Source organism: Microchirus variegatus (assembly GCF_963457635.1).
Source record: "Microchirus variegatus genome assembly, chromosome: 17".
Taxonomy (NCBI): domain Eukaryota; kingdom Metazoa; phylum Chordata; class Actinopteri; order Pleuronectiformes; family Soleidae; genus Microchirus; species Microchirus variegatus.
Genome location: NC_139818.1, coordinates 4,534,948 through 4,679,126, shown reverse-complemented (window position 1 = coordinate 4,679,126; position 144,179 = coordinate 4,534,948). Strand labels below are relative to the sequence as shown.

The window sequence follows — 144,179 nt, the reverse complement described above, 5'->3', positions numbered from 1 at the left end:
TATCAAACAAAGAAAACTATGGACAATGGATGTTGCTGTAAAAAAAAAGAAAAAGAAGAAGGTGCTGCGCTCTCCTCCTGACTCACCTGCAGCTCACTGACAGCTGCCAGGGAGCGAGTTCTGCTGTTTCTATCAAGATTACACATAGGTCTAATTTCAATGGATGAGTCACTTTTTTGTCAATATGTAAATAATAAATAAAGCGGATCATCAAAACGGATTTTTAGTCCCAGTCCGTCCCTGGTTTCATCTGTGTTCATCAGTCAGGCTGAGTTTCCATTACGCGTGCCAACAGCCTTTGATCTGACGTCAGAGGCGACGGAACAATCGATATAGATGATATATCTATAGCTGATTCAGATAGTTAGATTAAATAGTGATTGTTGTGATTATTTATTGAATTTAAATGTGTCTGGAACTGGAAGGGTTAGAGTCACCCTGGATTTCCACTGGACGCGGAACGGCCGCGGAACGGCAGCGGCGCGGTCGCCGTTGCAAATCGCTTCCATTCTAATCAATGAGAGCATTCCCACCAGACGCGCTGCGGAGCGTCTCAGCAGCGGCCCAGAAGCGGCTCGCCGCGCCGCAGCGCTATCGATAGGAATCAGTTCTATTTTTTCCGTTGCCGCTGCTGAACCTCGTAAATTTCAACGAAGCAGATGCACCAGACAGGAAAAGCGACACAGAATCAAAGTAAAACATTTCCGCCCCCCTTTCAAAATAAAACACAATACGCAGGTAATATCGCCTGTCACAACTTCACATCAACATTACGTCGTCACCGCTGCTGTCAGGTAAACAGTCAATTAATCAGAGCGTCTCAGAGAGTCATAATGTACGACGAGAGAGTGATTGTTGAAGTGGAGAAACATAAAATCATTTATGACACCAGATCAACAGTTCTTCCACGTCGGAGAATGAAAAGAAGCTGTGTTGTTGTTGTTTCCTTTATACACACAGTCTATCGCTGGATCTCGCGAACTCGCGTCCGTTCGAGATTATCGCGCGATCTTCCGTTAATACCGCCGGCTCCCAAGGCTCCGCTCCGCTGCCGTAACGCGCCCGGTGGGTATTGACGCCGGGCAGAGGAAGAAGCAGAACCGCGCCGCTGCCGTTCTGCGGCCGTTCCGCGTCCAGTGGAAATCCAGGGTTAGGGTAACCTGCCTGTGAGGTTTTGGTGATGTGTGCGCAATGTGCCACCTGCGCTTCGCCGTGTACAGAGAGTAGACCAGGTAAGAGCTGGACCCGTTACCCTGGATTTCCACTGGACGCGGAACGGCCGCGGAACGGCAGCGGCGCGGTCGCCGTTGCAAATCGCTTCCATTCTAATCAATGAGAGCATTCCCACTGGCCGCGCTGCGGCGCGTCTCAGCAGCGGCCCAGAAGCGGCTCGCCGCGCCGCAGCGCTATCGATAGGAATCAGTTCTATTTCTTCCGTTTTGGCTGCTGAACCTCGTAAATTTCAACGAAGCAGATCGCACAAGACAGGAAGTCCGACACAGAATCAAAGTAAAACATTTCCGCCCCCCTTTCAAAATAAAACACAATACGCAGGTCATATAGCCTGTCACAACTTCACATCAACATTACGTCGTGACCGGTGCTGCCAGGTAAACAGTCAATTAATCAGAGTGTCTCGGAGAGTCATAATGTACGACGAGAGACTGATTGTTGAAGTGGAGAAACATAATATCATTTATGACACCAGATCAACAGTTCTTCCACGTCAGAGAATGAAAAAAAGCTATGTTGTTGTTGTTTACTTTATACACACAGTCTATCGCTGGATCTCGCGAACTCGCGTCCGTTCAAGATTATCGCGCGATCTTCCGTGAATACCGTCGGCTCCCAAGGCTCCGCGCCGCTGCCGTACTGCGCCCGGTGGGGATTGCCGCCGGGCAGAGGACGAAGCAGAACCACGCCGCTGCCGTTCCGCGTCCAGTGGAAATCCGGGGTTAGGTAAAGCGGGGTTCCCCGTTCCTCCGGTCTTAACCGGGGAACATAGGTACGACCCCTCCTTGAACCTCAAACTGCAGACCAAGGTAAGCCCATACCAGTACAAACACGCATTTATCCTGCTATGGATATCTATATTTAATTTATTCAGATATACCAAACAGTGATGCCACTAACGCGCTACTTAGTAACGCGTTACTGTAGTAGGACTACTTTTTTTCAGTAACGAGTAGTCTAACGCGTTACTATTTCCAAACCAGTAATCAGATTAAAGTTACTTTTCCATGCCACTGTGCGTTACTATTTTTGTCATTTCCCTTCGTAAAAAAACATTTGCTTTCTTCTTGAGTCTCGGGGTGATGTTTCCGCATGAGGAGGTAAACGCACATGTAGAGTGAGACACAAACGTAAACAATGGAGGGAGGAGAGATAACAGCGTTTTCCAGCTGGAAATACAGCCATTATTCTGAGTACGTGTCAGCAAAAGATGGCAACATAAAGGTTCGTTGTACACTCTGTGTTGACGACAAAGTCTTATCTACATTCAAAAATACAACTTTGAATTTAAAAAAGCATTTAGAGTCTCACCCCGGATTTCCACTGGACGCGGAACGGCCGTGGAACGTCAGCGGCGCGGTCGCCGTTGCAAATCGCTTCCATTCTAATCAATGAGAGTATTTTCACCAGACGCGCTGCGGAGCGTCTCAGCAGCGGCCCAGAAGCGGCTCGCCGCGCCGCAGCGCTATCGATAGGAATCAGTTCTATTTTTTCCGTTGCCGCTGCTGAACCTCGTAAATTTCAACGAAGCAGATCGCACAAGACAGAAAGTCCGACACAGAATCAAAGTAAAACATTTCCGCCCCCCTTCCAAAATAAAACACAATACGCAGGTCATATAGCCTGTCACAACTTCACATCAATATTACGTCGTGCCCGGTGCTGCCAGGACAACAGTCAATTAATCAGAGCGTCTCGCACAGTCATAATGTACGACGAGAGACTGATTGTTGAAGTGGAGAAACATAAAATCATTTATGACACCAGATCAACAGTTCTTCCACGTCGGAGAATGAAAGAAGCTGTTGTTGTTTCCTTTATACACACAGTGTGTCAGCAGCTGCTGAATGTAACTAAAAAAGTAACTTGTAATCTAACTTAGTTACTTTTAAAATCAAGTAGTCAGTAACGTAACTAAGTTACTTTTTAAAGGAGTAGTCAGTAGTCACTAATCAGATTACTTTTTCAAAGTAACTGTGGCAACACTGATACCAAATAAGAAATAGATGTGCGTCATCTGTGAACGCGTAGTTGAACATGCTCTGGAAAAGCGTAATTTCCTGATTTACAAATCTTAACTGGCAAGTTAAGACCTGCCTTTCAAACGTGCTAAATATAGACGCAAAAATAAACACTGCAACAGTTTCAGGTTTGATAAATCACTTCGCGCGTGCTAAAATAACATATTTACATTTTCTCCTCCCATCACACGCAAAATAGCGTGTAAACGCCCCGTATTGCATATGCATTAAGGCAAGAACGCTAAATGGGTTGCGAGTGCTATTTTGCCCGTCTGAGGGATGCGCTCCTAGTTGCGCCCTGTTAGTAGATCAGCATCAACGCTAATCTGCGTGTGCAATCCAGTTTTCACACGTTTTTGCACGTGCAAAGCTTTAGTAAATCAGGCCCTGAGTCTGTTAACCCTGAAATGAGAGAAACTCTGAGTTTTCCGTTTCACAAAGGGAGGTAAGTCAAACCAGAGAAAGAGGAGTAATTCACAGAGAGAGATAACGAGATAAGCTCTCGGTCAGTTACCATGGTAACATGCTCTTTGAAACTAACCTGGTCGGGACCAGGTTTTTCTCCGCAAACCTGGAGTTTCTCTCTGACTCCGCCCTCATTCAGTCACACACGGTATTTGAGTTCCTCATTCATTTAGTGATGGGATCGGCAGTTCATTTGAGTGTACTGAATCACTTGAATCAGTTCATTAAAATGATTCGTTCAAAAGATTCGTTCACCGAATCGTTCAGTTCTAAGCAGGAGCCCAGTGCCCCGCTACGTGACTCACCTCCTCCCTGTGTGTCAGTTCGTCTCTCAGCGTCAGTTCACCTCCTCCATGTGTGTCAGTTCGTCTCTCAGCGTCAGTTCACCTCCTTCCTGTGTGTCAGTTCGTCTCTCAGCGTCAGTTCACCTCCTCCCTGTGTGTCAGTTCGTCTCTCAGCGTCAGTTCACCTCCTCCATGTGTGTCAGTTCGTCTCTCAAAGTCAGTTCACCTCCTCCCTGTGTGTCAGTTAGTCTCTCGTCAGTTCATCTCCTCCCTGTGTGTCAGTTCGTCTCTCAGCGTCAGTTCATCTCCTCCCTGTGTGTCAGTTCGTCTCTCAGCGTCAGTTCACCTCCTCCCTGTGTGTCAGTTCGTCTCTCAGCGTCAGTTCACCTCCTCCCTGTGTGTCAGTTCGTCTCTCAGCGTCAGTCGTCAATATTCGGCAAAAGACGCCAGCCAACGTGCGCCGAGCGAGGAGGGAGTGACTCGTAAGAAGAACTGTGTCTGCCGTGCTGCTGTGATTCGTTCACACTGTCAGTTCACTGACTCACTCATGATTCGCGCGTACGAACGAACTTAGACAGAGAGACAGAGAGCTGTCACGGAGGAGGACAAGAATCACGTTCAGCTCGCGCTGTCACTGACTCTTCATGATTCGCGAACACAGAACTGTCTCGGATTCAGTCCACGGCGAAACAGTCGCGGTGGCGCGCTGCATTATAGAAGACTTTTACAGACAATTTAGCGTCCTTTTCTCCAAGCTAACGGCTAATGTTGTGTCAAACTACGCCACTTGAACACACACACACAAACGTGTTTGTTTTGAGTGTTGTTTCCTAAATATTGACGTGGTGACACACATACACTGAGTTTTAATTTAAAAGTACAGTTTAATTGCAAAATCTCTTCTGTGTCTCCTCTCCTCTCATTACTTTACGTGTACCCAAGTCTGTTAAAGGTCACATAGAGTGGTCCTGTTGCACATAAATGTTAGTTATGGAGGTCTACTTACATATATTAACTTGTTTTTATGGTCAAAAACCTCCTAGTTTCTGTAAACTAGCCGATAGAAATCCTCTTTTCTGACAGTGTTTTTCAGCCGCGATGTTTCAGAGTGAACTTTCACCCCCAGAAGACAGAGTCTTGTGATTGGCCAGTACTATCCAGCACATCCGTTCTCAGAAGCGCAGCGCCCCCCTCTGGAACGGCGGATGCACTGCTCCTCATTATCAAAACATTGTTTTAACAGTGTTTAAAAATAGCTTCGTCACGACTCCCCGCCGCAGTCCCTTTTATGACTTTAAACCGGAGTCAGACCCAGAGTCAGAAGACACTGTTGCTCGTGAAACACCTCCACAACGGACGTTATTCTTCTTCTGCGGTTCAATGTACGTAACCGGATGTGCCCGGACTACCGCCCGGAGGAGGACGATCGGTTGTTCAGGTGAACGGCTGCTTACGTAACTATTACGGGATTTTCAGTGATCTCGTTGAGCCCCGAGATTACAATAAAACACAACGTTCTCAGCAATGGCTGAACTGTTTGTCTCGAACCGTCAGGCTTCATAAACAAGGTAATGACTGACTTCTCTTGCTGTAAAGTCTCTTTTTTCTCTCTTCTCTCACTTTAAACGCACTCTTTCTCCGTCTTCTCTCGCTGTAAACACACTTTACTCTCTGTGTCTTCTCTCGCTGTAAACTCTCTTTTTTCTCCGTCTTCTCTTGCTGTAAACTCACTAATCTCCCTGTCTGTCACTCGCTATTTAGCGGGATGCATAGATTTGATTGGCTTTTAGTGGCGTCACGTGGGATGGCTCAAGTCGAATGCAATTGGTCAGTAGATTTCCGGATTCGCTCAACCAGTACCGTAAAGTCTAGAGAAGCTGCGCCCGTCAAAATAGGAGCACCTTGTCAACATTTAAATTAATTTATTCACTGTAGGTCCAGGTCCACTGGATCTGGCAAGGGTCTAACTTGCGTTATTATTTAGTAGTGGGATATATACTGAAGTAGCCTAGTAGTCTGCATGTAATCAACAACTGTCTGTCAGATCAAATACAGAAAGAACAATTCAAAAACATTTCGACAATATTTATTGTCACTTTTATACAATTATAAAGATGTAACACTGAACACGTATTATTTTCTTCTCTCTTAAGGGAAAAGAAGCTCTGAGAGTGATTATTTTTTCTCTGTCCTGTCGCTGTAAACTCTCTTTTTTCTCTGTCTTCTCTTGCTGTAAAGTCTCTTTTTTCTCTCTTCTCTCGCTATAAACGCACTCTTTCTCCGTCTTCTCTCGCTGTAAACACACTTTTCTCGCTCTAAACGCACTTTTCTCTGTGTCTTCTCTAGCTGTAAAGAGAGAAGACACTGTCTCTCGCTGTCTTCACACTTGCTACCATAGTAAAATGTGGTGGTGGTTCCATCATGCTGTGGGGCTGTGTGGCCAGTGCAGGGACTGGGAATCTTGTTAAAGTTGAGGTCGCATGGATTCCACTCAGCATCAGCAGATTCTGGAGAACAATGTCCAGGAATCAGTGACAAAGTTGAAGTTGTGCCTGGGCTGGATCTTTCAACAAGACAACAACCCTAAACACTGCTCAAAATCTACTAAGGCATTCATGCAGAGGAACAAATACAACGTTCTGGAATGGCCATCTCAGTCCCCAGACCTGAATATTATTGAACATTTGTGGTGTGATTTAAAGCGGACTGTCCATGCTCGGAAACCATCAAACCTGACTGTTGGGCCCAGCATGACTGTGAGGCCTCACTGTCCTCTTTGGGAAAGCCTGAATGCAGCCTGGACCTAAAATGGCGGTCTGAAAGACCCCAGGAGCCACATGGTGGAGAACAAAGGAAAGGATCCATCCCCCCAAGGCGTCCGGCTGTGATGTACTCATTTCCCACAAGCCAGTGCGGCAAATGACGTCACCAACAGGCAACTACTAACCCATTGGTGGACATCACGGGATGCCCCGCCCCTGAGGCAAAGGTACCAAAACTGAAATTCAAACCTGAATTCAGTGTCTCCCACCACATTTCTTAGCGTGAGCGGACGTATGTGTTCAAGGAGTGAACCAACCCCTGAAAATCTACATTCTTGCTGGCCAAGCTGTGAAGATTCTTCTTTGTTCATTCCTACCCCATTTTTGGTTTTTCTTTTTTTTTGTTTTCTTTTATTTTTGATCCAAGGACCGCGTGAATAACTCCCTGCGAGTTATTCTCGTTATTCCTGCAGAAGAGGAGACCGTGCACCTAAATCACTGTCGACCAGCTGTCCCTGTCGTGAGTGGTGAACCACATATTACACAGCCCCAGAGCCGCGTAACGAGAGCAGAGCTCTCATTCTCCAATACCGGTATACTGACCGAAGAACGGATTGAACCACGGATTGAATCGCGCAAAGCGATCCCAGGACCCCTCCTTACTCGTTGGAAGCAGTGGCGTAGGCAGGAATAATATTTTGGGTGGGCCAGTACAAAAGTGGGTGGGCCATATTTGCCCAAAAAAAAGGAATTAGAACTAGAAGAATGACAAACTGGAAAAACAATGACTATTTTACTTTGTAATATTATGCATTACAAAGGCAATGACGGCAAAACACTGCCTATAACACAAGTTCTACCATCAGAGCTATAGAAAGGTACACAATACAACAGTGTAGACAAAAAATATTATCTGCGCATCAGCGCTATTGCACGACACAATTAATCATTTTATTGCACAAAGTGCCAGTAAACCCAAACAGTAGAACAGTTGTTAACATACAGTATAACATAGGCCTACATCAGACAGAATTCTCACATTAATCTCTTCTTCCCTGACCCTCCTTTTGGAGTCCCTGCTTGAAAATGACATGCCCAAACTAAATAGAGTAAACCTCTGCAGTTACAAGCTCTGTGTGGATTATCTTGGTATCAAAATAAAGATAACACTTGTGAGATTCCACCAGAGGTGTAAGTTTCACTGTAGAGGCCAATGTGTCAGAGTAAATGTACATGGAACACAGCATAACTGAAGGATTCTGATGCTGTTGAAGTGAAGCAGAGTATAAAATGACAGAGATTCGTTCTCTCTGTTGGCACAGTTTGGGTGCCAAACTGGGCCAACAGAGAGAACGAATCTCTGTCATTTTATACTCTGCTTGTTTGAGATGCACCAAACAAAAGATGGTGCATCTGTGCCATTTAAGATTTCTCAGGTACCAAATTATTAAAACCCATTTAACTTTATTAACATGTCACTATTGGTCTAAAAAGAACTCTGAACTTTGTTTTGGAAAAAAAATTACAAAAACTCACTGTAAATCGATGCTCCCTGTGCGGTGCGTAATAACAACTCTGTGACTACAGCGTCTTCAGTTACGCAGCACTATAGCTCTGAATCTTGGTCATAGAATGATAAAAATGGTACCATTGGAATCTGTAGATTCTCGCTGTCCAGCTGACACATGTTTTTTTTTGTTAACATAATCACGCTGACGCTCCGGTGCAGCTTTTCAATGTGTGCGCTGTAACGTTTTTTTGGCTCCTGCTGGTTTGATCCGTCTGTGTTTTAACTGTGTTTCGTGAATATAAGTGAGTTAATAAGAGTTATTAGAGTTAAAAGAGCAGAAAGATGTCAATTACCCAATCAGAGTGCCAAAATAATAAAGCACTATAAATTGTGCTAACAAAAGGATAAATAAATGACAGGACCAGGGCTAAGGCTTTGCTTGGCGGACAGACTAAAAAAAAACAAAAGAAATACAACTCAAAACCAAAAGAAAACCACTACCAACCACCACATGCCACACCAACTTCAGGGAAGTGAGAGGGGAACCACCACCAGGGGAGTCTGCCACCCGCTGTACCCGCTCCTGTCCTGCACAAGAAAACAAAGAAAAAGGAAATACCGCTTTTAGTGGGAGGCAATTGGATCATGCAGTTAAAACAAGAGTCATACAAAACCACACACAGCAACAGACAACGAAATGAACCTAATAACTAATTAAATAATAAAACCCAAATACAAATATATCAAGAAACAAAATAACATAATAAACACAAGACACCAACACTCAGCTGTGGACAGGGACCAGGCTTAAGATTCCCTTCGGCTAAATAAACAAACGACAGCTGAGTAAAGTAAATAAACAAACGAAAATATTCAACCCAAAAGAATAAACCAAATAAGCCAACAGAGACAAAAAAAAGAGAAAATTAATCAAGTAATAAGAGTTGTGGCGGTATTGAAAATCCGAAGCTGCGTGGGCGCACAGCACGACTATAGTGTCCACTTTAATTGAGATGTCGAACCCGCAGCAGCAGAGGAAACGGTGGCGGAGACGAAGCAACCGCACCAGGGCTGGGGACTGTGGACAGCTTTACGATGCCCAGGCTGGCAGCCCGCGTCAGAGCCGTGCAGCGCAGCCCCACACGCATGGGGGAGGAGGAGAGATAAACTGTGGCCTCAGCAGCTGAACGAAAAGTGTAGCATCCTGCTCCCAAAACAGCCAATCGTACAAATCCCAGCTCGGTGCAAACCACCGTATTCATCTCCTGCTGAACGCCAGGCAATAGTGTGCGCACCCGCCGAAGCCCGACCACTTAACAGGTGGCACCACTGCGCAATCAGGCACAGGTGATATCAACTGAGTAGAGGTGGAGCTACCCTCAACCTGCCACATAAGAATGGTTTATATGAGCTTTTAGCTGAGTTTCTGACCTTTCTGTGGGTATGCAGCATGTCTGTGTTTGTTCAAGTTAGATATGGTTTTATGACGCTTTTGTCACTGCGTGTGGGCAGCGTCATTGCTGTGCAGGGATAAATCCGCAGGTAAACCCAGCGCGTTACGCTGACTGGGGGAGAGCAACTGTGCCGGGGAACAAACGTCAGTGTCCGGGGCCGGGCTAACCTTTGTGCCTTTCGCTTCGCGTGCAGCGGCAGCGGCGATCGTAATGGAAGCCTTAATTTGACCGGTAAAACTACAGATTCACGAGACAAACTCCCGGAAATCTGTGTGGTCGAATTCGGTTTCTATTTCTCCTCACGTGTCTCCCCTTTATTTCTGTGTATTGTCCCCGTGTGTCGCGATCCTGTGTCCTCAACACAGACCAGTGAGCACTCATTGAGAGGGAAACTTCCGTGATCTGTAAAAACCACAGTTTAAACCGGTCAGCGCCGGATAGACTGCGTGATATACGGAAGTTTTCTGATCAGACCCGTTCCTTTGTCTACTTCGCTTCCCGCCGCCATTCCCTTTAAATTTTCCACGTCACTGCTGACTTCATTTCCTCCTTCAACTCTCCTCTTTTACAGAAAGAGCAGAGTTCGTTGATGTCTTTTTTATATCTTTGCATAAATAGATTAGAGGGATAGATACGATGAATGAGTTTGAGGGATACTTCTTTCTGTAAACAAGCTCCAGAAGATCTTCACCATCTCTTTTGGTCATGTCATTACCTGCAGATTTTTTGGAAAAATTTAACTACTTTTATCTGTCAACACATTGACAGAAATTTTGTTCTGGACTATCAAAATGTATTGTTTGGTTTTCGTTCAGTCCCGTTTTCTCATTAAGACCAATATTATATAATTAATTTAATATTGTTTTTAGCCAAAGCTCATATTCATAACCGTAAATTCACCAATCAAACACTTTTTACTCACCCTCTCAAAAAAGAAATCAAACAATACATCAACATGATCAGTCAGTCCGAAAATAAAAAAAGCCATTAAGACTTTAGAATTATTCTCTTTGTTTCCATGTTTTTGAAATAATTTTGTGTTTCTCTAAATGGAATTGTATTTATGTTTGTCCTCTCCTGCACCTTTTGATGTTATGTATCTTCATTCTGTTACCCTATTACCCCTTTTACCTCCCTCATCCCATATCATTGTTTTGCTGCCAAAATACAATAATAAAAAAAAAAGAAAGAGTGACTGTGTGTAGTGCAGCCCCGGAGAGCAACAACCAGGAACAACACACCAGCGTTATGGACGTTTTTTTTTTGTCTTTGTCATGGAATAAAAAGCTTATTTCCCATTAAAAAAAAAAAAAAACTCTCCTCTTTGACTCAGCGCTTCCGCTGGTGAAAGACGGAAGAGATGAGTGAAGAAATCAGAGCATGAGCACCATCTCGCGTCGCCTCACGGTAACAGCGAGTGACGCCATTTTTACGTGACGTAGCGGCCACCTTTTGGTAACCCGGAAGTGGGAGACGCGTCGCCGTGACAACTGTCACGTCAGAGACCCCTCCTTCATTTACCTTTTGGTTTTGTTTTGTTTACTTCCTGTTTCCCATGCTGTCACCAGAGGCCCGTTCCACAAAAGTAGGATAAGGGATTAAGCCGGGCTATGTTGCTTATCCTGGCTTAATTTATCCGTGATCCGGTTCCTCAAAAGCAGGATAGGGGAAAGCAGGATATGTTATGACATAAGTTACCATGGAGATTTATCCTGTGGCCTTAGCCTGGTCTGGAGCAGGCTAAGTTCCAGGATTTATTAAATCTCATCCCTCATCACAGCAGCAGTCACCACAAATGGAAACTAATAGTTATTCCACTGTCCACTACACTATGTTTTCACATTCAACTATACCCACGGTCATTATCGAAACATTTGTAATCATTGATTACAATAATTCAAAAATAATGAATAATAATTTTATATTTATACACAGGATAGAAATTTAAAAACACATCAAAGAGTAACATGACGCTGCTTTATTTAATAAGGATAAATCAAAGCCAGTAAATCAGCTCCTTTCAAAACTGAACTCTGTCTCTGCAAAGACATAAAGAACCAATTCAAAGAATATTATAGAACATAAGTATATTATAGAACATTATAGAACATAAGAATGAATGCACATTAAAAGGTCTGTATATAATACACGCGGAGGTATTGACGTGTATTTCCGCACTACATACGCATTCAGGCGATCGCTTTTTCTTGTTGGTTTATAATCGTGTTTCATTTCTTTTTTGATTTGGTCTGTCACTTCCTCCATGAGGATTTCAGCCTCCGAGGACGAAAAGAACACCGCAGTTGTCATGGTGAATCTGAGAATCTGTGATCGACAGCGAGGTCTATTTGAGGAAGCTGTGTACACGCACTGATCCAGGATAGGTTTCACCTGGCTTGATGAATCCGTGTCCGATCATCCTGGCTCGGTCTTTGTGGAACCAACTGAGCCTGGACACGCTTGTTTTGGATTCGATGAACCAGGCTCAATCATTCATCCTGGATATCTGAATCCTACTTTTGTGGAACGGGCCTCTGCTGCCAAAGTGACAAATCCCCTTTATATACGCACACGCACACGCACACGCACACACACACACATTCATTCCTGCACTCATATCCATGCCCCTTTTCTGCACACTTTATCAGTAGTTATTTTAGATTAAGGGATTGATGTTCGTTGTTGTTATTGATTAAATTTAATACTTTAATAAATGTTAACCTTTTACTTTAACAGTACTGTTTCTGTCTATGGTGCTTGCTTGTTTGTGACAAAGGGTGATTGAAAGAAGCCAGTGTACGATTTCATACCTTCCTTGTTAATTATTAATTAATACTAATTTACTTATTATTAATTACTGATAACTGATAGTCGAGAGACACTTGAAGGTTAAGTGACAGTTTCTCTGTCATTCTCCTCGCCTTGAGAGGAGTGGTGCCCCGTTTTTTAAGAAAATTAATAACAAAATTAATTATTAAAACAAATTAGTCATTTGTATTAATATTTTCTCACCAATTACTAAGCTGAATCACAACATGACTGAACTGGGGATGTTTTGTAAAGAAGAATGGTCCAAAATACCTTCTGCCAGAATCCAGACTCTAATTGGAAGCTATAGGAAGTGTTTAGAGGCTGTTATTTCTGCAAAAGGAGAATGCACAAAATTTTTCTTTTGTGGTGCCTAAACTTATGCACATGGTGCCTAATTTTGTAGAAATCATTCTTGCACACTTTCTGTAAATCATATAAACTTTGTTGTGATTCAACTTAGTAATTGGTGGGAAAATATTAATACAAATGATTAATTATTTTTAATAATTAATTTTGTTATTAATTTCATAAAAACGCGGCACCACTCCTCTTAGCATGAGGAGAATGACAGAGAAACTGTCACTTTACAACCTTCAAGTGTCTCTTGACTATCAGTTATAACTAATTAATAATAAGTATATTAATATTAATTAATAAATAACAAAGAAGGTGTGAGATCGTACACTGGCTTCTTTCAATTACCCTTTGTTACAAACAAGCAAGCACAAAGACAGAAACGGTACTTTTAAAGTAAAGGTTCAACATTTATTAAAGCATTAAAATTAATCAATAACAGCAACAAACATCAATCCCTTAATCTAAAGTAACTGCTGGTAAAAACGTTTCAATATAAAAGAAAGAAAGTAAAATAAAATAAAAAGGGGGTATGGATCTGAGTGCAGGAATGTGTGTGTGTGTGTGTGTGTGTGTATGTGTGAAAAGGGGGCGTGTCACTTTGGCAGCAGGTAACAGGAAATGAACAAAACAAAGCCAAAGTAAAACAGGAAGCAACAAACAAAGCCAAAAGGTAAAGGAAGGAGGGGTCTCTGACGTGACGGTTGTCACGGCGACGCGCCTCCCACTTCCGGGTTACCAAAAGTTACGTCACGTGAAAATGGCGTCACTCGCTGTTACCGTGAGGCGACGCGAGATGGCGCTCGTGCTCTTCCGTTTTCACCAGCGGAAGCGCTGAGTAAAAGAGGAGAGTTGAAGGAGGAAGTGAAGTCAGCAGTGATGTGGAAAATTTAAAAGTAATGGCGGCAAGAAGTGAAATAGACAAAGGAGCGAGTCTGATCAGAAACTTCTGTAATCACACAGTTTATTCGGCTTGTCCGACTTAAACTGTGGTTCTTACAGATCACGGAAGTTTCCTCTCAATGAGTGATCGCGGGCTGTGTTGAGGACACAGGATCGCGATACACGAGGACAAATCACAGTACAAAGGGGGAGACTCGTGAGGAGAAATAGAAACACAATTCGACCACACAGATTAGCGAGAGTTTATCTCGTGAGCCTGTCTTCTTACCGGTCAAATTAAGCTTCTATTACGATCGCTGCTGCCGCTGCGCGCAGAGCGAGAGGCATAAATAAATAAATAATACCAACGATCAGCTGGTCAGACGGCGCCGCGGTGGTTCCGCTAAACGGTCCGCTAGCTTAGCTCACAGGTATTATTCTACACAAGTTACAGCTGTGTGTGTCAATGAAAGAAAATAAAAAGTACATCAACAATAAGAACACAATGAAACTCCGGGGTGCACTCCCGTGTTTAAAATAAGCTCTGAATAGCTAATTTGCCCAGACACAATCGCTAACTATGAGTTGCCTTACAACAAGTAAGGAAGGGGTCCGTGGATCGCGTTGCGCGATTCTGTTCCGTGCGTCTGCCGGAATGGGAGAGATGACAGGCGCCTCTAGAGCTGTGTTACGCGTGGTTTGATCTGTTCTTCGGTCAGTATACCGGCATCAGAGAACGGGAGCGGGCGTCTCGTTGAATAAAAAGAAAAACAAAAAGGGAAAAAACAAAAATGGGGTAGGAATGGACGAAGAAAGAACCTTCACAGCTTGGCCAGCGAGAATGGAGTTCTTTGATGTTTTCCTCTTCTTAAACACATACATCCGCTCTCGCTAGGAAAATATGGTGAAGAGACCGAACTCTGGGGTTCGTTCAGTTTTATAACCTATGCCTAGGGGGCGGGGCATCTTGTGGTGTCCACCAATGGGTGAACGGTTGACTGCCGTGGACGTCATCTGCCGCAGTGAGTTGTGGGGGATGAGTGCATCACAGTTGGACGCCTTGGAGGAAAAGATTCCTTTCCTTTGTTCTTCCCATGTGGCTCCTGGGGTCTTTCAGACCGCCATTTTAGGTCCAGGCTGCGTTCAGGCTTTCCCAAAGAGGACAGTGAGGCCTCACAGTCATGCTGGGCCCAACAATCCCCCTCTTGATCTGAAGGCTGGGGTGTAGGCCGCAGGGTTCTGATCAAGTGAAGGGCCTTGCTCTCACCTGACTGTTGATCAGGTAAAGCTGCATGTTCTGGGAGAGAAGTAAAGTCACTGGAGTTCTGAGGGGAACAGTCAACATTTACAGAGGTACAGTTCATGGTGTGGCGCTAGCAAGCGGATCGTGTCTGGGATACCTAAGGGTGTCTGGGCAGACAATTCGATGCTAACTATACACCAAAGAGAGAAATAAAATTTAAAAAAATTAAAATTAAAAAAAAAATATGAGAAAAAAAAAAAAATCCTAAACAAACATACAATACAGTCATACACATTCTTGTTACTTGAACGACTCACTAGATGGGTTCTAGGTGTGGCACAGGAAACAGGGGAAACCGAGAATGGATGATGATATTGAAATGAATGAAACAAACAAACAAACAAGATTGTGAGGGAGGAAGAAGGGAAGTCAAATTGGTTTTAACGCATGTGTATCTCAGGTGGATTTGGTTAACGAGTAGCTAGACCAGGAGAAAAGGGCCAATTCTTAACTGTGGGGTTCCCCTAGTTGGAAATTGTACTGCCAAGGTTATGCCAAGTGCACCAAACAAGAACCGGATCGAGTTAATGACCACATTCGTTATTGGAGGGGTTACTGCATGCAGGGAAGTGTGAGGCATGCAATCACACTGAGCTTCAGGTGAGGGAACACCAAGAGGGAGTGTACACAACAACAAACAACCAACAAACCAGACGAACAACTGCATTCTCTCCCTCCCCAGGGTCAGAGTCTGCTTCAGTCTCAGCGACTGAAGTAGGGTCCCCCTTTTTGGGCAGTCGGGATTACTTACAAGCCCTGTCAGGCTGAGGAGGAACCAAAATAAGGATCCAACAGTGGTTACCCAGGTAGGCACTGCGTCCTCTTTCGAGATTCCAGCGCCTCTGCCCGGTACCGCTGGATCAGACCCTCCCTTTCTGTCCTTGGTTCCTTGGTCTTCCAACTCTGTTTCAGGTGTGGCGTGGGGCAGGTCGACCAGGCGGTGGTGCATTCCCTTATGAATGTGCCGCCCTTGAGGCCTGTATGCCCCCCTTCCATCAGCTTCCTCTGAGAAGCCATCACCTTTCACACCGTGAGACACTGGCATCACCGAGTGTTGATGCCGATGCTCCACTGTGGCACGTGGTGCATCCCTTATCTCCTGGAAGGCAGCCTGGCTGGACTGGGAACTAGTTGAGCTGTGCTCCCCCAGCTCCAAGGTCCTGGGTGCTGCCTTTCCAGGTTCCGGATCAGGAACAGACTCTGGGCAAGAGTCGATAGCAGTTAGCGACAGGCGGGTCACCTGAATGGCCGTCACCTGTTTTAAAAGATGTGTGGAGGCCTTTGTCGACTCTAAGGGCTTAGGTGTGGCAACCTGAGCCCAAATGCAGTCTTGTCTGCAGTCGATCAGTGGCGCCAGTCGGTCAAGGAGGTCTTGGCCAATGAGGAGTGGCTCAGTGTCGAGTCCACAGATGTAGATGGGGTGTGTTAACGTCAACCCCTGGAAGGTTAGATCCACCCACACGCGCTGGGTGATTGGGGACCGATCCTGTGTGTAGCTCACGACGCTTAGACTACAAGGCTCGGTTCTCAGTAATTTGCCTCGGGCGAGTATAGCTCGAGCCACTTCAGCAAACGTGCTAGAGTACATGAGGCTGATTTCTGAGCCAGGATCCAAAAGCGCCAACATGTCAGTACACCCCCCTGCGGTCACGGAGGTGTATATGCGGCAAGCGCTACCTTGGCGGACCAAGTGGCCAAGGAAGGTCAGGAGTGGAGGAGAGGAAGTGTCATGGAGCATTGGAGAGAGAGGAGTTCCGCCCTCTCTCTCCTCTTTTCCCCGTCCAATGGAGTACACTCTCGCCTGAGGAGGAGGAGTCACTTCCCGGACGACTCCTGCTAAGGAAGAACTCGACTCAGGTTCCGGTGGTGTCTTTGGGGGTCCGGGCAGGTGGTGCTCTTTCAGAGCTTCGACTGCCTCTGCCACACACAGCCGAACCAAATCCTCGATCTTCCCCTTTAACTCTTCGTTCTCCACTCCCTTGCGGTTTCGATTCGGTCTTAAGTTAGGGGGAGCTCATCCCCTTTGGGACCGAGGCTTCCTTGAGGGTGGTGAACGTCGATGGTTCAGGCTTCCCGACTGGTTAGGAGGCCGAGCCCAAGGTATTTCATTGCCCTCAAGTGCCAATGAAGCAGGGCCCTCAGCCTGGAGGCTGAAAACCTCTCTGTCGCCGTCTGTGTGTTTACTCGGGCGCGTCCGGGTCTCCCCCACAAGTTGCGCGTACCTTTTTACTTCAGACGCTGTCATCTGCTGGGTCCTGCAATGCATCGCCACGTCGAAACGGATGCCCTCCTGCAGGTTGTGTATGAACAAGGACCGGAAGGATTGGTCTTCCTCCAACCCGGGGGCATTGCGGCCTTGGAAATAGGTAGTCTTTAACCGCTGGTAATACTCACGAGGAGATTCGCCCCGCTTTTGGGTGACTGCCATGGCGCTCAAAGCAGCCGATGTTTCGTCTACATATGGGGCATATTCTTCCAGCAGGGCCATTCGAAGAGACTCAAAATGGTCCCTAGTGGTAAGGGGAAGAGTCTCTATGAAAGCATGTACAGTTCTGGACGTGGTCTTCCAGATGAGTTTCACCGCTTCTCTTTCACTAGCGTCGGGCAGATCGGCCAAGCAATGGCCAACCTCCCTGAGGTAGTCATTCACGTTTGCGTGCTTCACATTTGGATCAAAACGTTCAAGGTCGTGGGCAAGGGACTCCAGTTGGCGTGTACGCAGCCCACGCTGCCTGTATGTTCCAACACCCTCGCCCTCATCTGAAAAACCATAGTCACTCAGCTCCCCCAGGCTTTGCTGTTGCGCCCTCGCTTCCCCCTGAGGACCTTGACCATATTCTGTGGGCTGATGGCGACCACCACCCACTTGTGCAGGGCTAGGTCCGCTGTAACGCCCTTTACCTAGGAGGCGGTCTCCAACTCGCCGAGTCGGGGTTAAAACAAACCAAAGCCTTGCGATAGCTAAAACTGTGCACGGGGATCGGCCCGTGACTTGCTGATCACGTTTTAACTGCACAAGGGTGACAAACAAACATAAACACACACGGGGTTACAAAACACAATTAAAGTGAATGTTAATGGTGTTACTCGTCCGAGGTTTACACAATCTAACATACGCTTGACAGCACAATATCCACACTAGTTTGCTTCAGCACAGTACTAAAAACAAGGTGAACCCCAGTAAACGGTCACCAGTCAGTCTGCTAGCTGAACCGATACCGTTTCTTTTCCTGTTTAGCAGGAAGAAACTGAATATCTGTTCACAGCAAGTAGTTTCTGTTGTTTTGCGCAAGCGTGCCAGTAACAAGGTAATATATTAAGAAGCCTCACACGGGGAACCAATTACGTTGTGATTCAACTTAGTAATTGGTGGGAAAATATTAATACAAATGATTAATTATTTTTAATAATTAATTTTGTTATTAATTTCATAAAAACGGGGCACCACTCCTCTTAGCATGAGGAGAATGACAGAGAAACTGTCACTTTACAACCTTCAAGTGTCTCTTGACTATCAGTTATAACTAATTAATAATAAGTAGATTAATATTAATTAATAAATAACAAAGATGGTGTGAGATCGTACACTGGCTTCTTTCAATTACCCTTTGTTACAAACAAGCAAGCACAAAGACAGAAACGGTACTTTTAAAGTAAAGGTTCAACATTTATTAAAGCATTAAAATTAATCAATAACAGCAACAAACATCATCCCTTAATCTAAAATAACTGCTGGTAAAAACGTTTCAATATAAAAGAAAGAAAGTAAAATAAAATAAAAAGGGGGTATGGATCTGAGTGCAGGAATGTGTGTGTGTGTGTGTGTGTGTGTGTATGTGTGAAAAGGGGGCGTGTCACTTTGGCAGCAGGTAACAGGAAGTGAACAAAACAAAGCCAAAGTAAAACAGGAAGCAACAAACAAAGCCAAAAGGTAAAGGAAGGAGGGGTCTCTGAGGTGACGGTTGTCACGGCGACGTGCCTCCCACTTCCGGGTTACCAAAAGTTACGTCACGTGAAAATGGCGTCACTCGCTGTTACCGTGAGGCGACGCGAGATGGCGCTCGTGCTCTGATTTCTTCGCTCCGCTCTTCCGTTTTTCACCAGCGGAAGCGCTGAGTAAAAGAGGAGAGTTGAAGGAGGAAGTGAAGTCAGCAGTGACGTGGAAAATTTAAAAGTAATGGCGGCAAGAAGTGAAATAGACAAAGGAGCGAGTCTGATCAGAAACTTCTGTAATCACACAGTTTATTCGGCTTGTCCGACTTAAACTGTGGTTCTTACAGATCACGGAAGTTTCCTCTCAATGAGTGATCGCGGGCTGTGTTGAGGACACAGGATCGCGATACACGAGGACAAATCACAGTACAAAGGGGGAGACTCGTGAGGAGAAATAGAAACACAATTCGACCACACAGATTAGCGAGAGTTTATCTCGTGAGCCTGTCTCCTTACCGGTCAAATTAAGCTTCTATTACGATCGCTGCTGCCGCTGCGCGCAGAGCGAGAGGCATAAATAAATAAATAATACCAATGATCAGCTGGTCAGACGGCGCTGCGGTGGTTCCGCTAAACGGTCCGCTAGCTTAGCTCACAGGTATTATTCTACACAAGTTACAGCCAATGAAAGAAAATAAAAAGTACATCAACAATAAGAACACAATGAAACTCCGGGGTGCACTCCCGTGTTTAAAATAAGCTCTCAGAGAACGGGAGCGGGCGTCTCGTTGAACGTTGAATAAAAAGAAAAACAAAAAGGGAAAAACCAAAAATGGGGTAGGAATGGACGAAGAAAGAACCTTCACAGCTTGGCCAGCGAGAATGGAGTTCTTTGATGTTTTCCTCTTCTTAAACACATACATCCGCTCTCGCTAGGAAAATATGGTGAAGAGACCGAACTCTGGGGTTCGTTCAGTTTTATAACCTATGCCTAGGGGGCGGGGCATCCTGTGGTGTCCACCAATGGGTGAACGGTTGACTGCCGTGGACGTCATCTGCCGCAGTGAGTTGTGGGGGATGAGTGCATCACAGCTGGACGCATTGGAGGAAAAGATTCCTTTCCTTTGTTCTTCCCATGTGGCTCCTGGGGTCTTTCAGACCGCCATTTTAGGTCCAGGCTGCGTTCAGGCTTTCCCAAAGAGGACAGTGAGGCCTCAGTCATGCTGGGCCCAACAACTTCATTTCACTTTTTCACTTTGTGCCTGGGGTTGCACAGTGTTTGTATTATGTTAGCCTTTACATTCCTTATCATGCATTACTATAACTGAAAAATCTTCTTCAGCTCCCACTATAGGAATACATACTTCTCACGGGCACTGCACTACTACTAATAATAATAATATTAGTGGTGAGGGAATGTGCGATCGTGACAACATAGTTTCTCCAACATACTTGAAAGGGAAGAGTGAGTGAGAGATATCCAGCTGCAACATGAAACTTGATTTTGCTAAATCTGACATACTGTCCTGTTAATACTAGCTCTGAACAGGGTCTTTTACAGATTGTGTAATAGTCAGACCCTTTCACTTCTATGTAGTAGGGTCTCTATAATCAAAAACTCACGGAGCCCCACACTATGAATATTTTACAGGTCTTAAATAACAACAATAATAATTTTTAGCCTTACTTTGACTTTAAAAAGTTAATTTCACACTTGGTTATTATGCTGAGAGAACAATGCAAACAGTATTCTGAGCTGGTTTTGTCTCTTGAAGGCCACACTCAGAAGCTCACACATCGGTGATGGTCGAGTGCCCATGAAGAGTGAGTCGTCTTTCAACTCAAAAGTTGTGGGTTCCAATCCCGGCTCCACACGATGAAGATGTGTCCTTCGGCAAGACACTCTGCTGTACTGGCAGCGTATGAATGGGCATGAAAGATGAGTGATATAGATGTGCTGAAGAGTGAGTGAACTGGTGTAAATGACAAAACTGTAGTGTAAAATAATGTTACACTGATTACTGGTCATTATATATAAATACAAACCATTTACAGGAACAGAAGCACTAACCCTCTGTCTGGCTCAGTGAGGAGCTCTTCTTCTTCTTGTTGATAGTTCCCTTCAGAACGCTGGACTCTGACCCTGGCTGCTGTGGGTGGGGAGAGAGTGGATAGACTGGGATGAATAGAGGTTACTCTTCCTGCTTTGACTCCTGATTTGTGATTGTGAAGAAGAGGGCATGAGAAAAAGTGCAAGAAATGTGAAGATGCTGATTCCCCTTTTCTCAATCCAGTGGCGCACAAAAAAAGAAAGTTTGAATATCCATAATTATGCTGGACCGTGTTTGCTAATGTAATAGATTCAGATTCAGATTCAGTCACATCATATGATGGAAGCAGGTGAATTCTAGGGTAAGTGGTCAAGTATGACACTGACACATACCTATACTAAAGAAAACAACAACAACAACAACAAATAACAAGGCAATTAGGGGCCCGTTCCACAAAAGTAGGATTCAGATATCCAGGATGAATGATTGAGCCTGGTTCAACGAATCCAAAACAAGGCTCAGTTGGTTCCACAAAGACCGAGCCAGGATGATCGAACACGGATTCATCAAGCCAGGTGAAACCAATCCTGGATCAGTGCTTCCTCAAATAGACCTCGCTGTCGATCACAGATTCTCAGATTCACCATGACAACTGCAGCGTTCTTTTCGTCCTCGGAGGCTGAAATCCTCATGGAGGAAGTGAAAGACCAAATCAAAAAAGAAATGAAACACGATAATAAACCAACGAGAAAAACTGATCGCTTGAATGCGTTAGTAGTGCGGAAATACACGTCAATTCCTCCGCCGAAACCGTCACATTTAAGATCCAAAAAGTTATTTAACATCTCCGATAACGTAGTTGTTGTCACGATCCACATTCGCACCACAGCCTTTTGTTGTTATTTTTGTTCGTTGCTGCTCTGTGTTCTTCTCTCTCCTTCTCCTGCAGGGGGCGTGGCTGACCTAGTTTCCCTGATGACACCAGAATGACTTCCACCTGCGCAGCTCCAGCCCAGCTGCTCCTGATCAGCGATCACGTGGGCTTATAAGGCGGAGCTTCGCGTCTTCTGGTGTCAGATCCATGTTTTCGCTCGCTTGGTAACTACCCGTTTTTTGCTGCTAGAAATCCTGACTTCGTTCGTCCTTACCTCACGTCTTTGTTCAGGTCACCACGTCTCCTGTCGAGAGAGGATCACGGAGTTTCCTGCGCATTCCTTTCCACCCCGGAATCGCTACCTCCTGTTCCTCTCCGTTCCCGTTGTCATCTCCACGCCAGCATCGCCTCGTCGCCCTTCTTCGATCTTCGTCATCTCGAGTGAGTCCGTTCCCTGGAGGAACAATCACGAACTGTGTCGCCACGAAGAGTCGTTGAAGACGCTGACTTTGCGTTCGCTGGACATTCAACCCGTTTCTGTCTCTGTCCCCGTTGTCACGTTAGCTAACACAGCACGTGCTCGTCGTTTGTTTATATATCTATATATATCTATAATCATATCTATATTCTTATATCTATATTGTTATTGTTATATATATACATATATATCCTTATTGAGTATACCGCTGGTCGGCTATTGTTGTTTGTATATTTATTATTATTATAATAAATATTGTTATATCGATACCTGGTTGTCCTGCCCTGCATTCGGGTCCACGCCTAAGTCCTCGGCTTTTCCCTTTAAAGGGAAAAGCGTAACAGTTGGATCTGAACAACCATGGACCCGGCAGACAGAGACCAGGTTATGCAGGCGCTCGCCGCACACGGCGAAGCTATCCGTCGGCACGAGGGGTTGCTCACCGACGTAGCCTCTGCTCTCCGGGAGCTAGCTGTTAGCATTAGGCCTCAGGCACCCACCCCGACACTCGCCGCTGCTTCCGTTCCAGCGCCTGTCGCCGCGCCCGTAGCTGCTACCCCGCACATTGGTCGCGAACCATTCGTTCCTACCCCCGAACGTTTCTCTGGGGAATTAAACAAGTGCGCTAGTTTCTTGTTTCAATGTTCGTTAGTGTTCGACTTGCAGCCTACTACTTACCCGACTAGCCATGCTAAGATTGCCTTCGTCGTCAACTTATTGACGGGTCGAGCTGCCCAGTGGGCTTCTGCGTTCCTCCAGTCGGGGCACCATAGGGGGACATTTTCTACAGAACTAACTCGGGTTTTCAACAACCATCCTCGACCAGGCCACCCAGCGAACCGCCAGCACCCCCAGACCTCTCCAACGTTCCCGAGGTGTATTACGACCTCGCTGAGGTCTTCTCTAAGGACCGAGCCCTCTCCCTACCCCCGCACCGACCTTATGACTGCTGCATCGACCTCCTGCCTGGCGCCAACCTCCCGTCAAGGAGGCTCTACAACCTCTCCCGCACCGAGCGCCAGAGTATGGAGGACTACATCAACCAGTCGCTGGCAGCAGGTCTCATCCGACCATCATCTTCTCCTGTGGGGGCAGGGTTCTTTTTCGTGGAGAAAAAAGACGGGTCCCTCCGCCCATGTATCGACTACAGAGGTTTAAATGACATCACTGTCAAGAACAGGTACGCTCTTCCTCTCCTAGATGCCGCCTTCAACCCCCTCAGCAAGGCCAAGGTGTTTTCCAAGCTGGATCTACGTAACGCCTATCACTTGGTTCGAATCAGGGAGGGGGACGAATGGAAGACAGTCTTCAACACACCTAGTGGACATTTTGAGTATCTGGTGATGCCATTTGGCCTTACCAACGCTCCTGCGGTGTTCCAACACCTCGTCAATGACATTCTGCGCGACATGCTGGACAAGTTCCTCTTCGTTTATCTAGACGATATCCTGATTTTTTCTGAGACGGAGGAGGAACACGTCCAGCATGTCCGCCTCGTTCTCCAGCGGCTGCTGGAGAACAAACTATTTGTAAAAGCTGAAAAATGTAGCTTCCACTCACAGTCTGTTCCCTTTTTGGGGTTTATTGTCAAGGAAGGCAGTTTGGCCCCTGATCCATCTAAGATCTCAGCAGTAAAAGACTGGCCCACACCCACATCTAGGAAGCAATTACAACGCTTCCTAGGATTTGCTAACTTTTATAGACGTTTCATTCGCAACTACAGCCGCATTGTTGAACCGTTAACTAATCTCACCTCTCCCAAGCAGACGTTCCTGTGGTCCAACGAGGCGGAGTCTGCCTTCTTACGCCTAAAGGAGATGTTCACCTCCGCTCCCATCTTGTCGCACCCGGATCCTGATCTCCAGTTCGTGGTCGAAGTCGACGCATCCGACACCGGGGTAGGGGCGGTCCTCTCCCAGCGCAGCCACGTCGACCAGAAACTCCATCCCTGCGCCTTCTTCAGTCGCAAGCTATCCCCGGCTGAAAGAAACTACGACGTAGGCAACAAGGAGCTCCTGGCGGTCGTCCTGGCCCTGCAGGAGTGGCGACACTGGCTGGAGGGGACCGCCCAACCCTTTATCGTCTGGACGGACCACAAAAACCTGGCTTACCTCCAGAACGCCCGACGGCTCAACTCCCGGCAGGCCCGCTGGGCCCTTTTCCTGGGCCGATTCCACTTCACCCTGACATTCCGTCCTGGCTCCCGTAACGTCAAGCCCGACGCCCTCTCCCGAATCTACTCACCTGATCCCCCGGAGCTGGAACCAGGCACCATCCTACCCTCTACCTGTATCCTCGGCGCAGCTACGTGGCCTGTGGAAACCAGAGTCCGCGAGGCTCAGGCCAACGAGCCTGACCCCGGAGGAGGACCTCCCGACCGGCTATTCGTGCCGGAGGTCACTCGTTCGGAGGTTCTCCAATGGGGTCACTCCTCAAGACTGGCTTGCCACCCTGGGGGCGCTCGTACTCTCCAACTCCTGAAACAGCGCTTCTGGTGGCCCACCATGTCTCAGGATGTAACCTCCTTCGTCTCGGCGTGCCCCACCTGCTCGAGAGGAAAGTCGTCAAATCGTCCCCCATCTGGATTACTACACCCCCTTCCCATTCCCCATCGCCCCTGGTCACACATCGCTGTCGACTTCGTCACCGGGCTTCCCACATCCAACAATCACACCACTGTCCTCACTGTCATCGATCGTTTCTCTAAGACTGTCCACTACGTTCCCCTCCCCGCCCTCCCCTCTGCCATGGAAACAGCAGAGGTTTTGGTCCAACACGTCTTCCGAATTCATGGGTTTCCAACGGACATTGTGTCGGACCGGGGTCCCCAATTCGCCTCCCAGGTGTGGAAGGCGTTCTGTTCTGCGCTGGGGTCTATCCTCAGGCTATCACCCTCAGTCAAATGGACAAACGGAAAGGGCCAACCAAAGTATGGAGGTGGCCCTACGCTGTGTCGCTGCCCGCCATCCAGAGGAATGGAGCTCCTTCTTACCTTGGATCGAGTATGCACACAACTCCCTCACCTCTGCGTCAACAGGCGTCTCCCCTTTCATGGCGTCTCTCGGCTACCAGCCCCCCCTCTTCGAGTACCAGGAGAGAGAAGCGGCGGTTCCATCTGTCCACGCCAATATGGAGCGCTGCCAGGCGGTTTGGGAGGAGGTTAGAGCCTCTCTCCTCAGGGCGTCCCAACGCTCCCAAGATCAGGCCAATCGTCACCAGACTCCTGCTCCCGAATATGTTCCTGGCCAAAAGGTTTGGCTTTCTACCAAGGACCTACCCCTACAGGTCGAATCCCGCAAGCTGGCACCCAGATTCATTGGCCCCTACCCGGTTGACAGAATGATCAACGCCACATCCGTCCGCCTCAAGTTACCCCAAGCTCTGAAGATATATCCAACCTTCCATGTGTCCCTCATCAAGCCGGTAGTCGAGTCCGAACTGGTCCCTCCCGCCGATCCCCCGCCTCCGCCCAGGATGATCGAGGGCGGAGAAGCGTTTACAGTTAACAAAATACTTAACATTCGCAGGCGCGGTCGTGGGGTCCAATACCTGGTCGACTGGGAGGGTTATGGTCCAGAGGAGAGATCCTGGCTTCCTCGCCGATTCATCCTGGACCAATCCCTGATCCAGGACTTCCACCGCGACCACCCTGATGTACCTGCTTTGGCGCCAGGTGGCGCCCGTTGAAGGGGAGGTACTGTCACGATCCACATTCGCACCACAGCCTTTTGTTGTTATTTTTGTACGTTGTTGCTCTGTGTTCTTCTCTCTCCTTCTCCTGCAGGGGGCGTGGCTGACCTAGTTTCCCTGATGACACCAGAATGACTTCCACCTGCGCAGCTCCAGCCCAGCTGCTCCTGATCAGCGATCACGTGGGCTTATAAGGCGGAGCTTCGCGTCTTCTGGTGTCAGATCCATGTTTTCGCTCGCTTGGTAACTACTCGTTCTTTGCTGCTAGAAATCCTGACTTCGTTCGTCCTTACCTCACGTCTTTGTTCAGGTCACCACGTCTCCTGTCGAGAGAGGATCAAGGAGTTTCCTGCGGATTCCTTTCCACCCCGGAATCGCTACCTCCTGTTCCTCTCCGTTCCCGTTGTCATCTCCACGCCAGCATCGCCTCGTCGCCCTTCTTCGATCTTCGTGTGCTTCCCGACTCCGCTCTTCGTCATCTCGAGTGAGTCCGTTCCCTGGAGGAACAATCACGAACTGTGTCGCCACGAAGAGTCGTTGAAGACGCTGACTTTGCGTTCGCTGGACATTCAACCCGTTTCTGTCTCTGTCCCCGTTGTCACGTTAGCTAACACAGCACATGCTCGTCGTTTGTTTATATATCTATATATATCTATAATCATATCTATATTCTTATATCTATATTGTTATTGTTATATATATACATATATATCCTTATTGAGTATACCGCTGGTCGGCTATTGTTGTTTGTATATTTATTATTATTATAATAAATATTGTTATATCGATACCTGGTTGTCCTGCTCTGCATTCGGGTCCACGCCTAAGTCCTCGGCTTTTCCCTTTAAAGGGAAAAGCGTAACAGTTGTACTCCGATAATGAGTTGAAAATGTGTAAATGTCACTTCCTTTAGATTGTAAAATACACTTTGTGTGTGTGAGCGTATGCGTATGCGATCGTGTGCGTGCGTACGTATGCGAGTGTGTGTGTGTGCGTGCGTGTGTGCGTGTATTATATACAGACCTTTGAATGTGCATTCATTCTTGTGTTCTATATAGGGCTGTCAAAAGATTACATTTTTTAATCAGATTAATCACAGGGTAGCTGTGGATTAATCACGATTAATTACCATTCGTAAATATGCCAGAAAAATTCTAATTTTCTCTTTATATTGTTGTAGGAACGGAGCGATAAATAAAGTATGTGAAAATATAAATGTAAAGAACAATAAAATACTGTAAATAACTTGTAAAAACCTATACAAACTTAGTAAAAAATAAACATTACATTGTAAAGAACCCACATTATAAGACAATATAAATAAATAGAAAAAATAAAATACTGTAAATAACTTTGAAAAAACTTTAAAAAAACTACACATTGCACTGTAATGTAAAGGTTTTCTTGGGGGTACTAATCCCACAGCAGCTAGCATTCTGACGCTAATGTTTGCTGCTTAGTTAGACAGTGACTGTTAATGTTATGATTATATCATTATCTGCGCCAGTAGCGCCACTTACAACTGTGTCTTTCTTTCTTTTTTCTTCATCCTCTTTTTTTCTTCCTCTTCTAACGACCTGATTGATAACTCCTCTTCATTTTCCTTCAGCTTCACACAGGTTAGCGTGAGTTGACGTGGGGCCCCTTTAGGGAGGTTTCCTACTGAGATGTCATTGCAAATCAACCATTGTTGTTTAAGGGGGACGGGGACGCGGCTTCTCACTGATGCATTAACGTCCGAGTGTCGGGAGCCCCCCTCTCCAAGCAGTTGCCCGCCGCCTTGCCTGTTCATAAACTGCACGTCTACTCCTAGCGCGATGAAAGTGAGAGTGCGTTAATGCGTTAAAAAAAATGAACGCATTAAATCCACAAATTAATGCGTTAACGCGTTAATTATGACAGCCCTAGTTCTGTAATATTCTTATGTTCTATAATATGCTTTGAATTGGTTCTTTATGTCTTTGCAGAGGCAGAGCTCAGTTTTGAAAGGAGCTGATTTGCTTGCTTTGATTTATCCTTATTCAATAAAGCAGCATCGTGTTACTCTTTGATGTGTTTTTAAATTTCTATCGTGTGTATAAATATAAAATTATTATTAATTATTTTTGAATTATTGTATTCAATGATTGCAAATGTTTAGATAATGACCGTGGGTATAGTTGAATAGTGTAGTGGACAGTGGAATAACTATTAGTTTCCATTTGTGGTGACTGCTGGCTGAGATGAGGGATGAGATTTAATAAATCCTGGAAGTTAGCCTGCTCCAGACCAGGCTAAGGCCACAGGATAAATCTCCATGGTGACTTAGTTATGTCATAACATATCCTGCTTTCCCCTATCCTGCTTTTGAGGAACCGGATCACGGATAAGTTAAGCCAGGATAAACAACATAGCCCGTCTTAATCCCTTATCCTACTTTTGTGGAACGGGCCTCTGAGATGGCAGACTTCTTCCCATTCATGCAACAAGCCTCTGGCGCCCCTCCTGCTGGCCATAGTGGCAAGTGCGGAAGCACAAACAAAGCCGCCAAAAACAATACTAATAATAAGAAATCTGATGTTAAATAATCTGATAGTTTTGATGTTTGTTTTATAAGGTGATGTTGCACGTATTAGAAATAAATGACAGATTATGCAACCTACTTCTGTTGTATTTTAGGAAGCAAGTCCTGCGCCACAGTGTTAAAGTGGCTAGCATTGTTGACTCACAGGAAGACGGTCACTGGTTCGGATCCCAAAATGTACAAGGGGCTTTTTGTGTGGAGTCTGCATGTTTTCCCTGTGGTTTTCTCTCCATTCAGAGAGTGGCGAGCAGCAAATTTAGCCACTGCATCAATACGTAACGCCTGTGAGGCAACAATGCTACCCGCTGCACTACAATGTGCCCCTGAACATGAACAATGTACCCTGTTTGTAGTCATCTAATTTTACAAGCGAAATGTTGCTGTTGTCTCCGCCTGTCCTGACATAGAACAAATCATTTCCTGTGTGCAGCATGGGAATGTTGCCAGCCGACATGAGATCAAATACAAAACAATGCTACACTCACAAAAAGAGATGGTATGTTCCATCTCCACTCAGAAAAGAACGCACCCCTGATCTTGGATTTCTGACTCGGAAATTCGGAGCAAACTAACTAAACCTGATATGTGATTCTTAGATAAAAACTTCTAAAAAATTATCCATAAAAACACTTCTATCGTTCATATCACTTCTTTCATATTTGTTTCACAGTAAATAGCAGAACACAGTTCTGTTTCATTTTAACCATTGACATACACTACTACACTGTGTGTGCAAAATACGATGTAGAGCACGCATGGGCAACATGAGGTCCTGGGGCCAGATTGGGCTCCACAGACCAGTTTTATCCAGTCCTGTAACATCCTCACAGGTCAAGTTGACTCTTGATCTGCTCAAGTGACAGATCCATGTTGTTTTATTAGCAGTCGTGATGACAAAATCAGAGCAAAGATGAGAAACAGCTTCAGAAACATCATCTCATCCCTTCACATTTAAATAGTTATGTTTACTCATACACCAATAGTGAATCTGTCATCTGCATTTAACCTATCATTATTTCACACCATTAGTGAACACACACAAGCAGAAAAGCGCTGCCCACTTCTTGCTCAGGGACCCCAGCCATTGGATTTTTCCTAGGATTTGAACCAGCAACTGTCCAGCCCAATTCCTTTTCTCTTAGTCATGGGCAGCCCATGTATTTGTATTTGGGCAGTCCAAATGTATGTTATATTTTACATACAATAATTGTTATTTCTCTAAAAACTTTTATTGGTGGCCCCTCATTTTCTTCATTTATGGCCTTCTGGAAAATGATGTGGTGAAAGACTGAGATATGTTTGTGTCCATGGCTTTTTCCAAATTCCAAACTGCAATGCATGCGAGTTCTGATGTAAATGGAATGATAGGGTTAATTATCATTTTGTCAACTAATTTGAATGTAGCATAAATGTGTTTAAAACTCTTTAAACCACTTTAACTTTGAAACTCTGATATGTAGCCGTTATGGGATATTTCATGAAGTAACTCATTTTTATTACATAAATAAAGTTGACCTCAGTCTGCTGCTCTGGCTCTTACTTACAGATAAGTCAGTTTAAATAGAGGGCGGGTTCAATCTGTGACTCACCCCGTCCTGACACTCCCCGCCCAGGCTTTCACGGGAGCGCGCCTCCCTCCTCTGCTCTGTCGTGAACGACGCTGTCACGCTTTACTACCAAGAGGGACGGAATTCCAGGGAGGAAGTTACTGATATTGGAAAGGGAACAAGACTTCCAAACTTTACCAAACTAAAGGAAGAACGGAAGAGAAGCGGAATAAGAGCAGCTCCACACCGAGGACATGGAGTAGAGGCAGCGGCGGCTTGCAGCAGATGGACGCGGTGAGAAGTTTGCTGTCTGTCGGGGCCGCGCTGCTACTGCTGCTCGGAGCGACAGGCGCGCGGGCCAGAGAAGGTTAGTCACACACACGCACGCACGCACGCACACACACACACACACACACACACACACACACACACACACACACACACACACACACACACACACACACACACACACACACACACACACACACACACACACACACACCTATAGTACCTTACAAACCTCCCCCTCCCCCGCTCTCTCTCTCTGCAGTGATCACACTTGTCACTCACTCACTCTCTCACTCACACTGATTTTCTACTTTTTCACAGTTAAGAACAACAAAACAACAAAAACACTTTTTACCTGTTTCCACTACAGCTGAATTGAATTGATGTTTTTATATCCATGTCTATTTGATGATTTGATTATTTGGTTGATTATAAAAAGTTAATTATACTAAAAAACAGATAAATCTTTCTACTACAATGAGCCTTTATTTTGTGGACACATTAACGGGGCTTCTTGAATGTATCTACGACTCACAGTGACCATGCAGTAAGTCATACACAGTGATCATGTACTGGGAGCATTATTTGGTTGGGATATTGTTCTATCAAGATGTGCTCCCCTGAAATGTTTAATCAAGATAAAGGTTTATCAAACATGCTCCGCCTTTATCTCCGTTTATAACCCAAAACACATAAATAAACACAACATATTAACTGCCATTTGACACCGGGATCAGTCTTTTTCTTTCATGATTGTCAACATTGCAGATTATCAATCACAATGGCGCAGATTCTGCCAATCTCTGCATCATGTTTATGTCTGTATGTTACACAGCATCAGAGCTATCCTATTGGTCAGCGTCCAGGAGCACGTGGTATGTGCGTGCGTGCGCGCACGCTTGTTTTCAACTGGCTTAGCTTGACTAAACATTAGCCGTTAGCTTGGAGTAAAGGACGCCAAATTGGCACCCGTTTCTATTAGGGCTGTAACGATACACAAACTCAAGATTAGATTTGTATCACGATTTTTGACCCACGATTCGATACATTCCACAATTTTAAATTTAAAAAAGCAAACATTTTATTTAAACAACATTTACTTATATAACAACTTAAAGGTGAAGTAAGTAGTTTATAGTGCCATCTAGAGGAGAGGCTGAAATTTACAACAAAGAACTGCTGCTCTGCTCACCCCCTCCCTTCCCTGAGCGCTACGGTATCACTACGAAAATGAAAGAAAAACTATTATACAGCGACTAGACAATGCAGGAGCACATAATATGTATAAAAAAGTGGATTTTGGGTTATATAAACCCATAAATACTACACATTGTCCCTTTAATGTAACATTTAATAACAATATTTTGGAACACTGTGAACAGATTTGAACATAAATAAATAAATAACCAAAGATTTCTCTCTTTTCTGTAACGAAATAATACTGTTGAAAAATACAAAGTAATGATCAATCAGACTGGGATTTGTCCCCAAAGCATGCTGGGAAGTTTAGTTCTTCATGAGAAGCAGTTTTGTTCCAGTGGAAATAACGTTGCTGCGTTTTAACTGTGTTTGGTGAACATAAGAATGGTTTCTGACCTTTCTGGGGGTATGCAGCATGTCTGTGTTTATTAAAGTTAGACATGGTTTTATGACGCTTTTGTCGCTGCGTCTGACGCTAACCCTGGTACTGAGGACATCAGTAAAGAAGAGATTAACACGATTAAAAAACATAACGCATTAATGATGACTGTAATTAATTAATCACAATTAAAGCGATAATTTGACACCCTAATAAAAATAAGTTTGGTAGCACTAACAGCTCATATCATGTGGCTGACTGGAAAAATAACTGGGAGTTAGAAAGTGCGTTTCGCGATTCTGTTTTCAAAGTCACGACATAGGTTTGTGGCTCTGAGTATCGCGATTTCGATACGCATATCTTTACAGCCCTAGTTTCTATAGAAGTCTTCTACAATAGACACACGTGAATAAGTGACAATTTTGTATTCGCGAATTATGATGAGTCAGTGAGTGACAGCGCGAACGAATCACATCCTCCAGGAGTGAGTGAGAGAGGCAGACAGTTCTTCTTACTAGTCATTCCCTCCCCACTCGTTGCACGTTGGCTGGCATCGTTTGCCGAAGATTCACGAGTGAGTGATGGCGTCGGCGAACAACTTCACAAGTGATTCACAGAACGCGGCAGTTTCACTCCCGGCCGCCACGATTGCTGCTGAGCTCAACTGAACTAAGAAAGGAACGAATCAATTCATGAAGTGATCCCAGTCAGTTCACGAATCGTTCATGAACGACACACCACTATGATACAGAAATTGAATATTCTATTGACTCATCTCATGTTGATTCATTTAGTCATACATTGTTGTCATGTTTGCGTTTTGATGCCTGCTGCAAGTCTAATCTCCTCTGAATTATGTTGAATAAAAATAACACAGTAGTTCCAGTGGAGCAGGTGAGAAATGTAAGAACCTGCTCTACAGCTTATAGACACCCACACCCACACGTTACATGCCGGTTCACTTTGCACATAGTCAAAAACAAACCAACAACAGTAACCACAGGCACTGCGTTGTTCACCAAGGATCATGAGGGTGTCAATTATTCACTTGTGGCTCCAAAGAGGACATTGTCTGATAAAGGGGCCACTTGTCCCGCTGGAGAGCGAGTGCATGCCAGTTACACTGCACATAACTGTGAATCCAAACAAGTGTCTATTTACTGGCTCGTATAGAACTAGATCAGGGGTGTCAAACATAAGGCCAGCGGGCCGGACCTGGGCCGCCAGTCGACTGGGTCAGTACTACCGAGTATTTGCATAAAATCAAACAGTACCAGGAATCGGTACTTGAACGCATCCTTGTAACATTATCCAAGTGGAAGAGTAGGCGATTTCCTAAGCTAACTTGAACGCAGCACTGCTCGCAAAGAGTGTGATGACGTTGTTTGTTAACGTCCGTCATTCATTGGCTGCGACGTTCGAGCGTCATGACGTCAATGTGCTGCGTTACCGACAGTTAGCTCCGGTGTGGCTAACAACAGCGCTAGGCAGTTTCAGTTCGTCTGACGCTCTCTGTGCGTTGCTGTCATTAGGGCCCTATGAAATCCGTTTTATTTTTTTCCAAATTCCGTTTTATTTTTTTCCAAATTCCGTTTTTTCCGTTTTAATTTTTTAGAATTCCGTTTTTTCCGTTTTATTTATTTTTTATTCTGTTTTTATTTACCTTTTATACTTACTTTACCACCATAGAATGTGTGCTTTTTGTGTCGGTGAATAAAATGTCCACTGAAATGCAACTTTCTTCTTGAATCCACTAACTTCTCAATTGTTCAATTGTTTTGACTTAAGTTAAATCCTAATTAAGTAAATGCCAGTGAATCTTAAAACAAGCCATGCAATGTTGGTCACATTTAAGAGTAAAATAATTAACATAAATAAAAAAGTGGTAGTGCCCCTTCATCTGGTGCAGACGGATTTCTGCGCACCGCCCCTGCGCTGTACTTTTCTCCCTCTCCTGCGCCCTGCGCTTCTCCGTATCCGACTGGATCGTTTCTCTACACGCATTATTACCCCTACAACTCTGCAATTAAGGGAATAACAGATGCGTCAGATGAGCCGATGTCTTTAGTTAACTGTTCAAAGAGAGAGAATGTTCTCTGGTGTGAAGTGAAAGTCGCGGGGAGTTCATAAGTTTCACTTTTGCGCAGAGACTTTCCAGCATTTAACAGACGATGTTCCACAGTTTACTCGCCGTGTTTCGGCCGCCGAATTATCGGTGCATTCCTAAATATAACATCTTTATTGACAATAAAAATATAACCGTAATAATGGCGTATTTGATGGTGTGACTTGAGTTTCAATCGGCACCTGGACAAGGAGACGCTCGCCGGTTACATGCTGGCGCAGCACACTTGTTCCGTGGTTTAGAAAAAAAAGTGTATATAAAGTAAATAAACAAGCGACACGCACTGGGGGAAACCCTGACCGGGTGAGTGTTTGTGAGGAGATGCACGGGTGGTGCCACGAATGAGAGTTCCCCGGAAGATTTCTCCAGACAAACGTTCCTTCTCCTCACGATGACAGCATTTCAGTCACATTATGTCAATTTCCGCGATATTCCGCGTTTAACATTAGATTCCGTTAACACGGAAATCATAGGGCCCTATGTTATTTTTAGGCATTGTTGTACGGTCCAACATAGTTATATGAACTGTTGGCGTGTCTTCGGCATTATTCATTTCCGTGCCCGAAAAAAGAATGATGCCGTTAAACGGAACGTTAGATGGGCACACGGACGCTTTTGAGCGCCACCCGCCCCAATTAATACAAAGAAAAAAGTGGACTTATTATTACTTCAATGTCATTTTGCGATGAGTTTACTGGTCCGGCCCCCTTGAGGTCGGATTAAGCTGGATGCGCCCCCCGGACCAAAATGAGTTTGACACCCCTGTACTAGATTAAAAACAAGCAACAGATGAATTATAAGTGTTAATAATTAATTTCACCTCTTTATCTCACCGTTTCTGTTTTCAAAGTTACGTTTTTGTTGCTTTGCAACAGAGAACCAAAGAAAACTGGATCTTATTCTAATTAAAGCACCTGTTTAATGTATTAGGGACACACAATACCAATTTTTTGTGCCTCATTCAGACGTTTTTAAAGTATGACGCAGTTAACAACACTTTGTGCCATTTCATTACACAATTCTCTGTGCAACAAATATTCTTCAACCATAAATAAGAAATAAACAGTCAACGACATGACTGTCGTCTCATTCTTATGAAAATAGTGAAGCAAGCAATATATAGGATTTTTGGATTGTATCTAGGGATGAACCGATTTTTGGGGCCGATTTTTTCAAGAAGTTTGACCTGCCGATACCGATTTTAGCCGAAACCGATTTAAATTTTTTAAACCACTTTACAGCATACAGAAAGATATATATTTTTGCATATTTTCTTTAGTAGAACATTTTAACATGAAAATAGAAATACAATCAGTTCACATCCAATATCCAACTAAAAATACAAAAAACGAATCACTACCTGTATGTGTAGTTTATTTAAGTTTAAACATATTTCACAACATACACAAATAACTAAATGAACTAATGACCAAGAGCTCGCTTTCTCGCTCGCTCTCTCTCTCGTTCGCTCACTCTCTCTCTCGATCGCGCTCTCTCCCACCCCGTGCCAACAATGACTCGCGCTCTCTGCTCACTGCTCTTTAAATGACAAACAAACAAATGCTGAGTGCTGTTCAAAAGTTTTGTGCAAGTGATTTAAAGGGACAATGTGTAGTATTTATGGGTTTATATAACCCAAAATCCACTTTTTATACATATTATGTGCTCCTGCATTGTCTAGTCTAGTATAATAGTTTTTGTTTCATTTTCGTAGTGTTTCAAAAAGTAATGTTAAATAACATGGTCGCGGGCCGCGGTTGCATAGCCACTGTTAGCAGCGAGACGGCATGTTTCTACCAGAGCCTGTAAGGACAAACGCGAGAGAACAAATCAAGCGTCGCTTTACTTGTAGCGGAAGTCCCGCCTCCACTCTCTCCGTTTGTCTGCTACGGCGGCCGTAGCTCGCCCTCTCCCTCGCCTCACGAACCTCATCTGCTGACACGGAGGAAGACAACGAGGATGACATTTGACCAGCTGAGGATACCGTAGCGCTCAGGGAAGGGAGGGGGTGAGCAGAGCAGCAGGTCTTTGTTGTAAATTTCAGCCTCTCCTCTAGATGGCACTATAAACTACTTATTTCCCCTTTAAGGTCCTGACTCTTGTCCCAAATATGACAGGCTTCGTTCAGTGATTAAAACAAATGAACATCAACATTAATGAAACGTTTACATGCAGAATGCTCACTCGCAAAGCACACAGCAGCACTGCTGCTGTGCGGATGTTGTGTAATCAAATACACCGGTATGGCGGTATATTAAACATTTATATCATAACGGAAAAAAACGGTATTCGGTGTGAACCGGTATATCGCCCAGCCCTACACTCTACTACATGTGCATGTAGCCGCGTGCACGTGTGTTGCTGATGCTGCGCGATTTTCTACACTGTACTACTTCATTTTAGGCTCAAAAACATGGCTGTAATTATTGACTATCAGAACAGCAATAATAAAAATGAGGGGCAAAAAAAAGAAAGAAAAGCGGACTCCGCTGGAACGCGTGTGTCGCCACTCGCCAGACGGCTCAGGTTTTTGAACCTGCGCTCATTAAGTGTCCACCAGAGTGAAGTACAGTGATCCTGACTGGGTGAGATGCCGTCTTCATTTGTGTAGCGCTTGTGTTATGTCCCCCACCCCCATCCTAAACTTAAGCGCAACCTCGTTCGCACTGCACGCACACACACACGCTTGGACGCGCACATCCACTCGAGAAAACGAGCCGGTGACGCGCGCACCATCATGAGAGTGCAGAGAGCCTGGACAGCAGGATCACCTTTTCGTGCACAGCTTCCTCAACCTCCGTGGTTGTGAAAGAGAGTTTTTTTACTTGTAATTTTTTTGTCGAGGTGCGCACGTGTCGATTGTCGATCGATTTGTCGACAAAAAAGTCCCATCCCTAATTATCAGCCCACTATCCGATCCAGTGTTTCTAACCAGTATCATACCCATACTGACACAGTATCATACTGGTTCATTTTCATGAAATGTATTACTAAACTAGCTTCCTCAAATATCAAATTAGTAGTCAGTTATAGAAAACTTGGATTCAGAGTGAAAACCTTTTTCAAACAGACACAATTCAATAAGGGCTGGAATATATATATGGATATTACATCTACAAGACCAGTTGAAAAAATAATTTACATTTTGCACTGTTGGAAGGTTCTAAGTAGTGCTTCAAAATGCAAACAGAGGAAATGGGAGTGATTTATTACAAATGAAACTGAAATAGTAGGGATGCACCGATCCACTTTTTTTCACCTCCGATCCGATCTCTGAATTTGGATATCTACCGATACCGATCCGATACTATTCCGATATGGATGCTCTGTTTGCTTTAATAATATTATCATCATCATTATTATCATCATTTGATAATAAAGGTTTAATCAATTCCTTTATACAGGCAAGTATAATATGTACGACTTTTACAACGTTTACAGCGACTTTACAGTGATTTTTTATTTTTACAATTCTGTTGCACAGAGTGAGATCAGCTAACTTTATTTACTGTGGGTGGAGAGTCTCTCTCTCTCTCTCTCTCTCACACACACACACACACCCATAAATGGAGTCACAGACGAGCTGTGAATGTTCAATCTCCAAACAAAACATGATGCCGGCGTTTAAAAAAATAATATTGATGAAATCAGCCAATGGCACGCTGCGAGAGGCCTTGCTGATGCAGCTTAATAATCCGACCGCTTTGCCATCAGGAGACATGACAGTGTAGATACCTGACAGAAAATGGCAATGAATCCACATTTTGCAAAGATTTAGACTGTGTTCTTAAATTTTTGATCAGCTGATGAACAGCCTATTTCAGTTAAATGGTTGCTTCTTACTCATACATTTTTTTTGTCTCACTCCCATTTCTTCTTTTTGCATTTTGAAGCAATACTCAGAACTAGGGATAGGACTTTTTTGTCGATAAAACGATCGACAATCGACACATGCGCACCTCGACAAAAAAAATAAAATAAAAAAAAGTCGAAGTGTCACAAACACGTAAAGTTCACGACCAACGAGGTTAAAGAAGCTTTGCACGAAAAGATGCTCTCAGATGATGGTGTGTGAGGACTACACAAATGAAGAGGGCATCTCACCCTGTCAAGATTCTGCTCTCTGGTGGACACAACAAGCATAGGTTCAAAAACCTGAGCCGTCTGGCGACACACCTGTACCAGTGGAGAGAAAACTCTCTGCTCCGCTTTATTTTTCTTTTTTTGCCCCTCATTTCTATTATCGCTGCTTTGATGGTCAACATTGGACCCCCACCCCCGGCATTGCTGCTGCTGTAAAAAAGACAAAAAATCGACACATGGACCTCGACAATCGACTCTCAAAATGTCTTAAATTCCCATCCCTACTTAGAACATTCTTAATATCCAACAGTGCAAAATGTTAATTCTTGCAATTGTTCAGCTTGTCTTAAAGTGGACCTAGACCGGAACTTCCAATTAACGCTGTTGTTTAGTGTGTATCTACACACCTAGACACCTTTTTGTGTTTTTGACTTTTTCTTTTTAGCATATCTTTTTCATTTTTTCATGCATATTGTTCAAAATTTGCTAGGTTCTGTATTTTTGGGTGCTTTAAAAAATGTTCATGTGAATTTTTTTTTTAGTCCATTCTAAACAACTGTGACAAAAATACTCACGTTAACACACCTTTGCACCAAAGTGTGCTCATTGAAACCCATTCAAATCACTATTTTTGATCCTGCTCAAATATAAAGTAAAAAACATGAATAATCAAATTTTTTTACATCATTTGAAGCAAAAGGCTTTAAATGTGTGCTCTGACACATTTCCATCAAGATTACGTCATTTTTCTTTTTTTGGCACATGGAGAAAAAAGCTTTTTCTGATCGAGGACACTCCCACTAAACCCCGCCCCCCCTCTCTCCACATAAGGTCTGAGGCAGAAATTTTGTGTGAGTGTGTGAGTACATGTGTGTGTGCATGTGAGTGTGCGCGTGTGCACGTGCCTTTAACGTGCACAGTGCATTTACAGTGTGACACAATGCGTAAAAGCGCAGGTGGCTTTCAAGTGGCACCTTTTCCATGCCCTCCTTTCATGTACATTTTTTTTTCAAACTTTCAAAGCACCAAAACTTCACAGTACAGTCTCCAAAGCACCCCGACATCTAAATTGTGGGGTGCCAAAAATTAGAGCCAAAACAAACCCAGATCTGTGCACCTGTGCGCCGCGCTGCAATGATCACAGGTATACATGTGATGAGGTGTCTGTGCAGAGCTAAGGAGCATAGCTAGACTTTGCATGTCAAACCACACACAATGAAGCATCACAGCGGCACCACGGAGGCGCTAAACATGGTCATTGAAGACGAGCGCACGGAGCGCAATGCGTTCCATCAGCTTTGGACACCGACACAGCCGATGAAGAGTACTTCCCGGGGGCTTTCCCGTGTCCCACCAACTCCACTGACTCTTCTGACTTTGGGGAAGAGGTGACACTAGCGGACCTTTTATGGAAATCCAAAAACGGAGCGATCTGGGCACCCACAAACACCCTGACGCTCCAGTTCAAGCCTCCAGACTCAGGACTAACTGCAGAACCTCCCCGCTATGCCGTGGCCATTGTTAGTGAGCTGATTGACACTTTTTATTTATTTTTCACCACGGAGATCACAAAACTTATCATGGAATGATCCAAACTGCATGGGAGAAGGACAGTGCCCGAGTGTAAGGACCTCGATAACCACCACCGTGCGGGCTTAGTTTGGTCTCCTTCTGTTGGCGTCTATTGGGCAGCTGGTGCGCTGCAGAAACAAAACCAAGGACAGAGAGGGTCGTGTTGGACATGACGAAGGGGCTGGGAGGGTGACTGTGACTATTGATCATTTATTTTCCTCATTTGAGCTGGCAGAGGAGCTGCTGCGACGAAAGATCACCATCTTTGGCACAATGCGTAAAAACTGACCAGAGCTTCCCCCTCAGCTCCCTTCAGCTCCTCCATCTCTCCATTTACTCACACCCTGCTGTCCTACACTCCGAAGCAGGACAAAAATGTCCTCCTGCTCAGCAACAACCACCGGGAGCCGGAGATCAGCAACGGGAAAAAAGAAAGAGGCCCTGAAGCCCCAGGTCATTCTGATTATAACCTCTGCAAAGGAGAGGATACCAAGGATGGAAGTTCTTCATTACAGCACAAAATTTTTATTTTTTTTATTTGGTATCTATAATGAGGTCTTATGTTGGTCTAAGAAATAAGAAAATAAAAAACAAAAATACATATGTACACAATTTGTATAGCTTGTATTTGTATGAGCACACGTTGGTGCTATAGGTGTGTTAACTGAATATTTTATGAAATCTAACATTATAAAATAATAATAATGCAATTTTTTTTCTGCTAGTCTTTCACATATACTAGGCTGCAATAATCCCAAAGAAAAAAAATCCAGTTTGCATGAATTATATTGAAAATATTTAATTTTTTGTCTTTTTTTTCAAAAAATTAGGTGCATCATGACTAAACCTGGCAATTTAAGGGTAAAAAATATAAAAAAAATATATTAATATTTGATATGTATAGAAAGAACAGATGTTGGTCTAAAACCATAAAAAAAAAAATACAAATGTATGCATCTGTTATAGCTGTGTACTTTATGAGCACCATTTGGTGCTCTGGGTGTGTTAAGGTGATTTTATGAGACAATCTGACAAAGAAAAGGATAATGCAAAAAAACAATTTTTCTGCCAATCTTTCACATATACCAGGCTGCAATAATCCAAACAAAAAAAATCCAGTTTGCATGAATTTTATTGAAAATAATTAATTTTTTGTGTTTTTTAGATCTTAAAATAAGGTGCATCATGACTAAACCTGGCAATTTGAGGGTTGAAAAAAAAAAATATATATTAATATTTGATATGAATGGAAAGAAGAGATATTGGTCTAAAATCTAAAAAAAAAACAAAAAAACAGATGTATACTATTTTTATAGCTGTGTACTTAATGGGCACCATTTGGTGTGCTAGGTGTGTTAACGTAACTTTTTTAAAGGCGCGTTTAAGGGTTAACCAAAAATCAACGAATTGGGGGGCTGTGCCTTGCGGGTACGGCTCATATTAAATTAAAAGATTTATGAATGACTATGAACACCCCACGACATTCACTTCACACCAGAGAACATTTTCTCTCTCTGAACAGTTAACTAAAGAGATCGGCTCATCTGATGCATCTGTTTTTCCCTTAATTGCAGAACACAAAGATTGAGAACACAATTATAAGAGTCTGAATGTCACCACATTTTATTAACATCTACCCGGATCCACTGCACTTCGCGACTGAACTCGATCCTCGTCGGGTTTAATTGATGTCTAAAACACATGATACTATTTGAAATGAAAATGCATTCATTTCAGCATATGTCATAATAGGGCTGGGCGATGTATCGAAAATGTATCGCTATCGAAATTTACGACGATAATCGACATCATTTTCCCATGTCGATATTCATGTCCCTTTAAGACGCTCGGCTGTGTACAGCGTGTGTAGACACCTGACTCCACGTCCTCTGTAACAAGAAGGGAAAGAGATGGTGAGGAAAGAAGAAGCAGCATCCGTGGCGGGTGCGGTAGCAGTTTTGCCAACTTGCCGACATTGTCGCTGAATCTGGTGACTTTCCGACTTTTGGTGTTATTGGAGACTTCTGTGGTGGACAACCCCTCCACCCTCACCAACTACTACAACTAAACACTCTCCTCCTGTCTCGATCAGCTGGCTCCCATCAAAACTAAAACTGTCTCATTCACTCACTCCTGATCTGCACAAAATGAAATCCCGTAAGCGTCAGCTTGAAAGACTCCATGACACCATAACCGTTCATCTTCAAGCCTACACAGATTACCTTCAGCAGTATAAGGAAGCTCTTAACACTACCCGGTCCACCTACTACTCACACCTCATACACTCTGGTTCCACCAACCCCAGGGCTCTTTCTCCACAGTAAATAAACTCAGTGACAATATCACCAACTCATTCACAACCGACAAATGCATCTCCTTTCTTTCAGACCAAAATTGACACCATTTACAACAACCTGTCCTCTTCTTCTGCCACCACTGTCTGCACTCCCACTCCACCATATGTTCCTCCCCCTCACACCTCTCAGCCTCTGTCTCAGTTCTCCCCTGTGTCGTCAGGGGAGCTGTCCAAAATCTTAACAGGGATGAAAATATCAACATGTGTCCTGGACCACATCCCATCCCACCTCATCAAGGACTGTCTACCAGCTATCTCCACACTCATCACAGAAATCATTAACACCTCTCTCAGCTCTGGCTCAATCCCCCGTTCACTCAAACTGGCTGCTGTCACCCCCATTCTCAAAAAACCTGGACTAGACCCCGACATTTTGTCAAACTTTCTGCCCATTTCCAATCTCCCCTTTCTGTCTAAAATACTGGAGCGCACTGTCTTCAAACAACTCAAAACCCACCTCTGCTGAAATGACCTGTTGGAACCATTCGCATCCGACATAGTACTGAAACAACCCTCATCAAAGTCACCAACGGACCTCACAGCAGCTTTTGAATTGGCCAATAAAAACGGAATCTAATGTTAAACGCAGAATATCGCGGAAATTGACATATTGAAATGCTGTCATCGTGAGGAGAAGGACCGTTTGTCTGGGGAAATGTTCCGGGGAACGCTCATTTGTGGCACCACCTGTGCATCTCCTCACAAACACTTTCCCCCAGTGCGTGTTTCTTGTTTATTTACTTTATATATAGTTCTTTTAATACACCACAGATTTTTCTAAACCGCGGAACAAGTGTGCTGCGCCCGCATGTAACCGACGAGCATTCCCTTGTCCAGGTGCCGATTGTAACTCTAGTCACACTATCGAATACGGCATTATTCCGGTTATATTGTTATTGTCAATAAAGATGTTATATTTAGGAATGCACCGATAATTCGGCAGCCTTATGAACTCCCTGCGACATTCACTTCACACCAGAGAACATTCTCACTCTTTGAGCAATTAACTAAAGACATCGGCTCATCTGATGCATCTGTTATTCCCTTAATTGCAGCGTTGTAGGGGTAAAATTGCATGTAGAGAACTGATCCAGTCGGATACGGAGAAGCGCACGGCTTAGGAGAGGGAGAACAGTACAGCGCAGGGGCGGTGCGCAGAAATCTGTCTGCACCAGATGAGGGGGCTCTACCACTTTTTTATTTATGTTAATTATTTTACTTGTAAATGTGACCAGCATTGCATGGCTTGTTTTAAGATTCACTGGCATTTTACGTAATTAGGATTTAACTTAAAGGGACACTGTGTAGTATTTATGGGTTTATATGACCCAAAATCCACTTTTGTATACATATTATGTGCTCCTGCATTGTCTAGTCGCTGTATAATAGTTTTTGTTTCATTTTCGTAGTGTTTCAAAAAGTCATGTGAAATAACATGGTCGCGGGCCGCGGTTGCATTGCCACTGTTAGCAGCGAGACGCCATGTTTCTACCGGAGCCTGTAAGGACAAACCCAAGAGAACAAATCAAGCGTCGCTTTACTTGTAGCGTAAGTCCCGCCTCCACTCTCTCCGCTTTGTCTGCTACGGCCGCGGTAGGTCGCCCTCTCCCACGCCTCACGAACCTTATCTGCTGACACGGAGAAAGACGACGAGGATGACATTTGACTGGCTGAGGATACTGTAGCGCTCAGGGAAGGGAGGGGGTGAGCAGAGGAGCAGTTCATTGTTGTAAATTTCAGTCTCTCCTCTAGATGTCACTATAAACTACTTACTTCACCTTTAAGTGAACACAATTAAGAAGTCAGTGGATTCAAGAAGAAAGTTGCATTTTAATGGACATTGAATTTGGAAAAAAATTAAACGGAATTTGGAAAAAAATAAAACGGAATTTGGAAAAAAATAAAACAAATTTCATAGGTCCCTATCAATGATATCCATGACCTCAGACAAGACTGGGTCAGTGCGTGTGTGTTTCTTCATGTGAGCTGAGGTCACTGGAGCTGACTGCTTGTCTGGTCCTGTGATGAGCAAAGAAAGACCACTTAGGATCTGATTATTGCTCTTTGGAACCGTGCTGGAGCAGAGGTGATCCCGAAAAGGAGCCTCTGGTACCTGTACAGTCCTTTGTGTGTCACAATAGTCAGCAGCTATTGTGACTCACGTTCCACATGCATCTGAAGATATGCTTGCGATAAATCTATCTTACTAAACTTCTGTCCCGCAAACCTTGGGGTGCGTCTTTAAGATCTCCTGTAGGGGGCTTGCGTCTCCATCCGAAACCATGAACACTCCTTGTCAGTTCAGTCTCAGATTAGCTTTAGTCAGTAACTGGATAGCCTCACAGTGTAAACCACACACCTGTCGGTAACGTATGGTGTCAAGTGAAAGTCCAAATTCACAATATTCAGATAACCGTTTCATTCCAGCTACAAACTGTGAATCAGAATCACCCTCTTCCTGGTTCCTTTTATGGAATCTGAATCTCTCTGCAATGATCAGTGGCTTCGGTGAATAATGATTCTTTAATATTCTCACTATTCCGTTATAGGAATTGTCTCCTGGCTTGGCAGGCTCACTAGACTGCTGTTTTTCCTCCGATAACACTTAAAAACATTGGCACAATAACATCATCTTTAATGTTGTTAGCAAGGGCAAAGTACTCAAACCTTTCCGTGTATGAACTCCATTGTTCTGTATTTTCTTCAAATGGTCCAATATTTCCGACCAGCGCAGCCATTTCTGAGAATGTTCCTTCAGCAATTAGTCGTATCCTTGTGCTAACTTCCTCCTGTTCGTCAGCTCTTATTGTCGTTTTTACTTTGACTTTGTCTTTAACTTGTTCCACACAGTCCTTCCTTTTTCCGTTTATTCCAGTCTCATTACCGTGGAGATTTCTCCTTCCCCCGTTGCTGTCCTCCGACACGACACATTCCCGTCCACACCGGAGCAGCGCGCTAATAAAACTCATTAAACTCGGACTTTCCGCCAAAAAACAACAAATGTGAAGCTGTACCTCGTTGCCAGTTTTGTTATATACTTGTTGTTTAGTATTATAACTATTAAAGCGGAACTAGACCGGAAGTTCCTATTATCGCTGTTTTTTTTGGTGTGTATCTGCATCATTACCTTGTTCATGAAGCCTGACGGTTCGAAAACAAACAGTTCAGCCATTGCTGAGAATGTTGTGTTTTATTGTAATCTCGGGGCTCAACGAGATCACTGAAAATCCCGTACTAGTTACGTAAGCAGCGGTTCTCCTGAACAACCGATCGTCCTGCTCCGGGCGGTAGTCCGGGCACATCCGGTTGCGTACATTGAACCGCAGAAGAAGAATAACGTCCGTTGTGGAGGTGTTTCACGAGCAACAGTGTCTTCTGACTCTGGGTCTGACTCCGGTTTAAAGTCATAAAGGGACTGTGGCGGGGAGTCGTGACGAAGCTATTTTTAAACACTGTTAAAACAATGTTTTAATAATGAGTAGCAATGCATCCACCGCTCCAGAGAGGGAGCTGCGCTTCTGAGAGCTGACGTGATAGATTACGTCACTTCCAGATACCTGGCCAATCACAACACAGGTGGGAAGGCTCTACGCTGGCTGGCCAATCACAACACACTCTGTCTTCTCGGGCGAGATTTATGGATGAAATAGCGCGACTGACAAGCGCTTCGAAAAGGACAGATTTCAAACGGCTCGTTTACATCAACTAGGAGGATTTTGACCATAAAAACAACTTAATATATGTAAGTAGACCTCCATAACTCACATATATGTGCAACAGGACCACTCTATGTGACCTTTAATAAGGAAACGGGAGACCAGGAAACTTTGTACGTCTGCATGTATTGATCATCATCTCAGGACAAACGGAAAAAAAGACGTCACTTCACAACACATAACACAGGGGGGCGTAACCGTATCCCTGTATGGTCAAACTTAGGCTGTCAATACATAACATATCCATTGGGATGTATACAATCACAAAAACAGAGGCAGAATGTAGAAAGCCAGGGCAACAAAGGAAAGAAAATAGAAGTTATCATAAACAGACCGAGCAATCTCCAGACATAAGAAGAGGAAGTTGACAATGAAGATAAACGAAGGCAAATTAAGTTTCTTTGATTGTCAGTGTCGATCTTTTGCAGACACATACAGAGCCACATAAAGGACAGAAAAAAGATTCATGGTTTGAAAAAGGAAAATGTATTGTTGTAAGATCTCGCAAAAGTCTTCAGAATCATCAGATATCAGCAAAATCACTGGTATTTCAATTTCGGTTTATCAAAAGCTGCATTTATAACATTAACTCTCAGTCTTGGCAGTCCATTGGTTTAGCGGTTGCTCTTCTGAAACTGGTTTATTTCTCCACATGCAGCCACGAGGGCTGCTGTATTTTTATTATCCTTACATATGTTGATTTTTTTCTCAATTAACTAATTATTTAATTGTTTGGTCCATAAAATGTTGTAAAATGTTGTAAAATATTGATTGGAACCAATAAATTACAATGATTTATTACCATTCTTTATTATTATGACAATAACAATAATAAAAAGTTTTAATTAATTAGTTTTGAAATTCTTATTAGTTTTGTCTTCATGAACTGTATGGTTCTACTCTGTGCCTGACGAGGTGAATGAATGAGGAGCTAATGTCTGCGGCTCTCTAGAACAGCACAGAGCCTGTTCTGCTCGTCTGTTGAGCAATACCTGTTTTGTCTTTCTTACACTGAAGGAGGTGAAGAAAGAATGTGTGCAGGGAGGTCGGGAGAAATTTGAAGTTTATGCAAGAAAATGCGTCACAGATCAGCTCCTGCTGGTGTTTGTAGATCTCTGAAGGGATCTGTGTGTAGTTCAGTGGATGATGATGATGTCCTGGTGTTTCACACCTCAGACTTTTCCATCATGCTTCAGAATAAAAGCACAGCATCATGGTCATGTCACTATTTGTACTCTCACTGGTAGAAAAACACACACGCGCACACACACTCTCCCCTGTGCTGCAGTGAGTCTGAAGCAGAACAGTGGTGTGTGTCCAAGTAAGCAACATTCACCACAACATTCACTGCACCATTCACTGCACCATTGTTTAATTGTTTGGTCCATAAAATGTTGTAAAATGTAAAATATTGATTGGAACCAAGAAATTACAATGATTTATTACCATTCTTAATTATTATGACAATAACAATAATAAAAGGTTTTAATTAATTAGTTTTGAAATTCTTATTAGTTATGTCTTCATGAACTGTACATGTAAATAACGTGCAGTAGAGTTTGCCGCAGCCATGTCATGCGTGGTGTGGTTCTACTCTGTGAATGACCATTCACTGCACCATTCACCACAACATTCACCGCACCATTCACTGCAACATTCACAACAACATTCACCGCAACATTCACCACAACATTCACCGCACCATTCACTGCACCATTCACCACAACATTCACTGCACCATTCACTGCACCATACACTGCACAGATTAACATTTAGTCATTTTTTTGTATATTTTAGTTCTATTTTTTAAGAGGGAGTAGGCCTGTTTAAAAATGTGGGTTTTCAGATGGGATTTGAAAATGGGGAATGAGACAATGTTCCTGATGCCAGGGGGGAGGGAATTCCAGAGGCAGGGGGCAGAGTGGCTGAAGGCTCTGGCCCCCATGGTGGTCAGACGGGCAGGAGGCGCAATGAGACTGATAAATGAGCCAGATCTTAGTGTCCAGGAAGGGGTGTTGATGTGAAGGAGGTCAGAGAGGTATGGGGGAGATAGGTTATAGATGGCCTTGAAGGTGAGAAGCAGAATATTGAAATCCATGCGGAATTTAACCGGAAGCCAGAGAAGCTGTTACAGAATAGGTGTGATGTGATTGATAGATGGGATCCTGGTGATGATGCGGGCGGCAGAGTTCTGAACCAATTGTAGTTTATAGATGGACTTGTGGGGAAGACCAATAGGAAGGGAGCTACAGTAGTCAAGGCGGGATGTGACCAGGGAGTGGACCAGGCTGGCAGTGGAGTTGGGGATAAGGGAAGGGCGGAGACGGTTGATGTTGCGTAGATGGTAATAGGCTGACCGAGTAGTGTTTTTGATGTGGGTTTGGAATGAGAGAGTGCCGTAAAAAGGAAGACACCCAGACTCTTAACCTGTAGGGAGGGTCAAACAGAGAAACTTGGAGTGTTGGTGAGAGTGAATTTGGATCCTATGAGGAGAACCTTGTTTTGTCACATTTGAGTTTCCGGAAATTGGAAGAGAAACAGATGTTGATTTCTTGTAGACGGTTACAGAGGGAGGAGGGCGGGGAGGTGGAGTGGTGGAGGGTTTGGAATAGAGCTGAAAAGATTAATCATCGATTGATCGTTTCAGCTCTATGATGAATCGATTATTAATCAATTACTAAATGAATCGCCAACTATTTTGATAATCGATTTGAAGCTTTTTTCATTAATAAAACAAGATTTCTGATCGTTTTAGGTTCTTAAATGTGAATATTTTCATCATTTTGGTTAGTGAACAAAACAAGACTTTCGAGAACATCACCATTTCCAGCTTTGACAAACCCTGATCAACGATTTGATTTTTTTACATTTTCTGACATTTTCTGAACCAAACGATTAATCGAGAAAGTAATCGACAGATTCATCAATTATGAAAATAATTGTTAGTTGCAGCTCTAGTTTGGAAGAAAGGTAGAGCTGGGTGTCGTCCGCATAACAGTGGAAATGGATATTGAATTTACGGAAGATCTGACCAAGGGGGAGGAGATAGATGATGAACAGGATGGGGCCAAGTACAGAGCCTTGGGGAACACCAGAGGAGAGGGGAGATGGTTGGGATGGAGAGATGATATTTAAACCAGTCCAGGGGTGTGTCAGAGATGCCAATAGATGCTAGTCTGTCGAGGAGGGTGGTATGAGAAATTGTGTCGAGCGCGGAATCAGATCGAGGAGGAGGAGTATGTATAATAGTCTGGAGTCAGCTGCCAACAGGAGGTCATTAGTGATTTTGAGGAGGGCTGTTTCTGTGCTGTGACTTTGAATCCAGACTGGAACTATTCATAAAGGTTATTGTTATGGAGATGTGCCTGTACCTGTGAAGCCACTGCTATTTCCAGAATCTTGGAGAGAAATGGTTTATCACAGTTAAAATACCTGAAACAAATTACCACACATTTCTTGCAGCTTAAATATTGAATTAGTATGCCCCCATTTACACAGTTTATAAGTGAAAGAGGTTTACAATTCATTATAAACACTACTATCAACAGGGGCTGTTAATTAAGTATGTCAAAGCAGCTTTGCCTGTAATTCACTGATTACTGCTCTAGTACGCATTGTAAGTGAACTAGCATTTGCTAAGCAAGCTTCTTCCATGATTTTCTGACTGATAGACGTACGACACAAACGTATTATGTACTTGCATCATGGTTAATTAATAAATGAGCATGTAATTTTAAAATATCTACGAGGTATCAACATTATTTTTGAACTCGCCTCTCTGCGGTACGAGATTATACAGCGGCTCCGGGGTGTCGGTTAGTGTTTAACTTAATAACGTCTTCAGTGTCAAGAGGGTAATAAACATTACAGTTTCTATAGACCCCTTGGCAGCCTACGTCACGCGCGTCACCTTCTCTCTACTGCGCAACATCTTAAAGACACTCACGTTGTCCGCCGTACTTGTTCTGCTCGCCCTTCCCAGGGTAGTTTAGTGAGCTGTAGGAAGCAGCCGGTAAAAATCTGGACAAGTTGCCACGGGGCCACTTCTTCTCTTCATTAATCCACTCACCGGCGCCTAAAGCACATGGTATATATGTGTATATATGTATGTATATATATGTGTATATATGTATATATATGTGTATATATGTATATATATGTGTATATATGTATATATATGTGTATATGTGTATATATGTATATATATATGTGTATATATGTATATATATATGTGTATATATGTATATATGTATATATATATGTGTATATATGTATATATATATATATATATGTGTGTGTATATATATATATATATATGTGTGTGTATATATATATATATATATATGTGTGTGTATATATATATGTGTGTGTATATATATATATGTGTGTATATATGTATATATATGTATATGTGTGTATATATATATTTATATGTATATGTGTGTATATATATATGTATATATGTGTATATATATGTATATGTGTGTATATATATATTTATATGTATATGTGTGTATATATATATGTATATATGTATATATATGTATATGTGTATATATATATGTATATATATGTATATGTGTATATATATGTATATATATGTATATGTGTATATATATATATATATATATATATATATATATATATATATATATATATATATATATATATATGTATGTATATGTGTGTATATATATATATGTATATTATAGTCTACGCTGAATCCTAAATTATCTCTCACAGCGGACTTAAATGACGACGGTGTCGCTTCAAACTTCCTTTTTTCAGAGTCTCATTCACCTGCCAATGTTTCTGCACAGTTCAGACAGCAGCGCTCATCATTTGCATGCGTAGTGCTGATTGGCTCTGAAGGCGGCATGAGCCGAGCAGCTCTGCACTCTGTTTTGTGCTGACAGGGAGCACATATGGGGTAAGAAAATATGCGCCCACAGTTGATGATGAATATGAATTGACAATCGTAAAAATACTAGGGCTGTCAAAAGATTAAATTTTTTAATCAGATTAATCACAGGGTAGCTGTGGATTAATCACGATTAATCACGATTAATTACCATTCGTAAATATGCCAGAAAAATTCTAATTTTCTCTTTATATTGTTGTAGGAACGAAGCGATAAATAAAGTATGTGAAAATATAAATGTAAAGAACAATAAAATACTGTAAATAACTTGTAAAAACCTATACAAACTTAGTTAAAAATAAACATTACAATGTAAAGAACCCACATTATAAGACAATATAAATAAATAGAAAAAATAAAATACTGTAAATAACTTTGAAAAAACTTTAAAAAAAACTACACATTGCACTGTAATGTTTTTTTTAAGGTTTTCTTGGGGGTATTAATCCCACAGCAGCTAGCATTCTGACGCTAATGTTAGCTGCTGTCTTTGTCCCCGTTAGTTAGACAGTGACTGTTAATGTTATGATTATATCATTATCTGCGCCAGTAGCGCCACTTACAACTGTGTGTCTTTCTTTCTTTTTTCTTTATCCTCTTTTTTTCTTCCTCTTCTAACGACCTGATTGATAACTCCTCTTCATTTTCCTTCAGCTTCACACTGGTTAGCGTGAGGTGACGTGGGGCTCTTTTAGGGAGGTTTCCTACTGAGATGTCATTGCAAATCAACCATTGTTGTTTAAGGGGGACAGGGATGCGGCTTCTCACTGATGCATTAAGGTCCGAGTGTCGGGAGCCCCCCTCTCCAAGCAGTTGCCCGCCGCCTTGCCTGTTCATAAACTGCACGTCTACTCGTAGCACGATGAAAGTGAGAAAGTGCGCTAATGCGTTAAAAAAAATGTACGCGTTAATTCCACAAATTAATCCTCCTGCGGTAACGCGTTAATTTTGACATCCCTAAAAAATACAATTCAAAAAGTTTAAACGGTTGTGAATTTACGAATCTGCAGCAGTCACATAACTCATAACTGATGTAAAAATATATCACAGGGGCACCAGACATTGTGTATTGAGCTGAAGATTCATTGATTTCACACACTGCACATGCGTTCACAGCGAGCACAGAGCCAGAGCCCGAGATGAACGAGGAAGAATTATTAAATTAGTAAAATAAAAATAATTTCAGGTTGGATTAGGGATGGGACAATCAACACATGCTCACCGTGACAAAAACATTTCAAGTTGAAATGTTGAGGGTGGGGCTTGTGAGTAGGGATGGGACTTTTTTGTCGACAAATCGATCGACAATCGACACGTGCGCACCTCGACAAAAAATGTAAAACTAAAAAAAGTCGAAGTGTCACAAACACGTAAAGTTCACGACCATGGAGGTTAAAGAAGCTGTGCACGAAAAGGTGATCCTGCTGTCCAGGCTCCCTGGCACGCACCATCATCGCGCCACACCGGCTTGTTCTCTCGAGTGGCGGTGCGCGTCCAAGCGTGTGAGTGTGTCCGTGCAGTGCAAACGAGGTTGTGCTTAAGTTTAGGACGGGGGTGGGGTCATATGTGGTGAGGTGGGGGACATAACACAAGTGCTACACAAATGAAGACGGCATCTCACCTAGTCAGGATCACTGTATTTCACTCTGGTGGACACCAAACGAGCGCAGGTTCAAAAACCTGAGCCGTCTGGCGAGTGGCGTCACGCGCGTTCCAGCGGAGAGTCCGCTTTTTTTTCCTTTTTTTTTCTTTTTTAGTTATCGCTGTTCTGATAGTCAATAATGGACATTACAGCCATGTTTTTGAGCCTAAAATGAAGTAGTGCACTGTAGAATAGTTTACACTCCCGCGTTGCTGCTGTTGCTGCTGCTGTAAGAAAAAAATAAAAAGTTTCGAAAAAAATTCGACACGTGGACCTCGACAATCGACTCTAAAAATGTGTGAAATTCCCATCCCTACTTGTGAGATTTACATGTTTTTTTTATTGCATTTTGCAGAGCAGCACAGTCAGTCACAGCCTGTGTCACAGACACACGTCAGGGATACAGGCTCACCTGGACAAAAAAATATTTTGCCTTTGTCATCATCACAAAGCAGCATGGACTCATTCACCTAAAGAGTGCGTAAGTTTGACATTCGCATTCATAGGATCACTCGTTTAATAACTAACATGAATAGCTTAAGGTGTCCTGCCCGTCAGTTTTGTCAAGGGCGTTAGTTTCCACGAATTAATGGCTTTAGTTCAGCCTGGCTATTTAGTGCCATGCCATAAAACAATGACTGTGCGTTTGTAGCATGCATTCACACCAATGCTGCGAATATAACTGTGGCAACCTCTTGCCACCTGGAATTGGACCACTATGGTGACTCATGAAGTAAGGGCAAGTAACTCAAAATGGAAAAAAACAGAAAACCTTTTTTTTTTTTTTTTTTAAATCTAATTTTGTTGTTGTGGCCGGGACTGTGTGTACTTGCCTCACTAAAGTCAAGTGTTAAAAAAAAAAAAAAAAAAACCTTGGCTGCTTCGTTTTAATACTACAAGCAACAAAAAGCCAGTCAAGCTATTTTGTTGTAAAATAACAAGACTTGACCACTTGTCTATGCTACAAATAACAAAAATCCGGTCGATTGTGGATATGTGAAAAACGGAAATGTTTTTCCAATGTTAAACCCAATTTTTAAAGAAAAGAAATTTAAAATGTCCATATTTCAGTGCTCACCAGATGAATTTCGCTGAATTGCATTTGTAGAAATCCCAGCGGCAACGATCTGGGGCGTTTGTGGTCTACTCTTTTCAGAAGAGTATTTGAGGTCAGAGGCTAGAAAGTTGTTCTTCCAGGATGGCCAGTCACTGTCCATGTACCGCCCCAGATGATCGCTCGAGGGATCCCACTTCCTGACACCAAATGATGGTGTAGTGGTGGTGTGGTGGTGAAGAATGAAATAGAGAACTTCTCCCGGCCGACAAGGTTTTATTTTCGTTGCAAGGAAAAGGTCAATCTTCACAGGAGTGATCCTTGCTGGGGAAAATACCCAGAGCAAATTGTCTGAGCAGCTCCCCCTTCGCAATCCTCAAGTAGACAAAGACTCTACCTTCAGACGGTGCTTTCAAACCTCTTTGTCTACTGCAGGCATCAGGGAGCTGGCTGGAAGGCGCAGGCGAGACACAATATGCAATACATTATACACAAAGGACCTGGTATTCTGTACTGGGTGGGTATCAGTGTTGGGCAAATGCTAGCTCTGAGAAAGAGAAATTTAATTTTTCCATTACATGTTTTTGCATGTTGTAAATGTTTGCCAGTTGTGCAGCAGTACAAGTAGATTGGTTATTTATTTGTATTTATTGTTTTTTATTGCTATCATCATTTGTGACCCCCTATGTACCAAGGGGGAACAAGTTGGCCAGGCTCAAAACGAGAAAAATAGGAAAAAGGTTTTTTTTTTTTGCTTTTATTAATAGTGATTTCAATATCAATCAAAAATAATTGTGATTATTATTTTGCCATAATTGTCCAGCCCTTCAATATATCTTAAGTTTAAAGTTATTACGTCTGTCCCACATTTTGTCTGCGTGGAGGTGGTCACCCTACACATGCATAGCTGTTGCTGGGAGACTTTATGAGAGCAAATATGAGGGAATAAAAGCAGAGGAAGCTGAGAACTGACTTTGCACAGTGTTTTTAGAAATGGAAAATCTGCTCTCTGGCACATTTACATAATCTCTCTCTCTCTTTCTATATGAAGTGTGTGTTTGTGGTAGTTTGTGCGAGACTGTTTCTTTATGTTGAGGTATTCAGACTTGTTTCAAAGTAATTTTAAAATGCTTGTGAAAGTATGGAGGTAGATTTGTGTCTTTATTATTCAATCAAAAAAAGGTTTGCTTCAAACAAAATATATATATCCAATCAAAGAAAAGTGTTGGAATGCAAAAAAATATTTGAGACATTGTTTTGTTTGGGCCTGTTGTGATTCAACTTAGGTAATTGGTTGGAAAATATTAACACAAATGATTAATTATTTTTAATAATTAATTTTGTTATTAATTTCTTAAAAACGGGGGAACCACTCCTTTTAGCGTGAGTAGAATGACAGAGAAACTGTCACTTTACAACCTTCAAGTGTCTCTTGACTATCAGTTATAACTAATTAATAATAAGTATATTAATATTAATTAATAAATAACAAAGAAGGTGTGAGATCGTTCACTGGCTTCTTTCAATTACCCTTTGTTTCAAGCAAGCAAGCACAAAAGACAGAAACATTTATTAAAGCATTAAAATTAATCAATAACAGCAGCAAACATCAATCCCTTAATCTAAAATAACTGCTGGTAAAAACGTTTCAATATAAAAGAAAGAAAGTAAAATAAAATAAAAAGGGGGTATGGATCTGAGTGCAGGAATGTGTGTGTGTGTGTGTATGTGTGTGAAAAGGGGGCATGTCACTTTGGCAGCAGGTAACAGGAAGTGAACAAAACAAAGCCAAAGGAAAACAGGAAGAAACAAACAAAGCCAAAAGGTAAAAGAAGGAGGGGTCTCTGACGTGACGGTTGTCACGGCGACGTGCCTCCCACTTTCGGGTTACCAAAAGGTACGTCACGTGAAAATGGCGTCACTCGCTGTTACCGTGACCCTGGATTTCCACTGGACGCGGAACGGCCGCGGAACGGCCGCGGAACGGCAGCGGCGCGGTTCTGCTTCGTCCTCTCCCCAGCGTCAATCCCCACCGGGCGCGTTACGGCAGCGGCGCGGAGCATTGGGAGCCGGCGGTATTCACGGAAGATCGCGCGATAATATCGAACGGACGCGAGTTCGCGAGATCCAGCGATAGACTGTGTGTATAAAGTAAACAACAACAACACAGCTTCTTTTCATTCTCCCAAGTGGAAGAACTGTTGATCTGGTGTCATAAATGATTTTATGTTTCTCCACTTCAACAATCAGTCTCTCGTCGTACATCATGACTCTCAGAGACGCTCTGATTAATTGACTGTTTACCTGGCAGCAGCGGTGACGACGTAATGTTGATGTGAAGTTGTGACAGGCGATATTACCTGCGTATTGTGTTTTATTTTGAAAGGGGGGCGGAAATGTTTTACTTTGATTCTGTGTCGCTTTTCCTGTCTGGTGCGATCTGCTTCGTTGAAATTTCAAGGTTCAGCAGCGGCAACGGAAAAAATAGAACTGATTCCTATCGATAGCGCTGCGGCTGAGACGCTCCGCAGCGCGGCCGGTGAGTATGCTCTCATTGATTAGAATGGAAGCGATTTGCAACGGCGACCGCGCCGCTGCCGTTCCGCGGCCGTTCCGCGTCCAGTGGAAATCCAGGGTTAGGCGACGCGAGATGGCGCTCATGCTCTGATTTCTTCACTCCGCTCTTCCGTCTTTCACCAGTGGAAGCGCTGAGTAAAAGAGGAGAGTTGAAGGAGGAAATGAAGTCAGCAGTGACGTGGAAAATTTAAAGGGAATGGCGGAAGGAAGTGAAATAGACAAATGAACGAGTCTGATCAGAAAACTTCTGTAATCACACAGTTTATTCGGCTTGTCCGACTTAAACTGTGGTTCTTACAGATCACGGAAGTTTCCTCTCAATGAGTGATCGCAGGCTGTGTTGAGGACACAGGATCGCGATACACGGGGACAAATTACCGCACAAAAGGGGAGACACGTAAGGAGAAATAGAAACCGAATTCGACCACACAGATAACGAGAGTGTATCTCGTGAATCTGCCTTCTTATCGGTCAAATTAAGGCTTCTATTACGATCGCCGCTGGCGCTGCGCACGGAGCGAAAGGCCCAAAGAATAATAAACAATCGATCAAATGATTAATCGACTAAACGGTCCGCTAGCTTAGCTCACAGGTATTATTCTACACAAGTTACAGCCGTGTGTGAGACACACACGATGACGATGACGATGAAAGAAAATAAAAAGCACATTAACAATAAAAACACAATGAAACTACGGGGTGCACTCCCGTGTTTATAATAAGCCTTAAATAAGCTATTTTGCCCAGACACAATCGCTTACTATGAGTTGCCTTCCAACGAGTAAGGAGGGGTCCTGGGATCGCTTGACGTGGTTCAATCCGTGGTTCAATCTCTTCTTTGGTCAGTATACCGGTATCATGGAACGGGAGCGGGCGTCTCGTTGCGCGGCTCTGGGGCTGTGTAATACGTGGTTCACCAACTCACGACAGGAACAGCTGGTCGACAGTGATTTAGGAGCACGGTCTCCTCTTCTGCAGGAATAACAGGAATAACTCGCAGGGAGTTATCCATGGGGTCCTTGGATCAAAAATAAAAGAAAACAAAAGTGGTAGGAATGGACAAAGAAAGAATCTTCACAGCTTGGCCAGCAAGAATGGTGTTCTTCTTGGTGTTTTCTTCTTCTTAAACACATACATCCGCTCTCGGTAGGAAAAAATGGTGAAGAGGTCGAACTCTGGGGGTTCGTTCAGTTTTGATACCTTTGCCTCGGGGGCGGAGCATCCTGTGGTGTCCACCAATGGGTGAACGGCTGCCTGCCGTGGAAGTCATCTGCCGCACTGGGTTGTGGGGGATGAGTACATCACAGCTGGACGCCTTGGGGGGATAGATTCCTTTCCTTTGTTCTCCCCCATGTGGCTCCTGGGGTCTTTCAGACCGCCATTTTAAGTCTCAGCTGCATTCAGGCTTTCCCAAAGAGGACAGTGAGGCCTCACAGTCATGCTGGGCCCAACAGCCATATAATGGGTAGGATATTTGTGTCTTTCTAATTCAATCAAAAAAGAAGTTGCTTCAAACAACAACAAAAACAACTAAATAAAAAAAATCCCTTCAATCAAAAAAAAACAACTTTTTGAGTGTGCCGTGGCTTTCCAACATAATAACAACACAGTACACACACTTCTTGTTTCACTCACTGTCGCTATCACGACACAACGGAAGGGCAGGTTTGACCAAAAATATATATCATGGTATTTTTCAAAATTTGAACGGTTTCACAGTATATGACAGTATTTCTTTTTTCATGCATAATTAGGTGTTCACAGTATTTTCTACTCATGAATACTTTAGAATAACTCCACACTAGTACAGGTTCACATGGCCCCAGAAAATGATGCTGTTTACAAAGAAGAGCTACTCATGATTCGAATGAAGTGAGGAATCAGAATGCAAAGACAATTACAGTCAAAATACAGAACTTTGACTGTGCAAATCAACAAACTTTATAAAAATTCCCTGTGTTGCCTGCTGATGTGGAGGGTGCCGACCATAACTTCATGCATTCTTGATATTCTAAGACATGCTTACTTGGGCTTTCAAAATTGCTCAAAAATGATATTCGAATATTCCCTCTAAAAAAACACAGATATTCTAATATATTCGCATAGTATTTGCATCGCGTATCTGGAGGCTTTCAATCAGCCAGACTGTCAGGTGATGACAGCATGACGTCAATAACAGGACAAACTAATACAACGAGACATAACTACCTGTATATGTAGTTTATTTAAGTTTAAACATATTTCACAACATATTACCTACACAAAAATAAGTAAATTAACTAATGACTAGGGATACACCGATTGCCATTTTTGGGGCCGATTTCTGATTTTTCGAGAAGTTTGACCTGCCGATACCGATTTTAGCCGATTCCAATTTCAATTTTTTAAACCACTTTTCAGCATACAGAAAGATATATTTTTGCATCTTTTCTCTTTATTAGAACATTTTAACATAGAAATACAATCAGTTCACATCCAATATCCAACTAAAAATACAAAACGAATCACTATAAAATAGAAGTATATATAAAAATACAAAAACAATTGTCATGACACATTTGAACATGCTACCATGGAACATAATAACTTAAAGTGTGACTTTTTGAACAGATTACCACTATAAAATAGAACTAAATAATGCTGTGGAATATTCACACACATCTTAAAAGTGCAGTGTTATGGAACCATGTTGTTCACATCCAATATCCAACTAAAAATACAAAAAAAATCACTACCTGTATGTGTAGTTTATTTAAGTTTAAACATATTTCACAACATAGTACCTACACACAAATAAGTAAATGACCTCTCTCTCTCGCTCGCTCTCTCTGTGTGTGTGTCTCTCTCTCGCCCCGTGCCAACAATGCCTCACGCTCTCTGCGCACACAGGTTTAAATGACAAACAAACAAATGCTGAGTGCTGAAAAAAGTTTTGTGCAAGTGATTTAAGATCCTGACTCTTGTCCCAAATACGACAGGCTTCGTTCAGTGTTTGAAACAAATATATAAACATTAATGAAACGTTTACATGCAGAGCGCGCTCACTCACAAAGCAGACAGCAGCACCGCAGCTGCGCGGATGTTGTGTTATTGTAAGATGTTTAACAATACTTTTACACCAACTATAGAGTCTTACAAAAAGACACACTATTGTTTTCACTTAAGTGAAATACTAATTAAGTAATCTGCCAGTGAATCTTTAAACAAACCATGCAATGATCGCATTGAAAAGTAAAATAAATGAAAATCAATAAAAAAGTGGTAGTGCCGTCTCATCTGCCTCATCTGGTGCAGACGGCCTTTTATTATTATTTTTATTGTATTTTATTTATTTCTGTGCACCGCCCCTGCACTGTTCTCTTCATATCCAAACTAGACCGAATCATTTCTCTACGTGTTTTATCTACACATAAAAATAATGATCTTTGTGACGAGGATGGAGTACAGTCGCGATAAAGTACAGGGGATCCGAGTAGATCTGAGTAAAACGTGGTGACAGACTCTGAAGAGCAGAGCGCAATTTTCATCGTTTTCACTTAGGCCTGTCGCGATATTCAATAAATCAATTAATCGCACGATTTCTGGCCGCGATAAATACCATTTGCATGCTTTTTTGTTTTCCCCGTCTCTCTCTCTCTCCCTCTCTCTCTCGGGTCCTAAAGTGTGTGAAATTTGATGTAGTATGCATGCCAGGTGGCTAGGTGGCGCTGTGAAGCACTGCCGTACAACAACACCAGAAGCACACGCATGCGCTGAAACTTCCTTCTACTTCTCTCTAGTAGCGCTGAGTAGCCCACAGTCGGACTCGGCGTTATTGCTGAAATGACTCCTGGATAGGTATCAGAGCAGCTAAGGCGACTTGAATGTGCGACTGATGGATTCTAATCCACATGTTTGTTGTTGTTTGTCTGTACTGCACATGGAACTGAAGTCAGCGTACAGGAGGATAGCCAGCCTGACGACGCTGAAGTTGGCACCACATTCGCCAACTTCATCGTCGTGCCAGCGTGAGCAGCTCCCTTTCGACGCCCTTTAGACGGGAACACGACAGCAGAGCGTTTTTAAGATTTCCTCTCTGGAGGGAGGGTTAATTTTTTTTGCGTTTTTAAGCCCCAAAAACACAGTCGCCGTCTTAACGAAAGGCACATCTGATAAAATATTTTGTCGGTTTCACCCGGGAGCGTTGCAGTGTAAAGCCAGAGTAACGATGAGTGAACCCTCATGTCAGTCACTTGTCAGTCGCATGGTGTGTGGGGAGGCGGGACTCCTGGTGTAGTCTACCACAGCAGAGTGCAGCTAACCCATTTTATTTATTGCTTTTGCAATTATTTAATTTATTGTGTTCTAGTGTTAAATATTCTTTAAAAATAAAAGTTTATTTCTCTTTGAAAAGGTGTACCTGCATTACTATACAATTATCATTGTATTAGATGAAAATTATCTCAGAACAACAATATTATCGATTATCCCAATAATTTCTAAGACAATTCATCGTCCAGCAAAATTTGTTATCGTGACAGGCCTATTTTCACTCTGTGGGTTCAATCTTTGTGTCGAAGACGAAATAGCCCTGCAATTTCGGGAATAACAGATGAGCTGATCTCTTAAGTTAACTGCTCAAAAAGAGATAATGTTCTCTGGTGTGAAGTGAATGTCACGGAGAGGTCATAATCTGCTCTGTATGCAGCCAAGTTTCGCTTTGCGTAAAGAGACTTTCCAGCATTTAATAGGTGCTGTTCCACAGTTTACTCACTGTGTTAACGGCCGCCGAATTATCGGTGCATGGATAAATATTACATATTTATTGACAAGAACAATGGAACTGTAATAATGACATACTTGATAGTGTGACTTGTGTATCAATCGGCACCTGGACAAGCGTGCGCTGCGCCAATTACACGGGGGAGCATGCGCCCTTGTTCCCCGGTATAGAAAGTGGGGGCAAGTTAGTATAATACACTGGGGGAAACCCTGCAGAAAGACGTCATAAGTGTAGACACTTGTCACTCAAACATGTCTGACCAATGGGGAAGCACCCGCCCACTGTCGGATATTTGTGTCAAAATGATTAAAAAAAAAAAAAAAAATGATTTCAAAACTTTTTTCACTTCATTCAAAAAAAAAAAAAAAAAAAACACTTTTCACTAAAATAACATTTTCAATCAAAGAAAATATATTTTTTTATATATATTATTTATATATAAGAAAATATTGAGAAAGTATTTTCAATAAAAGAAAAACAGTGTTCAAATGCAATTGTTTGAGTCAAACACTTTTTTTCTTTGAAAAGGTTTTTTTTGATTGAAGTGAAGGTTTTTTTGATTGAAAATATATATTTTGATTGAAGCAAACTTTTTTTGACTGAATAATAAAGACACAAATCTACCTCCATATGAAAGAAAGTCTCAAATTCCCACTTGGCTTCGAGTTTAAAATGATTTTCCATCGGTGAAGGAGGCAGTGATTAGTCATTTGATTTGTTGTGTGACAGAGGCTGTGTATGACTGGGTGTGTATTTTTGGCATCCACACTATTCATTATAGACCCGTTAGTTTTCTGCACTAGCTCACTATCAGATTATTAATAGAGACCTTCTTTACATATGACGACCCGACAGTTTATTATTGGTCCAGTTCTGCTCAGCTGCTCACCAGGATGCGCATACTATATATGCCTTGAGCATGTGTCTGCTGAAGCCTGTGGGTTTCTTATGAAAGTTTTTCTCTCAGCAGCAGCAGCAGCCTGCCAGGACTTCCTGTGATATAGATGATGTCTGTGTGTCCATACATCCATCTGTTCCATAAAGATCAGGAGAAGATGGTTGACTATTGAAGGGCTATTGGAAGTCACAATTGTCACTTGAGAACAAATTAAAACAAATTATCTCCCATCAGTGTACTTCTTTTCTTAAATAAACAAAGTATAAATTATCATTGCACACCAAATGTTACAAACTAATTATTTTATTGCAAGTAGAATAAAAAAATAAAGCAAAATTAAAATGACACGTTTCAAGGGGATACACATATTTTTTCAAGGTCTTGGCATACTTTATACTTTATTGAGTTGGCTAAAGTAACAAATTACCAGTTTCACTTAAAAGTATGTATTATCCAATGTCGAAGATAGGGATCGACCGATATGGATTTTTCAGGGCCGAAACCGATACCGATTATTAATAACCAAGCGAAACCGATAGCCGATATGTAGAACTGGTATTTATTTGCAGTAAAAATGAACATTATGGTGTCAAAATTTAGAGAAACACACCTGGGATTAAAATTAATACAGTATACTGTTTGTTTACACTGACAAATGGCCTAACTTTTTGTTAGATAACACATAATTAACATAATCACATAATCATTAATGTCTTTGCAGGTATTACACACTGCCCTTCCTGGGGTTGGCTTTGTGAAATACTGCCATACTGTAATTTTCACCCACTTCTTGGATCCACCCATCTGTAATGAGGATTTAGAGAAAGAGAGACAAAAAGAAAGAGCGAGAATTAAAAAAGAGAAAATATATATTCATTTATTAGAGCAAAAGTTAAAAAAAATTTTTTAACTTCCACTACATCATATTCTTATGATAGCCTACATCATGGGTGTCAAACTCTGGCCCGCGGGCCAGATTTGGCCCACCTTGTAATTTTATTTGGCCCTTGAGGCAATATCAAATTAACATTAGAGCTGGCCCGCCGGTATTCAATTTTTTATTTAAATTTAATTTAATATGCCATTGATGTTTTTTCGTTTGTTTTTTGAAAGTTGATTTTGCACTATTAAGTTATATAAGCGTTGCTTGTTCCATATTCAGTGTTAAAGAAAGTCAGTGTAGCAAACTGAGCAATAATTAACATTTTATTCATGCACTTTCTCTTGCTACTTCAAGGCTTGAATGTTTGATTCATTCATTATTGTTATTTTATTTTCAAATTTATTATTAGCCTGTGGAAAAAGTTTATTTTGATATTTACCTCAGAAGGCTGCAAATAGAAAAAAGGCATTCAATTTTTATCTATCCATTATCTACCGCTTATCCTGTATTTAGGGGTGCATTCAATTGTTTTTTTGATATGCCATTGATATTTTTTAATTATTATTATTATTATTTGAAACTCGATTTTGCATGTCACTATAAAGTTATATAAGCCTTGCTTGTTCAATATTCAATGCAAAACTTGTTTGGGTCCCTATTAAAAGGTTAATTTGTTCAACCTTGGCCCGCGGCTTTGTTCAGTTTTAAATTTTGGCCCACTCTGTATTTGAGTTTGACACCCCTTGCCTACATGAATAACATTTAATTAATGATGTCTTATGTTCTCTCAGGTAGGCTACATCTGATTGAGCCTGATTAAGAGCAAACCAATAAAGAGGGTGGCCTGAACCTTTGCTCACTACATTCATGTTATAGATGTAATAGTTATTTATGTCAAATTTTACATAAAACAGCATAATGAGTAAATAAAGACACAACTTTCAGTGCTTAACAGAGTTTTTCACTTATAGTTCCTTATTTATTATTATATTTATTTGCATATTTAGAGAAATTAAGTCATATTCGGAATCTCAGAACATTAAATGTACACTCTTGTGCTTAGAACTGTATGTCATATTACATAAATAAGAATAAGGCACTTGGCAATTGGAAATTAAAACAATAAAGTCTACTTTACACACGTGAGTTGTAGACGATACGGTTAATTTATTGATTTATTGATTGAAAAAAGAGAGCGCTGAGGGAGAGGCGACTGAAAACAAACAAGGACACGTTAGCGTGTGCTGTTAAACTTATAGGCTATAATCACCGCGGGTGTTTATTGATAAACCGGGAGCCGCCCCACGGGGTGAGACACGTAGGAGATTAATTATTTCCACAAAGTTTTGATAACCGTAAGGGTCTCCTATTATTATTGTGCGTCTGGCCCCAGCTCTAAAGCGGTCACGGCAATTATAATGTAGCGGTACACGTGTTTAAGTAGTTTAATCTCCAGAGCCAAAGCGCAGGTTTTCTTATACTAGAGGGTGAGGTTGTGGTATTTTTTAAAACTTCATCCTAGAGTTGCATGCTTTGAAACTTAGACTCTCACTGCCTTACCTTTCTGCTGCTCACCGGAGCAGTCCTCCGCTTCTCCTCCGTGTCTGTGGCGCTGCATGTAGAGGCTTCAGTGTGGACTGATTGGCTACTTGGCGCAAGTGAGTCAGTGACAGCCAATCAGTCCACACTGAAGCCTCTACATGTGAGGGTTGTGGGCGGGACATTGTTACACAACCAAGAGAGTGGTGACTTCAGGCAGAGACGGTGCATCAGAGCCAAAGGAGCGCATTTTAAAATACATTAATTAAATATATCGGTTATCGGTGAAAAAAACGGCTGATGCCGATTATCGCAAAAATGCCAAATATCGGCCGATATTATCGGCCAGATCCATAATTGGTCGATCCCTAGTCGAAGATGGCCAAAATATTACTTTCACCACTATTGTCTTCCTGGATATTCTCTGCCAAACTGAAAGGCCTCTGTTAATGACTGCTGCCCTGGGTCGGTGGTGTGGGTCTGTCAGGGCCCGGGGTGGAGGGGGAGGGGGTTTCTCTCCTCAGTGTTTTCCTTGGCGTGGTTTTTCATGTGTTTGTATAAATTAGTTGTATTGCCACTGTATCTGTGTATGTAAAATATATCATACACACCGAGGCACAAACCTTGTTTATGTGTGGTTTGGATGGAAAAAAAAAGCTATTCTCGTAAGCTTCTTGTAAAAATATATTATCGTCTTAATTAAGATTTTTTAATTAATTAAGTGTGAATTAGAGGTTGAATCTTATCACTATGTACTTTGGATGATATGGCTTATAAATATAAATAAATAATATCTGGATATTTTTAGGTAGGGCTGGGCGGTATACCGGTTCACACCGAATACCGTTTTTTTTTCTCGTTATGATATGAATTATTAATATACCGCCATACCGGTGTGTTTGATTACACAACATCCGTGGCGCTGCTGTCTGCTTTGCGAGTGGACATGCTCTGCATGTAAACGTTTCATTAATGTTTATATTATTATATTATTATATTATATATATATATATATATATATATGTTTATTTATATATTTGTTTCAATCACTGAACGAAGTCTGTCATATTTGGGACAAGAGTCGGGACCTTAAATCACTTGCACAAAACTTTTGATCAGCACTCAACATTTGTTCGTTTGTCATTTAAACCAGTGTGAGGAGAGAGAGAGAGAGAGAGAGAAGAGAGAGAGGCGGGCAAGAGAGAGAGAGTGAGCGAGTGAGGTCTGCGGTCATTCACTTATTTTTGTGTAGGACACATGTTGTGAAATATGTTTAAACTTAAATAAACTACATATACAGGTAGTTATGTCTCGTTGTATTAGTTTGTCCTGTTATTGACGTCATGCTGTCATCACCTGACAGTCTGGCTGATGCAACACACCCCAGATGCGCGATGCAGATACTGTGAGGACAAAATACAACAAACATGAACTGATTCTCTGTGAAAACATTTATATGCATTTTCTATGTGCTTTATAATTTAACATCCTGTAACTCTTCATTTCTCAGCCTGTACACAGAGCCTATAGCCTACTATTAGCCAATGAGAAAATAAACAGGGCTTCCTAACCTGGTATTCCACATATAAATCTATGTGACGACACTGCAGGTGTTTTATGAGGCTGGAGGTGTTCCCTCCTTTGGCTCCTATAGCTTGGTGGCAGCGCCTGCACAGTGGACGGCAGTCGTCTATTTCTTTACCGTCTGTGCCTTGTTTAAAGCCAAAGTAGTTCCAAATGTGACTTTTGGAGTTAAGTTTTTAGAGCAAAGTTAGCAGAGCCACTGAAGCCGCCACAGCAGACTTGCCGCTCGCGCCTGGTACTTCTGCCATGGTGAGTGTGTTGTCTCGTGTTTGTGACTAAACCGTCACGTCTGGACGAGACACAACTTTAGCTTGTTGTTTGTTTTGAAGTGAATTTATATCGAAGCGGAGCTGTTTTTATGGAGTTCGTTCTTGCTGGCAGAAACACACAAACAGCCAATCAGCTAACAGATGGGCGGAGCCAGCGTGCGGAAACAGCCTATCATATCCCCGGACGTCACCAGTTACAGGCAAACAGCCAATCATTTAGCAGCTGTGTAGTTCGCTTGCAGTAGTTGTAATGTGGGTTTGTTTACAAAGGAGTAGCATGCAGTGAGAAGTCGGGAGGCCGGCAGGAGAGTAGACGCGGCTGCTATGTCGCGGAAATTGGCACCGGTATAGCCGTCGTGTAGAATTTCTAGTATTGTAGGAACTGTTACGATTTGGCATGATTTATGATACATCTTTTTTTTATACTCCTTATTAAGTGTTTTAGAGTATGAAAAAATAAATATAATATTACATGATAATAATAACTGTAACACGGTCGATAAAAATTATTTGCTGGGCACTATACAGCTTTAAAGTAGTGCATGGCACGTTTCCGTGGCGACTAACCAGGAAAAGACGCCAGTGACGTCATGTTTATGTGATTCCCGATTGTTAAAAGGAGTATCTAAAGTAATGCTAAACATTAAAAACTGAGGCAGATGCACATCCAATACACATACGCAGTACACAGGTAAGTTGGTTATTTGTATCGCTGCTCTCTTAGTTTAATAAACAGACCGCTCTAGTTCCACTGTAGGCGACTGTAGCTAACACAGCTAACGGTACCTAATCCCCAAATTCACCCTAATCCCCATATCGCATGTTTTTGGACTGTGGGAGGAAGCCGGAGAACCCGGAGAAAACCCATGCACACGGGGAGAACATGCAAACTCCTTGCAGAATCCAATCCAATCCACTTTATTTATAAAGCACGAGTTTAAACAAACAAACTGTTACCAAAGTGCTGCACAATAGGTTAAACTGAGATAAAAATAAAAACAGAAATAAAATAGAAAGATAAAATCGAAAATGTGACACAACAAAACAAATACAGTTACATAAAAACACATAAAACACATAAAATCAACGCTCTACGTAGTGTTAAGGTAGGCTGCAGGAGCTCAGTGAGGTAAGGTGGGGCAAGTCCATTCAGGACTTTAAAAGCAAATAAAAGAATTTTAAAATGAAAGGCCCTTGTTCCGAAGTGTTAAACGGGGCACGAACCCAGGAACCCGGGTCTTCTACTACACCAACCATGGGCAGAGGAGGGATAGTATATATGGTAAAAGGATGCCAGGGTTGGAACTGCCGGGCAGGAGGTCTAGAGGAAGACCAAAGAGAAGATTTATAGATGATTTATAGTGAAAGAGGAGATGAAGTTAGTTGGCGTGAGAGAGGAGGATACAGAGAACAAGGTTAGATGGAGGAGGTTGACTCACTGTGGCGACCCCTGAAGGTAGCAGCCGAAAGGAAAAGAAGAAGATAAGGTTATAGGAGTATAGTAACCTTTCATTTATTTTATCTGTTGCTTATTTATACTGACGAAAACAGTGTTTATTATATGTTAGAGATTTTTAAAGAATTGTTAATGTTTATATTTAACCTTGGTGTCATATGTTGTCTTTTGCAGTATGCCTGGGTACAGATATGAAGCTGGCCCTGCCCTCCAGCCTGGAAAACCACTACGAGACACTGAGGCTGCTGTACACTGGCTGCCAGGTTGTCCATGGCAACCTGGAAATTACACACCTTCATGGAAACCCAGATCTCTCCTTCCTACAGGTATGTTAGTGCTGCTGTACTACATGACAGGAAGTTGGTTGTTGTATTTTAGCATGGGCCTTTATAATGGCAGCCATTTTGATAAGAGGGTTTGAGCTTGAAGCGCGCTAGTCGATGTGCGCCAACCTTGACACTTGCGCCCTGAGCTCGTCTCGCGTTCATTCACTGTTTGCTGACATGCCTTTGCAGACATGTCCAGGATAGGTTACTGGTCTAACATATCAAGTTCCATGCAGATCGGTCAATGTTTCGTTAAAGTTACATTTTACTTCCTTTTTTGGCGGTTCCACTTCCTGTCAGGAGGTCTTGTTTGGCTGACATGGTCAGGCAGGTCTGGGGTCTTACATATCACGTATTAGGAGGATACAACAATCCCTGTTATAGCAGCATAAATAATTGTGAAATGTAATGTTATCTCCAGCAACCAGGGGGCGCTGTTTTTGTAAGTCGAATATTTTTTGTTTGTGGTGCGCACGTTTGTTGATTTGTCGTCAAAAAAGTCCCATCCCTAGTTCTTGCACAGTCGTGCTTGAACCCTAATAATAATAAAATAATGGCTGTGTTCCATTTAGCTTCTTCAATTCTGGCCAGGCATGCTAGCTCACTGTCACAATATCCTGACACAACTGAACAGAGCTATTGTTATTGATTAGTAACAATATGTCCCATAAGCTGTGTATCATCATGGTAGTGTTCGGTTTAGTACAATACGGTTACGGTTACAATATGGCGTCAGTGCAATACATAGCATGAGGTTTTACTGGTGTGACAAAAGGAATTAGACACAACAGACAACAATCTAATCTAGCTCCACTCGTACTGTACCGTACCGTTTTACTCTGGTACCCCACAGCAAAGGTGCCAAAGAATGGAAAGTTTGGGGCTGGTTATTTTGGTACTATTCCTATTTGTAGTCAGAACTCAGATTTTCTGAGATCAGGGGGATTTCTTCATCTTGGAAACTCAGAGCAACCGCCCATACTCCGTAGTTAGGATTCTAAAATGGCTGCTCCATTCACGGAACAGGTTTAATATTTATCAATGGACATGCTACACTGATTGTGGACAGAGTTAAGTACAAGTTAACACATTCCTGGATGCATCTCCTGTGATCACGTGAGCTCACATCTGGCTTTCATCACCTTTTATTCAAATACACACTCATGTCATGACTGTCCTGAAGGAAAAGAGTAAATAGTTTTTTAAGTAGAGCAACATGATATTGGGGAATCATGCGATGAGCGTTAATGTTGCTCAATATTGCGATGATGATATCACTTGTGATTATTTGAGACATGCAAATAAAAGCTTTTCATGTTAGGCTACAGTCAGTCCTCCTGTCACATCCATGTCAAAGACATCAGCAGTGTGACAGCATTTTTCAAAAGTAGATGACGGTAAAAAAGTGGAATGCAAACTTTGCAAGCAACAGTTTGCTTTTCACAGCTCTACTACAAACATGGCATATCGTTTAAAAGCGGTAAGCTAAGGTTGCTCCGTCCGTTTTGAGTAAATGAACATATCAGAATCGGCATATTTCAATGTTTTAGTCTAATAATCATTGAATCGTTTTTAACTGCAGGCGTGCCTGCCCACAACAGCGGCAGCGTCCCGTGGTCTATTTATGTCTCAGCTGCTAAGCTGAGCTCCTATGTTCAGTCTCGCTCTGTGTGAGGACATGCACAGAGCCAAATAATGAAAATATTGCTCAGCAGTTATTGTGCTGATATTACTAGTTGACACAGTACATTATTTCCGGATATCACGGGCTATGGTATTGCGCAGATGCACATAATGCAAAACGCTGTCAGAGCCAGAGCCAGTCGGACTCACAGGCACACTGCGGCTCTTTTCATTTGAAAAAAGCTGCACCTGCAAAGCACAACCCCCCGATTAGTCGATTTTTAGTCAAAATTTCAGGGCTTTAGTTGTCCAAGAGATTCTTTGGTTGATTTCAGCCCTAGTCCTACAATTACCAGTGAAATGTCTTAAATCTCAATATTTAACAGAGCAGTCTGGCTTATTTAGCAACAGCAATGATGATCTTGATTGCGACTGGAGAGCAACATAACAAACCCTGCCACTATATATGTCATGGAGGAAGGACTGAACAAATCTTTTTAATTAACTGACCCTAATGATTCAGTTACAGTGAAAACAACTGAAGTCACTCGTCACTTGTGTGTGTGTCATGTGTAAAACAAAGTCACGGCAGTTTCATGCAGCTGTGTTGTGATGACCCTGCCCACGTTGAGTAAGTACTATTTTGTATTGGAAAACCAACCTGAGTTGAGGCGAGGCATGCTGGGACCATAGGTGGAAAAGGGGCTTTTGACTTTTTCAAGTTAAAGAATTGATTTGAAAATTTAGTATATTCAGTCCACTTCTTTGTGTTGCTACTTCCGTTCATTCTTTCTTTCTTTTTTCTCCAGGAGATTGTGGAGGTGCAGGGTTATGTGTTTGTATCTCACGTGTCGGTTAGTGTGGTGCCTCTGGACAACCTCCGCATCATCCGAGGCAGCCAGCTCTACAACTCCAGCTATGCACTGGCCGTGATGAACAACAATCTGAACGGAGAGGGGCTCAGGACATTGCGGCTTCGTAGCCTCACAGGTGAGATGATCTCTAAACTGGTTTGTGACTGGTTTCAGTTTATTGATTTTTTGTGTTGAGTTTATTTTGCTTTAAAGCTTGACAAAAAAAGGAAATCAAAGAGTTTGTAAAAGGTGACCTGACATCCACAATACTATGCCTCAGTTATAAATGCTGTCTACACTTCTCTGGAACTTTGAAGTACATAAAACAGAGAAATGTGGAAATACTGTTTCTGCAGCAGGAATAGAGATGTTTGGAATTGATAGCCCGGTTACTAAGGGTGGGATTTGATTTAAGTTTTTAGTCGGTACCTCACTATTTGGTGTAATATATTTAATCATATTTAACACGTACACTTTGAAGGAATTGTGCAAGTACATCTAAGATGTAGACGTTTGCATTTTGTGTTTTGCACTCAATTTCATTGTATTTCTAGTTTTATTCTATTCTATTTTATTTACAGGGTCCTCATTAAATCAATTGTACAACCCCTGGCAAAACTGATGGAATCACCAGTTTTGGAGGATGTTCATTCAGTTGTTTAATTTTGTAGAGAAAAAGCAGATCACAGACATGACACAAAACCTAAGTCATTTCAAATGACAACTTTCTGGCTTTAAGAAACACTAAAAGAAATTAAGAAAAAAAATGGTGGTAGTCAGTAACGGTTACTTTTTTAGACCAAGCAGAGAGGAAAAAAATGGAATCACTCAATTCTGACGAAAAAATGATGGAATCACCCTGTAAATTTTCTTTCCCCAGTGCCTTTACCTGACATGCAGCCCCATATCATCAATGACTGTGGAAATCTGCATGTTTTCTTCAGACAGTTGCAGATTAGATCTGCACGTTAAAAAAGGAGTGATCACACCTCAGAGAGCTGTTGCACCAAATGGATTGACATGAATCATGGCTCCAACACGAGATATGTCAATTGAAAAAAAGGAGAGGATTATCAAACTCCTTAAAGAGGCTAAATCATCACGCAATGTTGCAAAAGATGTTGGTTGTTCACAGTTAGCTGTGTCTAAAATCTGGAACAAGTACAGACAACATGGGAAGGTTGTTAAAGGCATACTGGTAGACCAAGGAAGACAGAAAAGCGTCAAGACAGAAAACTTGGGGCAATATTGAAAACAGAAAATGCACAGCAAAACAAATTAGGAACAAATGGGAGGAAACTGGAATCAACGTCTGTGACCGAACTGTAAGAAATTGGGATTTACATACAGACAAGCTAAACGAAGGCCATCATTAACACCTAAACAGAAAAAAACAAGGTTACAATGGGCTCAGGAAAACCAATCATGGACTGTGGATGGTTGTATAAAAACCATATTATGTGATGAATCGTGAATCTGCATTGGGCAAGGTGATGATGCTGGAACTTTAGTTTGATGCCGTTCCAATGAGATTTATGAAGACAACTGTCTGAAGAAAACATGCAGATTTCCACAGTCATTGATGATATGGGGCTGCATGTCAGGTAAAGGCACTGGGGAGATGGCTGTCATTACATCTTCAATAAAAGCACACGTTTTGGACACTTTTCTTATCCCATCAATTGAAAGGATGTTTGGGGATGATGAAATCATTATTCAAGATGATAATGCATCTTGCAATTTTGCGCCCTGTGATATTCAACCAGTTTATTGGTTAATGCGTATTGTTTGTAATGATGATGTGACGCATGTTGGTAAAGCGCTTTTCATAATTTATTTATACATTTATGGCTTTTTCATAATGGATAATTCATATTTGTATAAGAGAGAAATGTGATGCATCAGAAAATAGAAGACTTTTCCCCCATTTCTACCTGTTGCCCACACTCTCTAATACCTCTTTTACACCTAAATCAGAAGAGAGTACAGAGTATCATGATAAAAGGCAATCAGTACATTTGTATTGAAATCATATTTCATGTCAGCAAATTGTAAATACTGGCTAGTTTTCCAACCATTTATTTTGAATTCCCACATGGGGACAGTGTTGTGCACGTTCATTGAACATGTTCACTTTTTTGTGAACTTTGAACTGAACACAACACATCTGTAAATAAAGAACTTGAACGTGAATTAGTTTAGATTGTGTGAAATGTTGAGGTCCAATTAAACATTATTAGTTTTCTCCTGATGAGTCGAGTGACACGACCTGCTCGCACTTTAGAAACAGCATGTCGTCGTCACTCACTGCCCACGGGCGCAACTCCAACACTACACAGCTTCACACCACGTTACCCGTGCATTGCACACACAAGCCATAACAATGAGCATAGCAATGCTGGACTCCCATTGAGGTAAGGGACTGCAGCTGATTCGTGTATGGGAATTACAGCATCCAAGATGGTGTTTCTGTCAGGACACAAGGAGGAGAGCAGACAGAATCTCTTCTGTGCAGTGAGGCTTTATTTTGACACACATACAATAAACAATATAATAAACAATATTATTTCTGGCTTAAGAATTTCTTGAAGGTATTCACATGAACAGTAGACATACATGTAGACACTACATGGGGAGTCTGGACTTCTCTCCAGGCATTCCAGGACCTGCTGATTTATAATGATTGTATTTTAAAATTCATGTTTTTTATTATGACTTAATGTCATAATGAAAAACATGAATCTCACAATATTGTGAGTTGCATTTATTTTGGTTAATAATGGTGTCTCCTTATCATCCCATGCCTACCTTGGAGACCACAGACAAAGTTACCTTACAATTTAATTACAATAATGTATAGGAAGAGGAAAAATCATTTAATCATTTAATGATTAAAGCACTGGTGGCCCTTGCAGCTTGAGTTTCACCTTGTTGTTGATGTAATGAAATTACATTAAACTGTGTGGATGCAGATTACTTCTAAAAGTCCTCTTATTTCTTTTTTTCTCTCGTTAAAACCAAAATGCCAACGTTGGTTATCTTCTATGTCGTGTGACTCTTGCAGAGATCCTCTCGGGTGGCGTGTACATTTGGGGAAACCCGCAGCTGTGCTTCCCTGACCCTCAGAACATCAGTTGGAGGGACACGTTGAATGAGAAGAACGTACATGCCAGGCAGTACCGTCTGCAGCCTCGGGCGTCTAAATGTGAGCAGTAAAATGGGACTAAATGAAATATTCAACTGAAAGTAACAAAACCAAAAATGTATCGAGATTTGATTTTATTGCATCTTGTGAAAGAGTCCAAACTGTGGAATTTTTTTTTTTTTTTTTTTTATAAATCATCTTAATCTCAATCATTGATATCATCTGATTTATATTGCCTTATTGAATTTGCTCTCCCCTGATGTGGTGTTGTTGGGTTTCTCCTGATCCAGGTCCATCTTGTTCCCCTGCATGTGGGAAAAGCTGCTGGGGAGAAACTGTACATGACTGCCAAAGCTGTGAGTGTAGATCATATGCACCATGTGCCTGTCGTGCTGTATTGTTTTTAGCTGAAGTCCAGAGACACTGTCGTTCTTTTTTCCTTCATAGTGACACGCATTAAATGTGCATCCGGCTGTCAGAGGTGCAAAGGTCCACTGCCCAATGACTGCTGCCACATGCAGTGTGCTGCTGGATGCACGGGACCCAAAGATTCGGACTGTCTGGTATGCGACTATCACACATACATATGAACATATCTCACACACCCACTAGGGCTGTAATCAACCAAAGAAACTCTTGGTCGACTAAAGCCCTGAAAGTTAGACTAAAAATCTACTAATCGGGGGGGTGTGGGGTGGGGGGCAGGGGTATGGTGCTTTGCGAGTGCGGCTCTTAATTTGAAAAGACCCGCTGCCACGGCTGCAGTTCAACAGAGTCTGACGGCTCTGACAAAGTTTTGCATTACGTTCATCTGCGCAACACCATAGCCCGTGATATCAGAAAATAATGTACTATGTCAACTAGTAATATCAGCACAATAACTGTTGAGGAATACAGAGCCAGACTGAGGAGCGCAGCTTCACAGCTGAGACACAAATAGTACGCGGGACGCTGTTGCGAGCAGGTGCGCCTGCAGTTATAAAACCAATCAACGATTATTAGACTAAAACATTGAAATATGCTAATAATTCTGATATGTTCATACTCAAAATGGACGGAGCAACCTTAGCTTAGCGTTTTTAAATGATATGCCATGTTTGTAGTAGAGCAGTGAAAAGCAAACTGTTGTTTGCAAAGTTTGCATTCCTCTTTTTTACCGTCATCTACTTTTGAAAAATGCTGCCACACTGCTGATGTCTTTGACATGGATGTGACAGGAGGACTGACTGTAGCCTAACATGAACATTTTAAAATTCACGTCTAATTAATGGCAACGCTAACCTGTCTGTCGCTCATGAGCCACGGAGCGACAACAACCCACTGGGCTGGACTAAACCAAAATAGTGGAAAACAAGGGGGGTGTTCTCTGAAGACAGGCTGTTACCTTTGAAACACGGGTGCTCTAAAACACCCCTATTAGCACTTGGTATTTTCACAATTTTGGTCGAGCCAGAGTGTCGACCAATTTGTCGACCAGTCGACTTTGACTTTACAGCCCTAACACCCACACACACAGTCCTTTGTCATTTTTGTTTTTGTTCCACATTTCTCCAGGCGTGCCATCACTTCAATGACAGTGGCGTTTGCAAAGACAACTGTCCTCCACCAACCATCTATGACACAATGACATTTCAGACCAAACCCAACCCAAACAGGAAGTTTAACTTTGGAGCCACGTGTGTCAAGACGTGTCCTTGTGAGAATTTATTTCAGATAAAAAATATAAAATCATTAATTTATTTGCTTTCCTTGCCACATTGTCCACACGTTTAATGTTTGTCCTTCTGCATTTAAAAAGACCATTGAACATTTTGTTTTTCTGTCTGTAGATAACTACCTGGCTATAGATATGGCCTGTACTTTGAATTGTCCTGTAGCCAACCAGGAAGTTGTCATCAGCCATCCTGATGGAAGTGAGACACAGAAATGTGAAAAATGTGATAACTGTCACAAAGGTAGGACTCGTGTGTTTTTGTCTAACAAAAGAAAAGCAGCATATCATACATGTACTAGTGTTGTAAAGTGTACTTTTTTTTGTTTGTTTTTTTGTTTTTAAACTGTATCTCATTAACCTCTTCTTGCCTGACCCTCTTTTTGGAGTCCCTGCTCGAAAATGACATGCCAAAACTAAATAGAGTAAATCTCTGCAGTTACAAGCTCTATGTGAATTATCTTGATATCAAACTACAGATAACACTTGTGAGATTCCACCAGAGGTGTACGTTTCACTGTAGATGCAACTGTGTCAGAGTAAATGTTTTTCTCTCGCCTAAATTTTTTTTGCATTTTTAAGCAAATATCACCTTTAAAATATGCAGTAGGAGCTTAAAAACACATGGAGTCATGTAACAACATGTGGACATGAGCTGTGCAAAGTCTGATGCTGCTGAAATGAAGCATAGTGAATTACTGATGTTTTATTAAAGAGATGTCTGGGCGTTCTCTCTTTTGGCACAGCTTGGCATCATCTGTGCCATTTGAGATTTCTTAGGTTCCAAATTATTAAAAACCCGTTTAATTTTATTTATATGTCACAACAGGTCTAAAAAGAACTTGTTTAAAAAAAAAAGTATGATAACTCGCTCTAAATCGATGCTTCCTGTGCTGTGCGTAATAACAACTCTGTGAGTCTGCAGCGTCTTCAGTTACTCAACGCCATAGCTCTGGCTTACCTTGGTCAATTAGGGTGATTGACAGCTCGTTTTAAACCTCTAAACCGGTAGAATCAGACCCCGGTCTCCAAATGTGTGTGAATCACTTCATTGGCGAGTCATTCGCCAATGATTCGCCTTTCTCTAATCAGAACGATCTAATGTCGCTCCGTAATGATCAATCAGACCGGGATTTGTTCCCAAAGCATGCTGGAAAGTGTAGTTCTTCATTAGAAGCGGTTTTGTTCCGGTAGAAATAGCTTGTTTTGATAAACAGCAAAGGTAAGGCAACATTTCTGCTTGTATTTCTTGAAAGTCAGTTGTTGTTTTGCTCTTATTTTGGGGCTGGATCCGTGAATCTTGGTCGTAGAGTGATACAAATGGTACCGCTGGAATCTGTAGATTCTCCGCTGTCCAGCTGACACAGATTTTTTTTGTTTACATAATCACGCTGACGCTCCGGTGCCGTTTTTCACTGTGTGTGCGGTGACGGTTTTTTTCCGCTCCTGCTGTTTGATCCATTGGTGTTTTAACTGTTTTTCGTGAACATAAGAATGGTTTACATGAGCTTTTAGCTGAGTTTCTGACCTTTCTGTGGGTATGCAGCATGTCTGTGTTTGTTAAAGTAAGATGGGGTTTTATGACGCTTTTGTAGCTGCGTCTGACGCTGCGTGAAGAAGAGGTTAACTGGGATTTGCACACTTATCAATGTAAATAATTGATGCATAGAAAAAAGATGAACATTTTGACTTTAGCTCTAGACTTGCGTGAAGTCTAGATTTGATTTAGTGGATTTAACCGAATAGAAGAGTGGATCTCATTGTAGTGTGAGGTCTGCTGTCAATCGCACCATAGACACCTCCAACAGCATGCCCTCTAAAGGGAGAACAAGGTTATCAGAATGAACTGAATTAGACCTGAAACTAGTGATTGAGACCTTACATTTCTCAGGAATATTGTAAGTCAAATAAAATAAGTTTTTTTTTGTTTTGTTTGTTTTTTACTCAGTAGGCTACAACTGTAAAATGTTAACTAATTCAAAATATTATTAGATGTAAGCAGTAAATACAGAAATCAGGGATGTTAAGTTATGCACAAATTTGCTCATGTCATGAAAGTTGTTCGCCATAAAAAAAAGTTTGGGAAATGCTGATTTAATGCTGTATATAATGTTATATTTCACTATATGCTGATGATATCCTCATTAATATCAGTCATCTACTCTTATTTGGAGCATTTTTTGTGGATTCGATTATTGTCTGGATTAATGATTAATTGTTGAAAATCTGTCATTCTGGTTTGTATTATAGTGTGTTATGGTCTGGGTATGGATAACCTTGGCATCATGGACAACCACAGCATTACTATGGTAACTTCTTCGAATGTGGAACAGTTCAACAAGTGTAAGAAGATTTTCGGTAGTCTGGCCTTCCTCCCACAGAGCTTTGCAAGGTAAGAGATACATTATCCCAAATCTCATGTTATATTTTGTCTCAATAAAATAAATGTTCTTCCCAAACCAAGCACTTGACATTAATGCACTTAAATACACTTCAAAACATGACATGGAACCTTAATTAAAGATTAAATCTGATTGTTATGTTTTATGTGATCTTACAGGGACCTTGTGAGTAACACATCCAGTCTAACTCTGGAGCAGTTGAACTCCTTCAAAAATCTGGAGGAGGTTACAGGTTTGTAAAGAAAAGCTGGAATTTTATTGATCTCCCACAGGAAGAATTCAATTACACAGTATCAATAAAGGGATGAGTAAAAAAAGAAGTAAAATGTAGGATGAATAAGATTAAATTACAATAGAAATACAAAGGTGACAATGTGGGCATTTGAATGCAATATGTGCAGAAACAACATAACAACATATTTTCTATCTTTTTTGTGATTTGATTGTTCAGGTTATTTGTACATTGATGCCTGGCCTGAAGAGTTGACTGACCTCAGTGTGTTTGAGAACCTGAAGGTGATTCGAGGCAGGTCACTCTACAAGTAAGACATTAGCTGCCTGCTTCACCTGATTATCATGATGTTGACCCAACAGTATTAACATGTGTGCTGCAATATTCATTATCCTTTACTGGTTATCCTTTGAGGAGGTCAGTGCCAGCTCACACTGGGTTAGAGACAGAGAGAGAGTGAGTCCATCCTGGCCAAAAAATGTCATGCTTTTCATTTAAGCACAAAAGTTAACGGATTAGAGCAGCCCACTACTGCCAGCGAGTAGAACATTATTATACTATAAATAAAATATTGTGACGGTCTTAACACCTACTCTGGCAGTACTAGTACTTAAAGAATAGCAGTATTATTTAAAAAAAAAAAAAAAAAAAGTGCTTCCCTCTGATGACGTCAAATGAAGCGTTTTGCATCATTTGACGTCATCGGTGGCCAAACGTCAATTCAAGATTTGAACTACAACACTAGTTCTGCACTTTTTAGACGCACCCATAGGGGGACGAGACTTCATTCACAGAATTGAAAACAAGGTGTCCGCCATCTTTGATAAAAGTAACAAACTGCTCTGGCTCTTTAATTTGGTCTTGTAAACTGAGAAGACAATGACAGAATGTAGTTTTTAAACTGATATTGCTGCGTGGGAAAATACCTGCTTTTTGGCGGTGCCCGCGGCCGGAACCGGGTACCTGGAGAACTTTTTTGTGGGCACACTGGGCTACACTCGGCTGCCGCATCGGAGCAGGGCTGCACACACTTCGGCCTGGCACTGGCCGGGTCAGGAAAAACTCGGCGGGAGCGAGCGCTCGCTCTGCTGCGGCTTGCGGGCGCCGGCCTGGTGTATGAAGGAAATTGGATATGGCCATCTGAGTATAAAGTGAGTATTTGTTTTATATTTATTTTTACCACCACATTTGTCCTTAACGCCAGCTGAGCTAACGTTAGCATTTTTACAGTTCATTTACACCTATGCTACTGTGAGAAGAGATACTTTGATTCGCTAATGTTGTGCTCATTGTTTTACAGACAGTAATATCACCGAGCAGCTTACCGTCACATTATGGAGTGGATCTAGAGAGACTGGGGAAAGACGATTGTCTTGTTTTACCTGCCTGTGTTGTTCAGGATATCAGAAGAAGATCCTCATCTACAGTACTGTATCTATGAAGACTGTTGATGCTCACCATGAGCTATAAAAAGTCAGATTTTTCTTTTTATGATTATTGATATTAAACATTTAAATTCATATATGTTGTGGTTTATTTTCTAGCCCTTAGAGTTAGAATATTATTTGATGAAAAGTGATTTAATTTGGAGAAAATGGTTGATAAACACTTCAGAATTAGAGCTACTTGTGTAACGGCATCATTTTTGTTGTGTAAATCTAACTTGTCTAATATAGTAATCTAACAAAATCAGTAACTATTCAGTGGAAAAAATAACTTTATGATTCACAAACGAAAATGTTTTACAATCATATTCAAGGGTACAAATTAAAATAAACAAGGAGCCAAATTTAAAAGCATGTCTAACACAATATGTTTCTAAACAATATTTCTCCAAGACTTGATTAAACCATGCTTCTCCTGTAAAGGACAAGGAATACAATTACACATAAAATATGAACGAAGATTATTCTGATGTCGTCTATGCTATGAATAACATTAGATAAAAATGACAGCATTGTCCGTGACTTCTTGAACAAACATGAATATCAATAAAACATTTGAATAACACTGACATTATTCTCCAGCGAAAGCAAGGTGACTTTACTTTTTCTAACAGTTTACCTGTATATAATTGTCTATCAAACATTACTTTGACCAAATATATCACATGGTACTATGAGCAGAAATGGAGGAGTATTAGCGTCAGTCTTACCTCTCAGTGACGTCTTCCTGATGGAAATGAACCACGAACCCTAACCCTAACCCTAGAACAGCATGGAAAAGTGTGAAACGTAATGTTATCTCCAGCAACCAGGGGGTGCTTTTGAAATTGAATATTTTCATATAGACTTCTTCAAGGCTGGAGTTTCATCAATCCAAGGAAGTTTGGTTCAGATCGGAACAGGATTCGCAAAGTTATAACGCAGCTACGCACCTCAGTGCTCGAACTCTAATGAAGGATATTTACATTCAATTAAAACTGGATAATAAATATGGGAAAATGGGCTGAAAATTAAAGAATTTTGTGTATTTGACAAATGCATTCAATATAATGAATATGATGATTATCAATGTAAGATCCTTAAAACCAGTAAAAGTCATCACAGATACATTTGCAGAGTAAACATTATTTTCAGTGTGCATTATTATCTCTATAAGTGATTGAAAATGTTGTTAAATACCAGTTTGTTTCCCAAACCTTAAAAAGATTTGGGTAGTCCTCAAATGTTTTGGTTTGTCTACAAATCTATATTAAAATTACTCAGTTTACTGAGCTAGAGGCGCAAAGAACCCAGATAAAACTCTCATTTAAGAAGCTGGAATCATCTTGTTTTTATTTTATATGACTAACTATCAAAATAGTTGGTAATTACTTAAATGGATGATTAATAGTTTATTAATTGTTACAGCCCTGCAAAAATAACGTTTTTTGAGGCTTCAATTTTTAACCAGATTGATTTTCTAAACAGAATCTTCTTACATGTTGTTGGTGTTTAAAGCTTAAAACCCTGATTATAATTTTCTCTCTTTCTCAGGGGTGTGTTCTCACTTGCCATCCAAAATGTACACATCCAGTCTCTCGGATTGCGTTCACTCCGCAGCGTCAGTGGAGGTTTGGTTCTGTTGCACAACAATTCCAAGCTGTGCTACGTCAACTCACTGCCCTGGGACACTCTGCTGCATCCCACCCAGGGGCCGCACCGCATCGTCAACCACAACCAGGACGCCACAGTTTGTGGTAGGTGAAAACACAGAGCAGAGTCATTCCAAAGCCTCTGTCAGAGTTATGCACTTACGAGCACTCTCCATCTCGGCATCTCTTTACTAAAACCTCTGTAATTTTACTCTGCTTCCATCAGCAGCATCATACTTTGCACAGCTCATGTCCACATGTTGTTACATGACCATGCCTTTTTAAGCTCCTACTGCATGTTTTAAAGGTGATATTTACTTTAAAATGCAATATTTTTTTAGGCGAGGGAAAAAGTCCTTCATGTATGCTGGGTTCCATCTGCATTTACTCTGATACAGTGGCTTCTACAGTGAAACTTACAATCTCAGTTATCTTTATTTTGATACTTGGGCCCAGCCATTGTAGACTGCGAGGCCTTCTGGAAAAGGGAAAAGCCTGAAAAACCACATGTTGACAAAGAATATCCTGACTCACCAGTAGGTCCAGTTTGGACCTACTCTAATTCCCCATTAGAGTTGTCACGATACCAAAATGAGTAACCATGGTACGATACCAGACAAAGTATCACGGTTCTGGGTAGTATAGTATAGAGGAAATACTATAAACAGGATCTGATTCCCTGTAAAAACCATATTTTTATACATTTTCTATGTGCTTTATACTTTGACATCCTTTAACCACTTCTTCCCTGACCCTCTTTTTGGAGTCCCTGCTCGAAAATGACATGCCCAAACTAAATAGAGTAAATCTCTGCAGCTACAAGCTCTATGTGGTTTATCTTGTTATCAAAATAAGTAAATTTCACTGTAGATGCCACTGTGTCAGAGTAAATGTACATGGAACACAGCATTACTGAAGGATTTTTTTCTCTCGACTAAAAAATATTGCATTTTAAAGCAAATATCACCTTTAAAATATGCAGTAGGAGCTTAAACACATGGAAGTCATGTAACAACATGTGGACATGAGCTGTGCAAAGTATGATGCTGCTGAAATGAAGCAGAGTGAAATTACAGAGGTTTTAGTAAAGAGATGTCTAGGCGTTCTCTCTTTTGGTATAGCTTGGCACCATCTGTGCCATTTGAGATTTCTTAGGTACCAAATTATTAAAAATTAGTGCTGTCAGTTAAACGCGTTATTAACGGCGTTAACGTGAACCCCTTTTAACGGCGTCAATTTTTTTATCGCGCGATTAACGCTCTTTTTGGCCAAGCAAACTTTGTAGTTTTTTTTACAAGCTGTTGCCTCATCTAGTAACGTTAGAACAACTACAACACCACACCGGATCTAGATAGACTGGAAACACAACATCAGACACGCTGCGCGAGCCGGTAGAAGTCGGCTCGCGTAAGTAAAGAGTAAACGTTCCGTTTTGAGCGGATGGCGAGCGCTTCTCTGCTAGCTCCTTCAGCTCGGGTTAGCTCGTTACGGCAACAACACATTAAACCACGGGACTTCGTCTGCATTAAAGAACGACTCTTTATTCACAACAATGGGGGTGATACACAGACTCTGTTATTATTGTGCGGCTCTATCACAATGAGAGGAATAACTGAACATATGCAGAGCGACGGTGATATTCACCTGCGGCTCGCTAATGTAAACAACACATTACTTCCTGCTTCACCTACGTACCTCACGTACCTCCTACAGCACACATATACATAGCTCCTCGCTTAAGTGCGCACACACACACACAGCTCCTCACTTGCGCGCACACAGACACACAGCTCCTCGCTCGCGCACACACACACAGCTCCTCGCTCGCACACACGCACACAGCTCCTCGCTCGCTCGCACACACACACACACACACACACAGCTCCTTGCTCGCGCACACACACACAAGTTTAGTCTGTAACATAGATTAGCACAGGGGTGCCCAAACTTTTGCATACCAATATACACACTTATAAATACATTTTGGATTACCAATCTCACCAATCATACGGTTAAGCCCAACAATACCAAGATAATTTACATAGAGCTTGAAAATAATAAAATTATACTTATAATAATGCATTATATTTGAAGGCGCCTTTCAAGACACTCAAGGTCGCCGGAGTAAATGTAGAGATATACTCTATTTAGTTTGGGCATGTCATTTCTCCAAAAAGAGGGTAAATGACATCCCCCACCATGAAAGAGGCTGCCCCAACCATTGATCCAGGGTGATTGTTGTGATGAAGCCATTAAAAAAAACTGTTTCATATCACATTCTGCTGCATTTTTGTCTCTGAATGTGTCTGCAGAGGCAGAAGGACGAGTCTGTCACCCACTCTGTGAAGGTGGCTGTTGGGGTCCAGGGCCCAGCCAGTGTGCTTCCTGCAAAGCTTTCCGACGGGGCACTGAGTGTGTTGAGCAGTGTGACATCTATCAGGGGTAAGGACGTTTTATTTATTTATATTTAAATATATATAGTAAATATTTTCTGGTTTCTTTGCTCCACATAGATAAAGATATCATTAAAACTGAATAATTTTATTTTGTGGACAAAAAGACATTCCAGAACATTTTGAGGTTTGGGAAACAGAGATCGGTATTTTTAACCGTTTACTGACATTGTATGGACCTAATAAAGAATATTAATCAATATTGTTTAGTTGCAGCCCTAAAGTTGATATATGTGGGTTAGGGCTGCACAATAAATCATTAAAAAATTGCGATATTGATTTCTTGTTTCTAAATGACAATGATTCTCCTGCATTTTATTTCATGAGCTGCAGCGCGATCCCATTTTCCTCTCAGAGTTTCTCGCCCCAAGCACAGACTTGTCACTGCCTTCTCTCTCAACTTATGAAGCGCCTTCCTGTGATTCAGTGGAGGTGAATCCTGTCTGCAGTTGAGAGTTTACAAGTAGTGGTGCTGAGTGAGTGCGGCACAGAACATAGGAGAAAGTGTGTGCTAAGGAAACCCCAGGTGGTCATGGTGAGAATCACACAACCACCCGACCTGAGCTTGTGCCTAAAAAAGGGTCACATTCGGCTTGCAGTTCCAGAATGCAGGCTTTCAGCAGTGCTGTCACTAAATACACCAGACTCCTCTGTGAAATGATGAGATTTTAGACATTTCCTACCTAAATGTTGGAGATTGACTCAAGTTTTCAGGATTGTTAAGTCTTTTTATCTGATCTACAGTTTTGATAGGCATTGATTGGTTTAATTATTTTGCCTCTTCCTGTGACGGTTATCTGACCAATCAGTGCACGGCAGTTTGACAACCTCATGCATTTTCCCTGGTTGTGACGTCACGAGTCAAGCTAGAGGAAACACGGCAATAAAAACAACAATAATAATAATAATAAGCCCATTATGCAGGGCCATGTTCAGGGCCTAAAGAAATCACACTGTTTGGCACTTTACTTGAATGCCTAATTGAGTGTTTGAGTTAATTCAAGAGTGCAACAAACATTTCGATTTGTGAAAAAAATTGTGCCAGAGAATCGTGATCTCAATTCTAAGGGTTAGAAAAAATGTGTGATTCACATTTTTTCCACAATCATGCAGCCCTAAATTGTGGTTTGTACAATGTTGAATGCCACAGTAGACAAATTAAATCAATGTGATTTTAATATTAATTTTGCCTTGAAACAACTGTAAATTATTGACAAAGCAAATAAAAGGGACTGAGCAATAACCTGATTTTGATTTTATTTTATTCTCTGTGCTTGTCAGTGACACATTTACAAGGTGACACTAGTGTCAACACCTCGTTCAAGGTTATGTATGATTTGATTAAAAATCCAGAATTTGCTTCCATGTCCAGATCACCACAAAGTCCTGCAGATTGAATCTGGTAAACAATGGTAAAAATTAAAACTCTTTGAAGGAAGTAATAAGTGTAGCCACATGCAAAGACATAAGCCCAGCTAGACATATATTTTATATAATGTTATATATCTACTGTTAAAATTCTACTGTAAAGGTCACTTGCCTGCTTGCTTGCTGAGATGTCCAGATTATCCACTACGTCTATTTCTTGTATTTTCACATGCGGTCATTTGGACATTATTCAGATGAGTGATAACATGAAACATAAGAATGAGGACAAAAGCATAAACAAGTTAGATCTTTAGTTTTTTCAAGTTCATCTCAAGTTAGTTTTTTATAGTTGCTTTACATAATGCTGCTTTCTATTTACATAAGAACTCGGAACTTAGAGTGACGATTAAAAACTATCAAAAATATTAACGGTACATGATGACTATGTCACGTTACATTTTGTTCATGTTTGTGTTTCAGGTCTGTGCGCGAATACACTGAAGGATCCTTGTGTGTGGCTTGTCATACAGAGTGTCAACCTCTCAATGGCTCTGCCTCCTGTAATGGCCCGGTAAGAGCATATTTATAGTCAATGTCATTGTTTCGAACCCACGTAAATATCCTTCGTTTAACCTTAAAAAGTCAAACAAATAAATCTATATAAATCTATATCTATATATAATATTTTTATATTTGAACACATTGATTTAAGGGTGTGTGTGTTTGCATGTGTGTGTGTGTGTTTGCATGTGTGTGTTGGGTGGTGGTGGTGGGGTTGTGGTTGTGGGTGTGTGGGTCTTCAGGGTGCAGAACACTGCACAGTGTGTCATAACTTCCAGGATGGGGAATTCTGTGTGGACCACTGTCCCAGTGGTGTGAAGGAAGATCAGCAGACTGTGTGGAAGTACAGCAATGCAACAGGACACTGTCTGCCCTGCAACACCCACTGCTCACTGTCGTGAGTGGAAGCACTTCACAAACACACAAGCACAAACGATGACAACGCTCTTAACATACATGTTGTTACTGTGTTTCAGTTGTACTGTGATGGATGAAAGAGGCTGCCCCATTGACAACAGGACAGGGTGAGATATGAGACACCTTAACACCTTAACACCTAAACACCGTGTTTGAGCAAGATGCTGTGTTTTCCATCATTTTCTGCTGGTGCCAAACCCAGCTGACATCGCACGACAGATGGGGTACACCCTTGGCATGTCACCAGTCCATCACAGGGCCATATATAGAGATGAATAACCATTCACTGACACACACACACACCTATGGGCAATTAGTGTAGAGAACCTGGAGAAAACCCATGCACACACAGGGAGAACATGCACAGGCAACCTTTTTGCTACGAGGCAACAGTACTAGCTCCTTTTTACTGTGGGTGTCAAAAACATTGATTCATATTTGAGGATATTTTGAAATGCATCCTAAATAAACATGGGTCATTGAAAGTGCTTGAATTACAGTGGTATGCAAAAGTTTGGGCACCTCTGTAAATGTTCATGATTTTCCTTTATAAATCATTGCTTGTTTGAAGAAAGAAATTTCAGTTAAATATATCATATTGGAGACAAACACAGTGATATTTGAGAAGTGAATTAAAGTTTATATGATTTACAGAAAGTGTGGAAGAATTATTTAGACAAAAATAGGCATGTGCATAAGTTTAGACACCACAAAAGAAACATTTTGTGCATCCTCCTTTTGCAGAAATAACGGCCTCTAAACGCTTCCTATAACTTCCAATTAGAGTCTGGATTCTGGCGGAAGGTATTTTGGACCATTCTTCTTTACAAAACATCTCCAATTCAGTCAGGTTTGATGGTTTCCGAGCATGGACAGCCCGCTTTAAATTTAAATAAAACTAATATTCAGGTCTGGTGACTGAGATGGTCATTCCAGAACGTTGTATTTGTTCCTCTGCATGAATGCCTTAGTAGATTTTGAGCAGTGTTTAGGGTTGTTGTCTTGTTGAAAGATCCAGCCCCGGCACAACTTCACCTTTGTCACTGATTCCTGGACATTGTTCTCCAGAATCTGCTGATATTGAGTGGAATCCATGCGACCCTCAACTTTAACAAGATTCCCAGTCCCTGCACTGGCCACACAGCCCCACAGCATGATGGAACTGTCACCACATTTTACTGTGTTTTTCTTGGAATGCTGTGTTCTTTTTCCACCATGCATAATGCCCCTTGTTTTGCCCAAATAACTCTATTTTAGTTTCATCAGTCCACAGCACCTTATTCCAAAATGAAGCTGGCTTGTCCAAATGTGCTTTAGTCTTCCAATTCCTCACAATGTTTCTCACAGTTGAAACTGAGAGCTTAAGTCTCTGAGATAGCTTTCTGTATCCTTCCCCCAAACCATGTTGAACATGTTGATGTTGAACAATCATTGGCCGCGTTTCCCAGATTCGTTAAGAAGCTCTTAACACTAAGATCTTCTTTGGAGTGCTCTTAAGAACGCTGTGAAAGAAGAACGTGTTTCCCAGAGTCGCTCTTAGCTTAAGAAGATCTTTCACTAAGAAGGAAACGTAAGATCGAGCTGACCCACTCTTAACAGCCTTCTTAGCGATCAAATGTTCAGTGATCACAGCCTGCCGCTAGGGGCGTCTAGATTTCTAGGCTACAGTGATCAAGGCACATCAGGGAAATTTATATCCTTCACTTTTTGAAATAATAAAACAATGTTTAATGTTGAAATGCGCTCATAGCTGTGGACCACTGGCACAAGAAACATAGACTAATAGTAGAGAAGAAAAAACTCTTATTGAATTACACGTTTATGAGTTTATAGTACTATAAAATATAAAAAAAAAACATCAACAACCCTGTGGCATTTCACAGATATCAAGGAAACAGATGTAATTGAACATAGCTCAACCTAATCCAGAGAGGCTTCACCTGCTACTCTATATAAAGGCGTTGCCAAAGTCCGCATGTGTGAGAAACCATGGCTGCAATACAGCACATTCTTGCTGCTAATCAACAGCGTCGCCGAGCGCGGAGCCAGACAGGCTTTTTCAATGCAAAATGATCCACACAATACATGGTTGAAAAGGAATCCAAAGTTTATTGAAAGCATAATGAGGGAGGAGGGGTGGCGTCTCCGGCTTTACTGGGCGTCTGCATCACCTGCAATGAAGGGGGATTGATTAATGAAATTGAACGGGATACATTGCGTAATGCAGATAAAAAAATAGAAATGTCCCGTACCTGAATCCTGGGGAAGGATGATGGGAACGGAGATGGAGGGACGGTTGAACTGCGCCTCGGCAAGCGCCAGTTGTCTCCGGTGCAGCTCCAACCTCTCCTGCTTCATCTGGACCATCTCTTCCTGAAGGGCCGTTTGTCTTATGAGCTGGCCCTCTATCCCCCGCAGCACCACCAGCTTCTCCCTCTCCAAGCGCACCAGCGTCTCGCTGCAGGTGCAGGTGGTTATTGGAGGCCGCCTGGTTAAGCCTCCCCGCATGCGGACACTGGGCCCTGCTGGTTGGCGCACAGGGACAGGGCACAGCTGTGTGGGGTCGTCCTCTCCTGTGGGAGTGCATCTGCTCTGCTCCCAGATGGCTCCTCTTCCTCACTTTCTGAGATGCCCTCGTCCCCCTCAACATTAATGCCCCCTGTTATGCCTTCAGAGGCTGTCTTCCCGATTATGGACAGGACTTTCTCTTCATCGGGAGTGAGGGTCGTCCCACCCGGTGCTCCACCACCCGTGCCCATGGCTTCCCTCCTCACCTGGGCACTCTTCTTTTTGGTCTGGCTTTGGAATTCCTGCCACTTCTTTCGGACAGCACCCCAGTCACGCAGGCCACATGAGCTGGAGGGGGACATCTTCTCCGCTATAGCCTGCCATACACGGTTCTTCACCGTGATGTTTTTCTTACCTTTCGTTCCACCAAATAAAACTTCACGGTGCTGCCACACCTCGTCCACCAACACACCCATCTCCTCCGCGGTAAACAACGGTGCCCGCTTGGTTCTTTTGCTGCCGATTTCTTCCATTCTCACGTGTGTGCCAATATTCACGGGCTTATATATGCGCTAATGGGCTTGATTACTACTTGGATACACCTGATGGCCCACACACACGTTATCAAAATGAACTTAATGCTATATCCACGTGCAAACACTTTGTTTGAGCGGGAGAGACGCTCCTTCTTAGCCATTCCTTCTTAAGAGCCTTCTTAAGTCCTTAAGAAAGATCGAATCTGGGAAACGCGGCCATTGTTTTCAGGTAATTTAAGAGTTGTTTTGAGGCTCCCATGTTGCCACTCTTCAGAGAAGATGCAAAGATGAGAAACACTTACAATTGACCTCCTTACATACCCTTTCTCATGATTGGAATCACCTGTGTATGGAGGTCAAGGGTCACTGAGGTTACCAAACCAATTTTGAGTTCCAATAATTAGTGCTAAAGGTATTGAAATCAATAAAATGGCAAGGGTGCCTAAATTTATGCACACACCTAATTTAGTTTAAATAATTCTTGCAGACTTTCTGTAAATCATATAAACTTTATTTCACTTCTTAAATATCACTGTGTTTGTCTCCAATATGACATATTTAACTGAAATTTCTTATCCAAACAACGATTGATTAATAAAAGAAAATCATGAAAATTTACATGGGTGCCCAAACTTTTGCATACCACTGTATGTGCAAGAAAGAATTGAAGTTGATATTTGGGTAAATGTATTCCTTGTTTGATATGATGCCACCTACTGTTTCATGCGCTGCATTGCTTGATGTATGTAGACTAGGCCTACGCAGAACACAGTTGAGTCATACTTACTAGCGATGTTGTGGACACTGTCCACTGTCTCAACTTGTGCAGATGCAGAGCATGCTGCAATTCAATGAAAGTAGACGATATGGGTGAAGTGGCTGTTATTGCCCTCTCATATTAAGCATTCGGTCCTTGAATTTGAGGGAACTGGTTCTGAAAAGTCATCAAAAAGTCCATGAATTTGATGACAACCAAGGAGGGGAAACACTGTAAATAACGTTGCATCGAGTTTCATTCAGTTTCCCGTCACATCCGTAATGGAAGTTAGAGTGAGCTACGCTTTAGCAAACTAGCTTAGCTCAAAAGTAGGAGTGTTAGCAATTTCCTGGATTTTTTTGTTAGATTTGTCTGTGTTTTAGGGTTGTGTCGATCATGAACTATTCGTTCGAAATAACTGATCTTTCGAGTCAACGAACTGACTGGGATCACACAACTGATTCGTTCCTGTGGCTGAGGACGTGAGTCCCCTTTGCGAACGTACTGACACACAAAACTGTGGCTGAGGACGTTGAATCTCCTTCGCTAACGTATTGACAAAGGAGAACTGAGGGTGGGGATGTGAATCTTGTTTGCGCTGTCACTCACTCAATGACCCGCGAACGTACTGCACTCAGGGAAGATGTGAGTCACGTAGCAGGGCACTGGGCTGCTGCTAAGCACTGAATGATACAAATAATTTTAATGTACTGATTCTAGGGATTCAGTACACTCAAATGAACTGCCGATCCCATCACTACTGTGTTTAGATTGACTTTTTCCACCCAATTTTGCCAACGACCCTCATATTAGCAGCTCTATGCAGTGACTCAATTTAGAATCTTTTTTTTTTGTATCGTGACCCAAGAAATTGGAATCGAATTGTAATTCCATAAGATTTACACCTCCAGTTGTTACCAGGCCCGGCTCCTCAAAGAGGCAAGACTTGAGTGAGTCTCACTGTGTGTATCTGTGGCTGCCAGACCCTATTGGCCAATCGCAAGAATGGGCTGCTTCCCTGTTGGCCCGGTGCTCTCGTCTGAAACAATATAAATCTACAACCATAATCTCCTATATGTAGTGTGCATGTGACGTTTCACATTGTATAGCTGGGACACGGTAGCACAGCTTCGGGATGGAAAATACATGCACACACACCCCTCCAACGCCGCTAAATAAACCAGTCCATATGCCCTGACTGTGGAGTTGTCATGTGACATTGCAATTAGAAGAGAGAGACGGTAGCAGAAGTTAGTGTGTGGATAAAAACACATAGAAGTTTGCTAAAGCCATGGGCCTGCTCTGATATCTCTGCTAATTATGATCAAATGGCATTTGGTCAACCTGTCTTAAAGCAAATATCAAGTCAAGTTTGTGTATGGACCAAACCACAGAGCTCAGGGATATTAACCCTAACCCAATTTACCTCAATGACTTATGTATTAAATTAAAGAAACCAACACCCCTCATTCAAAACAATCTTCAGTCCCTGCGGATCAAAGTGAAACAGAGACCAGCCATGAATTGACAGATCGATAGATTCAATTAAAAACAGCCTGATTGGGTCGCGAACCCGGGTCTTTTTGCTTCAAAGGGAAGAAGTGGTAACCGCTACACCCATTGTGTGGCCCGCAATGAGTGTTCTGCTGAGAGTAGGGTCAAAGAGAGAGGGACAGAGATAGTCACCAGTGAGACAATAACAGCCCAGCAGAAAAGCTAACAGATGCTAGTGAAGATGAAGAGGCTGACTCAATTACTTTTTGGTATGGTTGGTAATGGTTTATTGAAGTGAGGTATTATTTCATGTGAAAATATGTCCATAATTAAAGCTACATGATGGTAATACTTGAACTCTTCCTGCATTTAAAAAGTGGGCTGGTCTTGGGCATGAAAATTGGCTCCACTCTGCCACTCGTGGAAAAAAGATGCCCCCTAATATGCTTGCCTAGAACTGGTCCTGGTTGACTTGTTACCCTGTTCAAACAAGGTTATCTCACAGCTGAACTGTTGTTTAGGCCAGGTACAACCATTGCAGCTGCTGTGGGTGGAGTGGTGCTATTCTTCATCCTGCTAGCGCTGTTGGTCTTTTACCTGAGGAGGCAGAAGAAGCTGAAGAGGAAGGAGACAATGAGAAGGATCCTGCAGGAGCATGAGGTGCGAGCTGAGACAAACACTATGTTTTTTTAAACTCGTGGTTATTTATTTGGTGAATATTTGATGTTTAATAATTGTGTTTTAAGTGATAGCTCAGGTTTTTTTTGACTGACTGTATACACTGTGCTCTCTATGCCAAGACACAGACATTCACTCTCACTGAAAACATGGCTGTCAGCAAGTACACAAGGAAAAAGTTGAGCCACTTCACAAAATACTTACCTAATAAAATTGATACCTAAGTTTTTAAACCACTCACTCTCTGACACTAGTGTCTAATATTAATTCTGTGTTTTTAGCTCACAAGTTACAAAATAACACAGTGGAACTTATTCATGGAGGCAGCAATGGATCAACAACTCCTTTGTCTGTGACATGAAAACATTGTTATGCACCGGAGTCAGGTCAAACCAACCAATAGAAACTCTTCTCCCATCCACCAGCATACGCCCCGTCCATCAAGTGCTGTTGAATTTGCGACCAAAACTTTTGAAGTCGCAAGCAAAGAGGACTGATTTATAAGCAAAATGGTTGTATGTTTTACTTACAAACATTAGTTATGATTGAATTTGAAGAAATATGTTCTCTAATTTTTTTTTTCAATTGTAACCTGTTCTGTTTCGATCTCAAATTTTTTTTTTTTGATTGCAACTTACTGTTTTTTGCTCTCAAATCTCTTTTTTGCTCTCAAATCTATTCTATTTGATTGAATAATAAAGGAACAACATTATCTCCATATTCCTTTAGTTTGCACTTCAATCAATCAAAGTTAGTTCACTCCAACTTTTATTTATTTTATTTATTTAGCACTTTTCATACAAGGCAATGCAAAGTGCTTCGCAGGATAAAAACATATTCAGGGAAAACAAGCACAGCTGGTATTATGGTATCACAACAGTAACAGGGATTTGAAGAAGTGAGAAACCACTCTTATGGAATTCACAAACAGCTGTGTGGCAAAATACTGCAGACTTAAATAGAAATATACTAAAAACAGGAGGTAAAAGAAGATCTATTTAGATACCATTTCTATGCTGATGATATTCACCTGTAATGTTCATTCAAAGCCTTTGAGCTCCATGAACTGAAGGCCAAACTTGAAATAATTATCCATGGTTGTATTTCTTCTTGTTTAGACAAGTAATGACTGTAATGGCCTTTTTTCTTGTTTTAATAAGAGAGAGCTTGACCGTCCCCATGCAGTTCAGAACTCTGCTGCACGGCTTTTAACCAACACACGCAGATACTGTATATCACATTGTCCTTTTTATGGACAAGGTCCCTCTTGCATCTCTGACCCAATCCTAGCTCACCCACTGCCCCCACCTGAGGTCTTCAGGTCAGAGGCTATTAGTTGTTCCCTACATAAGCTTTAGAACCAGAGGGGGTCGAGCCTTTCAGACAGTCGCTCCCAAGCTATGGAATGGACTGCTTCTGTCTTAACGTTGCTTAAATTCTGTTAATTATTTTAATAAGCAGCTAAAGACTTTTCTATTCAAACAGGCTTTTAGTTAGATGAGCGTTTTTATGGCTTTGTATCTGTGTTTTTGTGTTGATTATTTGTCCATTGTATTTTTGTGTCACTTTTTAAATTGATTTTATTATAAAGCATTTGAAAGGTGTTGTATAAATAAAGTAATACTTCACCAAAGGAAAATTAAAAACTGAAATGGTGACAGATTTAAGTAAATAAGTACGTAAAGTAGATCAATTAATTTAAAAAAAGCACTCAGTTGTTGTAATGTGACAGAATCTGCCATCTGCTTCCCCCTTGCGTTTCAGCTGGTGGAGCCTCTAACACCCAGTGGTGCGTCACCCAATCAGGCACAGATGCGAATCCTAAAGGAGACTGAGTTGAAAAAACTCCGGATTTTGGGTGCAGGAGCCTTTGGTACCGTTTACAAGGTACGTGAACCACTTGTTGCACAGATTCAGCCTCAGTTTGTCATGTAGATTTGGTTGTTTCTGTTGGTGTCATTTCTTCTTCCTGCCACTGTTTTCTTTCTGGAGCATCACAATTCATGCAGGCAAACAGAACACATTTCCTTTAAATAACACAAGTGTAAACTTTTTATATTATATTTACTGAAGTCTTGCACATTAAAACACGTCAATGCATGATTAGGCCAATTAAAAGATGACAAATCTACCGTCAGCACTACCAGCACAGCTGCAGCTGAGGATTCCACTGAGAATGAAATATATACCGTAATTTCCGGACTATTGAGCGCACCTGAATATAAGCCGAACACTAAAACCACTGAAGACGTCTTCTTCAGCGGCGGACCCGAACAACCCCAGAACGACTCCGTCAGTCACAGTCTCTCCCTCCAGAAGCGAATCCGTACGTGTGCCGTTCTCTTCATCACGCAGCAGTCCAGCCCCCCGAAACCCGCCGGTGATCGTGGACTTTTCCACACTGCCCCACGCTGTCAGGACCCACCAGACCCGAACAAAAGCTGCTCCTGGTCATCCAAGCTGTGTGAAAAAAGTAGCTGCTTATAGTCCGGAAATTACAGTATATATCTTAAAATCACCCCGCGGGCCGGATGTGATGTACAGTCGGGCCATAACCCTGGCATCCCTGCTTTAGAATCATGTTTTTATTTGGATGGCCAAAGGTCAAGGTCACATGGTCTCACAAAACATGACTTTGGCCTCTTCAGTGCACATTATGCAAATCTGATGAAGACGGTTGTGGCTTCTGCTAATTCTACTTTTAAAGTTTTGATAACTGTTTCAGGGAGTGTGGGCTCCTGATGGAGAGCATGTGAAAATACAGGTGGCTATTAAGGTGTTGAGAGAGAACACCTCGCCGAAGGCCAATAAAGAAATCCTTGATGTGAGTTACAAGCCACATCCACACATGTACACACACACTCTTATAAATACTCTTCATATACACAAGCCCTTACAAACATATTTCCTCTGGTTCCTTCTAGGAGGCATATGTGATGGCGGGGGTGGCCAGTCCTTATGTGTGTCGTCTCCTGGGAATCTGTCTGACCTCCACAGTGCAGCTGGTCACTCAGCTGATGCCATACGGCTGCCTGCTGGACTATGTCAGGGAGAACAAGGACCGCATTGGCTCGCAGTCCCTGCTCAACTGGTGTGTCCAGATTGCAAAGGTGTGAAAAAGAGCCAAATGTTTTTTTATTGGTTTAGATCTGATGTGTCAAACTCAGGGCTTGCAGGCCATATGTTTCTCCCCAATTGATTACATTCTGCCCGCCACTTAATACCATCAGATGCAGCGACAAAAACCTCATAAAGCCATGTCTAACTTTAATAAACAGACATGCTGCACAGCAAGGTCAGAAACTCAGCTAAAAGCTCATAAAAAACATTCTTATGTTCACGAAACACAGTTAAAACAACAATGGGTCAAACCAGCAGGAGCGGAAAACACTGTTACAGCGCACACAAAACCGCTTGAAGAATGAAGAACTACACTTCCCAGCATGCTTTGGGGACTATTCCCAGTCTGAATCATCATAAATATGGGCCCACGGTTGGTGTAGTGGTTGGCGCTCTCACCTTTGCAGCAAGAAGACCCTGGTTCCTGGGTTCGAGCCTGCGTGTGCATGGGTTTTCTCTTCCCACAGTTCGGAAAAACATGCAATAAATGTGTGCATGAATGATTGTGGTGGCTGTCAGTCTGCTCCAGAGCATCTGTGGCTTACCACCACCAGTGAGAATGTGTTAAAAGGAACCCCCGGCTATGAAGACTTGTAGGCCCTAATAAGCCACAATTGTTGTCTTGTACTAAAATATGTTATTTTATGTACACATAAAATATTGCCATTGGTTTAAAAATCTATATTATTTATTTATTTATTTATTTTGGGGGCCTTTTTGCCTTTAATGATAGTATAGTGGAGAGAGACAGGAGGACGAGGACTACAGCCTCAGCATATGCTGACATACGTAGGACGCCATGCTTTCCGCGTGCAATGCACTCTGGGGGCGATGACATATAATGGTTGAATAGCTATTGACCGAGTGTTTGTTTATCTGCACACAGTTAAAGTAATTATAAAGTAAAATGCCACATTGTGCTGCTTTTTGATGCAATTTTCAGTCAAAGGGCAACAAGGGGATTGATGTGAGTTTACACTGCTTTCCTACTGACAAGAAGAGGACAAAGTAGTGGGAAGATGCCTGTGGACGGACACAACTTCCCATAGATCCGCAGCTGTTCTCGACATTTTTCTCCTTAAGCATTTGAGGCTTTTAGTCGACCACAACTGCTGAAAGAGCTCACCGGAGCGACTGGGTATAAATGAAGACTAAAACAAATGCTTTTCCCACAAGTTTCCCACATAAGGAGCATAAACGCCCTTGCGGAGTGAGTGCAATACACATTAAAAAGCAGCATAGACGAGATACACTGGATGCTCTCCTGAGCAGAAAACCTGCTCCTGCAGTTGCTGCTTCTGTAATGTAGGAGAACCACCGGACAGGCCACTGCTCACAGAGGAAGCTTATAATTCACCTCTTCAGTCAGTTAAGCAATCAGTAAGTGTAACGTTACAGTGTTCTCCAGTCTGTTACTGAATGAGCTGATGATGTGCTAACTCTCAGCTTGTTGCTAAATCATTAGCATCACAATTCTTCATAAACAAAGCTGTCATACACACATGATTTAAGCCCTGGAGCTAGTGAATAACAATGCAGCCACATAACGTTCTGAAACGCACAGTGGATTATTAAAAGACAAAGCGTGTTTTAATCCCTGTATGTGAATGAACACCAACGTTATGTAGATTAACAACGTTAATGAAAATTCACCCTATAAGAAGACCAAAGGTTAATAAGAGGTTTGGGTGCTGGTGTCACAACGTCATCATTTTAACACATTAGCATAAAGATCGCTAGCTTAAAATGCTAATGAGTCCACTCACATAGCAGAAGTGCAACCTTATGACGACACTACCCAGAGTGCATTGCGACGTTAATAACATTGGCAACCTATGAGAATTTTTACACATTTTATAAAAACTAAGACATCAAGAGGGTTTTTATATCACTTTATTATAACTGATACTAACATTTATCTTTTAAGTACTGCACGTCTTTATAGCCAGGTTTCCTTTCAATGAATAATGGGTAATTTGTATGCACCTTGGGTGTCTAGAAAAAGAGCTATAGAAATAATAATAATAAGTCCAGAGCGACATTAGATCGTTCTGAATAGAGAAGGGCGAATACTCATTGACCCTTGATTTAGATGCTTAGACTTGTGTTAGCACTTATAGTAGTAGAAGTCAAAGTTTATTTGTCCCATTTAGTTGTATTTTGATGTAGTATCAGTTTGTATAATTGTGGACACATTGATTTGTCGGTGATTGGTCTGTGTGTGTGTGTAGGGAATGAGTTATCTAGAGGAGGTCCGGTTGGTCCACAGAGATTTAGCAGCTCGTAACGTCCTTGTGAAAAATCCAAACCACGTGAAGATCACGGACTTCGGCCTAGCCCGCCTGCTCGACATTGATGAGACCGAGTATCATGCTGATGGAGGGAAAGTAAGATGTGGAAACTTTAGGGGAAATTATTCATCAGTTTTTTTTTTGTTTTTTTTTACTGTTAACCATTACATGTTTGTTTGCAGGTGCCAATTAAATGGATGGCTCTGGAGTCGATTCTGCACAGGAAGTTCACTCATCAGAGTGACGTGTGGAGCTACGGTCAGTGTCACTTACTGGAGTTGATTGCTTAGATTTTCTGTTTCATACCCACCCTCAAAGTAACCACATGCAATAATAAAAAACTAAAAGCAATACAAAAAAGACCAAATAAGCATTACGTTTTAAAGACTATATTTCTGTGGCCAAAATTTGGAACACTGGTGTTATGTTGTGTTTTTCGTGCAGTTATTTTCCCCAGTGTTGCAGTGTAGAATGCAGGTTTCCACTTTTTTTGTATCAACTTCTTTAATACAGCTGATAAAAATAAATGTCACTGTACCACATATTACATCTGGAAAAATACAAATTGATGATCTAAATTAAATTCTGTATCAATACTTGTAATCACCATTGTTCCATATCAGACCAAATGTTTTTGAATGTTCAGAATTTACTACATGTAAAGACCCAGCTAATAGAATCAGTGACAAGATTTGAATGAATAAGGATTATTTAATTAACATGGCGCTAGAGGGCTGATGATCAGCAAAACATTACATACTTCACACAACAGGTGCTCTCAGGTGTGTTCATTAACTCCACCCACATACCTGCGGCACAGACAGTACAATAACCAAAAATGCAAAACTCAAAACACAGCAGGCCCAGGGGCCGTCTCATACTATTCTCCCAACATGCAGGAATTAACAGAGCCCCTAAAGGGACATGGAGAAAAAAAAAAAAAAGGTTTCGCGTGCGCACAAGATCATTTCGTGTGCTCAGGAGATCGTTTTGCGTGCTCACCAGATACTCTTAGAGGCTAAGCTAAGCTAACCAACTATGTGTGTGCGTGTGACGTCAGTGAGTGAAACAGGAAGTGTGTGTGCCATGTTGTTGTTTATGTTGGAGAGCCGCAGCAAGAGACTGTCACGCTTCATACTGTTGCTTGGTTATGTTCTCCCTTTTACGAGAGTCTCATTGTACCCAGAGAGGTTGTGCATCGCCCTGCAGTAATGATATAAGGTGCCGTGTTCAACGCAGACGGAGTCCCGTAGTTGTTGTGTTGTTGCTGAACGGATTTAATGAATTGAGCTATCTTAATTTTTCGATATAATTGTCACAAGACCATACTTTTTATACCTCTATGCTGGCTGCTGCTGTGATGTGTTATTGTTTTTTCTGTCCATCCCTCTAACGATTGTAAATGCAAGATCTCAAAAATGTCGCCAAAGAATCCTTTCAAATGTAGCACAAATGTTCACATAAACTCAGAGATGAATTCATAACATTTTGGTGGTCAAAGGTCACTCTGAACTCTTTGCCTTGTGAATATATTAAGCTAAGAGAATATTTCCGAAATATAAAATGTTACAATAAAATGGTTACAAAGGGATTCAACACAGTCCATTTAATATGCATGAGGTAAGTACCGCAGCTCAGAGTTCAATATGGTTATGTCTTTGGGTGAGAGACTGTTGAATATTGTGGTGTATGTTTTCGTGTAGCTGTAGCGTTTTCTGACAAGTCCAACGGGTGAATTTACCCGAATTTACTCAAAGGATCAATAAAGTTCTTTCTTGTCTTGTCTTGTACTATCAGGGGTGACAGTGTGGGAGCTGATGACATTTGGTGCAAAGCCGTACGACATGATCCCAGCGAGGGATATCCCAGAAGTCTTGGAGGGAGGAGAACGGCTTCCCCAGCCGCTCATCTGCACCATAGACGTCTACATGATCATGGTCAAATGTTAGTGGCTGTTGTCACATTTAATCCATGTCCCAATGTTTAAATGTCCAGTGTGTAAGAATTACTGACAAACAAACAGTGGACTCGTCCCCTCGCCACAGCAGTAGTTGTTTATTAACAACGTGACTTTTGTGTGTGTTGACAGGTTGGATGATTGATCCAGAGAGCAGACCCAAGTTCAAAAACCTGGTGAATGATTTCACTGTCATGGCCAGGGATCCTCCACGCTATGTTGTGATTCAGGTGTGTGGACATGCAGACACACTCATAGCACATACCTTTTTCATGATTTTCCAATACAATCCAACTTTATTTATAAAGCACTTTTAAAACAACAACAGCTGAAACAAAGTGCTGTACATCAGAGATGTAAATAAATAAATAAAACAAATAAAACATACAAATGTGACCTAATAGACCTAAGAACAAATAATAAAATACTGTAGAAACAAACAAACAGGTCATACAATAAAACGATTTAAAAAAGATTAAAAAATAAAAATGGGTTTTCAAATGTGTTTTAAAAGTTGACAGTGAAGGGGCGTGTCTAACATGCTGTGGAAGATTGTTCCACAATCTCGGAGCAGCAACCAAAAAAGCTCTATTCCCTCTGAGCTTTAGAGTTTGGTAACTGTAGGAGCAGCTGATCAGCTGACCTCAGAGACCGGGCAGCAGCTCAGAGAGGTAAGGCGGAGCGAGACCATTAAAAATCATTTCATTTGTTTTTAAATCCTGAACTGTTAAGGATTTAAAAACAAATAAAGTATCACACTTAAATGCACAGGCAGTGGAGTGAGGCTAAAATAGGCGTTATGGTTCTCTCTTACATGCTCCAGTGAAAAGATGCGCAGTAGCGTTTGAAACGAGCTGGTGACGTGAGAGGGACGTATGACTGACTCCAAAATAAAGTGTGTTGCAGTAATCCAGGCGAGACGTAATAAATGCTAATAAATGCATGGATTACTGCCTCAAAGTGCTGTGTTGAAAGGAAAGGTTTCACCTTAGTTAGCTTTCTTAAATGAAAAATAGCTGGACTTCACCTCTGCACCAATTTGACCGTCCAATTTAAATTCACTGTCCATTTTAAAACCCAGATTTGTGACTGTAGGGTTTACATGCTGTGTCAAAGGACTCAGGTCAACAGGAAAGGACTCACTGGAGCCATTGGGTCGAAACATTATCACTATCACATCATCATTAGGATAGGTGCAGTAGGATGTCATTGAAGACCTTTAACAATGCTGCTTCTGTGCTCTGAAGGGTTTTAAACCCAGATTGAAACATCTCTAAGATATCATGCTCATCAGACCATATACAATTTTCTCCAAGATTTTGGAGAGAAAATCCAGCTTGGAAATGGGCCTAAAATTTGCCAAGACAGAGTTATCAGGACCCGGTTTCTTAATCCAGATTCACTTAACGTCAACAGTTAGTAATAGTAGCTTTTACATAAGGCAAATGGCACTAACATGATAGGCAGTGTTAGTTTGTTTGTTACCTGCAGTATAAACAGGAGAGGGCATGCTAACGTTGCTGCTGGTGCTGCACTCCGGAGCGGATCAAAAACGCGACATTCATTTAAAGTTATTGCATGCTGTGTGCACAAATGCTTTTGCATATTGATAGTGTTTTCTCCCTTTGATGAAATATCCACTTTGCAAGTATTGCAAGTTTCCCTGTTGTCATCCTTTCTTGTAAAATGTAACCAAATTTTCACGAAGGCACGAAGTTTACTGCTGGCTGCACTGGTAAATGACATCCCCCACTCATGTTGCTTAGCTTGCGTAAGCTACGCAACATGCGTGGTGACGTCATTTGGGCCGCATCGTTTTTGGTTGTGGCTTTTGTGAACACATTCTGCTGCGATCACAGTTTGCCTTTTAATTCTTTGACATATGTTGTTTTTCTTGAAGGCGATTTGGCATACTTGGCTCCTTGTTTGGTGTCAAAATGCAGACGTAGATGGATATTATGAATATTTCAATCTCAATTTCATTTGTTGCAAGATGCATATACAATGATACACTGCAAACTAGTGGTGGGATGCCGTCACTTCATGGGTAACACAATTGCCATGCATTGTGGCAAATGTAGTATATGGTCAACACGCCTTAAAACAGCATAGACCTCACAAGCCACATAAAATGATGTGGCCGGCCACATCTGGCCCCGGGCCTTGGGTTTGACACATGCTGTAGGCAGACTCATCTTCCCCTGTGATTAGTCCCATGACCGTCGTATCGTCCGCGAATTTGATGATGGTGTTACTGGAGTGGGCGGGTCTGTAGTCAGTGGTGTAGAGGGTGTAAAGCAGTGGGCTCAGCACACACCCTTGTGGGGAGCCCCTGCTCAGTGTCTGGGTGGAGGACAGGTGGTGTCCCAGTTTGACTGTCTGGAGTCAGTTTGTCAGGAAGTCCTTGATCCAGGAGCAGGTGGGTGGAGGGCGAGGATGTCAGGATGTTACAGCGGAACTTCTTACCTCCACTGTCCACAATGTAGGATCGAGGAGTGTCTGAAATACAACTCCAGGCGTCCAATTGTGGATTCCAGGATATGGAGCCATTCTGACTTCATCTCCAGGCTGTAGGGCAGTATGGGGTTTGGCTGCTCTCTTGCTGTCGTAGTAAAGTCTCTGGGTGTACTTGGTCTTGTCTAGCAGATGCTTGACTTTGACAGGGTCATAGGTCATGGGTGTAAGTAGTGCACAAGCTGTAGGTAGCTTGTTGCGAAGCCTCCTGCCCGTGAGCAATTGAGCTGGTGACAGACGTACTGACTCGAGTGGAGTAGTTCTGTAGTCTAGCAGGGCAAGGTGTTTGTCAGGTGCTTTGCCCCAGAGCCTCTTGACTGTTTGCACCGCACACTCTGCTTCACCATTAGAGTGTGGCGTGTGTGGTGAGGATCAGGCACGGCGTTATGGATGGGCCTGACGGGGCCTAGGCCCACCCACATCTGAACAGGCCCACCCAAAACCTTTCTTTAAAAAAAATTTTTTATAACATATTTTAATCAAGAATAATTAAGAGGACGAGTCACCTGTTTTTGTGAATGGAATAGGTGAGGGCGGGTCGGTAAGGTAACTACGGAGCTTCGGCCGCTATCCGTGGTGCTCAAAGGCTGCTTTGTAGGGGTGTGTATCAGTCACCTGTAACGTTCTGTCCAAGCGCGTGTGTGTACTGCGAACGAGCTTGCGCTAATGTTTAGGACGGAGGTGGGGGTCACAACACAAGCGCACACAAATGAAGACTGCATCTCTCACCCAGTGAAGATCCTTCCCTCTGGTGGACACTTAACGTCCAACCTGAACCGTCTGGCGACACATCCGTGCCAGTGGAGAGTTTTTCCTTTTTTTTTTTTTTTTTCTGCCTCTCATTTTATTATCGCTGCTTTGATGGTAAATATTGGACATTACATGTTTTTGAGTCTAAAATGAAGTAGTACAGTGTAGAATATATTCCACCCCCGCATTGCTGATGCTGCTGTAAAAAAATATAGTGTAATTCCCATCCCTATAAAACAGAATGATGGAATTGTTGGCCTCATGTTGTACGAGCAGAACAAAACTATGTGGGAAATATTAGAACACTTTTACAGTCTATAGGCCAGACTGACGCGACGCGCTAAAGCACAGCCAGGTATGGTGCGTAATGGAGATTCCAATGCGCTCTTCTCTGATCAGAACCAGGGAGATTGATCGCAAATAGGTCCGTTCTTCAATGTAACAAAAGTTTTTACAACAACATATTTAAATGAGAATCAAGCTATTAAAATCTCTATTATGCACAGATAATATAACATTATATTAGTCGGTCATTTTTATTAGGTTAACAGGGATTTGATAACGTTTTTAATTTAAGGACCACCCATATTTGGTCTGGCCCATCCACAACTAGAATCCTGGCGCCGTGCCTGGTGAGGATGTCTTGTGCAGGATGCCTGGCTCTTACAGAACTCCTTGAATTCCTCCGATGCATACTGCAAACCATTATCTGTTCTGATGGTGGCAGGGATGCCATGTCTGCTAAACTGAGCTTTCAGAGTCTCTATTGCAGTGTGGCTGCGCTGATCTTTCAGTTCATCTGCTTTGATGTATTGTGAGTAGTAATCTACAGTTTTCCATTAAACTCAAACAGGTCCCTGGCTACTTCCTCAAATGGCAGCTCTGGAGTCTCCGTCGGTATGAGTGGTTTCCTGGGAAGTTTTGGACTTTAGCGCATTCGCCTGGCCAATACAACACTTCATGTGCTCACTGTTTACTCTTCACTATTTCTAGGTGGGACTGGTGTATGAGTCTAACATGCGTCTATGCATGGTGGGGGACACCACAATGCGTAGTCCCTTATACACTATGCCGTCAGATACAGCTAACTGGCTTCTTGAGTCCCAGTAAGGTTGAACAGGAACAGGTACTTCCCGTCTGTTGTCTGGCCAGCCTTGCTGGATTGTCTGCTGGAGAAGGCTGAACTCCTCCTGAGTGCTTTCTTGCAGTTCAGCATATTTCTGATCACTCACCGACACAAAGTTGAGCATGGAGAAGCACTTCAGGCCAGCTGCCTCTGGTGTGCTGTCTGCTAGCTGTGCTCTGGAAAGAGTGTCAGGGAGCTCCATGTCCTTTCCTCGTCTGTAGCTCACTGTGACGTGATACCACTGTAATCGCAGGCGCATTCTCTGGATACGCATAGGAGTAAACAGCAGCTGCTTTTTATAGATATCCTCAAGTGGCTTGTGATCATTGCAAATTGTGACATACATATTAAATAAATGGTACCAAATTTTGGTAAACACGTGCTTGACAGTTCAGGTGTGTGCGTGTCTATGTTCAGAGTGGCTTCAGTGTTAGTGTCCACCTTATTTCTGTTAGTACTATCCTGCAGGAAGTCCAGTCCAACAATCAGGCCAAGGGCTTCAGCTGAAGTGCCGCTGAGCACGTTCTCTTGAACAATGTCCACAATTTCCAGTTCTGCATTTGCTTCACGACCTTTGTATTTCAGAGTGAGGTCCACTGCAGCAACTGGCTTCACCTTGGTGGAGCGCTTCAATTCACCTGTGTGTTTTAATAACTGGTAACAATTCAGAGTCATTGTATTACACTTTCTAAACTGCACTTCCTGGGACAATCCCTTTGTCACCTGCCCTAATTGCTACTGGAACATCCTCTACTGTCAGGTTTATGTCCAGCATTTCTTCTTCGTGTGTCCTCTGGCTCCACGCTCACTGCGGCAGACTGTGCCCAGTGGTTTGGTTTTTGACAGTATGAGAATACAGAGCCTTTTGCTGGGCATTTACCTTGGTTCCATGTACGTATGCTGTGGGTGTTTCCCACATTTTGAGCAGTTATTGAATGTGTGACTTTTTATTAGTATATGCTGTGTACTTTGTTCTTGTGGACACTGTTGACACTTGTGAGTCCTCCTCTCCAACAATTTTCATTTGCTTTTGTGACATTTCGAATTGCTGGGGAATTTCAATGGCTTTAGCCAATGTCAGATCTTCACCTTTATCTAACAGCCTTTGTTGAGCTTGTGTTTCTTTAACTCCTGCTATTATAGCATCAATCAGCATGTGGTCTGAGTCAGCGTACTCACAGTCCATCAGTAGTAGCCTCAGGTCCTTCAGAAAGTGGTCAGTACTCAGTTGCACTTTTCAGTTGCTTCCTCTGCTTGAAACGATGTCTGGCCATCCTTTTATTCTTTCTCGGTCTTATGTAGTTGTAGGCAAACTCATCCAATACTTTAGCCTGGTCTTCTGTCTCACTATCCGCCCATGTTAACGTCTTGTAAATTTCTCTGCCTTGTTCACCGATCCACGTTACCAGCCAGCCGTCTTTCTGTTTAGCTTCCAGCGCCGAGAGAACCATTGAAGACGAAACTAACGTGCGAGCGGAACCACTCGAATTCCTTAAATAGATTCGCGGCATTCCACTTGATCCTGGGGTCCTCAAACTGCGTAGTCATGGCCGTGTATTGTTCTTAACAAACTTCTGACACCATGTAATGTATGCGGTGTAAATACTTAACGTATAGAGACACAAGGATGATGAGTGCGTTGCATGGGGCTTGTGTTTACTTTTTATTTCCGGCTTCCCACTTCCTGACTACGGAACTGTGGAAACCCAAAGGCAAACGTGAACTCACACAATACATTACAGGAAGCATGAAGTGCTCTAAAATGTCTTGGTAAACAGGTGCAGTGACATTGGTTTTCAAAAAACACAGTGGACCATCACCACTGGGCATCTTTTTCTTCCACTCAACTTTCTGTTAACATGCTTGGATACAGCACTGTGAACAGCCAGCTTCTTTGGAGATGAATTTTTGTGGCTTACTCTCCTTGTGAAGGGTGTCAATGATTGTCTTCTGGACAACTGTCAGATCAGCAGTCTTCCCCATGATTGTGTAGCCTTCATGTGGAGAACCAAGTCTTTGGTTCTACTTCAGTAGAACTAACCCTAACCACTACTACACTAGTTCAATCTGTGTGTATTGAATGTATATAATAATGTATATAATACAAGTTTCACTATTAAGTTGAATTACTGAAATACACTTTTCCACAATATTCAAATTTATTGAGATGCACCTGTATGTATATGTATCTATATATGTATTATTTCTATATCTATATATATATATATAGATATATATATATCTATATATATATATAGATACATAAATATGACTCACATTATAAACAAAATATAAAGTATAGAAGTTAAATAGTTTTCTTGGGGGAACTAAACACACAGCAGGAGAAGCACTGCTTCTACTAGTTAGCATTAGCGTCAGCTAGCATTCTGACGCTAATGTTAGCTGCTCTGTGTGTCCCCGTTAGTTAGACAATGACTGTTAATGTTATGATTATATCATTATCTGCACCAGTAGCGCCACTTACAACTGTGTGTTTTTCTTTCTTTTCTCTTCATCCTCTTTTTTTCTCTTCCTCTTCTAACTTCCTGATTGATAACTCCTCTTCATTTTCCTTCAGCTTCATTTACAACTTGCAGAACAATAACTTCACACAGGTTAACGTGAGGTGATGTGGGGCCCCGTTAGGGGGGTTTCCGACCGAGATGTCATTGCAAATCAACCATTGTTGTTTAAGGGGGACGGGGATGGTCACTGATGCATTTAGGCTCCGAGTGTCGGGAGCCCCCCTATCGGCTCGGGGCCCCATGCAGTTGCCTGCCTTGCCTATTCATAAACTGCACGTCTACCCGTAGCGCGATGAAAGTGAGAAAGTGCGTTAACGCGTTAATTCCACAAATTAATCATCCTGCGTTAGCGCGTTAATTTTGACAGCCCTAATATATATATACATATACTGTATATTCATTCTTCACGTCATATTATATTAATTATTAAAAAGATTATAAAATCTAAAGGCTCCATCCAAACTAAACTCAATTATAACAAATACAAAACTTTTTTTTAATTTAAATTTACTAACACTAATACTTCCCAAAGCTCTGCTTTAGAGCTTTGAGAATCGGGAAGAATTATCGACTGCACACTCATCTATTGCCTGCTGTAATAAAAAGAAGAAGACATAAGTGGGGGAGGTAGACTGGACTGTCTGGAGTGTGCGGTCAGAGTCATATCCTCTGTCGACCGCACACTCTGTAGGGTCCAGCCCTTGGAATGGGACACGGCTAGTGTCTTACCATATCTTGTCTGTATATCATTTCATCTCATCTCCATTTATCTTATCTTGTCTGCTTTTTATCTTTTCTCATCTTTTTTGTTTTTGTTTTATCTTATTCCATTTTTATCATGTCTTATCTAACCTCTTCTCATCTCAACTCATTTTATTTGATCTTGTCTGATTTTATTTTATCTTGTCTTATATTATCTCTTATCCTTTATCTTTTATTTGTTTTAGCTTATCAAATTTTAATTTGTCTTATCTCTCTCTGATGTATTTCTCAAATCCAATGTAGCTTTGACAGAATCTTTTCTGTCTATATATCTCCATAGGTCAGGTGACTAGGTTTGCTCACAGCACCATATTGGCAGGAAAAGCTTCTGAATATAGTGCCAGATTCAAGCTTTAAGAGTTTACCGTTTACACTTTAAATCCACAGAGATCGAACAATATATCACATAACCTGACCGAATAAATACTGTATATCGGTTACTAACAAACCCCCGGCTGCTTCACATGAGTATGGAAACAGCTGGAGTCAACATTATTCCAGAACTGCAGCATTATGACACCTTCCACTTTCTGATAAACTTTCCCTTATTGTACACCATAAAACACATACATGAATGATTTGAGTCCAAATCGATGCCAAATTCAGTGAGATTCAGTACCTGATATAAAGTGACCACTAAACAAGCATAATCTATTGTCTGTGGGTGTGTTTCATAGCAATGATCGACTCTACTGTCCTCAGGATCTTAAGTGATCCATTGAAATGTTCTCCAACTCACCTGTCCTTAGTACACAGTATATACTCAACATATACTGGATGTGCTGAACATATTGCAGAATGATGAGCAGATGAGCATGTCCAGCCCTGTGGACAGTCAGTTCTTCCGCACACTTATGGAAGAGGAGGGGAACAACATGAGGGAACTGCTGGATGCTGAGGAGTATCTGGTTCCTCAGCCAAACCTCTTTCCCAGGTCTCAGGGAGATGGACTTCAGTCCAACGGGCCATCCAGACACCAGTCATATAGAGTAAGTAAATGTTTTATGTCATCTTTATTTAGTCAGGTAGTCTCACCAGAGACCTGAAAACAAAACAATTATAAAACACAAATGACAAACGTAGACAACACAGAGACATAATACAAGAAATGGATTAGAAAAAGTCACATAAAGTCAAAAAGTCAATTCAAAATTTTACTGTGACTTAGTAAAATGTTGATTTGACTTTCACAAAGTTGGATATATCATTCAACTTTTGAATTAATTCCATTCCATTCCACACACGTGCAGGATGTCAAAGGTTAAGTAATTACTTAATTTTTTTTACAGTGTTCCTGAGGCTTTTTTCAGACATTGACATCAGCATATTACGTACATATTTTATGTAGCCTCAGTGGAAAGAGGCTGGAGTCTACTCCACGTTTTAAGCGCAATATGTTTGATTTGGTTTCTAATGGTTTAAACTCAATTAATGTTACAGCAGAGTAGGTAGAGCTTTGTTTCACCTGAAATTCTCTATCTCTCCCATCTCTTTCTCTCCATCAGAGCAGAGATCAGGGCTTAGACGTGGACCTCTCCATCACAGGTGGACCTCGGAGCATGTACTCCTCCCAGAGTACTCTGGGCCGTGGCCAGTACCCCACCCTACCACTTGGAGCCAGCACCTCCAACGACCTGTGGACTCCTCAGTATCCGACTCTGGCTCGGAGCCCCTCGACCGGTGGTCAGTCTGACACCGTCTTCCTTGACGGAGATTCTGATGACCCCTCGCTGCCCCTGGCCAGTCCTGGACGCTACTGCAAAGACCCTACAAACCCCAGCAGGAGCCAAGGAGACCTGGAGACAGACGGGCCGAATGGTTTTCATTATCCTCATCACCTTCATCACTCACTGCCCAGACGGAGTCATGGGTATATTCACAATCAAGTCTTGCCAGGTGAGCAGATGATTTCCTTCTACCGTAAGGGCTTTAAAAATAGAAGTAAAAAAGTTAGCGAAAGGGGCCGTCCACACGGAAAAGGGATTGGGTGAATATGCATACTTTTTTTCTGCTGGAGAGGCGTTCCGTCCGCTTGGAGACAGGGTTTAAGGGGTCCTGAAACTATACCTGAAACGCCTCCCAGAACGACAACCACGACATAAAAATGCAGCATTCGGAATCAACTTTTATTTGTTTTAACGTGACCCAACATTATGTTTTTGTTTATGATTGAAATAGCTTTTGATTTCAGTAAATATGACCTCCTAATGCTGCACATTCAACAAATGTTTAGTTCATTACAACCTATAAATGTTTTGAAACTCTGTTGTGCGTAATCATTTGGAACAGTGCATTTCAAGTTCTTCATTTTTGAAAAAAATATAGTGATCATTGGGAGGTTTTCTCAATAACATTTGGATTATACTTTAAAGGTTGATGACTTGAAAATTATGCTGACTGCATCAACTATTTAGGAAAATCACAGAAAAATATAATTTGCAAAATAATTTGGAATGCGGTGTATGAGCAGACGATTTCCTTCTATAGTAAGGGCTTTAAAAACAAAAATTGAGAGTAAGGGGCCGTCCACACAGAAAAATATAATTTGCAGAAGCAGTGTATGACAGAAAGTCAGATTTGTTGGTAGTTGGTTCAAAAAAAAAGGGTGGTGGGGGGGGGTTACTAAATCTTTCCCCTGGCTTGATTAATTTTGTCTCCATTTCTGTTATATCTATTATATCTAATGTTTACGTCTGTTTTTTGTTGTAACGTTACTGCGCAACTACAGTGAGAAAATACATTTTTTTTTCCTTTTTGGCATTTCCGTGTAGATGTAGCCTAACTGTATGACCTTGTTCACACCTGGTGTTAACATCGGTTCTAAGTGATCAGATTCGGCCATCCTAAATCCGTACTCTGGTCCAAGCACAGAAACCCCATTCTGAGGTGGTTTGTGGACACGTGTCCTTAATATAAAGTAGACACCGTCTCATCAACTGACATCATCTGTTTCCTGATACTTTCATATATAATCAGTCTTAAGACTGATCTGGAAGTCGACTGATGGACTGGTTTTATGATTCTATTCTGAATGACAACACTAGTGTAAAACAGCTTTGAGACAAGAAAAGCGCTATATAAATACAGACCGTGTACCATTAATCATATGTTTAAAACTTAATGTTAGTAGAGCTTTGATTCACGTGAGCTTCTCTCACTCTCTGTCACTCATGCACACTCAAACAGATGCACAAACACATACCATACACACACAAGCATGTTGACATCAGACACATAAATTTGGTTCTTGCAAAATGTGTACGTGAATGGAAGGCAGTTGAGCCAGATCAGATCATAAAAGAGACACGTCTATGCTGCAGGTGATCAGATCACTGAGGAGCGATGTTACAGTTTTTCTCGATTGGTTTGGCTCATTTCTTGAAACCGAAATTACATTCTCAAAACTCGTTCGGCACAACAGTCGTACAGTTTAGCACAACACCATAGTTCACTTGCCAAAACTGTTCACTCATGCTTCAAAATTAAATTCCTTTCCCATATAAATAGTCAGTGTCACCAAAATGCAAAAGATCCTTCTCAATTGGTTTGGCTCATTTCTCGAACCAGACCGGACGTTCTCAACACTCTTGGTGCTTTTGACAAAATAACCTGGATGGTTCCACACAACACCATGGTTCACCTGCAAAACCTCATATCTCTCCAAAAACAGTTCACTTATGTGTCAAAACTAAATTTCTTTCTCATAAATAGTCAGTGCCCCCAAAATGCATTGTCCCTTTGGCATTGTGTAAGCACTGCAAGTCAAAATGCTTAGATGTTTTGTCACTGTGGCAGAGGACCATTGAAATATCCCTCATGTCCACCTCTCAGTCTTAGCCCAGTCCTTCAATGGTTACTGTACTAGTTTTTTTTGTCTTGCTAACAGAATACAGATTTTTTTTTAGGATTTTATGGTAAGAGTACCATCCAAGGTTTGACATCACACATGGCACTCATACTGCCAAGGAAATTGGAACCATTTTTATTCAGAGATATAAACTAACGTCCATACATCAGCGTAAAAATATATATAGTATATATACAATAAACTGTCATATAAACACATACACAAAATAAAGCTGGAGATTCAAAACTAATTTATTGAGGACATTTCTGTCCTCCCCCACACCCTCCTGGCCATCCACACTCTGCTGTCTGTCTGGCCACAGATTCTCGTTCACATCACAGTGTATATTCTCCCTTGTGATGCAATGAAGAAACAGCGTGCATGTCGCAACCATCCCCTGCACTGATCTCCTGTAATATCAACACATGGAGCAGGGACCTCTGATTTTGAGCTTGATGCTCATACACTTTCTCCCAGCAAGCGGAGAAAAACTCCTTAATAGGATTGAGGAAAGGAGAGTAAGGTGGTAGGAACACCATGACCATCCTTGGATGAGTAGTGAACCAGGCTGTGATGAGCAGGCCACGGAGGAAATTCACATTGTCCCACACAAGTGCATACTTTGGTAGGTGAGGCTCGATCAGACCTCTCATTTTCAGGGATCAAATCAGAATGAAGGTGGTTCAAGAAAATTAGGAGCTTCTGTGTAACTGAGGTCAAGGTCAGGTGAAAATAGAACTTGGCTAACAAAGGAGGAGTTTCACACATCTTAGATGACAGATCAGATCAAAGAATGTGTCAATTATGATATATTTTTTCAAATGTTCCAAGAAATTCATATATGATATTCATGGTATTATATTCTTGACTAATTTTGACAATTGAACAGACTATTGTGCAAGTGATGACTTACACAATGAAATGATGCTGACATGTTTTGCAGAGAACAACCATTAGACTGAGACTGAGACAATCAGTTTAGATCAACAAGATCTATTCACTTGGAAACTGTGCTAAATGAAAGCTAACTCTGCTAACTGTGTGCTACCTGTACTTAATCATTTGCAAAGATTTACTAAGACAATTGCAATTTGATAAATGAATGAGAAATGCAATTCTGTTGTAGAAAACTGCGAAGTGGGTTGGAGATTTGTCCATGTTGTTTTGAAAATGTCATTTCTGAAATGAGCCAAACCAATGGAGAAAAACTGTAATACCAGGTCTGATACTCCTACATCTGATACGTCTTTAGATTTGAACTTCTTGTGTCCTCCTTGTCCACCTGCTCAGAGTACGTCAACCAGGAGGTTCAGGACTTCCGACCAGAGCGACCCAGTACGCTGCCTCGCAAAGGCCGAATAGACCAACGCCTCCCCAACAGCCTGAGCTCCGGTCACAGTGTGGAAAACCCAGGATACTTGGTCCCTGTGAGCTCCAGAAAGTCCACCTCTCCGGCATTTGACAACCCGTACTATCTGGACCTTGTGGCCAAAGCCAAAGCTGTGGTAAATGAGGGGTCTCTGCAGAGGGACGGACAAGTGCCCCGGCATATGAACGGGTTTGTGACACCCACAGCAGAAAATCCAGAGTATCTGGGACTAGCAGATACCTGGAGTGGACATACTTGAGGTTGAGGAGAGGGATTGGGAGGAACTTGATGAACTCAAGAAGAATCACGTGATGTTCTACAGCGGTAGACGAGGAGTGGGAGAGAAGATAACTGGATGTTTGTGTGACAGGAATGAGCATATTCATATTCATATGTAAATTAATCTTCTGGAGCAGCCAACTCCAAACCAGCTGAAATCACTAAAATCACACAGTTGTGGCTCATCACAACTCTACATGATACGTAGCACTAATCCAGTGTCTGTGGCATCATTTGTATTCTTATCTTCCTCTCTGCAACCTGAAACTGCTCAGTGCCAAAACCATGTTTGCTCTGTAAATAAGCCAGTAAGAGTTCCCATCATGGTATGAGAAGGGGCCAGTGTCACAGAATGCAACATGTGATTGGATTCAAAATTGCTGAACATGCATTTTTATTTTAATTTGTTTAATATCTGTGCTTGTTTCTGCATTTATATATATATATATATATATATACACACACATATATATATATATGTGTGTGTATATATATATATATGTAAAACATCTGTTTTAATATGTGTGTGTTTGTGTGTGTGTGTGTGTGTGTATATATTTAATTCCCTTTAATTAATTTTTGAGAAATGTTCATATAGAAAACACTTTGACAAAATGATACATGCCATGCTATTCATTCAGGCTTTTATTTAGTATTCCGGTCACTCTCTCCCTGACCTGATGTGGGTCTTGAGTTCACTCAAAGCCGGTTTGTTTTGGCCACAGAAGGCGCTGCCTGCGGCCCATCTGGCCAGTAGATATGCTCCCTGAAAGAAAGGCTTCCTGTGCAGAGAAGACAGAGGCATTGTGCTGCTGATGTGTGTGTCTGTGTTTGTTGGTGTCTGTGGCTGCAGCTTCTTTGGTGCAGCAGACGAGATATGAGGGACTGACTGCACTAAGCTCCGATATTCAGTTTGTGTTGTAAAAACACAGCCATCTGAATTAAAAAAACAAAAAAAATACTACTGATTGAAGTATTTTTAGATAATGCAGGTTTTTGAGGTATACTCACACAGTGCTGCTTGTGCTGTGCGTGTGCCCTCTGCACTGACACACAAAGACCTCTCATTGAAAGCAAAGCTGCCAGTGAGGCTAGCAGGGACACAGGAGCTGTAAGTTTACTGCGGCCTCTTTTGTTAAGATTGTGTCACTTTGGTAAACCCATGTGAAGTCACAAATGACACATTTATTTTACTAAAGGAGACAGCAGTGGTTGAACAATTATTGAGCCTTCATTGAAAAATTGCTGATATTCTCTCTGACTTTGCTGTGCAGGGGTGAACAGTTTACTAAGCCAAACAAACTTACGTTTCCAATCAGACAAGGCTGTGTGAAAGTGATATAGAGTAATAAACATATTCTTAGGATTTTGGTTATTATCATTTAGTGGCTAAACTCTGTTTTACTCTGAGCAGGGGGCATGTGTCTGTCTATAACTCATACAAGCACATTTAAAAAAAAAAAAAAAATGGAATGGAATTATCTCCTTCATGACCTAGCATACAGGACATGTCATGATACTAAGATACTTTTTTGTTTTGGTGGTCTTAAACTGTGTATCAGTACAAACAAGCTGTTGGGAAATACATGAGTATCCTAAAGAAGTGTAGAAATGTTTGTAACAACATGTGTCACAGCTATAAGTTCCCTGTGACTGTGTCAGAGGAGGAATCAGAATGGAGTCCCTGTTCTGCTTGGATAATCAATGCATGCATGCACTCAAATTTACACAAGAGTTCCAGTTAATAATCAACAGCATTTTTGAAGACTTATTTTTGTCATGTTAACTGGTGTTGGGGAGAACTGGGGGAGGTTAACCCTGCATTAACTCTCAATGCAGCCATTGTCTGAGACCCACGTCCTTCACTCTCTGTACTCACATCCCAGTCACTGATGTTGTCACGGCTTTGAATCGAGACAAGTGTGCTTTTCCTGATATGGGGAGTTTCCTCAGTTTTACAATTTAAGGCAGTTTTTATTATACAATCTATGTTTTCAGACAGGTTTTTGAAGTTTTGTACCACAATAAAATGACTAAAAACCTTGTTTTAGCAATCTTGTTCATAAAAATAACTTAAATATATCACAGGTTTCATATTGGTATGATTTGACAATTTGACTTTGCATGGGGAAAAATAAATAGAATGAAAAACATAAATATTTTTGTATGTGATCATCTGTATGTGAACATGGGGATGGATCCAAAATGTGGCTGAAGCAAGAAATTCTGCAATTTTGCAAATTTCCTCCAACAGAGAGAAGGAACAATTAGTGGGAGTGAGTTTAAAATTGTTGTTTTTTTCCAAAACTATACACTACAGGTCAAACGTTTTGGCTCACTTAGAAACATACTTATTTTTCAAGGAAATTAATCTAACATTAAATGAATCAGAAATACACTCTATACATTGTTAATGTCGTAAACGTCTGTTTTTAATGGAATATGTACATAGGTGTATAGAGGCCCATTTCTCTCCAGTGTTCTAATGGTACATTGTGTTTGCTAATCGCGTTAGAACCCTTGAAAACCCTTGTGCAATTATGTCATGAAAATTATTATTTGGAATAAAATCATTGGACTGGCGAACTGTCCGGGTCGGACAGTTCGCCAGTCCATCGCAGGGCTGGATGTGTGGTCATTAATACTAAATGGTTGATTGATTTCCAAATCATCTGTCATCTGGTGTGTGGTTAAAAAGTAATGCAACAGAGTTTGATTATATAGATACTCTATATCTGCATTCTCATGTGTAGCTGTGTTATTATGAAAGATGACCAGCAGGTGTCGCCCCGTGAAAACTTCTTGATCTATAGGTTTGGTGAATCTCATTTTCTCAAACAGAAATGTGGCTATCCTGAGAGCTGGACAGAAAAATACATCTATAGATATAGACAGGTATCTATGCAGTGAATAAACTACAGTGAGCATCATCATATAAAGTGTCAACTATTGCACAGTGGATCTGTTAGCAACATCACATTCAGATAGTATATCAGAATGAAGCTCTGTAGCCTCCATCAGCTGTGATCATGTGGAGCCAAAACTCATGTCTGTCATTCTGCATACAGGTTAAAGATTCATTCTTCCTGATGCAGTCTAATTAAAAAAAATAAACAGTTTCTACTAAAAATTCAGTGAAGAAATTATATCTTGGCATGTATAAAATAAAATAATATCTGTACATTTGCTTGTGTGTCCTCCCATATTTTTCTATAAATTTCTTAATGTAAATATTAGCATTTTAGCTCAATAGATCCCAGGTCATGTGACCTAGGGGGTCAAAATCAGTGTAGGACAGTTTAACTACACTTGCTGTATGAGACACCTTTTTTAATAACCTTTTAACACTTTTCATATGTTTAATACATTATTTAAAATATATTTCATACACTAAAATATGAGCATTGTAGCTTCCAGGTTATTTCACCTGCTGGCTCAAAATCAGTGCATGATCACACTTGTTTAATGAGACACACCTCTTAATTTATTTGTTTATTATTTAGAAATACAAAACAAATCTTAACACTCATATTTTTTTGCAGTCAGCTCGCAAACGTGTTTGACATAAAGTCGGTAGTAAGGACGCACTTGAAATGTTGGAGCGGCTGGCTTGACCACGGGAAAACGAAAGACGGCTGGCGTGACCGCAGTCCACAGACGTGCATGTCGGCTCTCAACGAGCAATTTACTTCTAAACACTACTAAACATCCAAACAACACGCAGCTACACATGAACAATGTCAAACTTGTAAGAAGACACTGTACACACCAAACAATATGAGACACAGCAGTGAAACACTCATCACGGCATTAAAGGTGAGGTAAGTAGTTTATAGTGACATCTAGAGGAGAGGCTGAAATTTACAACAAAGAACTGCTCCTCTGCTCACCCCCTCTCTTCCCTGAGCGCTACGGTATCCTAAGCCGGTCAAATGTCGACCTCATCGGCTTTCTCCGTGTCAGCAGATAATGTTCGTGAGGCGAGGGAGAGGGCGAGCTACCGCTGCCGTAGCAGACGAAGCAGAGAGAGTGGAGGCAGGACTTCCGCTACAAGTAAAGCGATGCTTGATTTGTTCTTTCGCGTTTGTCCTTACAGGCTCTGGTAGAAACATGGCGTCTCGCTGCTAACAGTGGCAATGCAACCGCGGCCTGCGACCATGTTATTTTACAAGACTTTTTGAAACAATACGAAAATGAAACACAAACTATTATACAGCGACTAGACAATGCAGGAGCACATCATATGTATAAAAAAGTGGATTTTGGGTACTATAAACCCATAAATACTACACAGTGTCCCTTTAACGAGACGACAAGGCAATTAGGCGCGTGAACAGGAGCCGCACTTAGGCTACGTGTCTTCATTCACTCACGCACTATGGAAGCAAATTTGTGCCATTATCCAAATTAACGGACGCTACATCTACCCTTTAGATATCTATAGTGGTGAGTAGATACTATGCGTGACATCGCCAGACTGCTGACGACTGATTGACCAGAGTGCCTTCACAGGAAGAAAAGTCTTACACAACTGTAAATCAGTTAAAACTAACGTAACAATCCCAAAAACATGGGTTAATCTCCAACAATTACCGGGGAAACGTCTAAAATCTCAATAAAGAGTCTGGTGTGTTTAGGGACAGCACCGCTGACTGTGACCGGCTGCATAGACGCTGTAGCTGTGTGTGTTTGTGTCACACGGAGTCTGCGCTCCTGAGAACTCCGACAGAAGGATCGAGCCAAACAATAATGCTGAACTGTAGATCGGTTAAAACTACTTTAACAATCCTAAAAACGTGGGTTAATCTCCGACAATTACCAGGGAAACGTCTGAAATCTCTATATTTAACAGAGAAGTCTGGTCCGTGACGGTCCTCCACTCGTTTGTGTGAGTGTGTGTAGCAGAGCCAGAAGAAGGGGAGTGGCCAGTGACGTCACTATCCTGCGCCGCTCCGTATTGCGAACTCATTTGAATTATGAGACACTTTTTGTGGCGAACATGAAAACGAAAAAGCATTTCTCTGTTTGTTTTGTCTTTTAATTAAGGCACAGAATGAGCAGTCTTGAAGTTGAAAATGAAAATGCATTTTGAAATATTGATTATTCATTTTATTTATGAGTCAAAATGCAGCTCCATTTTGAAAATGAAAAAGCATTAAATGATTTTTCATTTCATTTCTTTCAATGCATTTTAATTTGGATAATGGCACAAATTTGCTTCCATAAAATATATAATATAGGAGACAAACAGTGATATTTGAGAAGTGAAATAAAGTTTATATGATTTACAGAAAGTGTGCAAGAATTATTTAAACACAATTAGGCATGTGCAGAAGTTTAGGCACCACAAAAGAAACATTTTGTGCATCCTCCTTTTTCAGAAATAACAGCCTCTAAACGCTTCCTATAGCTTCCAATTAGAGTCTGGATTCTGGCAGAAGGTATTTTAGACCATTCTTCTTTACAAAACATCTCCAGTTCAGTCAGGTTTGATGGTTCCGAGCATGGACAGCCCGCTTTAAATCACACCACAACTTTTCAATAATATTCAGGTCTGGGGACTGAGATGGTCATTCCAGAACATTGTATTTGTTCCTCTGCATGAATGCCTTAGTAGATTTTGAGCAGTGTTTAGGGTCATTGTCTTGTTGAAAGATCCAGCCCCGGCACAACTTCACCTTTGTCACTGATTCCTGGACATTGTTCTCCAGAATCTGCTGATATTGAGTGGAATCCATGCGACCTTCAACTTTAACAAGATTCCCAGTCCCTGCACTGGCCACACAGCCCCACAGCATGATGGAACAACTGCCAAATTTTACTGTAGGCAGCAAGTGTTTTTCTTGGAAAGCTGTGTTCTTTTTCCACCATGCATAACGCCCCTTGTTTTTCCCAAATAACTCTATTTTAGTTTCATCAGTTCACAGCACCTTATTCCAAATGTGCTTTAGCATACCTAAAGCCACTCTGTTTGTGGCGGGTGCAGAGAAAAGGCTTTTTCTGCATTACTCTTCCATACAGCATCTCCTTGTGTAAAGTGCGCTGAATAGTTGAACGATGCACAGTGACACCATCTGCAGCAAGATGATGTTCTAGGTCTTTGGAGGTGGTCTGTGGGTTGACTGTGACTGTTCTCACCATCCTTCGCCTCTGCTTATCTGAGATTTTTCTTGGTCTGCCACTTCGGACCTTAACTAGAACTGTGCCTGTGGTCTTCCAATTCCTCACAATGTTCCTCACAGTTGAAACTGAGAGCTTAAATCTCTGAGATAGCTTTATGTATCCTTCACCTAAACCATGATGTTGAACAATCATTGTTTTCAGGTCATTTGAAAGTTGTTTTGAGGCTCCCATGTTGTCACTCTTCAGAGAAGATGCAAAGAGGAGAAACATTTACAATTGGCCTCCTTAAATACCCTTTCTCATGATTGGATTCACCTGTGTATGGAGGTCAAGGGTCACTGAGGTTACCAAACCAATTTTGAGTTCCAATAATTAGTGCTAAATGTATTGAAATCAATAAAATGACAAGGGTGCCTAAATTTATGCACATGCCTTATTTTGTTTAAATAATTATTGCACACTTTCTGTAAATCATATAAACTTTATTTCACTTCTCAAATATCACTGTGTTTGTCTCCTATATGATATATTTAACTGAAATGTATTATCCAAACAACCAATGATTAATAAAGGAAAATCATGAAACTTTACAGGGGTGCCCAAACTTTTGCACACCACAGTATGCTGAATACACACCAGTAAGTTTTTTAAGTTCGAGTCAATAAAATATGTTTAACACCTCACCTCAAATGTAAATATGATTCACTGTAGTCAAGTAGTGTGACTGCTCACTTTATTGTCTCAGCTCCTGATATATTTGGAGACTTGTTGAATTTCACTTCCATTGTTTTTACTTTGCAGTGCTCAGATGGAAGAATGCTGTTGGACCAATGTGACAGAACATAATATTACATGTGAGCTCAAAGGCATGATTGACGTCGCTAGATATTTTCACTCGTTAAGGCTCAGCTCACCTGTAAAGGCCAATCTCATACGGTGGCTGTTCTCATCGACTCTGGGGCTGACTCCAATCTCTTGGATCGAGGCCTCGCCAGGCAGCTGGGAGTTCATCATGAGCCATTGGTCGACTCCATCAAGGCTACTGCTCTGGACGGACACCTTCTCTCCATGGTTATACATCACACGACTCCTCGTCATCTGGGCATATCAGGTAACCACACTGAACTCGTTACATTTTACATGATAGACGCACCACAACAGCCAATCGTTTTAGGCTTCCCGTGGTTACAGAGACACAACCCACAAATAGTCTGGATGACTGGTTAAATTATCTAATGAAGCGAACATTGTCACGCTGTGTGTCTGAAATCTGCCTTGCTACCAACCTGTAACATTTCTGACTCTGACCAGTTCCCAGACTTGTCTGGTGTTCCACCGGATTACATAGACCTAAAAGAAGTGTTTAACAAGGTTCGTGCTACTTATCTTCCTCCTCACCAGCCGTACGACTGTGCTATTGACCTGCTTCCTGGTTCATCACCGCCTATGGGGAGGCTTTTCTCACTATCTGTATCTGAAATTAAAGTCACGGACAAATATATCAGCAATTCCCTGGCAGCTGGTATCATCCTCCCATCCTCGTCTCCTGCAGGGGCTGTTTTTTTTTTGTGGACAAGAAAGATAAAACCCTACGGCCATGCATTGACTACCGCGGATTAAACGACGTCACCATTAAAAACAGGTGCCCCCTCCCACTCATTTCCTCTGCCTTTGAACTGTTACAAGGTGCTTCTATATTTACTAAACTTGAACTGAGAAACGCCTATCACCTTGTTCACATCCTGGAGGGGGATGAATGGAAGACGGCGTTTAACACTCCTAGGGGCCATTATGAGTATTTGGTCATGCCGTTTGGCCTTACCAATGCCCCCGCTGTTTTTCAGGCCCTGGTGAATGACGTACTCAGAGACTTTATCAATGTGTTTGTGTTTGTGTACCTAGACGACATCCTGATCTTCTCCAAGACCAAGCAGGAACATGTGCAGCACGTTTGCAGCGTCCTCCAGCGGTTAGTGGAAAACCAGTTGTTTGTGAAAGCAGAGAAATCAGAGTTTCACACGTCTGAGGTCGCCTTCTTAGGCTACATCGTATCTGTAAATAGCATCAGTATGGAACCAGCTAAAGTTAAAGCCGTAGAGGAATGGCCAGTCTCCGACACTCGTAAGCAACTGCAACAGTTCCTTGGCTTTGCTAATTTCTACCGCAGGTTCATCCGAAACTACAGTTCGGTGGCAGCCCCTCTGACAGCCCTCACCTCCCAGAAGTTCGGCTTCCAGTGGTCAACTGCGGCAGAAAAGGTATTTGCAGAATTAAAGTCACGTTTCTCTGCTTTCTCATACTAAGGCTGAATCCCAATTCCACCCCTTAGCCCTCGCCCTTCCCCCTGTTTTTGCGCGTTCATGTGAGGGGTAGGGTTGTCTCATTTCTCATTAGGTTTAAGGGGTAGGGCCAAGCCGTAGGGCTATGTAGCCCTTGAAACGAAGCTTCCTCAGGACCACAATTGATACGGAGGGCTTTGAGGAATTTCCCAGCTTCCACCGCGTCACCTGTCAGCAAAGTTTGAAAGCTGGCCGTTAAAGACTCGCACAAATGTATTTTCAGTATTTTAATTACGACAGTCATGTGTAATGATTGTATTGTGGTCTTCTTCAATTGTCAACGGTGTTTCTGAATCACTAGTCAACTTTGTTTTGAATTACTAGCTAGTCGTAGCCGATGCTATCCCGGCGTTCCTTTCGAAAGTGGTTAGCTAGCTGCTATCGCTATTTTTTTAACATTAACAAATTGTGGCAAACAGACATTACTTGTGAGGACGGCATTTTTGGATTGTTACATCAACAAGCATCGCATCGGCTTGTTGATGTAGCAGTCTGCGAGCGTCAAGTCCGGCCGACGTGATGACGTAATGGAGGTGTGTCTCATTTCTTAGGGGAACGTTTGTACCCCTAGCTCCCTCAACTCTGTTTTGAGGGCCAAGGGGAACTCCGACAAAGGGGTAGGGGGAAGGGGTGGAATTGGGATTCAGCCTTAGACTTCCAGATCCCGAAAACCAGTTCATCGTGGAAGTGGACGCATCTGACTCTGGGGTGGGGGCTGTCCTGTCACAACGCTCGGCGGAGGACCAAAAGGTACATCCTTGTGCCTTCTTCTCCCGGAAGTTGTCCCAAGCTGAGAGGAATTACGACATCAGAAATCGAGAGTTTCTGACTGTTAAACTGGCTTTGGGGGAATGGAGGCACTGGCTGGAGGGAGTTAAACAGCCGTTCATAGTTTGGACGGACCACAAGAACCTGGAGTACATCAAAACCGCAAAACCAGATGGGCTTTATTTTTTGGTCGTTTTGAATTCACCCTGTCTTATCGCGCAAGGTTCCAAGAACGTCAAGCCCGATGTCCTCGCACGCCAGTTCCAGTTCGACAGCAGTTCTCCTCAACCTGATGATATCTTGCCATCTGAAATGGTCATTGGCGCTGTTACTTGGGACATCGTGGAAAGAGTGAGGCAGTCCCAGGTAAATCAACCAGCTCCCAGCTGCCCTGACAATCGCCAGTTTGTCCCTGCTAACCTCTAGCTCTGTTCAAGCAAAGCTTCTGGTGGTCCTCTATGGAAGAGGACCTCAAGGAGTTTGTCGCTGCCTGTCCTGTCTGTCCACAACACAAGATTCAAGATTCAAGATTCAAAGATTCAAAGTGTTTATTGTCATATGCACAGTAAAGAAACACGTTTCCCTGTACAATGAAATTCTTACTTTGCTGTCCACTCAAAAATACCAGCATAAAGTAGAAAGAAATGTTTTAAAAAGTATAATATACATAAGAAAAAAATAGTAAATAAATATTACCAAAAAAACTAAAATAATATATATGCATGAAATAAGTATAAACATGTGCATGAGCAAGAAAAACTGTACATAAAAAGTGCACACTGGTTGTGCAAGATGTTGTGCAACAGATTTAAAGTGACATGTGTCAGGTTTAAAGGGTCAATTGTAGTCCTGCTCAGCTGTTCAGGATTCTGATGGCAGTGGGGTAAAAAGAGTTCTTTAGACGGGTTGTCCTGCATTTGGCACTCCTGTACCTCCGTCCTGAGGGCAGAAGTGTAAACAGTCCATGTTGTGGGTGGGTGCAGTCCTTTATGATGGTGGCAGCTCTCCTGTGGACTCTGCGGTGGTAGATGCTGTGCAGAGAGGGCAGTGGAGACCTGGTGATCCTCTCAGCTGTCTTTACGACTCTCTGCAGGCGTTTGCGGTCCATGGCTGTAGTGCTGCCGTACCACACGCTGACCAACTGCATCACCGCGTGGTAGTTTGACAAGTTTGGCATGTCGACAAAGATCCTCAGCAACTTCTACAGCTGTGTCGTGGAGAGCAGTCACTGCTCTCCACGACACAGCTGTAGAAGTTGCTGAGGATCTTTGTCGACATGCCAAACTTCCTCAGCCTCCTCAGAAAATGCAGCCGTTGCTGTGCTTTCTTGACCAGCTGTGTTGTGTTGGTGGTCCACGTGAAGTCCTCAGTGATGTGGACCCCGAGGTACTTAAAGCTGCTCACCCGCTCCACTTCAAAATCCTGGATAAACAGTGGTTGGTGAGGTCTCTTCTCCTTCCTCGTCCACTATCATCTCCTTCGTCTTGTCTGTGTTTAGGGTGAGGTTGTTGTCCTCGCACCAAGAAACCAGACTGGCCACCTCCATCCTGTAGGCCGCTTCGTCCGCCGCGGTGATGCATCCTATCACTGCAGTGTCGTCAGCAAACTTCAGGATGGTGTTGTCTTTGTTGGAGGCGACACAGTCATGTGTGAACAGGGTGTAGAGGATGGGGCTGAGGACACATCCTTGTGGAGTGCCAATGTTTGTTATGATGCTGGCTGATGTCCTATTGCCGATCCTGACAGTCTGGGGTCTGCCAGTCAGAAAGTCAAGGAGCCAGTCGCAGAGGGTGGGGTGGATACTAAGTGTGGACAGCTTGTGGGTGAGTTTGTAGGGGATGACCGTGTTGAAGGCGGAGCTGTAGTCTACAAAGAGTATCCTGATGTAGGACTCTTTGTTTTCCAAGTGGGACAGGGAATGGTGGAGGACAGCTGTGATGGCGTCGCTGGTGGACCTGTTGGGTCGGAAGGCATACTGCAGGGGGTCCAGTGTATCCGGGATGCTGCTCTGAATGTGCGCCAGCACCACTCTCTCAAAGCACTTCATTATGATTGGAGTGAGTGCTACTGGTCTGTAGTCATTCAGGCAGGTGGGCGGGCTCTTCTTAGGGAGGGGGACGATGGTTGTGGTTTTAAAGCAGGAGGGAACTGTGCTCTGGCTTAGGGAGAGGTTGAATATGGAGGTGAAGACGTCAGCCAGCTCGTTAGCACATGCTCTGAGTGCACAGGCCAGGGATGTTGTCTGGTCCTGCTGCCTTGTGGGGGTTGATTTTCTTCAGGACTTTGTGTACCTGACCTGAGGAGACTGTTGGTGGTGGTGAGGGGGGTCCAGTGGTCCAGGTGTGTGTGTGTGTCTCTGTGTTGTTGATTGTAGCCTCAAAGCGGGTGTAGAAAGTGTTGAGGTCTTCTGGCAGGTTGTCTGTAGGACTGATAGTGCTGGTGGTGGTCTTGTAGTCTGTGATGTGCTGCAAGCCCCACGGGACTCTCACCTTTTCAATGCTCTCGAGGGTACCAACCTCCTCTGTTTCCTGAACAAGAGAAAGAAGCTAGTGTTCCCTCTGTCCAGGCGTTTATCCGGCTGTGTCGTCGCCCCTGGTTAAGGGCTCGTTCTGCTCTCCTGTGTTCATCCAACCGCTACCAAAGTGCAAACGCCGGATTCCTCGCACCCAGCTACACGCCTGGACAGAAGGTTTGGCTCTCCACCCATGACCTTCCTCTCCAGTTGGAATCCAGAAAGTTGGCCCCAAGATTCGTGGGGCCATTTCCCATCAGTAAAATAACCAACCCTGCTGCAGTTCGCCTTAGAGTTCCGCATCATCAAGTCACGTCGTCGGGGACTAGGAATCAGAACCTCATCGACTGGGAGGGCTATGGTCCCGAGGAGCGTTCATGGGTTCCAGCTCGCCACGTCTTAGACCCCTCACGTAAGGGGCCGTCCCTAGAGGGGGGTGTTTTTTTTATTTTTATCCCTGCCTGTCTTCTCCTCGTGGGATTTGTTTGCCATGCGGATTTCCTGGTTACTGAACTCTGCCTTTGAATAAATCACTGCCTGTTACATCTCAGCTCTCTGTCACGTGTGTCGTGCTTTTGGGTCCTCGTCTGCCATTTTGTGTGTGCCTGACAAAATCTGCCACAAGCAATGTGCATCTGGACTCACGTATGCACTTCATCTTAACCACCCCGAGACCATGAAGGTCTAGTGAAAGAAGCTCTCTCTCTCTCTCTCTCTCTCTCTCTCTCTCTCTCTCAAACACACACACACACACACACACACACACACACACACACACACACACACACACACACACACACACACACACACACATACACACACACACCATTATTAAACTCAAACCCTGACAAACAACACAGACACGGACAAAATTGTTTCAATGATTTGAAATGACCTTTTTCAGATGAATCATTATAGGTTGGAAGTGTTGATGTTGACCTGATGTTAAGTTTGCCATAACAAGATGTTTGTTTTTCCAAAAAATAAAATGCATTGGAGCATTTAGAGGTTTCTTTTTATTCTTCCAATTTAAAGAAAAACAATGTTTTATACCATATTGAAAAACAAAAATAATAATAATAATAATAAATCAAAAGTTGTATCTAATGATTTACAGTGAGTACACACTACTAATAAATATAAATAAAAAAAACGTAAGGTTGTTAATACAACTCGCTGTGTTTAGTTTCAGCTCGTGTAAAAAGTTAGGGTTCCACAACTCGACATGTTTAGTTTCGGCCTGTGTAAAAACTAAAGTGGTATAGGGCAACGGATTTCCATGCGATTTGCGAGTTAAGTCAACTAATTCAGGTTAAGAGTGCAGGGGATGGGAGTTGGGCGGCCTCCTGCCTAGAACCAGCATGAGAGGAAGTGATAAACCCCCCCCCCATAAAAAACAGAAAATCACAAATGTATATACATATTGAATGATAAAAAACACAAAAACAAATGGTATAATCATCACATTCCTGAACATTCCACATTCCTCCACTTAAATTCCAGTCCCTTCACCCGTCACATATTCCCACCTCATAAATAATAAATAAATAATAAAAATAATAAATGAATTAAAACACAATAGCATGCTTATATATATGTATAGCCTATAGGGTAGGGACCTGGTGAATGAAGTATGTCTATAATGAGTGTCCTCACTTGCACCTGAATCTGATTTGACGAGATTGAAAAACAGCTAAGTTTTCCTGCAACATCCAAACTTGAATCGATCCAGCTTCCCAAGATTATTTAGGTAGAGAAGAGGCATGATGGCAGATCCTGAGCTGGAAGTGATGGTAACTGGTATACTAACAGTACATATGAGAGTGCCATAACTGAGCAAAGGAATCCCAAATACATACAGAAATAATGGAGGAAGGTAAGAGATGAGTGCCATGACCAGGCTGTAGGTGAGGATTTGAATGGCTCTTTTCTTCTGAGGGTGGATGGTATTTTTGCTGGGGTCTGACTTCATCAATGTATAAATGATGGCAGAGTCACACAGGCCAATTATTACAATTGCTACTATATATGGCACGACTACAAGGAAGGTCCCGAATAACTTATTTACAAAGGCATATGCAAACCCACAGGCAAGTGTCAGAGTCCAAACAACAGCAGCCATTACAACCCGGGGAGTCAGAGTGTTCCACTTACGATAGGTGAGTGGATGAACGACAGCCAGGTAACTGTCGAGACAGAAACATGCCATCAGGAGGGGTCTTCCACATAGGTTCAGGGCATAAATAAAATTCCAAATTGCTTCAACTTCAAAATGATACAACAGGAAATAATTTATTAATCCAGGAGGAGTGAAGGCCATGAAGACAGCATCCATGATAGTGATGTTCAGCAGGAAAAAGTCATTGGGTGTGAAAGGACTCCTTCTCCTGTGTGTTGTAAATATTTCCCAGAGGACAGCAACAGATGTAGGAAAACCAACAGCAAAACACAGTGATGAACCAACCAGCCAGATTCCCCTTTGAAAGGCATAGTGTTTGCATTGGAGAAAATAAAATAAATCTAGGTCCAATCCAGAGGTGTTGGACAGCCTCTGAGACAGGAGAGCCATCGTCGAGCAGCGCAGTGGATAAAAGACCTGAGAAACACATTAGATGCACAATTAATTAACCAACACAAATGCACACAGGAAATGAAAGATCCCAAGTTCACAGAGTAAATGTCTGTCAAAAAAAATAACTATTAGCATGTTAGGCTCAAAGAAGAAACAGTAATTCTCAAAATTGAAATGATGCCCAATAATTAGAAATATAGTTTGTTGAGAGTATATTCTCTTTGTTTATATCTATTTTTAAAAACAATATTCACATTATTATTAAGGACACTTGTGCTCACAAATGTTTTTGTCTCTGACTGAAGATGTTTTTAAGACAATTTTTTTTACTTTTTTAACCAATACATTTACTAAATTTGTCCTTTTTGTACATTTTCCTGCACATTGGTCAATACATGAAAGAATGAGAAAAATGCAGACACTCACTGTACAGTTTTACAAGGCAATGCTGCTGCTGCTGCTGCTGCTGCAGTCCGACTGTGTGCTGTTGTCCTGAGATGTTAAACGTGTAGAAGCTGATGGACATGTGATCGGTCAAAGTCATTACATGGTGTCGGGGGAACTTTGCAAAATGTTTTGCCTCCATATGAAAATGAGCAGCCACAAAGTGCAGCATCATCACAAGGATGACAGCAATTGTCATGATTAATGTCCACACCACAGTTTACTTTGTTAATGCTTCATTTTCCTTCCATCAGTTGTGATGTGACAGCTGGACAATGGAACACAAAGGCAAACACATAACCGGTAAATTAAATAAAAAAGGTGATGAGCCAAAGTTCCCATCATGAGTTCCAGTGTGGAATTGTGTTAACTTTTTCCTTTTAACACTATATAGAGGTATGCAAAAGTGTGGGCACCCCTGTACATTTTTATTGAAAAAGGTACAGTAGGATAATTACAGTCAAAGAAATACAATTACCTTTTTCCTTTTTTCTTTTAAACATATGCATATGGACACAGTCACATATACACTTAAAAAAAACAACACCAAACAAAAACACTGTGAAAAAAAAGCAGGAAAAGATAATTCAAATAAATTACAGAACACAGTGTAGCAAACAATGAACAACCCCCCAACCACGCCCCACCTCAGCTCAACACGTCCAACACACATATTCCTGGTCAATCAAGCAATATGAAAGGTACAACAAAAACAGGCACACATTCATTCAGGTAGTACCTCCAAATTGGTAAAATAAGAAATAAAAGTGTTACCCAGAATGTGAATGTGGATCGTGACAAAAAGGCTGCCATTTGTGATAAAACTTGACTATACACCCTCTCATCAATTCTTATATTTGCCGAGTTCGCTGATGCTATCTATGGCTAGCGCAAGTCAATGATACAAGTTAGCATGGCATTAAAAACACTCATACCGACTCCACAGTGCACCCGAGGCAACTCGATTGTAACGGCAGACTATCGATGTACATATCTGTGTTGATAGAATAATATTTGAAACAAAACTAACGTCGCATCGCATTCATTTTTGAGGGACTACTTTCTCAGCACTATACTTCCGGCAGCAGAATCAGTCCGCCGCTGCCGGAAGTATGACGCGCTGCAGCTGCTGCTGAGACATAAATCCTTCAAATTGCAAGGTTGGTTTTATTTCAAACATTCTATCAACACAGATATGTACAAAAAAAAATAGGTCTTGGAAAATAGGTCTTATGTCCAAAATTCCGAACTATCACTTTAAGCTCTCGTTCAGTTGCTCTATGAAACTAACCTGGTCGGGACCAGGTTTTTCTCATCAAACCTTGAGTTTCTCTCTGTCTCCGCCCCCTTTCAGACACACACGGTATTTGATTTCCTCATTCATTCAGTCAGCAGGCGAGTTTTGAAGTCTGTTCTGCGTCTACATTAGAAATTATGTTAGGTGGTGACTATTTTCACTACAATGTCCTTTTGACAGTGATCCTGTGGATGAAGGAGCAGCATTACTGCGCAGAGAATTAAATATTCGTCAGGAGATGATTATCAGACCGCGCATAGATGTTCTTACATTTCCAGACACTTCTCTTTTTGAGCGATACCGTTTCACGTCACAGTCCAATCATTTACATACACAACCTAATCCGTCCTTACATTTCAAAATTAACAACCGGAGTCACGCTCTCACATCACAGCAGAAACTGTGTTGCGCTGCGTCTATTATTTTATTAACAAATTTACAATTTTTATTTTATACAACATCAGAGATGCAGAGCACTTGAACGTGATATAAAGAATGAGGAGTAATTAATGTGAGAAAACAGCATTATCTTGGGGATAAAACAAAAATGTTTGATCTTAAACTGCTGTCAAGTGCGCTTCTCCCCCGCGGGATTACACCTAAATTAAATAAATGAATAGTCAACCACTCAAGCAGTTTCCCCTGTAATATTATTGTGATTGTGGAAAGGACAACATTTAAACTTCCGCATCAGCAGCAGTGTTCTCCGACGTCGTCTCCCTCTCTTTTGCTGCTGTGTTACACTTCCTTCTAAAAACATGCTCAAACTCACCATATGAGCACATTAATATTTCCAACTCCAGTGGGTGAAGAACGTCGCCCTCCGCTTCCCCGTTGCCATGGTGACTCATCGAAACGGGGCTCCATTCATGCTGTCTTTTTATACTTGTGGTGCACGCGCTTAACTCCAGGTGAAACTACTCCGAGTTGAACAAACTAACGCAAATCAGCTGTTGTTGAACCGAAAACTCAGAGTTTCCTATCTGAGTAGATCAACTCAGAGTTCAGGGTTAGACTCAGAGTTTGTTGAACCTGCTTTGTGAAACAGGCCCCAGTTCCCTTAGTTTAACACCTTTATTATAACAAAAAACAGATATCAATCAGTAATATAACAGTTAATATTACAAAACATCCAAAACATCATTGTCACAAAACAAAACTCCATGTTATAAAACACATGATAAAAATAAAGAAAACATCAGCACAACAAAACAGTTTCTGTATATAAACATTCACACATTAGGAGTATGCCATCCTAATGCAATATAATATGATGTAATGTCCAGAGTACGTTGACTCAGTGAATCCTGCTTCTGTCATGTTCAGGGCCCACAGTCACACTCTGCTGTTCAAGCTGTTGCTCTGTTGCACTTCGAGATTTCCCTTATATCTGCGTTACTCTCAGACCCCATGCTGCTCTTGATATTGTCGTCCACTTCCTTGTATTGGCTTAGTTGACACCATGCCATGCTCCTCCAGACTGGACTGCTGATGATGTCGTCATCACAGTTCAGGCTATTTCTCTCATTGGCTCAGTCCACTTCCTTTGGACCCCCCTCGGGTACACAGATTTTCAGGCAGCATCAGTCATCCAACTTCCTTGTCTCAAGCTGAGCTTCCACCATCTTTCTGAAAGTAAACAAAACTATGGCCAAGTCTATGGAGGGCAGTCATCTAATGTGGGTTATTTGATAAAGACAATGCAGTTATACAATTCAATACAACTTTCAAACAGTGGGTCCTTATGGGTCCTCTCAGCAGCTGTGTTAGCATAGGTCAACCTGTTAGCATCTCATGCAGTGTTAGTCCTGATGTTAATTAACATGCAGTGATTCATAGTAAGCAACCAAACTAAACCAAACTACTCAATTTAGTATAATGGTAGTAAACTTTCAACTTTGTTCTCACTGTTGCATTCATTATCTCAACCAAACCTTGACTTTGAAAATGATAAACAATAACGACAAACTCACATCTCAATTTACAGCAACCAATATACCCAATCCCCCAGCTTTGAGATTAAATTTAGAATAAATAATATTCAATTATTTCCAAATTCCAAAACCATTTTTCCTCAAAACTTTCTTCTCATTTTTATCAACTGTTTCTACTCCAAGGTTGTCTGAGGGTGCTATTTCAATCCAATGACTACAGCGGTTCATCACTAAATATTTAAACTTCGAGTTTAAGAGGAGTTCGTCGACCCGGGGCATTGGATAGGCATCGAATTTGGACACCTCGTTGACTCTACGGTAGTCCACACAGAACCGTATTGACCCATCGGACTTGCGAACCAACACAATGGGGCAACACCAGTCACTGTTGGACTCTTCTATTACCCCCATCTCTAACATGGCCTGAAGTTCTACCTGAAGTTTTCCTCTTGTGTTCTGGCAGCCGATAGGGTCGTGAACGCACTGTCACACCCGGGGAAGTTTCTATGTGGTGGTGTATGAGGTTTGTGCGCCCTGGCAAGGGAGAGAACACGTCGGCAAACTGCCGCTGCAACGAGGCCACGTCTGCTCTCTGGCCCGGTGAGAGATGGTCGTCAACGGGGACCGGCACCGACCTGTTTGATTTAGTCACCTCTGTTCCCAGCTCATCTCTCTCAATCACCTTGGTGACCAGAGAAACAGACGCCACCTCCCTCCAGGCTTTGAGGAGGTTGAGGTGGTAAATCTGTGTTGCTCCACCCCTGTCAGAACGCACAACCTCATAGTCAACATCCCCCACTCGCCGTGTGACCACAAAGGGCCCTTGCCACTTGGCGAGTAATTTGGAGCTAGACGATGGTAGCAATAGAAGCACTTTATCTCCTGGTGAAAACTGTCTAAGTTTAGCCCCTCTGTTGTACAGCCGCTGTTGACGTTCCTGGGCCTGGAGCAAATTCTCCCGTGATAACTGACTCAGTGAATGGAGTTTTGCTCGCAGGTCCAGTACGTGCTGTACCTCGTTTTTACTGGTGCTTGGACCAGTAGTAGGGGTGAGTGAGTGCTGCGTTAGGGTGAACCGGACAACCATCAATTTCCATCACTTGGTCAAAGGCGTGGCGGAGGGTCTGCGCGAGTGGAAAATCTTCCATGGGGGCTATCTGTGGCCCCCCCCCCCCCAGCAGCGTCGGGATGCGGCACCTCTGCCTCACCACTAAGGACAGCATGTAACTCACATTTCCCTGACTTACGTGACCGCACCCTCATGGTTTCCCCCACTAAGCTCGTAAACCCGTAAAAGTGCGTGAGGCGAGTACTAACTCCAGCCTTTACTCTATGTTTTTTCCCTTTAAAATACATTTCCAGAGCCACCACAGGATAATCGTGAACATCCCCACACACCTCACCCTCACCCACGATGCCTCTAACAATGCCCCCGGTCGAACCAAGTGCTGATGGATCATGGTCTGTTCACAACCAGAATCCAGCAGAGCTTGGTGTGTACCCCCTTGTATACATACCGGTATACGGTACGTCCCTTCCGAACCGGGGGAGGGGGCCAGTGGCCCGGCAACCCGAACCACTTGCCCCACCTCCATGAAAGGGCACTCCGCCCTGATGTGGCCGGGCTGCCCACACCGCCAGCACACCTGCCCTGGCACCCTGGGGGGCTCCCCCAGGGTGCCAGATAATCAGACACATAGGCTGGGCCCTGTGGAAAAGAAGGCAGAGGATGATTAGTGGACCGGATCGATGCATGCTCCGGCTGTGTGTGTGTGTGGTGCAGGAGCCGATGCCGCTGCCGCTGGGAACCTCCTCCTCGGGGCTGGGGTAGGACGGCCTGCAGGGATCATCGCTGGCCTGGCCTCCTCCCTCATGCTCCGCCGGGGAACAGAGAGATGGTCCTCCGTGAGGACGATCACTCCCTCGATGTTGGCTGGACCCAATTGGCTGTAGCTGATGGTAATCCAGCGATGAACTGCTCCAGCACCACCTGTCCAACGACGTCCTCAGCGGAGTGGGTCCCCGGCTGGAGCCAGCGCCTCACTGCGTCCAGGAGCTGCTGCGCGTATGCAAATGGGCGCCTGGCTTCTTCAAAGGAGAGGCCCCTGAACCGCCGCCGGGTGTCCCTCCGACGTACTGCCCAGCCGGTCCAGGATGGCTCTCCTCAGCTGCGTGTAGTCGTGGCTGCGCCACGCCGGTGAGCAGGGGAAGAAGCCGAACCGCTCTCTCCTCTCCGGCCACCCACACGCCTCTGCTGTGCCCTCGAATATGTCCAAGTATGCCTCCGGATCATCTTCCATGGTCATCCGTTGTAGGGCGAGGGGTGGAGACCGGCCCCGACCGGGCTCCGGGTCGGGCCATGGGCAGCCGGACAATCGTCCCGATGTGACGCCGCAATGTCCGTGAGGAGCCGGGACTGCTGCTGCTGCAGCGTTGTGGTGCTCTCCTGCATCGCAGCGAGGTGCTGAAGGGCCAGCGTTCTGCGATGAGCTGATAACTGGGATCGAGGCATATACAGTTAGGCCCATAAATATTTGGACATCGGCACAGTTCTCTTTATTTTGGCTCTATACACCACTACAATGGATTTGAAATGAAACAAACAAGATGTGCTTTAACTGCACACTTTCAGCTTTAATTTGAGGGCATTTACATCCAAATCAAGTGAACGGTGTAGGAATTACAACATTTTCTATATGTGCCTCCCACTTTTTAGGGGACCAAAAGTAATTGGTCAAACTAAACAATCATAAATCAAACTTTCATTGTTTAATACTTGGTTACAAATCCTTTGCAGTCAATTCCAGCCTGAAGTCTGGAAGGCATAGACATCACCAGACACTGGGTTTCATCCCTGGTGATGCTCTGTGAGGCCTCTACTGACACGCTCTTCAGTTCCTGCTTGTTCTTGGGGCATTTTCCCTTCAGTTTGGTCTCCAGCAAGTGAAATGCATGCTCAATCAGATTCAAGTCAGGTGATTGACTGATAACATTCCATATTTGCCTTAAAAAACTCTTTGGTTGCTTTTGCAGTTTGCTTTGGGTCATTGTCCATCTGCAGTGTGAAGCTCCGTCCAATGAGTTCTGAAGCATTTGGCTGAATATGAGCAGATAATATTGTTGGAAACACTTCAGAATTTATCCTGCTGCTTGTGTCAGCAGTTACATCATCAATAAACACAAGGGAACCAGTTCCATTGGCAGCCATACATGTCCACACCATGACACTACCACCACCATGCTTCACTGATGAGGTGGTATGTTGTGGATCATGAGCAGTTCCTTTCCTTCTCCACACTCTTCTCTTCCCATCACTGTGGTACAAGTTCATCTTGGTCTCATCTGTTGAGAGGATGTTCTTCCAGAATTATAACAGCTTTTTTAGGTGTTTTTTGGCAAATTCTAATTCTAATTCTTCTTCCTGTTATTTAGGCTCACTAATGGTTTGCATCTTGTGGTGAACCCTCTGTATTCACTCTGGTGAAGTCTTCTTTTGATTGTTGACTTTGAAACACATACACCTACCTCCTGGAGAGTGTTTCTGATCTGGCCAACTGTTGTGAAGGGCTTTTTCTTCACCAGGGAAAGAATTCTTCTGTCGTCCACCATAGTGGTTTTCTGTGGTCTTCCAGGTCTTTTGGTGTTGCTGAGCTCACTGGTGCATTCTTTCTTTTTAAGAATGTTCCAAACAGTTGATTTGGCCACACCTAATGTTTTTACTATTTCTCTGATGGGTTTGTTTTGATTTTTCAGCCTATTGATGGCTTGCTTCACTGACAGTGACAGCTCCTTGGATCTCATATAGAAAGTTAACAGCAACATATTCAAAATGCAACTGTCACTCCTGGAATCAACTCCAGAACTTTAACCTGTGTCATTGAAGATGAAATAATGAAGGAATAGCCCACAATTGTCCATGAAATAGCTTTTCAGTCAATTGTCCAATTACTTTTGGTCCCCTAAAAAGTGGGAGGCACATATAGAAAGTGTTGTAATTCCTACACTGTTCACTTGATTTGGATGTAAATACCCTCAAATTAAAGCTGAAAGTGTGCAGTTAAAGCACATCTTGTTCGCTTCATTTCAAATCTATTGTAGTGGTGCATAGAGCGAAAATAAAGAGAACTGTGCCGATGTCCAAATATTTATGGGCCTAACTGTATGACGTCCTTGTAACCCCGGGTCCATAAGACCTTTTTATATTATTATTATTTTAATCTAATTTGCAATCCAGTTTGCACACGTTTTTGCCCGCGCAAAGCTTTAGTAAATCAGGCCCTATGTGTTGAGTATGAGTATGTGAACCCACAGAATTATGGTAACATATTTGCTGTGTTAAAGTGTCTAATACACTTCTTCCTACTTTCCACAGTCTTTCCTGATCAACTTACATTTTCCTTTCGTCTGATAACCCAAAAAGCTCAGATGAATAACAATTTTAATCGAAATCGGCAGGAGCCTCCAAACTCACTTCCTGCTCCATTAAAGCTCAGCAGCCCCCCCCGTTTAAATAATTCTTGCACACTTTCTGTAAATCATATAAACTTTATTTCACTTCTCAAATATCACTGTGTTTGTCTCCTATATGATGTATTTAACTGAAATGTATTATTCAAACAACCAATGATTTATAAAAGAAAATCATGAACATTTACAGAGGTGCCCAAACCTTTGCATATCACTGTATTTTGTCATGTGTTGGCTGAATCTTTGCTCCACAAATGCTTCCAGTGTGTAGATGATGAAATACCCCAGTTTAAGTAATAGTTGTTGCAGCGTCCTGAGAATCTGAAAACATGGTGGCCAGTGGGGTGTCACTGAATAAAAGGCTGGTACTTGTCTATGGTGAATAATATGTTGACAACTTTATCTGGCTTCTGACTAGAAACTTAATTAATATAATAATTTTAAACCACTCACTCTTCTTCACCAAATCCCAGAGAAAAACAGTGTTTTTAGCTCAATGAGACATGGAAACTGGTCCATGCCGCCCTGTTTGATGTAATTTCCATCATCATCTAACACTTTATTATCCACATGAGGGTCGCAGGGCTGCTGGTGCCAATCCAAGCTGACATAGGGTGAAAGGTATGAAGGTATATTTGGTGCAAAAGTCACAAGCACATGTAACGGCAGATTTCACATGAACAAACTAAAGTCACAAATGTGTAACCGTAAAGTTGAAGTTGTAAATTTTTTTTATACCTTGTTAACACAAATCCTTATTACAGGTACACAAATCCTTGTTACAGGTACACAAATCCTTATTACAGGTACACAACTACAAGTCAATTGATACAAGTGCTCAAATCTGCTTCTACCAGTTTCAGATACTTTTTCTCCTCGCTAGGTGGTATAAGTGGTGCAAAATATTTTATTAAATATAAAGACTCACGGCCACCATTTCTCCCTCTGTTTATGTGTTTTATACATATGAACCGTATCTATATCAGTTCAGTCTGTGGGCTGCCGGCTGCCTCGCTGTGCTGGGGGAGAGACGGTCTTTGTGGGTGACAGCAGCTGGATAACCTGCCTTCACCAGCTGACTGAGAGACATTTACTAAACCAGAATAGTTTTAATATCGCTAGCTTGTTTAACAACAAGCTAGCCGAATTTGAACAACGAGTGAAGATCTTAACCGACCGGGCCGAGGACAGCGAAAACAGGAGCCGCAGAGATAACATACGCATTGTCGGCCTTAAGGAAGGTGCAGAGGGGACCCAGGCCATCAAGTTTTTTGGGACCTGGCTTCCAGACACACTTGGACTGGAGACCAAGCGAGGCTTGATTAAAATTGACCGGGCTCACAGAGCCTTAGGTCCGCCGAAGAAAGATCATAATCGACCTGTTATCATCAAGTTGCACAATTTTAGCGACAAACAACGGATCCTCGCTGCTGTCCGAGAGAAGGGTGAAATCACTTACCAGGGCGAAAAGATTTACATCCGCCAGGACCTATCAGCCCAGGTGAGGGAAGCCTGACGTCCGGTTCCAGATGCGCTACCCGGCCAGCTTACACTTCGTCTTTAACGGGGAGCAATGCTCCTTCAAAAGCCCATGGGAAGCGGAGAATTTCTTGAGCAAGAACGGTTAATTCCGAGCGCGGAATAAGGATTACTTGAGCTGCTTGTACGCGGTTTTCACAGGAGACAGAAACTGAACATTTTCCGTATGGAAGATGACCGCAGTATGTGTACACATGGGGACAGCACCCTAGGAGATGGATACCGGTCGATTATTTTTATAATGTAACTGGACTGATATCCAGATCACTTGTAGGGACCTCATCTTTCCGGAATTTACTTCCAGAGCTACGAGACGTGAGTGAGGTCCTCTTCCCTGATTTGGTTCAGGTATCTGTCGTTATTTGTTAACGCTTAAATTTTCGTTTCTCCCGTTATATTATTTTTAGTTAGATTTCCTAGATTTATACAGTATATTGATATTCTGGCTCTGATCGGCACCTGCTACAGCTGTCAGTGTGTTTTTTTTTTTTTTGTATTTATTTTCTGTTATAGACACATGCTAATGGTAATATCCCCGTGTTGTTTCTCAGTGATTACATACAGATTAGGGTTTATTCACATTAGCTGTTCGGCTGGGGAGCGGGTGGGTTGCGGAGAACAAGCATCGGCAGTGGGATGCAAGTGGACATTCATGCGGCTGGTGTGGTTTTTTCTCTCACCGGTGGGAGGATACCGCTCTGCCTCACCTGCCCTAAGACTCTTGACATCTTTGTAAGGATGTTCTTTGTTCTTGTTCTTTTGTTTGGGGGGCTCTATTTTGTTCATGGTTCTGAGCCACCTTCTGGGGAGGGATTTCTACAGACAGCCGTACTTATTGTGTTTTTTTCACTTCTACAGTGCAGGTTTAGCTCCAGTCCTTTACTGGCTGTAAGGTCAGATACTGCCTTTTTTCTTAATGTTTTATGTATAGAATACCTTCAACTATATTAAGGGCTTAATCTTCCATGAGTGATCTTAAGGTTGTTTCACTTAATGTGAAGGGTATAAACCATGTTATCAAACGCCAGAAAATCTTGTCCTTCCTTAAAAAAGAGAGATGCCAAATAGCCTTTCTCCAAGAAACCCATCTTTCAGACCTAGAACATATAAAACTGAGGAGAAACTGGGTGGGCCAGGTATTCTACTCTTCTTATAACTCGAAAAGTAGAGGGGTTGCAATTCTCATACATCGCTCCCTGCCTTTTACTCTTGATAAGACATTATCAGACAAGGAGGGACGCTATGTACTTCTGTCTGGTTATTTGTATGGAGAACATGTGGTTTTTGGATGCATATATGCCCCAACAATATACGAAACCTCTTTTATCCCACAGCTTATTTCAGATTTGGCAACATTTTCTTCCCCATACTTACTTCTAGGAGGTGACTTTAATTGTACACCTAACCCAAATATTGATATGTCTCCTGCCCACACTACCCTCTCCAAGAAAAGTGCAAAAATTGGTGAATTTTGCAAAGATTTAGATTTATATGATGCTTGGAGGGTGCTACACCACACAGATAGAGACTACACGTTCTTCTCAATTCCCCACCAGGTATTTTCCAGAATAGACTACTTCTTGTCTTCGAGGACAGTTTTGGGCAGAATACTGAACTGTACAATTGATACCAAGTTTCTTTCTGACCACTCCCCTATCAGTGTAACTATCTCTCCTCCTTATCGGGATCCAGCTTGCAGGCACTGGAGGCTGGATCCTACTCTACTAAGTAACCATTCTTTTATTGAGTATATTACATCGGAGTGGCAGCAGTTCATCTCTATAAATAAAACTCCAGATGTTAGTCCTTCTACATTGTGGGAAGCTGGCAAAGCATATATACGGGGGGGGTATTATATCTTATACATCGGCATGGAGGAAAGATGCCCTTATGAGACAGTTGGACTTAGAGAAGACAATAGATAATCTGGAAACTCAGTTTAAGAGATCGTACAGTAGTTCTCTGGCGAAACAGCTGGACGCAGCTCGCTCCGCCTTAAATCAGCTCTTGACCGTGTAACCAAGGTTAGTTGAACCCCAGGTTGTTTATTGTCAATTATTTGTATATGTATTCATGTTTTAAGTATTCCCCTTAAATCTAAGTTCATTAGTATTTTTTCATGAGCGGGGAGCAGTAAAAATATCTTCTCCTATAATGGTTCTGTATATGTGTTACTGTCTCTTTAAATTAGGTGACCGTTTTTTGGCGCTTTTTTCGGTAAACGAATAGCTGACAGGAGTGTGCATCTCACTTTAGCATCAATCTTTGCGAGTCCCTCTCGTCCGATGCCTGGTGTGTTTTGTGTGAGTAGTTGGAAGAGAAGAGAAGAAAGAGGAAGAAAACTTAGAATTGAACTGATAAAAACTAACAGAAGTCAGGAAACTGAAGACAGAGACAGAAGAGACCATCGGTGTGCCGCGAGTTCGAGTAGGACGACGTGAATTGTGTAAACAATAGAAATCCCGGTGAGTCACGATCGATGTGTTAGCATGCTAACAGAGTGCTAAAATAATAATAATAATAACTTGAGAATTAGCCTTGAATACTCTCTAAAACCAGTCGGGACAGATTTGAACCGGTCTGAATGATTTATTAATGTTGAAGCCTGTGGTAATTGTTTTAAGAATATTGTGCTGCTAGTTTATTGTTGTGTGTAAACCTTTTCATAGCCGCTGAGTGCAGGCTAATGCGGTGCTAATCTAGTAGGCCCGGTAGGAAAAATTCATGCAGCTAAGCTGACGAGTGTTGAGTTTAAAAAAAGTGTTTTCACTGTGTGAACTGTAAAATTAAGGTGATTTATGTAAATAATATGAGCTGAATGCCAAAAACAGAGTTTAATTATTTTGAAATGCTAAGTGAGAATTCATGTTTGTTACTGAGCTATGATGAATATTACAAATTCATGGGGAAAACCATATTTAAAACTAATCAATTTAAAAAGAAAACAGCAGTAACAAAGTGAAATGGACACTGAAAAGCAGTAATTTTATTTAAATGTATTCAAATTGACTTTTAGTATAGACACAATGAGTAACTGTCTGCATGGTTGTGTAGGCTGGTTTTTTTTATAGGGTCCTTCACTTGGGACCTTGGTTCGTCTGCTGCCATTCGTCGATCTCCATCTCCATCCTGGTTGCCACCCCCCCCCCCCCCGGTCATTCACACCTTCATCCCCATCTTCACCCCCCCTGCAATATTCCCCATTGGACATTCGTTGTTAAGAGGGCGGTAGGACTGAGTGCACTCATTTTATTTTTGGGACAATTTACTTTTATTACCTGAGATCTCAGAGGTTTTTTCTTTGTTATTTTATTTTTTTTTTTTGGTTCAAAATGACACTTGAAATAACTGTGACCCAATTTGTAATGGTTATATTCTAGGCACTGTTGATCTTTTTCATATACAGTATTCACTTTACGTTATTTACCGTTTGAATATACTGTGCTGACGAAAAAAATATTTGTTGGGTCCAATATAATTCCTTTAAACCTTCAGTCTGTGTTCGGTGTAATTTTTGGGGTAGATATTTACATGGTCTGGTCCAGAAATCAGCCTGGTAAATATCAGCAGTCTCCTCATCGGGTCTAGAGTAAAAGTTAACCCTAATTTTGCTGGTTGATACTAAGCTGCCTCAACATAACAGGAACAAGTAGGGGTTACAACCAGGAAAGTGGAGACACAGATTTTCTTTGCTAAACATAGACTATTTGAATCAGGCAATAAACCAGGCCGGTTGCTAGCTCGCCTTGCCCGTGGTAAAACCGAGCCCAATGTAATCCCCTCTCTCATAGACAGAAATGGAGTGAGGCACCTCAAATCATCTGATATAAATGAAGTAATGAAACTGTTTTATAAAGACCTCTATAGCTCTGAATGCACATCTTCTTCTAATGCTAGAGCAACATTTCTTAATAAGATAAAATTGCCGTCTCTCTCAAACACACAGAAAGCAGATTTATGCAAGCCAATTAGTAAAGAAGAAGTCTTACAGGCTATACGCACTCTTAAGGGAGGTAAAGCCCCAGGACCAGACGGTTTTGGCCCTGAATTTTACAAAACATTTAGTCAGGAAATAGTCGGTCCCCTTACAGACATGTATTTAGACTCCTTTAATAGGGGTTGCCTCCCCCCTACATTGGGCATCGCTAATATCTCGGTTATTTTGAAGAGGGATAAGCCTTCTGACATGTGTGGTTCATATAGACCAATTAGTTTAATTTCTGTAGACAGCAAATTGCTGTCAAAACTCCTGGCCAGACGCCTGGAGACATTACTCCCCACACTTATAAATCCAGATCAGACAGGCTTTGTTCATGGACGCTATTCGACCAGCAATGTGAGAAGGCTCTTGAATATTATACAGTTTACCTCACAATGCAAGCAGAAGGCACTAGCCGTCTCTCTGGATGCAGAAAAGGCCTTCGATAGGGTTGAATGGGGCTATCTGTTTGATGTCCTTGGGAGATTTGGTTTGGGGGGAGACTTCCTTAAATGGATCCAAACCATATATCACTTGCCTACTGCAGTTGTCATAACTAACGGGCGGCGTTCTGAACCCTTCCCAATAGCAAGAGGTGTCCGTCAGGGGTGCCCTCTCAGTCCTCTCCTCTTTGCCTTAGCATTAGAACCATTGACCGAAACTATTCGATTACACACCGACATAAAGGGAATAACAATAGGACATAAGGAACACAAAATTGCCTTGTACGCAGATGATATCCTTGTGTTTTTGTCCTCCCCTCAGCTATCAATTTCTACGATTATGGATATATTGCTACTGGGGGCCCTGAATACTACAGAGGTTCCGGAGAACTTCCCTTTCAGATGGTCGAGATCTGGCTTTACTTATTTGGGGATAAAAGTGTCCTCTGACTTGAGGGATCTGCAAAAATTAAATTTTGCCCCAATCTGTACTTCAGTAATGAGAGACCTGGAGCGATGGCAGAACCTACCCCTCTCCCTGTTTGGCCGAATCAGCATTATAAAGATGAATGTGCTCCCTCGACTCCTAAATCCTTTGCAAATGCTCCCCTTATATTTATCAAAGAAAACCAACCTAGATTTAGAGAAGGCATTTTCGAAATTCATTTGGCAAGGCAAAAAACCTAGGCAGAGGCTTAAGATATTGCAATCACCTACAAACATGGGTGGTCTTTCTATGCCTAATATATTGTTCTATAACTGGGCCTGTCATGCCCGCCACTTCTGGCTCTGGTTACATTCTTATATTAAGAGAGAGACCTGTATTGATTCCTGGGCCTGTCACCCTTACTCCCCATGGAGCTTAGTCACATGTGAAGCAAAGAAGATTCATCCAGAAGTAAAAGGCAATCTTATCATTTATAACAGTATCATGATATGGCATGATATATCTAAATACCTGGGAAGGAAAAATGTGAAGTCCTTACTGTCTCCTATAACTCAAAATCCTGATTTCCCTGCAGGTGTCAGCTCACCCACATTCCTCTCTTGGAGGGACAAGGGAACTCATGTAATTGGCGATTTACTGAGAGATAATACCTTACTGTCCTTCCAGCAGTTACAGGAGAAATTCAATATTCATAAGCACCATTTTTTTGGGTATTTACAGATTAGGCACTTTGTGTCTTCACAAACCACCTCTTTCCCTACTAATATATCTTACAGTGAAGTTGAGAGATTTCTTCTCGAGCGCAAAAACAGAAAACATTTTATAGCATCATTTTACTCACTTCTTGGTTCTTCTGCCTCATACTATTTACCAGACATCTCTCATAAATGGGAAAAAGACTTGAACAGTGAATATATTGAGGATGATTGGCAGGCAACGATACGCCTTATCAAGTCCACATCTACTTGTAACTGGTTGCGAGAAACTCAGTACAAGATACTTCACAGGCTGCATATTACTCCTGTTATTCTAAACAAAATTGACCACTCCATTTCTCCTCTGTGTAACAAGTGTAACCTGGAAAGGGGGACATACTTCCATTACTTTTGGGAATGTTAACTGATTTCCAGATTTTGGACATTTATTTCAAAAGTAGTCAGTGGGATATTTAAAACAAAAAAAGAAAGACCCTGGGGTTTTCCTCTTAGGACTTCCCTCTAGGGACTTGCATCTCACAGCATCACATTATAAGCTCTTTGAAAAACTCCTTCTAGTTGCTCGAAAATGTATACTGAAAGTCTGGATCAAAACTTTTCCACCTAGTATCACCCTTTGGTACAGGGAGGTCTTTAATATCCTCCCTCATGAAAGGCTACAAGCTGTTGTAAAGGGTAAGGATGAGTTATTTCTAAACATGTGGACACCCTTCCTAGATTATATACCTGCAGATCTGAAAAATCTACTATTAATGGGCAGACAGTTTTCTGAGTGGGATAAGTCCTCCCCTTGTAATCCTCGAATTGAGGGACACAGATAGGCTGCTGATGACTGGTTACCCTCAACTCATGATTACATACTGCAGACTGGAAACAAGCTAGAACTGTACTTTTCCTTCATATGTCATTGTTGTTATTATTATTATTATTATTATTATGGTATATGCATGTGTATAGGTATGTAGGTATGTAGGTATTTGTATATGTGTACGTGTGTATATGCGTATGTATGTATGTATGTTTATATACGTTATATATACATATATATATATTTTTTTTTCTATAACTTTGTATAGCATGTGCTGTCTAGTGGGTTGGGGTGGGGGGTCTTATTTCTGTGTTTTGTATTATGTCTGTTTAAAAACAATAAATTGTGTTTAAAAAACAAAACAAAAAAAAAATGGAAATGTACTTTTAATCTCACAAATCTGTGACTTTATTTCCTCGTATATTTGACACTTTTAATGTCGTGAATCTGCAACTCCGAGCTGTCACTCAAAAATCAGCAGAGAGCTTCCTAAGGCCCGCCCACTCTAAGCCTTGTTTTCTTATCCATCAATTCGCTCGCGTGCACAAGTTACAAATCCTTTTGCACCACTTATATCACCTAGCGAGGAGAAAAAGTATCTGAAACTCATAGAAGCAGATTCGAGCACTAGTATCAATTGACTTCTAGTTGTGTACCTGTAATAAGGATTTGTGTACCTGTAACAAGGATTTGTGTACCTGTAATAAGGATTTGTGTACCTATAACAAGGATTTGTGTACCTGTAACAAGGATTTGTGTTAACAAGGTATAAACATTTTTTTACAACTTCAACTTTACGGTTACACATTTTTGACAATCATGTACAACTTCAACTTTATGGTTACACATTTGTGACTTTAGTTTGAGCATGTGAAATCTGCAGTTACATGTGCTTTTGTCTTTTGCACCAAATATATCTTCATAGAAAGGCAGGGTTCATCCTGGACAGGTCGTCGGCTCACTGCAGGGCCACACAGTCAGGGACGAGGGAAATTCGTTGGTTTTCTCTGTAAACCCACGCACACATGGGGAGAACATGCAAACATTATGCAGAAAGGCCCTTGTTCTGACCAGAGTCTTTTTGCTGCACTAACCACGCTGCCAGCGCCTCATACAGTCACACTTCCAAAAACCTGAGCTTTACCCTAAAACATGCTGAAGAGGTTACAATTTGCCAAAGAACACGTCGACCGGCCTAAAGAGAATGACACGGCATGGTTTAGGTTGCATCTCCACGATGAAAAAAAGTTCCTACTCAACATGTGGAGTCACTGTTACATCACTGCAGGGCTGCATGTAACTGCGGTGACTTCGTTTTACTTCAAGTGACTAGTGACTAGTTAAGAAGTTGTTTTCAGTGTAAGTGAATCAAATCACTAGAATCAGTTAATTAAAACTATTTGTCCATTACTTCCTCCATGACCAGAGCATAGACTCCATCTGACATAGTCGTTGGACTGAAATACAAACCATTCCTGGTGGGTTTGTGATGCAGCTTACCTGTCACCATCAGCAGTGCTGTCGCTAAATACACCAGACTCCTCTGTTAAATATTGAGTTTAGACATTTCCCTGCTAATTGTTGGAGATT

The 144,179-nt window shown here is 42.1% G+C and overlaps 1 protein-coding gene across 1 annotated transcript; it reads left to right on the top strand.

Moving 5' to 3' along the window:
• The first annotated feature begins 30,382 nt into the window (after positions 1–30,382).
• erbb2 (erb-b2 receptor tyrosine kinase 2) lies at positions 30,383–112,649 on the top strand. The gene is made up of 27 exons (XM_083904383.1): positions 30,383–30,582; positions 67,694–67,845; positions 70,278–70,458; positions 73,387–73,527; positions 73,758–73,823; positions 73,915–74,030; positions 75,022–75,163; positions 75,297–75,422; positions 77,429–77,570; positions 77,739–77,812; positions 78,032–78,122; positions 80,791–80,993; positions 83,201–83,330; positions 85,190–85,280; positions 85,513–85,667; positions 85,747–85,794; positions 91,504–91,642; positions 93,425–93,547; positions 94,386–94,484; positions 94,585–94,770; positions 97,012–97,167; positions 97,254–97,329; positions 98,869–99,015; positions 99,161–99,258; positions 107,503–107,694; positions 108,211–108,601; positions 111,843–112,649. The coding sequence occupies exons 1-27, from the start codon at positions 30,501–30,503 to the stop codon at positions 112,178–112,180; spliced, it is 3,885 nt and encodes a 1,294-aa protein (XP_083760509.1). The 5' UTR covers positions 30,383–30,500; the 3' UTR covers positions 112,181–112,649.
• The last annotated feature ends 31,530 nt before the right edge of the window (positions 112,650–144,179 follow it).

Bases quoted from the DNA above. Each gene is read 5' to 3' on its own strand.
- erbb2 (XM_083904383.1), top strand. From the start codon at position 30,501: ATGGACGCGGTGAGAAGTTTGCTGTCTGTCGGGGCCGCGCTGCTACTG. The intron at 85,281-85,512 runs GTAAGAGCATAT...GTGGGTCTTCAG, and splicing joins CTGCCTCCTGTAATGGCCCG to GGTGCAGAACACTGCACAGT. The intron at 99,259-107,502 runs GTGTGTGGACAT...AACATATTGCAG, and splicing joins CACGCTATGTTGTGATTCAG to AATGATGAGCAGATGAGCAT.